General features: G+C 34.8%; 4 protein-coding genes across 4 annotated transcripts; 3 read left to right on the top strand and 1 right to left on the bottom strand.

The window, feature by feature from the left end:
* Window positions 1–69,049: 69,049 nt before the first annotated feature.
* Window positions 69,050–95,149, bottom strand: LOC149530893 (gamma carbonic anhydrase 2, mitochondrial-like). The gene is made up of 5 exons (XM_089811841.1): window positions 94,872–95,149; window positions 75,603–75,746; window positions 72,725–72,850; window positions 71,954–72,105; window positions 69,050–69,708 (listed from the first exon to the last, which is right to left on the bottom strand). Exons 1-5 carry the CDS (start codon window positions 94,984–94,986, stop codon window positions 69,412–69,414), a joined length of 834 nt encoding a protein of 277 aa, XP_089667967.1. The 5' UTR covers window positions 94,987–95,149; the 3' UTR covers window positions 69,050–69,411.
* LOC149530894 (uncharacterized) lies at window positions 84,173–84,923 on the top strand. The gene is made up of 2 exons (XM_089811155.1): window positions 84,173–84,543; window positions 84,683–84,923. The coding sequence occupies exons 1-2, from the start codon at window positions 84,173–84,175 to the stop codon at window positions 84,921–84,923; spliced, it is 612 nt and encodes a 203-aa protein (XP_089667281.1).
* LOC149530895 (uncharacterized) lies at window positions 85,039–85,759 on the top strand. The gene is made up of 2 exons (XM_089811842.1): window positions 85,039–85,183; window positions 85,332–85,759. Exons 1-2 carry the CDS (start codon window positions 85,039–85,041, stop codon window positions 85,757–85,759), a joined length of 573 nt encoding a protein of 190 aa, XP_089667968.1.
* Window positions 85,924–87,181, top strand: LOC149530896 (uncharacterized). The gene is made up of 2 exons (XM_089811840.1): window positions 85,924–86,275; window positions 86,410–87,181. The coding sequence occupies exons 1-2, from the start codon at window positions 85,924–85,926 to the stop codon at window positions 86,988–86,990; spliced, it is 933 nt and encodes a 310-aa protein (XP_089667966.1). The 3' UTR covers window positions 86,991–87,181.
* Window positions 95,150–144,179: the final 49,030 nt, after the last annotated feature.

The following is a 144,179-nucleotide window of genomic DNA, read 5'->3' on the forward strand; positions in this document are numbered from 1 at the left end:
TCTTTGTACTAAAATTTAGAAAAATGTAGAAGATGGCTATTCCACAAGACACAGTTGACACGATGATCTAATCTAAAGAAGACACATGAAAAAAAAGCATGTTTTATTTTAAGCCCAAATGAAGGTTGTGGTTTTCATTTAACAACCCCTTATAGAAACTTGCAAACAAAGGGACAATCAAATATGTTTTTGAGGGCCTTTGACACAATGTCCTGCAAAACAAACCTAGAAAACTACCAAAATGAACAAAAACTTGTTAAAATGTTAGAGGTATAAAATGCAACTAGAAAATTTATTAAATTCTAACTACTAAAACAAATGTGCAATTTTGCTAAACAAATAAACAATAATAGGGAACAAAAGTATAGAAAGAAGATAGACACAACAAAAATAAACCAAAGTACAAAAACATGAAATGGAATCACAGAAATAATAAATTTGACACTAGTATGTTTGGGCTCGAAGTGCAATGGAAATTTGTTGCAATTGTGATGGCCACCTATCACCCAAGTGACAGTCCCACGAATGGGTTCCCGTTGGATGGGCATCGAACTTTTGCTATCACAAATTGCAACTGCAAGGGTTTCCATTACAATTGCAACAGTATATAGTCACACTTACGATGGCTTAAGATTTTAGTCTTGCATTGCAAGTGCGATGGGTATGTGACAGTTATGATGTGGGAGGGACAATTATCTATTAGAATAGACCATCACAAGTACAATGGGTATGTGATAGTTGTGTTGTGAGAGAGACAAGTCAGAACAATTGCAATAGGTAGTCAAATTATTATTTTTTTAAATTGTTGCTTGTCCAATGAAGTCCTTTTACTACTGAGAAGATTATCAGTTCTCTTTTGCAACAATGAAGATCAATTATACATGACCAATCTATAAATTCAATGGATAGATGTTCTATGTACAAAATACCATGGGACATTTGAGTCTAATTTGTTTTATATAACCATATTATAGATGCTATTTTTGAAGGTATAATAATGAGCGGCTTACACCTTTTTTCTAGTTGGTTATCTGAACAAGATTCAAGTGCTTATCTTCTTTTGAAGACCATAGGCAAAAGGAGCCAATATGTGTTTAGCTTTAGATCATCTTAAGAGAAATGTCATTTGAAGCAATCCTACAGGCTACATGACCAAATTAGACATGCAAAGCTCAATAATATAAGAAATTTTATACAAGGGACAAAGATTTGACATGTCTTACAAATGTCTATAAATGGCTATTTGTAATCATTTGTCATACAAGTGCCAATTGATATCAGTGTATCCTTTATAGTTGTGGCATCCGTGTGGATGCATGTTTTTGTTATCAAATCAATCTATTTTGGTTATCATTCACATATAATTGTTTATAGGGTTCTATTCTCAAAACTTTAAAGTTATTTGAATTACAATAGCATTTACATGACAATGATCAATTGGATAGTTTAAAATGAAAAGAAAAAATAACACATTAAGAATAATTGAAATATAAATATAGAAAGAAAATTGTAATTGTTATTTTGATGTCAAATAAAGTGAAAAGAGAAGCACGGCTCAAATTTCAATTATAAGACATAAAGATTTCATTCTTTCAATTAATCTTGTAGTGTTCTTTCATAGTTTAGTTGTAGGAGTACATAGTCATGGACAAAACATAATTGGAGCATATAGATAGCTGATAAGACAAGGTTAAGTCTATGCCCTGGCATCTATTTTCTTTACACAAGCATGACTGTGGCCATTCAAAACTTCATTGAGAATATCCAAATATCTCATCAATGAAAGACCTCTAACAAAAATTACAAACCTGTTGGGTTTTTTTTAGCTCCACCTAATGTCATATGCATATGAATTGAGATTTCATATTGAACAATGGTGTCCTACATTTCCTAAAACCAAGAGATTCACATAGTTAGTTGTCATGCAATCATAGGTTAATGTTGAGCTTCACTTGGTTTCGAGAATAGTTTAATATTCTCTACTAATCAAGGCCAACCACATGAAGGTGGAAGCTCATTCCCTCCCCCAAAATCTAAATTCCCCATTAACATCTAAAATTTTTAAGAAAGGATCAATCTTTAAAGTACAAAAAAATGTTCCAAACCTACAAAAGTGACATCATTTTCCTATCTTCTGGTGCATGTCATTTTTTGTTGCATCCAAAATAAGATTCAGCCACTCTAAATCAAGAATGCACATGCAGTTGCATTCTATATGCATGGATAATAGGTAGAGCTAAAAAAAATCACCATGTTTACATTTATTTAATAGGTATATTAAGTTTCTAAAATTATAGACCATCATGAATGTTATAACTCTAGCTACTATGGAGTAGAGAATGTCCTCAACAAGCCATCAGATAGAAAGTCTTGATTTTCTTGCATGTTGAGGACATTACCCTTGCCTATAAGAGTCAAAGTTACAATGTTTGTGATGGTTTATAACTTAAAATACCTAATTAAATACCTCTAACAAAAATACAAACTTGTTGTTTTTTTTCAGCTCTACCTAATGTCATATGCATATGAATTGAGATTGCATATTGAACTATGGCATCCTTCTGCATTGCCTGAAACCAAGAGATTAACAGGGTTAGTTGTCATGAAATCATAGGTTAATGTTAAGCTTCACTTGGTTTTGAGAATAGTTTAATATTCTCTACTAATTAGGGCCAACCACATGAAGGTGAAATCTCATTTGCTCCCCCCCCCCCCAAACATCAAAATTCCTCATTAACATCTAAAATCTTAAAGAAATGATCAATCTCTAAAGTACAAAAAAAGGTTCCAGACCTACAAAAGTGGCATCATTTTTCCATCTTTTTGTGCATGTCATTTTTCTATCACATCCAAAATAAGATATTGCCACTCTGAATGAAGAATGCACATGCAGTTGCATTCTATATGCATGGACAATAGGCTGAGCTAAAAAACCCACCATGTTTATATTTATTTAATAGGTCTATTAAGTTTTTAAAATTATAGACCATCATGAATGTTATAAATCTAGTTGTTATGGAATAGAGAATGTCCTTAGCAAGACAGCACATAGAAAGTCTTGATTTGCTTGCATGCTAGGGACATTACCCTTGCCTATAAGAGTCAAAGTTACAATGTTTGTGATGTTCTATAACTTAAAATACCTAATTAAAGACCTCTAACAAAAATGCAAACCTGTTGGGTTTTTTCAGCTCCACCTGATGTCGTATGCATATGAATTGAGATTGCATCTTGAACTATGGCCTCCTTCTGCATTGCCTGAAACCCAGAGATTCACATAGTTAGTTGTCATGCAATCATAGGTTAATGTTGAGCTTTATTTGGTTTCAAAAATAGTTTAACATTCTCTACTAATCAGGGCCAACCACGTGAAGGTGGAATCTCATTTGGCCCCACTCCCCCAACATCTAAATTCCCCATTAGCATCTAAATCTTTAAGAAAGGATCAATCTTTAAAGTACAAAAAAAGGTTCAAGACTTGGAAAAGTGACATCATTTTCCCATCTTTTAGTGCATATTATTTTTCCATCGCATCCAAAATAAGATTCTACCACTCTGAATCAAGAATGCACATTGCATTCTCTATGTATGGACATAGGAAAACTTGAAAAACCCCACCACGTTTACATTTATTTAATAGGTCTATTAATTTTTTTTAATTATAGACCATCATGAATGTTAGAACTCTAGCTACTATGGAATAAAGAATGTCCTTAGCAAGCCATGAGCACATAGAAAGTCTTGATTTTCTTGCATGCTAAGGACATTACCCTTGCCTATAAGAGTCAAAGTTACAATGTTCATGATGGTCTATAACTTAAAATACCTAATTAAAGACCTCTAATGAAAATGCAAACCTGTTGGATTTTTTCAGCTCCACCTGATGTCATATGCATATGAATTGAGATTGTATATTGAACTATAGCATCCTTCTGCATTTCCTGAAACCAAGAAATTCACATAGTTAGCTATCATGAAATCATAGGTTAATGTTGAGCTTCACTTGATTTCGAGAATAGTTTAATATTCTCTACTAATCAGGGCCAACCACATGAAGGTGGAAGCTCATTCCCACCCCCCCCCCCCCCCCAACATCTAAATTCCCTATTAACATCTAAAATATTTAAGAAAGGATCAATCTTTAAAGCACCTAGAATGTCCTCATCACCTCCTTCTACTCTCAGGGGAAGTCCACCTTCATTGGTCATGATAAATTCATCACAATTCTTTAGTGATTCACATACATCTAACATGGGTACATCTAGGAATTTCCTCATTGCCTCCCACATAAAATGAATCCAATATTACAAAATGCCCCCTAAGAAATAATATTTCAAGTGAAATAAACACATGAAAAATGAGAGAGAGAGAGAGAGAGAGAGAGAGAGAGAGAGAGAGATAGAGAGAAGAGGAATCTACTTACCAATAGGCATTTCTATCACATTTGTGGCCATGCCATGTGTTGAGTGAGTTTTATTATTTTTCTATTGTGCCAAGATCTCTTTGTTTATATGCATACATACATACCTAGACACACACATATGTGTGTATATGTATATATATATGTACATATATATACATATACATATACATAAGTATATATGTGTATATACTTACATACATATACAGCTATCACAAGGGCACAAAAATAAAATGTAGTGATCACAAGGCCACGGCAATGAAATCCTAAATCTCCACTTATCTCCACAATCCACAAGATCTCTATTTATATATAACTACATACATACATACATACACACATATGTGTGTATGTATGTATAGATACACACACACATATATATACATATGTATATATATGTATATACATACATACATATATATACATACATACATATACACATACATATATGCATACATACATATATCTGCATATGCAATTTTATCACCTTAGAAAATTGTACTTGATCTTGTTAGCTAAGAACAGATGATTGTTCATTTTATTGCACCTAATCTGATTATAGTTCTACAAGAATTTGTAATCAACCCAACTGATCAGCAACTAGACCAATTTAACTAGGTTATGGCTTGTTTCTTTCTAAAAATATCTTCTATGATATGTTTTTGTAAAATTTCTATCGAACACTGCCCATTTTTCCTTGTCCGCGTTATTGTTGTGCAGAACTACCCATATCACATGTAGGCACATCAAACTTGGATTAAGTGAAGCAATTTGTTGTTAAAAGGAAGAAACAATTTGAGTAGTAATAATGATAGTGGAATCAATAGCAAAAATAGGTGGCAATGACACATTCAACACAAGAGTGTAAAAAATAGTTGGAATAGTAGGTGCTATAGGTGGGACATTAGGAACCATAGTAAGAGGATTAGGATAAGTGTAAGTAACACTATTGTGTGAAGGTTGTGAGATAGGAAATGAAGCAGATGGAACACTCATAGGTAGAGAAGAAATAGTAAGACTACTAATAGGAGGATTAAATGGTTGAATATAAGTAGTTACAATAGGAGCAATATAAGAAGGAATGCTAGAGATAGGTTTGGAAAGAGACAAGGTAGGTTCAACATGAGTGATACGTGAAGCCATTCTATCTCAGATGGGGCTTGAGTTGAAGGCTTAATGTGAGTATGGACAAGGTGAGTAAGACCATGCAAAAGATCTATGTCCATCATTAAATCACTTTCTTAAGAGCACCAAAAGTAGCCGTAGTATGGGTGTTGTGATTTTCTTGAAGAAGTCAATCATGCATTTTATCAATCTCAATAGAAATCTTATGAACTTGTTTAAGAGAAACTCTTAAAGCCTCATCCTCATCATGAGATGAATGAGAAGATTCATGATCCGTAGAAGGATTAGGGTCATGAAAAACCATAAGATCACTAAGGTTCCTAAAGAGAGGAGAAGAGGAATCTTGGTCAAAGTGAGCCATGAGTCTATGACTTCTCTTAAGGGGATTCTATAAGTAGGGCTAAAGTTAATATAGCCCAAGGATGCAAGATTGTCAATAGCCCAAGGATGCACCTACATTAGACACCCAAGGTTTCAAAAACAAGATTTTCCTTAAGGACTTATTAACCTCTGAAGAAATTCAAATCATAAATCCCATGTGCATTCTTTATCCACAAATCCTCTTCATCAATCATCATAGAAGTTTGTCAAACTTACTGCTACAACCAACTGTATCATCAAAAATTTCATCTCTTCTCTTGCTATTACAACTACCATGATCAAATGAATCTTACTTGTTGTAAGCCTTCATCTGATTAGAAATTTTCTTTCTTCTTCCTCTACTCTTAATCACAAGATCAAATAACTGTCTTTCAATAGTAGGAACCTCAACCATAGGTTTTTATATCTTCAAACTAAAAGTCTTTAAAATACTCAACTTATCACTACAACATTTGGGATCTATTTGTGATGGTAGGTAATTTGTGGATTTTCATGTTTTTTTTGCAATTTTCCTTGATGTCCTCATAGTATCAACATTTGTATCATAGTTGTGACTCCTACATGAGTAAAAAAAATACAACATTAATCATTCCCCATTTCTTTTGATCAATTGTGGAGAATTGTGCATGAAAGAGGATGGAGAGCTTTGAACGAGTGTGGAGAACTCTAAACATTGGTGGAGATATATGAGCTCTAAACATTGGTGGAAATTTCATTGTCGTGCCCTTGTGATCATTGCATTTTTTTCCATGCCCTTATGATCTTTGCATTTCATTGTTGTTCCCTTGGTGGAGATCAGTGGAGATCTAGGATTTCTTTGTTGTGCCCTTGTAATCGCTACATTTCATTATTGTGGCCTTGTGATCTCTGTTGTCCTTTCTCTATGATTTCATTGTCATGTCGTGCCCTTGTGATCTTTGTGCCCTTACATTGCAATTTTTTTCAAAGGGAGAAGAGGTACCTATGTAAATGTTCTATTATTTTCCTTCTAAATATGTATCTCTTTATATTTCCCCCAACAAGTGATTAGGCAAGATTCTCTTTTATGTATATGTATGTGTATATATACATACATACACACATGTGTGTGTGTCAATGTATGTGTATATATACATACATACACACATGTGTGTGTGTCTATGTATGTATGTATGTATATAAACAAAGATCTCTCTATTTATATACATACATAGACACACACACATGTGTGTGTATACACATATATATGCATATACATATCATATATATACATACATACATACATACATATAAAGAGATCACAAGCATATGACAATGAGATGCGGAGATCACAAGGGCATGGAAACAAAATCTAAGATCTCCACTAATCTCTACAATCCAAAAGATCTCTTTGTATATATACATACATACATACATACATACATACATACATACATACACACATATGTGTGTATGTATATATATATGTATATATATACATATGTATATGTATATCTATGTATATGTATACATACATATATATACACATATATATGTGCATACATACATATACATATATATATATATATACATATATACATATATACATACATACATACATACATATACACATACATATATACATACATGCATATACACATCTGTATATGCGATTTTATCACCTTGAACAATTGTATTTGATTTTGCTAGTTGGGAATAGTTGATTGTTCATTTTATTGTACATAATCTGATGACAGTTCTACAAGAATGTGTAATCAACCCAACTAATCAACAACTAGACCAATTTAACTAGGTTATGGCTTGTTTCTTTCTAAAAATATCTGCTATGATATGTTTTTGTAAAATTCCTTACTAACTCTGCCTATTTTTCCTAGTCTGCATTATTTTTGTGCAAGATCTTGAGGTAAGTCACTTAGCATGGGTTGAGTGATTTTTATTATTTTATTATTTGGATTATGGAATATGTATGCAAATGAATCAATTTTTCTATTATGCCAAGATCTCTTTGTATATATACATACATAGATAAAAAAAACACACACAGTGTGTGTATGTATATATACACATATGTATATACATACATATGTATATGTATGTATATACATACATATATACATACATACATACATGCATATACATAAATAATATTAATATATGTATTGCATCTCTATTTGATTTTCCATTGCCTATAAGAGTGTTTCAAGGTTGGGAACCACTTAAACATCCTTTGCATGGTTTAGAGGTAATTTCATTGTGGTAGAGGCTTCTCCAAGTGAATGATCCTTGTGATTATGGCATTTACACAGAAGTAGAACTTTCTTCTTCAACTCCTTATACTTAACTCTTCACTAAAATTATTCTTCTAGTAGTGAGAATAGCCTCTACAAATTCCTAGGAGCCAAGGGACCCTTTATTTATGCTACATTTTTTTGAGAAATAGGAGGAGCTCCTACTAGCTTCAGTACTTCATAACATTTTTTATCATATAGTGATGCCCAAATTAACAACAATAGTAGATACTTGGGATCCTCGTAGGGAGAGTGATTCAATACATGCATGGTTACATCATTGGCTTTTATTGTTGGGCCAGCGTATATGACGAAGGAGCATCAGGACATGAAAGGATCCCTAAAGAAGACAAAAGATGGATTAGAGGAAATAAGGAGTTTAAACCAATCAATTGGCATGTGTTGAGGCCAATCATGGCCTTAAAAGGCTTTAAAGATGATAAAAAGGTAATGAATCTTGCATGGCTTGTTAAGGACCTTAGGATCTTTGATAGTAAAATATGGGCATAATGGCATATTGGAGTTAATTGGGTTCTTAGGACACCTAGAAAGGTTTAGGATTTGTTAAATTGGTCTTGAGGACCTGATAGGTAAGTTTAGTGGGTTAATTAGTTGTTTTATTCAATAAATTATAAGTTGGGAAATTCAAATATTTGAATCCCAACGATTAGTTCCATTTTGGGGAGAGAATTAGATTTAATGAGTTGTAGGCATAACTAGGTATTGAAACTAGTAAAAATCAGTTGGGACAATTGTAAGGGATTCTATTAAGTCAATTTTGAGGCATTATACGGAGAGAGCAGTATTGGGATTGGTCAATTGTACAAACTATGTAAAGAGAGCCAATAAAAACTTCATTTTTCAAGAATTTAGTGCATGGTGGATTGACTATCATTGATTTCTTGTAGTCTTATAATCTCATAATCCTTTTTGCATATATTTTGATCAATTCCTTATGCATTGAGATTTGTGAAGTTCATTCCTTTCAAGTTTGTTGTCACTACTTTAAGGATTTCATTATTTTTATTAACAAGTTTGAGTTTCTACTTGAAATGTTGATCATTCCATGAATGTAGGAGTATGATTCTCATGGCATGAGATTGTAATAGTATGTACAAATCATATCTAACAATCTTTTGATAGGAAGTTCTAAGGATTGGTGATCACCATTAGAGTTTGTCAAGTAAAGGGCACTAAATTCATGGCTATGGAGAAACATCAAGAGTTCTAGCCATTAGAGGTCAGTTTTTAATGATTGGAAGTGCTTTGGTATTTTTGATACAAGGTGAAACAACCTTCAATTGATTCTGAAGGTGCTTGGAAGGAAAAGCTTTAGAAAACCATATCTTTAAGGGTTTGTAGGAGACTAATTTGGGGCTTTTGGGGTTACAAAATTTTTGGGACTAATTCCTTTTGGATTTGGAACATTTAAAACATAAGGAGAGACTATCCATAGTTTTGGGTCTTGGGAATACAAGAAACTTGTAGTTTCTTTGTTAAATTGACCTCTTTTCATGCACTTTTGAGCCAAAGTATGGTAATAGTAGGATATGGTCCAAAGGAACATATGGAACCCTTCTGAGATGTTGTAGTATGGATTAATGGGTATTTTAATCCACCATTTTTTGGGGGAGCATTTTGGAAATTTTGAGTGGAAAGTTCACTTTTGTGTCGCTGCAGGGCTACTGGGAGATCAATTAGGCTTCTAGGATAGTTTGAGGGATTTGGGTGTTGGATGTTACTTGAGGACAAAAAATTAGTTGAAACCTTTTGAATCCACCTTGATTTGGCCTAAAATTTCCATCCTAATAATTGGGGAGGTGTTGGAGTTACTCATGTACTTTCTTCTTTGTAGAGGGTTTCAGGAATCTTGTAATTCCCTTATAAGTTTAAGTGGGATTAACTTGGTTTTGACTCCCACCACCCTTACCTCTACATTATTATGGAGCCTTTATATCCAACCATCCATTATAATTTGGGGAATGCACTTCATGCTTGGCATGCAAGTGATGCATCTGCATATGCAATTTTATCACCTTTGAAAACTGTATTTGATCCTGCTAGCTAGGAATAGCTTATTGTTCATTTTATTGTACCTAATCTGATGATAGTTCTATAGGAATTTGTATTCAACCCAACTAATCAGAAATTAGACCTATTTAACTGGTTTATGGCTTGTTTCTTTCTAAAAATATCTGCTATGATATGTTTTTGTAAAATTTCTTGCAAACTCTGCCCATTTTTCATAGTCTATATTATTTGTGTGTCAGATTTTGAGGTAAGTCACTTAGCATGGATTGAGTGAGTTTTATTATTTTATTATTTTTATTTTGGTATATGTGTATATTTGGATCAATTTTTCTATTGTGCCAAGATGAAATAAGAACCTTAAAAAAGATCTCTCTATATGTATACGTACATGCATACATAGACACACACATATGTGCATGTATGTATGTATATATACACATACATATACATTAAGAGAATCTTCTCTATATTTGCATACATAAATACATATATGCATACATAGACATACACATATGTGTGTGTATGTATGTATATATAAACATACATATACATAAAGAGAAGCTTCTCTATTCATCTATTGAGGGAAATATAAAGAGATACGTGTGTTTAGAAGGGGAAAAAAAGAACATTTACATAGGTAGCTCTTCTCCCCTTGAAGAAAATCATAGAGTAAGGGCACAAAGATCACAAGGGCATGGCATGGAAACAAAATGCAATGATCACAAGGGAACAGCAACAAAATCCTAAATCTCCACTAATCTCCACCAACGTTTAGAGCTATCCACCCTCATTTGAAGCTCTCCACCCTCTTTCACATGTAGCTCTCCATAATTTATCAAAACAAATGAGGAATGATTAATTTTGTGTTTTCTTTTTTTGTTTATAATCCATAATCCACAATTCACAAGATCTCTCTATATATATGCATACATACATACATAGACACACAGATATGTGTATGTATATACACACACATATATGCATATTCATATGTACATATATGTATGCACATGTTCATATGTATATATAAATATATGTATATACATACATACATATATATACATACATACATGAAAACAACAATGCACTTTCTAAGAGTTTACAATTATTCAACAAAAATTATGTTTTACAAGAAAATGCACCTAAAGAACTATTATCTCATAAGCAAGAACATGGTGTTGAAATAGTACAGAAAGTGCTTGATATGATAGGTCCCCAAGTGAGGGTGTTGACCAATCTTGAAAACTTGAATGCTTAAATAAAAGTTATCGATGATCAAACACCTATACTAGATTTCCAACACAATGTGAAGTTGATTTTAGATATGGTAGAGGTAGATATTCATAAGTTTGATAATAAAATAAAATTCATATGTAAAATGCATGCATGTAAACATATAAAGTAAATCACATGCAATAACATATAATATGAGAATTGATAACCCACAAACCCTCTAGGAATAAGAAGGTAAAACTGGGATGGGGATGATACCCACAAAAATCATTGCAACAATAATAGTTCAACCACTTATGATGGTCTACCCTATGAAAGGCCTGCATGTTAAAGGCTTTACATTGTGTCAATAGTGACCTAGTTAGAGAATTTAGAAACACTTTACATGAAGTGTCACCTTATTAAAGGATTTACAATAGGTTGTTAGACCCAGCTAATACATAGGATTTTCAATCACCTTCCTAAGCTAACCTATCAATATAGGATTTCAGCATCCAATACAATTGTAAGAAAGTATTAGAACATTTGACCTGATAGTATGAAATATCTAATTGTTGTATTTAGGCACTTGATCTACTCTTCCTAATCTTGATCCTCTGAGATCTGATGTTTGATCATGTTCCTTGTCCCTTATGTTGTTCTGATCAACTAGATATAAACTTGTTGCTCTAATTCTCTGCTCTTCCTAATCTTGATCCTCTGAGATCTGATGTTTGATCATGTTCCTTGTCCCTTATGTTGTTCTGATCAACTAGATATAAACTTGTTGCTCTAATTCTCTAAGTCTTTTCTTCTTCACGCTAAAAAAAAATTCTATATTCTTCCCACACACTATTCTTATCCTCTTGTGCAATGGGTTTTTGATCTCCTTTTAAAGAATATGAAGACTTAGGGTTAGGTATGGATCTACGATCCATATTGAATCTCAAATTCCTACTCATACCTTGCATTTTTCTCATTGGTTGCATGCCTCCTCCATTTTTCTGATTGGTTGCATGTAGATCGCATAGGGAATGCAAATGATTCATCCTTATCTTTTTTCTTCTTCGAAATCTCTCTTTGTCGACTCCAAAAATGGTTTACATTTGAGTTTGTGAGGGCATAAACTCATATGTTGATTCTGTGTTACTCGGCACATATTGGACTACTGGTGCTCGGCACATACTATCCTAGATTGCTTAGCACCAACTACACTCTGTCTTTCTTGGCACATATATGATTCTAGCTCACTCGGCATATACTACATTCTGGCTTGCTTGGCACATACTATGACTCTGGGCCTGCATATCACTCTGCACTTATATACTACTCGACACCTGAAGTCACTTGGCACACATTGTGGCTCAGCATACATGGTTTACTCAGCTTCAATACAAAAAGTGATTAAATGCGTTGATGCTCAAATGTCAAAAATTTCTAAGGGCTAACACATCCAAGCTTAAACTTTTCTACTTAGCAAGTTACTAAAAATCAACATGCAAGAATAACACATGAAAGATCAACACATAACACAGTGATTTACATGGAAACCCAATTTGGGAAAAACCAACAGTAATAGGCTACTCAATTCTCACTCTTCTGAAGTGATGCCCTATGAAAGACTTGCCCTATTAAAGGCTACAACACACTATTAAATGTGACCTGGTTAAAGGATTTAACCACGCTGTTAGAAGTGGGCCTGGTTAGAGGACTTTAGAACATTCATTTTAAGTGTCACCATGTTAAAGGATTTACAAATGGTTGTTTAACCAACCTAATTCCATAGGATTTTACCCTAGCTGACACAATTGTTAGAGAGTAACAATAAGGGTTTTGACCTGATACAACTCACAACTTAAATTGTAGATTTCATATCTCTTTTCAGGTCTTTACAATTTTCCTAGCTTTTAGTCTCTACAGCTCTGACAGCTTGTCCTCCTTTCAAGATTCTTCTCCTTGAGATTTCATGCTCGATGTACCAGTAAAATCTCTTATATGGCCACTTATCAAAGTAGAGTCTTTGTGCTCAATTCTTCCTTCTTCTCTTGATGTCTTCTCCTTGACACCCTTCAACCACTTTGCAATTTGGCACCCCAGTAACTCTAACTTCTTGGCCTATGACTCCTTAAATAGAAGTTTGGAAAATGCTTTTCCTACTTGATTATTCCCTCCTTTAATTTCAATTCAAAAGGATTAGGTAGGATTCACTGAATCTAACCCATATCTTGTTCCTTCTAGAATCATCATGAAGAATCCTTTTGAATTTGCCTAAAAATAGTTTATCTAAAATTATGTGCCTCCATCTCATCATCCTTATCCTCCATCAGGTTCACAAAATTCAAGGTAACAACCTTGTCAGCTCAGATTTGTCAAATCTTTGACTTTTCATATAATGCAATAGCTTGACACTATTGAAATTCTGGTGCTCATCACATACTGTGTTACTCGGCACCAACTACATTTTACTAATGTTTGGCACCTTCTTTGGATTCACCTGGCATCCACTAAATTTTTTGATGCTCAGTGCCTATTACTTGCTCAAAACCTAAACTTGCTCGACTCCTTCTATATCACTCGGCACACACTAGATTTTGTATTTGCTTGGCACTAACTGAAAATTTTCTCAGCATGAACCAGCTTGCTCGGCACTCACTAATGAACTTAGTTAAGCTTTGCATGCAACCTTGTTACAACTTATTCCTTCAGTGTTTCTTAGTGTGGCCAACCTCTATATCTTCAAGTATATTTTCAATACATCATTTTACCATTGTCATAACTGATCCCTGTACTTCATTACAAAACCATAACTCAACCTTTCCCTTAGGTACTTTTGTTACATCTTGTTGATTAAATCCTTTTCATCAATCAACTAAGTGATAGTATTTGGATCTTATAAGCAATTGTCATTCCAACAAATAGCATGTTTGACATCAGTGACAAAATAATGATTAATAACATTTTTCATCAACAATCTCCCTCTTTGAAATCAATCTTCTTCATTCTTCAACAATGATCTTTTCAATCAAATTTCCACCAATCTCCCTCTTTGGCATTGATGGCAAACCAAATTGATCAACCAAGTTATCAAAATGCTAACTAGGTTAAAATAGTAAATCAAATGCCAAAAAGAAAACTTTATTCAAAACTATTTATTCTATCAGCAACATAAACTAGCTTGTGACTCCCTTTGTTGATAAACTATCTTCTCCTTTTTCTTTTTTTGTTTTGTTATTTCTCTAATTGATTCTTGTCTGCACTATTTTCTCCCTCTAAGCTGCTATTTCCTTTTTGCTTGTTTTCTACTATTCTCCCTAAACACTTTTTTTCTCCCATTTTTCACTTTGATCTTTTCAACTACTATTTCTCCTCGTTACATTTTGTTCCTTGAAATGTGTTTGTACCATTTCTCACTCTACACAGTATTTCTTCCTTTGCATTTTTGCTATTTCTCAGTTTCTACTATTTCTCTCTTTGTCCGTTTGATCATTTCTCCCTCTATATGCATTGATCAGTTTCTACTATTTCTCCCTCTTTGAAAACAATGCCAAAGACATATTATTTTAGCATCTTAACATGCAAGTGTAACATTTGCAAGTACTCCAATTTCTCCCTCTATCACCTTGCTTGTGACTGATTTGGAACTTCAGCACTTTGATTACTTTAGGAAAAATCTTAAAGTATCCTCTGCATCAATTTATGTCATTTTAATAGTCAACTCATTTGATGCAGGGCAATTTTTTTGTTACTTAAGTAGTCTTGGCTAGGGGTATTGCAACTAACTTACCTCTAAGATACTCAAATGCATCTTTAGGTAGGGCTTTTATGAAGATGTCAGCAATCTATTCCTTTGAGCTGACATATACCATCCTTACTTGCTTATCTTCCACCAATTCTCTTACATAGTGATACTTAATTGCAATATGCTTTATTTTGGCATGCATCATAGGATTCTTTGATATGTTGATGGCACCTGTGTTATAAAAATAAAGTATCGCAGGTTCAGTTACCTCTTCCTTCATACCTTGCAGTAGATGTTTGATCCATAAATATTGGTGTAGTTGATACTAGCAGCAACATACTCAGCTTCTATTGTGGACTATAAGGTACAACTTTGCTTTTTGCTAGTCCAAGTGACTAGTCTTTTACCTAAGAAAAATGCTCCTCCACTGGTGCTCTTTCTATCATCAATATTACCTCCCCAGTCTGCATCATTGTAGGCTTTTAACTCAAATTTTTCACTCCTCTTGTAGTATAAGCCAAAGTTATTAGTTCTTTTTAAGTACCTCAATATTATTTTTACTACCATCAGATGATTTTCTCTTGGGTTAGTAGAAAATCTTGCCACTATTCCAACAGCTCATGCAATGTCTGGTCTACTATGCACAACATACTATAATTTTTCAATCACTGATCTGTTCATTGTCTAATTTACTTCAACTAACTCATCATTCTTGGATAACTTATGTCCTATTAACATTGGTGTACTAACTTGTTTTAAGTCTTCTAAACCAAATGTCTTGAGTGTCTCCTTGATGTATTTTGATTGAGTCACAAATATGCCATGCTTTAGTTGATGTACTTGCAATCCAACAAAGAATTTGATTTCTCCAAACATTGACATCTCAAACTCATGCTTCATTTTGTCAAAAAAATCTTTACATAGGGCATCTTTTCCTCCAAATATTATGTCATCAACAAAGATTTTAGATATCAAAATGTCTTTAACTTTTTTTGCCTTGATATATAGATTGTTGTTATCATTTGTTCTCTCGAATCCAATCTTCACAAGATATTTGTGCAGTCTCTCATACCATGCTTTAGGTGCTTTCTTCAAACCATAGAGTGCTTTATGCAGTTTGCAAACCATATCCTCGTTGTTGTCATAAAAAAATCCCTCTAGTTTTTCTATATAGACTTCCTCTTCCAGTATACCATTCAGAAAGGAAAATTTTACATCCATTTGGTAGGCTTTGAAACCTTTGTAAGTAGCATATGCAAGTAATGTTCTTGATCCTTCCATCCTTGCAACAAGGGAAAATGTTTCCCCATAATCCAGTTCTTCTTCTTGTGCATAACCTTTGCAAACTAGTCTAGCCTTATTTCTTGTGATCTCACCATTCTCATCAAGCTTGTTCCTAAATACACATTTGGTACCAATCACATTTTTATCAACTGGTCTAGGAACTAGAGTCTACGTTTTGTTCTTCTTAATTTGATCCATCTCATCTTCCATAGCTTTATGCCAATTATCATCTTGTAGTGCATCTTTCACTATTTTGGGCTCAATCTTGCTCAGTAGAAATGATTCATTCCTTAGTTTGTTCCTTGTCATTAGTCTCACTTATTTGTCACCAATGATTTTCTCTACAGGGTGATTTCCTCTCACATGCTTGGATAGTCTTAGTTTTCTCCTTCTTTCCATGTTTGACCCCTCAGCTTCAGAGTCACTATGCACATATCTTTCTGGTATTTCATCATCTCTTTCATGTGTATTGATTTTAGAATCAAAATGTGCATTATCTTCATTCTATAACTTGGCTTCTAAATGCAGCTCGACATTCACTGGCTGTGACTTAGCTGATACTAAAACTTGTTGCTAATTTCCAACCTGATTGACAGCTTCTTCTTCAGTAGGCATTCCTTCATAGAAGTATACAAAATATCTATAATTTTATAGTTTCTTGGATTCATCAGCTTGGACTTCTGCATACTCATCAAAATTTACATTTACACTCTCCACAATCTTGTTAATGTTAGTATTCAAACACTTATATGCCTTACTTCTAGTGGAGTATCTAAGGAATATACCTTCATCACTTTTTAAATCAAACTTGCCATTTCTAGGATCTTTAAGCATATAGCATTTACAACCAAATACTTTGAAATGTTTTACATTGGGTGAGTGACCATACCATAATTCAAAAGGTGTTGCATTTGTACCTTTCTTGACTTGAATTTGATTTAGGGTGTAGACTGCTATACTTATAACTTCTCTCCAGTACTTCAGAGCAACATTTTTCTCCATCATTAATTTTCTAGCATAGTCTATCACTGATATATTCCTTCTTTCTTCAATCCCATTCTATGGGGGAGTTCTTGGTTCTGATGTTTGTCTCTTGATTTCTTGGTCACTACAAAATGTCTCAAATTGTTTTGATGTAAACTCTCCTCCTCTGTCTAATCTCAAGCACTTCAGACTCTTTCCTGTTTCCTTCTCAACCTTGGCCAAATACCACTTAAACATTTGAAATGCATCAAATTTTTTCTTTAAGAACATGGCAGTCATCATCCTGGAGTAGTCATCCACAAACAAAATTATGTATTTGTCTCCTTGGTAGCTCTACACTTATATTGGGCCACATAAATCTGTATGAACTAATTCTAATATTTCTTTGGAAGTGTAGGTTTTGTTTTTGAAACTTGACCTAGTCATCTTTCCTAGTTGACATTGTTTGCACATTGTATTTTTAGGCTTCTTTAGCTTAGGCAAACCTTTGACTTTCTTCTTTCTACTTATGCTAATCAGATTATCAAAGTTGACATGACAAATCCTTTTATGCCATAGCCACACATCATCAAGTTTAAAATAAGACCAGTTGCATCTTTCATATCTAGGTAAAACAAATTACTCCTAGTTTGTTCTCCTTTTCCTATCAGATTTCCATCAGTGTCATAGATTTTAGCATATTTGTTTCCAAATTCTACTTTGCAACCTATATTTCATAATTGTGATACACTTAGCAGATTATAGTTCAATGCTTCAACATAGTATGCATTGTCACATTAAATTTTCTCTATAAGTTTAATAGAACCTTTTCCTTTCATTTGACATGGAGCATCATTTCCAAATCTAACACTATTTCCATCATACTAAGTAAAGGTAACAAACTTACTTTTGTCTCCTATCATGTGATGTGAGCATCCACTGTCTATAATCCACCTGTCATTTTTATTCACACAAGTTACTAGTGTTTTTGCTTCATCTTCATTTGACTCATCCTTCATGGCTATATAGACTACCTCATCATCATTTTTATCAAAATCCTCTTCTTCAACAATGTAGCACTTTTTGCTTTTGTCTTTGTAGTCTCTTCTATAATCTTCTCTTCTATTCTTGTTCTTGTTGTATTCTCTATAATTCTTTTTATATGTGCATCTTGCTGCAATATGTCCTACTTCATTGCAATTTAAACAAATGATAAGAAGCTTACCTTTGAATTTACCTTTGCCTCTGTGAAATCTTCTGGCCAGTAATGCTCCCAATTGTTCCACATCTTTTTCATTTGTGCTGCTGTCATTGGATGCATACTTTACCTTTTTCTTCTTCTTCTTTGGTTTCACCTCCTCAGTATCATTCAGTGATAACTTGACTTTGAAAGTAGATTCAAGATTCTCAAGTATGTAGTTATCAAATTTGGACAACTCAAATGCAGTGAGTCTTCCTATGATTCCTTCAAAAGTTATTGTGGTTTTCGGTACACATCTTAATTCTTGTATGGCTGAAACTCTAATAGCATAGATGGGGAGTTGAGTTGTTAAGAATTTTCTATTAATAGTGTCATCTTCTAAATGACCACCAAGACTTCTTATTGCACTTACTACTTCTTTCATTCTCAAGGCATATTGAGCAGCATTCTCACCTTCCTCCATTTTCACATCATCGAACTTTCTTCTAAGACTTTCTCTTTTTACTTTTTGAACATTCTAATCTCCTCCATAAATATCAATCAGGGCTTTCCACATCTTGAATGCAGAGTCACATCCCTTGATGTCATCAAATTCAGCATAGTTGAGGGCAGAGGCAATCTCCAGGATTTCCTGATTGTGCTCCTTCTTTTTCTTCATATCTTCTATAATGGGTACAGTTGGATCGACATGTTCTACTTCAATCGAGGTTTGTGCATGGTCACTTATTGATCCAAGATGTCACTTCATCAACTTTTTCCATGTAGTGAAGTTATCTCTGTTGAGCTTGGGAACTTCTCTCTTGGACATCTTGATCTTCCTGCTTCTAGTACCTTTAAACTAAATCAGCAAATGGCTCTGATAACAATTGTTAGAAATGCTTTAGAATGACTGGGAGGGGGGGTAAATCAGTTATTCAAGGTATAAATGTCCTAATAAAAAAATTTCACCAAGTATAGTGAAACTATTCATTCATCCAAGCTTAAACTTTTCTACTTTGCAAGTTACTGAAAATCAACATGCAAGAATAACACATGAAAGATCAACACATAACATAGTGATTTACATGGAAACCCAATCTAGCAAAAACCACCAATAACATGCTACTCAATTCTCACTCTTCTGAAGTGATGCTTTGTGAAAGGTCTGCCCTGTTAAAGGCTACAACACACTATTAAATGTGACCTAGTTAAAGGATTTAACCACCTTGTTAGAAGTGGGCTTGGTTAGAGGACTTTAGAACATTCACTTGGAGTGCCACCCTATTAAAAGATTGACAAATGGTTGTTAAAACAACTTAAGTCCATAGGATTTTATTGTAGCTGACACAATTGTTAGAGAGTAACAACAAGGGTTTTGACCTGATACAACTCACAACTTAACTTGCAGATTTCAAATCTATTTTCAGCTCTTCACAATTTGCCTAGCTTTTAGTCTATCTAGCTCTGATAGCTTGTCCTCCTTTCAAGCTTTGTCTCCTTGAGTCTTCATACTTGATGTACCAATGTAATCTCCTATATGGCCACTTATCGAAGCAAAGTCTTTGTGTTATATTCTCCCTTCTCTTGATGTCTTCTCCTTGACACACTTCAACCACTTTGCAATTTGGCACCCCAAAAACTCTAACTTCTTGGCCTGTGACTCCTTAAATAGAAGTCTAGAAAATGTTTTTCCACTCAATTCTTCCCTCCTTTAATTTCAATTTGAATGGATTAGGTAGGATTCATTGAATCTAACCCATATCTTGTTCTTTCTAGAATCATCATGAAGAATTCTTCTAAATTTTCCTTAAAATGGTTTATCTAAAATTCTATGCCTCCAACTCATCATCCTTATCCTCCATCAGGTTCACAAAATTCAAGGTAACAATCTTGTCATCTCAAATTTGGTGAATCTTTGACTTTTTACATAATGTTGTAGCTCAGCACTATTGAAATTCTAGTGCTCAGCACATACTATGTTACTCAGCACCAACTACATTTTATTGATGCTTGGCACCTTCTATGGATTCACTTAGCATCCACTAAATTTTTTGATGCTCGACACCTATTACTTGCTCGACACTTGAACTTGATCAACTCCTTCTATATCACTCAGTACACAATAGATTTTTCATTTTCTTGGCACTAATTGAAAATTTTCTTGACATGAACTAGCTTGCTTAGTACTCACTAATAAACTTAGTTAAGCTTTACAGACAACCTTGTTACAACTTATTCCTCCAGTGTTTCTTAGTGTGGCCAACCTCTATATCTTCAAGTATATTTTCAATACATCATTTTACCATTGTCTTAATCGATCCTTATACTTCATTACAAAACCATAACTCAACCTTTCCCTTAAGTACTTTTGTTACATTTGTTGATTAAATCCTTTTCATCAATCAACTAAGTGATAGTACTTGGATCTTATAAGAAATTGTCATTCTAGCAAATAGAAGGTTTGACATCAGTGACAAATAATGATTGAAAATATTTTTCATCAACAGTCTCCCTCTTTGCAATCAATCTTCTTCGTTCTTCAACAATGATCTTTTCAATTAGATTTCCAATAGCAACAACAGCTAGACAACATAGAGGATATAACAGGAGCCACTAGATAGAATCTAGGAATGTGTTGTGGTAGGTACTATGAAATTGGAATCACTTACAAGCATCTTTGAGAATTTATAGTCCAAATATCAGGAGGACTACAAGTTGTACAATTTGTCATGTATTGCATCTACATTTTCTTATAAGAGTGTTTCAAGTATTGGCATTGTCTCCCTATGATGATCCCAATTATATGATTCTTATAAGAGTGTTTCAAGGTTGTTAACCACTTCAACATCCTTTTCATGGTTTTTTAGGTAATTGCATCATGGCAGAGGCTTCTATAAGGGAATGAGCCTCATGATTATGGCATTTACACATAAGTAGAACTTTCTTCTTCAACTCCTTATACTCAACTCTTCACTAAATTTATTCTTCTAGTAGTTAGAATAGCTGCTACAAATTCCTGGGAGGCAAGGGACCATGAACCTATGCTACATTTTTTGGATACATGGGATAAGTTATTGTCAGCTTTAGTACTTCATAACATTCTGGATCATATAGTGATGCCTAAATTAATAGTAGTAGTAGATACTTGAGATCCTTATAGGAAGAGTGTGTCAGTATATGCATCATTATATCCTTGACTACCATTGTTGGGCCAGTGTATAGAGCCTTTATATCCTTGGTTACTATTGTTGGGTCAGTGTATAGAGTTTTATTTTTTAATTATTTGTATTATGGAATATGTATGTAGCTGGATCAATTTTTATGTTGTGCTAAGATGTAAAAAGCACCTTAAAAAAGATCTTTGTGTATATATAAAGATATATATGTTTAGAAGGAAATATAAAGAGATACATTTTTAGAAGGAAAAGAAAAGCACATTTACATAGCCCCTTGAAGAAAATTGTAGAGCAAGGGCACAGAGATCACAAGGGCATGGCACAGAAACAAAATTGTATAGCAAGGGCATGGTAATGAAATGCAAAGATCACAAGAGCATGGCAATGAAATGCACCAATCATAAGGGCACAACAACATTCAGAGATCTCCACCTTCATTCATATGTCACTCTCACAATCAACAAATGGGGAAGGGTTTATTTCATGTTTTCTTTTTTTATATACTCGTGTAGGATTCGTAATTACAATGCCAATGTCGGTATTGCGATGGCCTCAGGGACAATTGCAAGAAAAAAACATAAAAATTTGTTAAAATACTTTAGAATAACTATGAGGGGGGTTGAATCAGTTATCCAAGGTCTAGATGTATAAATAAAATCTTTTCTCAGCTTAGTAAACCCATAAAACATTTATACTCATACATGCATCCATAAGATTATGCAATCACATAAAACTTGTAGGTTACTATCAAATCAACTTGAAAAAATTTAAAGCAAGAAACATAATAGATTCATCAACACACTTGACACAATGATTTACATGGAAACCCAATTTGGGAAAAACCACCAATAATATGCTACTATTTTAACTCTTCTGAAGTGATGCCCTATGAAAGGCCAACCCTGTTAAAGGTTACAATACACATTGTTAAATGTGACATTGTTAAAGGATTCCAATCACCCTATTAGAAGTGAGCCTTGTTAGAGGACTTTAGACCATTCACTCAAAATGTCACTTGGTTGAAGGATTTACAAATGAGTGTTAGGTCAACCTTAATCCAAAGGATTTACCCTAGATTGATACAATTGTTAGAGAGTAATAATAAGGCTTAATCTGATACAAGTTACAACTTCATTTGTAGATTACAGATCATTGTTCAGTCCTCCATTCTGCTTAGCCTTCATACTTTGCATTTTTGTCAGCTTGTTCACACTTCAAGCATTCATCTCCATAAGCCTTCTTGCTTAACATGCCAATACAGTCTCCTCTTAGGTCATTTGATGAAGCAGAGCTCTTGACTCCTTGTCTTCCTTAGATTCTCACACATGACTCTCTTGCTTCAAGGCCAACCATTCCTATAAATAGGAAATTAAGATATTTTTCCCCTCATTTTCCATCATCCAATTTAGGGTTAGAATGGATTAGGTGGGATACAATGTATCTACACCACATTCCATCTCTCTTCGAGAAAATTCTCCTAGAATCCTCTTTGAATTTTCCTAAAAATGGTTTACCTTGAATTTTGTGCCACCAACTCATCATCCATATCTTCCACTTGGTTCACACAATCCAAGAAAACAAACTTGTTAGCTCAGATTCATCAAATCCATGATCTTTTAAATAATGCAGTAATTCGGCATTAGCAACCTTCTGATGCTCAACACATACTGTGTTGCTCGGCATCCACTACAAAATTACTAAACATTAACTAAAGTTTTCTGGTGCTTGGTGTCAACTAAACTTTACTCGACATCCACTATTTTTCTCGGCATACATTAGAATGAACTTTTACTTAACTTCAACTAATTTTTTGCTAGGTTTTCACTAACTTTTCTTGGCACCTACTATCCACTCGATCAAGCTTGGCAGATAAACTTTATGTAACTTGTTCTTCTAAACTTTCTTAGTGTAACCAGCCTTTCTAACTTTAAGTAGATTATTAATGCATCATGTCATCGTTGTCTTAATTGATCGTTGTACTTTATTACATAATCATATCTCAACCTTTCATCTAGGTGTTATTGTTACATCTTTTGATCAAATCCTCTTCATCAATCAAATAAGTGATAGTACTTAAATCTTATAAGAAGTTGTCTCACCAGAAAATAGAAGGTTTGACATCAATGGAAAAACAATGATTGAAGCATACTTTTATGCTCTCAACACTCTTCCTTTACAATCTCTCTCTTTGATTGGCTTCTTCAATCTATTTTCAACAATCTCCCTCTTTGGCATTGATGGCAAACCAAACTGATCAACCAAATCAACCAAATGGTAAACACATTGTTCAACCAAACTAACTAGGTTGAAACAATAAGACAATAGCAATACCAAAAAGAAAATAATTCCTTGTATTGAAATCTCTCCCTTTATCAGCAGCTTCCATCTTCTGAATAGGTTACAAAAATTATTTCTTATAACTTCCTCTTTTGTATCTCCTTCTTACTAGGTAGATGCTAGGATTTCTCCCTCTTTCATGCATTTTTCTCTATCTCCTTCATCATATGAGTATACAAGTTCTCCTTTGATTAGAAATATCATCAATTAGCTTCTTCTAAGATTACTAAGACTCTCCATCTCTTTGAAAACAATCTCTTGATATCTCCCTCTGATGATGATCAGTTTAATACCTTTTCTCCCTCTTTGACAACAATGTGAAAGACATATCCGAAAAACTTGTCATCTTAAACATTCACATATAGGCTTTTCCAATTTCTTTAGTTTCTCCCTCTATCACCTTTCTTGTGACTATTTTGAAATTTTGGCTCTTTGATTACTTTAGGCAATTCCTCAAGTAAGATCCTTTATATCAATTTGTAACATATGGCAATCAACTTATTTGATGTAGGGCACTCCTTATGTTACTTAGTTAGCCTTTGATAGGGGTATCACCCCTAGTTTACCTCTTAGATACTAGTGAGCATCCTTAGGTAATGCTTTTGTGAAGATATCAGCAATTTTCTCTTTTGTGTTAACATATTCCATCTTCACCTCTTTATCTTGAACTAATTCTCTCAAGTAATAATACTTGATTGCAATGTGCTTAGTCTTTGTGTGCTTCATTGGATTCTTTGATATATTGATAGCACTTGTATTATCATGATAAAATATCACTGGTCTGTGATTTCCTCCATTCCTTTAAGTAGTTGTTTGATCCATACAATGTTTGTGCAATTTACAGTAGCAGCAACATATTCAGCTTTAGCAATAGATTGTGGGGTAAGTGCAACAAGTTGTGGTGCCAAAAGGGGGTATAAGTGGACACCTTTTCTCTGAAATCAGCAATTTCTAAACTTCAACAAGAATTTGAAGATAGTTACGCTCAAATTTTTAAGATATGACAAAAACAAAAGTAGCAGTCCTTTGAATCTAGTTTCTAAAATACTATTTTTTTCTCAAAATGGTTTAGTTTTAGGTCCCCAAAAAAGGGGGCCACATAAAGTGGTACCGTTTATTCCAAAAAAATATAACACAATACAAAGTATGGCCCCCCTAAAATTTTAACTTTTTTTTTTGGAATTCTTTAATCGCTTTAGTCAAAAGTTACTTAATACTATGTAGTTTATCCCAAATTTTTCAGGTAATTTTACATTTTATATTTTTTTTAATGAATTTTTTAACTAGACACATCCTTAAAACATGAAATATCTATGTGCTCCCCCTAGAAATGATTGAAAACTAATCTAAAATCAAAACTTCTTTTTTTCAAAGTGTGTAGAATGGACTAGATTGTAAAAAATTAAGTTGTTGCAAAATTTGATGAATGAGCTAAAATCTACAGCCCTTTTAGTACATGTTGGTTTTTGACAACATATATTCAAAAGAAATTATAGATGAAAGGCTTGAAAAAGTTCAAATAAAAAATAAATTATATGATTTTATAGCTAACACAAAGACTTACAATGTCATGTAACCTTATCTTATCGATGCTCAACCACGAGTAATCTTGAACGAGAGCACACAAGAAAAATCAATCATTTTTTGTATGTTTGTAGCAAAACATGTCTCAGACTAGTTTATAGACTCCAAATATTTGGGTTGGATCCCCAAGGGAAAACCAAGCCTTAGGCTTGGTAGAATGCAAAGGTTTGAATAGCGTGTACGCCCTATAGCGTGCATATGCTATTTAAAACTTTTTAAATTTGGTCTCAATAGTGCATGCGCGCTAGAGTGCATACACACTATTGAGACCTAAATAGTGCATAGAGAGGGAAGAAGAGAGGCAAAGCAAGAACGAGAGAGAGAGGGGGGATATGGGTGTGTGTGTGTGTGTGTGTGTGTGTGAGAGAGAGAGAGAGAGAGTAGGGGATGGGAGAGAGGAAGTAAGAGAGAGTAGGGGTGGTAGAGAGAGTACAAGATGGGAGAGAGAGTAGGGATGAAAAAGAGAGAGTACGGGATGGGACAGAGAGAGAGAGATTGAGAGTAGGGTATGGGAGAGAGAGGAAGTGTGAGAGTGAGAAGGGGTGGTAGAGAGAGTATGGGATGGGAGAGAGAGATTGAGAGTAGGGGATGGTAGAGAGAGATTAGTCAATAGGAGAGAGAGTGAGAGAGAGAGAGGAGGATGGGAGTGTGTGCAAGAGAGAGAGTAGGGCATGGGAGAGAGTGTGAGAGTGTGAGAGAGAATAGGGGTGGCAAAGAGAGGAAGTAAGGGATGGGAGAGGGGAGAGAGAGTAGGGGATGGGGGAGAGAGAGTAGAGAGGGAGAGAGGGAGAGAGAGAGATAGTAGGCGGTGGGAGAGGGAGTGGGAGAGGGAGAGCGAGGGGATGGGAGTGTGTGTGAGAGATCTAGAGAGTAGGGGATGGGAGAGGAGAGGGGGGGATGGGAGTGTGTAGGTGTGTTAAAGAGAGAGAGTAAGGGATGGGAGAGGGGAGAGAGAGAGAGAGTGGGGGATGGAAGAGAGAGTAGGTAGTGGGAGAGGGAGTGGGAGAGGGAGAGATAGGGGGGAATGGAAATTTGTGTGTGTGTGTGTGTGTGTGAGAGAGAGAGAGAGAGAGAGAGAGTAGGGGATGGGGGAGAGAGGAAGTGTGAGAGAGAGTAGGGGTGGCAGAGAGAGTACAAGATGGGAGAGAGATTGAGAGTAGGAAATGGGGAAGAGATAGAGTAAAAGATGGGGGAGAGAGATTGAGTAGGGGATAGGGGAGAGAGAGAGAGTAGGTGGTGGGAGATAGAGTGGGAGAGGGAGAGAGAGAGAGGAGGATGGGAGTGAAAAGAGAGAGAGTAGGGAATGGAAGAGGGGGGAGAGAGAGTAGCTTGAGAGAGAGAGTAGGGGATGGGAGAGAGAGAGGGGGTATAGAAATGTGTGTAAGAGAGAGAGAGTATGGGATGGGAGAGAGTGTGAAAATGTGAAAGAGAGAGTAGGGGGTGGCAAAGAGAGAGTAGAGAAGGAGAGAGGGAGTGTGAGAGAGAGAGTAGGAAGTGGGAGAGGGAGAGTGGGTGAGAGATAGAGTAGGTTATAGGAGAGGAGAGAGAGAGAGGTAGGGATGGGTGTGTGTGTGAAAGAGAGAGAGTAGGGGATGGGAGAGAGGGAGAGAGAGAGAGTATAGGGGATGGGAGAGAGAGAGAGAGAGAGAGAGAGAGTAGGCAATGGGAGAGGGAGAGGGAGAGGGAGAGAGAGAGGGGGGGGGATGGGAGTGTGTGTGTGTGTGTGTGTGTGTGTGTGTGTGTGTGTGTGTGTGTGTGTGTGTGTGAGAGAGAGAGAGAGAGAGTAGGGGATAGGAGAGAGTGTGAGAGTGTGAGAGAGAGAGTAGGGGTGGTAGAGATAGTAGGGGATGGGAGAGAGAGAGAGTTGAGAGGGAGAGAGTGAGAGAGAGATACTAGGTGGTGGGAGAGGGAGAGGGAGAGGGAGAGAGAGGGGGGATGGGAGTTTGTGAGAGAGATTTAGAGAGTAGGGGATGGGATAGGAGAGAGAGAGAGGAGGGATGGGAGTGTGTGGATGTGTGAAAGAGAGAGAGTAGGGGATGGGAGAGGGGAGAGAGAGAGAGTAGGGGATGGGGGAGAGAGAATAGGTGGTGGGAGAGGGAGTGGGAGAGGGAGAGAGAGGGGGAATGGGAATGTGTGTAAGAGAGAGAGAGAGAGTAAGGGATGGGAGAGAGTGTGGGAGTGTGAGAGAGAGTAGGGGGTGGTAGAGAGAGAGTATGGGATGGGAGAGAGAGAGAGAGAGAGAAAGAGAGAGAGTAGGGCATGGGAGAGAATGTGAGAGAGAGTAGGGGATGGGAGAGAGACTAGAGTAGAGAGGGAGGGAGAGAGTGAGAGATAGTAGGTGGTGGGAGAGGGAGTGGGAGAGGAAGAGAGGGGGGATGGGGTGTGTGAGAGATCTAGAGATTAGGGGATGTGAGAGGAGAGAGAGAAAGGGGATGGGAGTGTGTGTCTATGAAAGAGAGATAGTAGGGGATGGAGGAGAGAGAGTAGATGGTGGGAGAGGGAGTGGGAGAGGGAGAGAGAGAGGGGGAATGGGAATGTGTGTGTGTGTGAGAGAGAGAGAGAGAGAGAGAGTAGGGGATGGGAGAGAGTGTGAGAGTGTGAGAGAGAGTAGGGGGTGGTAAAGAGAGAGTACAGGATGGGAGAGAGAGTGAGATTAGGGGATGGGAGAGAGTGTGAGAGAGAGTAGCAGATGGGAGAGAGAGTGAAAGTAGGGGATGGGAGAGAGAGAGAGAGTAGAGAGGGAGAGAGAGAGTGAGAGAGAGATTTTAGGTGGTGGGAGAGGGAGAGGGTGGATGGGAGTGTGTGTGAGAGATCTAGAGAGTAAGGGATGGGAGAGGAGAGAGAGGGGGGATGGGAGTGTGTGTCTATGAAAGAGAGAGATTAGGGGATAGGAGAGGGGAGAGAGAGTAGCCCAAGAGAGAGTGAGAGTAGTAAATGGGAGAGAGAGAGAGAGAGAGAGAGAGAGTAGGTGGTGGGAGAGGGAGAGAGAGTAGGTGGTGGGCGAGGGGGTGGGAAAGGGAGAGAGGGGGGGATGGGAGTGTGTGTAAGAGAGAGTAGGGGATGGGAGAGAGTGTGAGAGAGTGAGAGAGAGTAGGGGGTGGAAGAGAGAGAGAGAATGGGATGGGAGAGAGTGAGAGTAGGTGATGGGAGAGAGTGTGAGAGAGAGTAGGGGGATCGGAGAGAGAGAGAGAGTGAGTGAGTGAGAGTAGGGGATGCGAGAGAGAGTATAGAGAGGGAGAGAGAGAGTGAGAGAGAGAGAGATGGTAGGTGGTGGGAGAGGGAGTGGGAGAGAGAGAGAGAGAGAGGGAGGGAGGATGGGAGTGTGTGTGTGAGATCTAGAGAGTAGGGGATGGGAGTGGAGAGAGAGAGTGAGAGAGAGATAAGGGGATGGGAGACCTAAGAGAGAGTGAGAGAGAGTAGGGGATGCAAGAGAGAGTGAGAGAGAGAGTAGGCGATGGGAGAGGGAGTAGGAGAGGGAAAGCGAGAGAGAGTAGGGGATGGGAGAGGATACAGAGTGAGAGAGTAGGGGATGGGAGAGAGAGAGAGAGAGAGTAGGTGATGGGAGAGGGAGTGTGAGAGAGAGAGTAGGGGATGGGAGAGGAGAGAGAGAGTAGGGGATAGGGGATGGTGGGATAGGGAGAGATGTGTTTTGACATAGTACGTATGCACTATAGTGCGTACGCACTATGTGAAGTCACCAAAAAATAGTCACAAAGCAAGTTTGGGTCCCTTTTGATCCATATTCTACTTTTTTTCTATTGTGCATTCTATTGTTTTGACAAAAAACATGGGTTTCAAGCTGTTGGAAGCTAGCAAACACTATTTGAAGACTTTTTGAAGCTAGAAAACACCAAATTCAATCATTGGATCAGCTTTTTGAATATTCTTTCTATAGAAAAGGTTAGTGCAGTACCTTTTAAATATTGTTTGTTAATATATGGAGACAAATTTTATTATAATTTGACATGTTTAATATATAGTGAATTCATTGAAATTTGTATGTTTGAATGAATTATTATTTAGAAATGGTTAGAAATTTGGCAAGTTGTTTGATATATATTGTGTATTTAATGAAATAATTGTAATTTTTATATGTATTTGAATTATTTGTAATTTATAAATTGTAAGTAATTTAGATGTTTGAATTATTTGACATGTAGAAATCATCATCATGCCAAGGAAGAAATCAAAAACTCAAACAAATGAAGATAGGGAGAGAGATTTGGAAATTAAAAGAGATAAAATGAAACTCCTACGTAAAAAAAGAAAATTGCAAAGCAATAATGAAGAATTGACTTTTGAAGAGGATCAAGAACCACCAATACAAAGAAACAAAGAGGAAGAATTAGAAAGACAAAGAGAACGAATGAGATTGTTACGCTCAAGAAGACAATTGAATTGTGAAGCTACACCATCTTCCAATGTTGGAGTCATATCATCCTCTCATGTTGAAGAGACACTAATTTTTAAATCCGATGATGTACACACTCCATCATGTCATGTTGAAGGCACAACATCAACATATCAAATAGGTGATATTCCATCTTTTGCATCTTATTGCCAAGGCACATCATCTTCGGTTCAAGGTACGCAAAAAACTCAACCTTATGTTGATGTTCAAAATGTTGAGGGAATGGAAGAGATTATAACACCTTCTAAAATTTGTTTTAGAAGACCAAAATATTTGATTGACATTGATACTAACATTTTGAAATCAATGCCTGACAAGATTAACAAGCATACTTGTCAAAGAAAAGTTAATTGTATGTGGAGATTATTCTTTGAAGAATTAAATAGTATAGGCCAATGCTAATTATTTGTTGAAATGATGAGAAATTTGAAATTTAGGCCTATCATGAAAATTCTTGGGCTAAGAACAATGGATGATTCAAATGAAAAAAGCATTGTAAAGAATCTAATGAGTACTTATGAAAAAGTGGATTCTAAATCATGCACCAAAGATAGTAATATCACAAGATGAGTACTTACATCGACAATAGTAAGTACCCAAATGAAGAAAGCCTGACTCATGAGAAAGACAAGAAAAACATTGAAAATTGGTAGAGGCACTCTAAGGAGAGCCATGCTAAGGCATGAGAGATTGGAAGATCCAACAAAAAATGAGTTATGGACATTTAGCGGTAGACTACCATGAAAGGATAAAGAAATTAGTGAAGCTTTGAAATCATTGATCGAAGATTTTTGAAAAAATAACACACGTGTTTCCCCTAATCAAAGAGATGTAAGAAAGAGGATTGGTAGCCAAAATCGTGATCCACATGCGAAACATTTTTTGGACTCAACTCAGACACAATTTTTTGCAAATTTTATTGGTATGTATCCTCAAATTTGAATAAGTCAAATATTTTTTGAGATGGGTAAACCTTTTTATGTGAAGATAAATCACACATGCACAACTTGTTATTGTACGATACATATTGAATTTTCTAACCATTTTGATGTTTTTAGGCATATATGTGTATTTTTGCATTTTGAGTTTATTTTGCAGGATTGTGACATGAATGAGCCACCAAGATCTTCAAGGGAATTCATATCCAACATTTCATGTGAAATAGGAGATGGCCAAAAATTTTACAATACATCATGCTTGGATGGTACATGCTTATTTTGTGGTTCTTTGCAACTTTTATCAACTTTTGAACATATGGATAGTACACATGCAATTGGAAATGAAATAGTAGTTTACAAAAAATTTAAGACAGTGACATATGCTCTAAAAGATGGGAAACAAGGTAAAAGATGTGATTTAGTCATTGAAAAGATTCCAGTGTATGAGTTCATGAAGATTTTTTGTGAAAAGATTATTTACGAGTATGCAAGGCATACACATGGAGCTCAATGGTTCGATTTGCAATTCAAGTTGTGCAAGGATACATTTCCACTGGATACCATTATTTTGGTTGTAGACTTCATAGAGAACTACAAACTACAACCACAAAATAAGGTGCAAGAAAAGTATTATACTTCTCAACAAGTTTCCATATTTGTTCACATAACATTTATGCATTCACTTACAAGTATAGAGGATGACAGGAAGATTTTGAGGGAGTACCATTTTTACATCAGTGATTATCAATCACATTCTACAGAGTTTGTACGGGGTTGTTTTCAACTATTTTATGGATATTTGGCTAACAAGGACATAACATATCGTTAGCATATTATTCTGTCAAACAATTGTGCATCTCAATTCAAGAATGCACGAATGTTCTATTGATTGAGCAAGATGCATAGGTTGTGTAGAATTCGATAGAATTTTGCAAACGATGGTCATGGAAAGGGAGAGCACGATGGTGCAAGTGCATGCATCAAAAGAGTCTTAGCTCATGAAGAACTAAAGTACAAAGATGGAGCAATATTGATAGTTGCAAAATCCATCATCCAGTAGTGTAATGCTACAATGGCTCCAAGTAAGGAAGGTGAGTCTACGGTTCATAAATTTTTTTAGTTGATAGATAATACTAATATTGCACCATATGAGGATTGTTGCACACTAACAAGATCTAGTGAATTGCACTCTTTTAGAAGCTCTGATGTAGGTTCATGGAGTATCCACACATAAAAAAATGGCATGCTATTTTCCATCATGTATAGAGAAAAATTGGGATGATTGTGAGTCAACTGAATGGGTGGACAAATGGGATATATGCATTTTGGACCCAATTGACACCTATCGTCCCCCACAAGCACTAGAAATGGTAGAGATGGATTCATCTATTGACTTTGACCACTTGTCTTATCTAGTGCAACTTGGTAATATATTTATTTATTTATTTATTTATTTATTTATTTATTTATTTATTTATTTATATATCTTTGTAATTTCAATATGTAACTTTATAACTTTTACCTAAGTATTTTTTGAATTAATGACCACATTTTGTACATTTGTCACTACAGGGCATGTTTTTGTTGTTATTGCAGCTGAAGACAATGAAGAAGGGATAGATTATTATTTGTGCCATTGTGTCCAAGCCAAACAAAAACTAGATCACTCGATTATAGATGGTGAAGTTTTAGAGTACCATATCGGTGTGGTGGTTGTAAATGGCACATGGCTTAGACGATATTTTATGAAGAACCCTAACTTGTGGTTATTCAAGGATTGGCAAATAGAGAGGAAGATTCTTCATTATTCAAACCTTATTGTCGCATCAAATTTCCACTTGATAAAATATGGTGGAAAACCACATAATAAGATTCTTTGAAAAGTTCGTGAGTCAGACCATGAGGCAATACTTGAGACATTAAAATGTAGAGCAGGTCTAGTTGGTTCATTAGATTGAATAGGGAGAGAGGGAGAGAGAGAGAGAAAGAGTGATCAATTGGATCCAAATACAATGTTACAACCTCTCCCTCAAGACTATCCACGTGACAAGGTGGGTATTATTATTATGTGTAAGTGATGAGAAAAGTTTAAATCATAGATTTTATGTTTTGATTTGTTTAAAATCTAGAAACATTATTTGAGTTTATATTAGATTTTTTAATAGGACCCATTTTCATATTAGTCATTTGAATAAGTGAAAGTTTAGAATTTGTTGTTTAGATCAAAATGTAATGAAAGAACATGAAAATTGTTAGAATGTGAATGCTTTTTGATGTAAAGTCATGATTATGTGCATGTAACTAGAAACTTGAAACTGGTGAAAGCAAGGATATAATGGGAGAAGTTTTCAAGACTCATCAAGCCATTCAGTAAGCCACTTGATCATTGCTAGAAGCTCAAACAAATAATTCTTTGCATTTGGAACATTGTTACCAATAATGATATTATGACTAACATGCTTTTATCTTTTATTTGTTTTGTCATCTGTAATTATTTTAGATAAACTCCAAAACAAATTTATTTTTGAATCATAAACTTATAAAACCCATCTTATAAATTTTTCAGATGTTGTCTATTTGGAAGCATTAAGACCAACGTGTATGATCTTTGGTTCACTCCTAGTCACAAGATTCAATTTTTTAGCATATGTATGGGTTTGGGAGTGAAATCCTTTAAGGATGACCATAGGTTGTTATGTTTGTTCACTCTTAGTCTCAAGATTGTAAGGTTGTGATTGTGTCGAAGAATCTACACCCTTAAGGATAATCATAGGTGGTTCATCAATATTTGATTTGTAGCCTTCATTTTTCCCTTTAGACCTAATCATGTTTATGTTATTACAAGTTGGCTCAATCATATTTAGTTGATCTTTGCATCCTATTTTTCTTCCTAGAACTTTCTTCTTGTTCATGCTTGGGTACCTAAGTTCATTGAAAACTTCATGATTAGTATTAATCATGAGTCCATCCACCCCAACTTTCTTATCATCAATGAGAGCTTGAATGAGGTATTTAAGTTTCATATAATTTGATGCAGAGTGCAACAATGGAAGCACAACCTTAAGACCCAACGACAAAACCAACACTCAAGATGTTCAAAGGAATGAACAATTGGTTTTTTTCACTTCAAAAAGTATATACCTCTATAAGGAGCTACTATTATGGTTTTAAGAGTCACCATACACAAGTATGATACAAAGCAATTTGACCCAAATCATGCCTTTAAGGACAAGTTCCCTTAATTTGGGTAAAATAGGGATTTTATGGTTCTAGGCCTCACAACTTCCAACAAAGGCTAGAAACTACTTAGTCACAACCTAACTAAGAAAAATCCACCACTAGTTGCACTCCCAACAACCCACAACACAAATTTCAAGGAAGGACCTAGAATCCTATTAAGTCTCCAATCCCTGATTTTTGCCACTAACTTCAAAACTTCCCAAAAGACTTAAGGAAAAAATCACACTTTCAAATACCCTTTTTTAAGTTCTCTCAAACTCCAAAGTTTTAGAGATTGACTCCACTCCAGCTTATCATAAACTTGACTAAGTCCACAAGCCTAATTAGCTAGGTTAGGCATGGGTTTCAAAGCAAGATGTTAGGAATGGGTGCATAGAACCAAAACTCCACTTCCAAGGTGTTCTACTAACTCAAAAAAGGACAATTTATTTGATCACCAAGTCATCAAAGTCTCTCCATCTCTTTATCTAATCTGGTCTCCTTAAAGATGGTCAAATACATGGTGATATTTGACATGGGCTTGCTCCCAAAATTCAATGCCTTCAATTCCTATTTGAAAACTGAAAAAAACTTATAGTACACATCCTTAACTTTCTTCATACAAGTGGAGAAGAAATTCCACCAGTGGATCAACAAGTTAGGGCCATTTGAATGCCAAAACCCTGAAATTGAGGGTTTCTTAGACCAACGAGCTTATAAATTTGATTACTTTTGAAAGAAAAAGGATAAAAACTTCAAACCACTACCAAAAGCCTTTAGACACTTAGCATCAACTTTCAGTCAGAAAGGTCATCATCCACCCCCTATTCTTTCATACTATACTTGCAAAATGTCAAGAAATTGCACTGAAACAAATATATTTTATTGATTTGAAAGTAAGTTTACAATTGGATCTTCCCCCTTTATCCATTTTTGAATGTCTCAAGCCTAAATAGGTTGTTTCCAACCATTCCACTCAACCATCAAATGGTTTGAGCTGTTGGTACTCCTAAACCAAAAAGTTGCTTAGCAAATTGTAAAAGTTGCTGACAACTTTTAAGCAACTTTTATCGCTATAGCAAGAAATCTTGCATTTAAACTTGATTAACACTTAAAAACCTTGTTAGGCTTCCAAACCCCTAAGACACACCTAGTAAAGTATGAAATGACTAACATATCATCCATTAGGACCAAATGATGCCCAAGGTTTATAAACACACCAAGGGTTCTTGTGTCCTTAACAAAATGGATGCGTTATAGGGAGATCATGAGATATATCCCATGGCCTTATTACAAACATATTGATCAATGAAAGTTAGGTGCTCTGCACCATAATTTTTAGTCTTATGACCCTTATTCCTATCATAGATGCAATAGTGATTATAATTCCAAAATTTAGGATTAACCTTGGGTTCATAAGGTTTATAGTTATATGGTAGTGTAATGATCTTATTCGATATCAAAGTATTCAACACCAGTTCCAAGTGAGCCTCCTAGAGGTGTACAAGTATGCTTAGATTTGGAAACCCATGATGGTTTACCTCTACTAGAGTCATTAGATTTGTTTGAGTCAATATTCTTGGAGAAGCATATTATTTTGTAGTTTGAATGTCATTGGTCAAGTTGATCACATTAGGCTCCTTAGGAATTGGAACATGGTTGTAAGGAATTGGAAAATAGTTGTTTCCCAAGTTCATGCTACATTAATTAAGGCACAAGGTTGTTGATAAATATATCAATATTTTCAGCTTCAGGGATTTTCCTTGGATATCATGAATAAAGTTTCCTCCATCACTGAAGAAAGGAAATAGAATATTTTTATTGATGTTGTTTGATGTTTCATAAGTCTAGCATAGTGATTGCATGTTGAATACTGTAGGAATAATGTTGGAAATACATTTTTCCATTTTATCAAATAACATAAGTGGAGGACAGAATTTTTTAAACCGTTCCATACCTTGCCCACTAAGACTTCTACAAAAAAAGGCTTATGAGATAAGTGAGTTCATGTAAGAATTTCATATTTAGTGCACAAAAATCCCTAATGTGATCAATGGGGATCTCCACTAGCATCATATTTTTCATACTTAAAAAATTCAACTTTACAAGTAAAAGGATACATTTATAAGTATTTGTCAAAAGGAAATAGACATATAGACTCAAGTGAAAAAGATGGCTTAGGTTTCTCTTGCTCATTTTTCATGTGTAACATATCCTTCCTCATTTCTTCCATTTTTTTCATAACAACTTCTAAAGGTGAAGGTTCCTCCTTTTGAATCAAGTTGTCAACATTGAGGTTGTGTAGAAATTTTACTCCTCAAGAGAATAAGTGTGTGAAGAATTTAGCTTTTTCTTGATGTAAGTTCAATTTCATGAGCTTTTGTTAATATTTATCTTGTTGAAATTTTAAGATCTCTTCCTTAGTGATTTTTGGATCTGGATCATTAGCTTGTGAACCATGTCTAGTATGTTTTGACCTTTGGGGTGAAAGTGAACAATGTCTAGAAATTTAATTGGTAAATCCTTGAGAAATTTGTCATGCTTCTTCCATATAGGCTTGTTTTTCTCATTATGTACGGTGTAACCATTTGTCTATCATCCTAGATAGGAGTTTCTCGATTGTCTTTTTATTCTCCTCCCTAGATAATGTCAATCAGACACTATTTTCAAACCTAGGTAAAGACACTTACTAGTATGGACCAAAAATTAGAAACACCAAGTATAGGTTGCCCTAATCAAACAAGAACAAGTTTGAAGTTTTAGAGGCTTGGAACAACTATCATTCGATGGCAGTTACACTATGGGCCACTTTTTAGGAATAAAATGGTGTCCTCTTGTATTTTTCTCCACATTTTTCCATAACATCAAGAAAATAAATTGAATATTAGGATACCCATTTGGCTTCTCTATAACATATCAAAAGATGAGGTATGGTTGTTTTGAACCAAGTCTCTGTTGTTACACTATGGGCCACTTTTTAGGCATAAAAACCCCTCCATTTACAAAGGAACTATATGCAATAATTATCTCTCAACCATAAAACTTGGTAAAGTATCTTAATATGATCCTAAATTTAGAATTCTTTAATTGGATTGAACCAATCAACTCTTTATATGTGATTTTTATGAAACCCTCAGCAAACAAGGCCAAAAACTAGTGCCTCTTCAAATCTGACCAAGAAATCACTTTCAAGACCTATTAGTTGATCCTACACCATGTTTATGATAATTAATTTGACTATTTTACATAAAACCATGGCCTCCTTTAGGCAGATCTCCTACTGTTGTACCTATGGCATCAAATTTAATGCATTTTCATGCACCCAAACACTCCAAACTTGTCTAGTTGGATGATCATTGGTGTAGGGCACCAAGGCAAATAGATAGGTGTCATAATAGTTTTTAATTTGGAACAAGATTGCAAAATTACGTAATAAGACCCAAGATGTAAGGTCAATTGGACTCTAGGTGCCATTATAAGCCAGAGTTGCAAATTGAACCAATGGGTCAAAAATGAGCAATATAGGTGATTTTTCATGGTAAAAAATATTTTTATGTTTCTTATAAGGTTATAAAGGTCCTTAGGGTCATTGGGTTAATTTTTAAGCATCTAGGAGTTAAGATGCCAAAAATTGCAAAAGTTGTCAAAGCAAAATTGCAAAAATGCTGACAACTTTGCGATTTTATTGAAAAACTAAGTGTACGTTACAATCACCATTTGAAATATGGTTATAACCTGTTAGGATAAACCACGGACAGAAATAAAAACTACATGCAAATATAACCAATAACAGAAAATAATAGAACACACAAAAATGAACACAAGGCACCAAGATTTAACGTGGTTCACCCAATCCCTGGGCTACGTCCACCAAACAGCAAGTCTGATCTTATTACAATCCAGTGATTACAACCTGATTACAATGTGTAATCCCTTACAGCTCAATACCGCCGCAAGAACCAATTTTGTATCACCACACATGAAAAAATACCCAACCCTATGCCCTTTTTATACAAGTATTAAACTGCTTTAGGGTTATAACATGTCGGCCATATGTCGGCCATAATATGTCAGCTACCATGTCGGCTACTTCCCAAAAAGAAAATTATGAAGTATGTACAGTACTTTCCTAATCAGTCACCACAATCTAACAATCTCCCACTTGGGGACTGATCAGGCTCCATACTAAACAACAATCTCCCACTTGGAGACTGATCCTGTAGCAATACAACTACCGCATGGGGCTCCCACTGGATCAAACCACCCTGGACTCTGTTGTTCTTTTATTCACATTTAGTCTAAAAGATGAACTGAAGCTGAAGAGGAGTTTAGCTTCTCCCTTGTTACAACCTTTGTCAACATATCTGTTGGATTTTCATTGGTATGTATCTTCTCCAGCTTTAACTATCCATCCTCCAAAACTGACTGAATGAAATGGTACCGCAACTGTATGTGTTTGGTCTTAGAATGCAGAGCTGAATTCTTAGCAAGATGAATGGCACTTTGACTATCTGTGAACAAATAATTATCCTTCTGAGGATGTCCCAATTCTTCCAAGAAGAATTGAAGCCATATCATCTCTTTGGCTGCCTCTGTAGCAGCAACATACTCTGCCTCTGTAGTGGAGAGAGCATTAATCTTCTGTAGCCTAGAAACCCAGCTCATGGCTGCCCCACCAACAGTAAAGACATAACTTGTAGTACTCCGCCTGGTATCAATATCCCCAGCCAAATCTGAGTCAACATAGCCCTGTAAATCAGTAGTAGAGCCCCCAAAGTGTAAACACTTATTGGATGTTCCTCTCAAATATCTGAGAATCCACTTGACAGCATTCCAATGCTCAAATCCTGGATGACTCATATACCTACTAACGACTCCCACTGCATGTGCAATATCTGGCCTAGTGCATATCATAGCATACATCAAACTTCCTACAGCTGAAGCATAGGGTACCTTGGACATCTTATCCTCCTCTTCCTGTGTCTTGGGACACATCTCCTTAGTCAATTTCAAATGACCAGGTAAAGGTGTGCTGACAGCTTTAGCATTCTCCATAGAGAAACATTGCAACATCTTCTCAACATAATCAGCTTGAGATAGCGTCAATGTTCTGTTCTTCCTATCTCTGCAAATCTTCATACCAAGGATTTGTTTTGCTACCCCCAAATCCTTCATAGCAAATGCATGTGCTAATTGGTGTTTCAGCCCCTTAATATGATCCATGTTAGACCCAGCTATAAGCATATCATCAACAAATAAACATAAAATAATGTAGCTATCATCATCCAACCTCTTAAAATAAACACAGTAATCTGAATGACACCTATTATATCCATGCTCATGCATAAAACTGTCAAATTTCAGATACCATTGCCGAGGTGCTTGCTTCAAGCCATATAAACTTTTCTTCAATTTGCACACTAAGTTCTCCTTACCTTTGACCTCAAAACCCTGTGGCTGAGCCATATATATTTCTTCATCCAAATCACCATGAAGAAAGGTTGTTTTAAAATCCATCTGCTCTAAATGCAAATCTTCAGTAGCCACAAGACTTAAAACAGTACGAATAGAAGTCATTTTAACAACAGGAGAAAATATCTCATCAAAATCAATTCCCTTTTTCTGTGCAAATCCTTTTAAAACTAACCTGGCCTTAAATCTTTTCTTACCTCCTTCCTCTTCTTTCAACCTATAAACCCATTTATTCTGTAAAGCCTTTTTACCTGCAGGCAACTTGCACAAATCCCATGTCTTATTTTTCAGCAAAGAGTCCATTTCATCTTTCATTGCAAACTCCCACTGAATCTTAGTATCCACCTGCATAGCTTCATCATAACTTTTAGGTTCACCAGCATCAGTAAGTAAAATAGAATACAAAGAGGGAGAAAACCTTTGTGGAGGTCTAATTGGCCTTGTTGACCGTCTAACATTCACTGGTGTGTGTGGTATTTGTTGTTGCAGTTGTTGCACATCATGAGGAATGGCTGGAACATCAGCTTTTGGAGTATCATCCAGCACTACATAATCATCTTCTTTCTTCTCATGTTGCTGCAACAGATCTTTGTACAACACTTTTTCATTGAATATGACATCCCGGCTTCTTATAATTTTATGATTTTCAAAATCCCAAAGCCTATAGCCAAATTCATTAATGCCATATCCAACAAAGACACATTTCTTTGATTTAGCTTCTAGCTTGGTTCTATTTTCAGAGTCTATATGAGCAAAAGCTTCACAACTGAAGGTCTTGAGAAAAGAATAACTCACCTTCTTACCAGTCCATGCTTCCTCTGGAATACCACAGCCCAAAGGAGTAGAGGGTCCTCTATTAATCAAATATACTGCAGTATTGACAGCCTCCGCCCACATGTGTAAGGGCAACCCAGCATGCAACCTCATGCTCCTTGCGCGCTCCATTATAGTCCTGTTCATGCGTTCAGCCACTCCATTTTCCTGTGGAGTCCTTGGAACAGTTTTTTGTCTATGAATACCATTAGTGGAGCAATAATCTTCAAATTCATGACTACAATAATCACCACCATTATCAGATCTGAGACATTTTAATTTCTTACCAGTCTCATTTTCAACCAAGCATTTCCATTTCTTAAAAGTTTGAAATACATCAGATTTCTATCTAAGGAAATAAACCCATACTTTTCTAGTTGCATCATCAATAAATGTAACGTAATAATGAGAGCCACCAAGGGAAGATACCTGAGCCGGTCCCCATACATCTATATGCACAAGCTCTAATTTCTCCTTTTTGTTTTCCTTCCCAGTCTTTACAAAACTCACTCTCTTTTGTTTTCCATACACACAACTTTCACAGAAATCCATATTCACACATTTTAGACCTGGTAAAACTTTCCTTGAATGAAGTACTTTCATACCTTTCTCACTCATGTGCCCAAGTCTATTGTGCCACAACGCTGTATCAGAATCTACAGCAGCTATTTGTTCTCCCTGCTTAACTGCAGTAATTGTTCCTGAATATTCATTTTTCTATGAAACAATCAAAGTAGAAGGAACAATATGACCTATACAAAGATATAAGGTGCCTACTTTCACACCTTTTGCTACTACAAGGGAACCTTTTGAAACCTTCCAATTTTTATCATTAAAAGTAACTACACAACCCTCATCACCAAGTTGCCCTGCTGAAATTAAATTCCTACTCAGCTTTGGAACATGTCTTACCGCATGTAGTAGCCAATGATTCCCATTCTGAAACTTAATCTTAATTTTTCCCTTTCCAACAATCTGATAGGGTTCATTATCCCCCAAATAAACAAGCCCAAAATCCCCTTGGACATAATCAATGAAATAACCTCTATGAGGTGTAGCATGAAAAGAAGCACCAGAATCTAAAACCCATGAATCATCAACACTCTCTAAAGACAGAAGCAAAGCATCCTCTTCGGATTTGTTACTTACCACATTTGCCTCTTTGTCTCCATCTAATTTATCTCCTTCATTTTTCTTTTGAGTCCAGCAATCTTTCTTTTTGTGCCCTGGTTTCCCACAGTACCAGCAATCATTTGGTCCTCTCGATTGAGACCTCCTCCCCTTTGAATTTCCTCTTGATTTCCCACGATTTCCAGAGTTACTTCCTCTTTCAGTCATTCTGCCCCTGCTTTGTGCATTTAAAGCACTTCCTGATGTAGATCCACCTGAGGATTTTCTACGAGTTTCCTCACTTAAAATAACACCGATCACATCATCATATTTTAGGGTACTAGATCCAGGAACAGAATTACTCACCGCCATTACCAAGCCATTCCAGCTTTCAGGCAAAGAACACAAAATCAAGAGAGCCCTAATTTCTTCATCAAAATTGATACCCATAGAAGATAATTGACTAGTAATAGTATTAAACTCATTTAAATGATCTGCAACAGATCCACCTTCTGCCATTTTCATATTAAATAAACACTTCATGAGAAATACCTTATTTGAAGCGGAGGGCTTTTCATACAGTGTCGCTAGGGTTTTCATCAAATCTTCTGTCGTCTTTGCTTTTGTAATATTAAATGCCACTGATGGTGCCAAGCATAACTGAATGCTTCCGAGTGCCTTTCTGTCCAAAAGATCCCATTCAGCCTCTGACATAGTTCCCTGATTCTTGGCTTTTCGTTCCAACGGCTTCCATAAATCCTTCTGATATAAATAGTCTTCCATTTGCATCTTCCATAACTGGAAGTTCTGCCCATTAAACCTGTCAACCCTCAACTTACCCTCATCTGCCATTGCTCCCACTCAACTGTGAGACTCCCACTTAACCGTGAGACTTTCCTGCAGAGGATAACTGAAAGACAACCTTGCTCTGATACCACTTGTTAGGATAAACCACGGACGAAAATAAAAACTATATGCAAATATAACCAATAACAGAAAATAATAGAACACACAGAAATGAACACAAGTCACCAAGATTTAACGTGGTTCACCCAATCCCTGGGCTACGTCCACCAAACAGCAAGTCCGATCTTATTACAATCCAGTGATTACAACCTGATTACAATCTGTAATCCCTTACAGCTCAATACCGCCGCAAGAACCAATTTCGTATCACCACACATGAAAAAATACCCAACCCTATGCCCTTTTTATACAAGTATTAAACCGCTTTAGGGTTATAACATGTCGGCCATATGTCGGCTACTTCCCAAAAAAAATTTATGAAGTATGTACAGTACTTTCCTGATCAGTCACCACAATCTAACATAACCATTGTAATAGAATCATATATGTTTGATATGAATTTACAAGCCTCGGTGAGTGATGGTTGTACAAATTTGATGTCTTTTGAAGCAATAAAATTTTGATTTTTTGTCATTTTTCCTGTGTTTTGATGTTGTACAGACGTGTACAGATTGGCTCATATGAAAATTTGATATGGTTGGATAGTTATTTGAATTATCTTTCATTTTCATTTGGTTTGAGGTTTTGATCTATTCATTTTACTAAGATATTGACGGGGCATATCTCAAAGTTCATTCAAGATATTGATGTGATTCTAGATCTTATAGGACCATGTTGTGAAGACCTACAATAACCTCTCTCTCTTTTTGGAGATCTTGCTCCATTTTGATTTTGTGATGCCATCTCGAGTGATGCTAAAACTTGTAGTGTTGCTTGGTACAAAGTTCAACTGCCAAATCTCTCTCACCTTTCGTCGTGGGATAAAATTGTCTATTTTGTTAGCTCTAAGGGGCTAGGTAAACCCTATCCCCAAGCTTGTCTCATCCCATTGAACTCTCGAATGTTCTTGAGCACATCGAATCGAAACGTCCCTAAGGGTCACTAAATGCCATAGGGCAGCGATCTTTGACAAGGCATATCTCAAAGCTCATGCGAGGTATGGATGCAATTTTGGGTCCTATAGGACCGTGTTTCAAAGATTGATAATAAGCTCTCTCACTTTTTAGAGATCTTACTCCATTTTGATTTTGTGATGCCATCTCGGGTGATACTAAAACTTGTAGTGTTGGGCAATACAAAGTTCTCAACTGTCAAATCTCCCTCACCATTCGTTGTGGGATTGAACTGTCTATTCTGTTAGCTACGGGTGACTAGGTAAACCCTAGCTCTAAGCTCATCCCATCCTGTTGAGTACTCAAACATTCTCAGTCATGCCGAACCAAAACGTCCCTAAGGGTTACCAAATGCCATAGGGTAGCAATCTTTGACAGGGCATATCTTGAAGCTCATTTGAGGTATGGATGTGATTCAAGGTCCTATAAGACCATGTTGCAGAGATCTACAATAACCTCTCTCACTTTTTGGATCTCTTACTCCATTTTGATTTTACGACACCATCTTGAGTGATGCTGAAACTTGTAGTGTTGGCCAGTACAAATTTGCCAACTGCCAAATCTCTCTCAACTTTCATCATGGGATCAAACTATCTATTTTTTTAGCTCTAGGTGGCTGGGTAAACCCTATCTCCAAGCTCATCCCATCCCATTCAGTGCTCAAACGTTCTTAGGTATGCTAAATCGAAACGTCCCTAAGGGTCACTAAATGCCATAGGATAGCGATCTTTGATGAGGCATATCTTAGATCTCATGTGAGGTATGGATGTGATTCCAAGTTCTATAGGACCGTGTTGTAGAGACCTACAATAATCTCTCTCACTTTTTGGAGATCTTACTCCATTTTGATTTTGCGACACCATATCAAGTGATGCTAAAACTTATAGTGTTGGCCAATACAAAGTTGCCAACTATCAAATCTCCCTCACCATTTGTCATGGGATCAAACTATCTATTTTATTAGCTCCAGGTGGCTAGGTAAACCCGAGCCCCATGTTCATCCCATCCTGTTGAGTGCTCGAACATTCTCGAGCATGTCGAACTAAAACATCCCTAAGGGTCACTAAATGCCATATGGCAGCGATCTTTGACGGGGCATATCTCAAAGCTCATGCAAGGTATGGGTGCAATTCTAGGTCTTATAGGAACATGTTGTAGAGACCTACAATAACCTCTCTTTCTTTTTGGAGATCTTACTTTGTTTTGATTTTGCGATGCCATCTTGGGTGATGCTGAACTTGTAGTGTTGGCTAGTACAAAGTTGCCAACTGCCAAATCTCTCTCACCTTTCGTCGTGGGATAAAATTGTCTATTTTCTTAGCTCTGGGTGGTTGGGTAAGCCTTATACCCAAGCTTTCCCAATCCTGTTGAGCGCTTGAACATTTTTGAGCATGTCAAACTGAAACGTCCCTAAGGGTCACTAAATGCCATAAGGTAACGATCTTTGACAAGGCATATCTCAGAGCTCATATGAGGTATGGATGTAATTCTAGGTCCTATAGGACCATTTTGTGGAGACCTACAATAACCTCTCTCACTTTTTGGATATCTTACTCCATTTTGATTTTGCAATGCCATCTTGAGTGATGCTGAAAGTTGTAGTGTTGGCTAGTATAAAGTTGCCAACTACCAAATCTCTCTCACCTTTCGTCATGGGATTGAATTGTCTATTTTTTTAGCTTTGAGTAGCCAGGTAAACTATATCCCCAAGCTTGTCCCATCTCATTGAGCACTCGAACGTTCTCGAGCATGCTGAACCAAAATGTCCCTAAGGGTCACTAAATGCCATAGGGCAACAATCTTTGACGAGGTATATCTCAGAGCTCGTACAAGGTATGGATGTGATTCCAGGTCCTATAGGACCATGTTGCAGAGACCTACAATAAACTCTCTCTCTTTTTGGAGATCTTACTCTATTTTGATTTTGTGACACCATCTCAGGTGATGTTGAAACTTGTAGTCTTGGCCAGTACAAAGTTGCCAACTACCAAATCTCTCTCACCTTTCATCATGGAATCAAACTATTTGTTATGTTAGCTCTGGGTGGATAGGTAAACACTAGCCCCAAGATCGTCCTATCGTATTGAGTGCTCAAACATTATCAGGCATGCCAAACCAAAATGTCCTAAGGGTCACTAAATGTCATAGGGCAGTGATCTTTGATTGTGTCAACTGGATATGTCATCTCATCCAATGATGGAGACTCATGATATCCTATAGGTAATCTTTATTATTAAGTTCAATAACCTCTTCCCCTCCTAAAATAATGTAGTTAGAAATTTAACACCTAGTGCATAGAATTTGGGCTCGGGGATCTTCTGATGAAAGGAATGTACATAGACTTTCCATTTGGTTGGAGTGTCACAATTTCCTTGCCAACTAGTATAGTATCTTGGGATCAATCCAATTTAACTTTTCCTCCTAAGTCCGTACAAAGACTCTTTCTCGACATGTCATTACTAACTAGGATATTAGCAACAATAGTGAGTGTGATGAACAAATTTTTAAATCTCTGTAGTAGTGTAACTATCAACATCTCTAGAAAAACTCTTAAATCTTTATCAAAATGCTAATTTCCATGAAAACAATGACATGGTATTAAACTTAATATTCATGTTCATTTCTAGGGCTTTGTGGTAGGGTTAAAGAAAGTGGAATCATTTCCTATGTAAATGGAATAAGTGAAAGAATGCCAAGTGGCAAAGTATGATCATGACAATCTTTAAAAACATTTTAACTTTTCTTTCAACTAAGCATAACAATAGTGCTTGGTCCAAACAAGTGAAAAAGTACATGTGAGAAGCCTATGTAGTAGTTATGTGCAAATGGAATAGAGGTGTCCAATTGAGATCAATGATTGATTAAAGTATAATGAAAAACCTCTTAAAAGCTAGTTTACTACTATATCACATAGATTATAGTCATATGGTAAAAAGCATGGAGAACCTTTATGGTAGAGGTATATAAGAACTAATTTAATAGATCATATGATAGCAAATTTAACAAAAAATAAGACATAGTGAGACAACAATCTTAATAAATCTAGTAATCATGTGTAATAGAATAGAAGACATTTAGTACTATTTATAGTAGGAGTAATAAATTAAAATGTTTCAAGGATCTTTTAACAAAACACCTAGTTATGTACGTGCAAGATGACTCACAATCAAATACTACAATGAGTTGTAAAGTTGTGAGTTAGTTCATAAAGGGATAACCACAAAGGAACAATCACAGCTCTAAAGCTATGAAGAGGAGCTCCAAATGCCATTTAGGTGATGGTAGGTTGGTAGTTTGAGGAAATTTATTATCTACTCCTATTTTTTCAATGTTGAACTCTATTAGAATAAATTTACAAGTTTCACCTAGCATGAACTGAGAATTCAACAAAGGCTTTCAAATATTTTTGCATACATGTCAGTGCACTAGTGATATATGGTCATTTTGAGGCTACACTATATCAATATATTATTATATTGTTATGACGAATGGTGATCTAATGAATAAGAACCTAACAAATCTAGAGGTCCAAAGATGTGCAATTGTCATAGCATTAAGGATAAGACATTGAAATAGTGAGGTTTTCCCTTTGGAGAATGTGACATTTATAGCATTATGGCAATAGTAGTGTTAAAGAAGATGACAATAGGCACTCCAAAATTCATGGCCTAAATGAGCAAAGGGATTCCAAAAGATGTCAAAACAATGAAGTTCATGGTTGTCTTGTTGGTGATGTGAAAGATGATTTGTATAGTAGACAAAGTGTCAAATTCAAGAAGTTAAAGAACAAAAAGGTTTAGGAAAGTAGTTTTTCATAGATGAACATGGGACATGCATCCCATTATATTAAAGCACTGGCACAATACACTTTTAAGGATATTAATGCCATGAAAGTAGAGCCTTAAGCTAGGAGACATGGATTGAATGAGGTCAAGCAATAGATGTATGAAAATTCTCTATAATAGCTAAAAAACATTAGATACTTGTAGCCTCTACATTCACCATTCATTAGTTATAGTTTGTGACCAAGTTTTGAAAGGTTTTGTAAATTTCTTCAAAGATACCTATCTGCTGCCAGTTTTGGAGTTGTTTATCATGAAAGGGCTGTAAGTCTTGTCTCCACCGTGGAAATTCCATGGTCCTCTAAATTTCAAGGCTATAGACCCTAATTTATTATATTATGCAACCAAGGGCCCTAAAATTGAGTGCAAATAATTCTTTGACCAAGCCTTAGTCGAGCTAGGCAATGCTCGGCTAGGGACTGTCAGCAAAGAAAGAGCTCTCGAGACCAAAGCTTGAAGAATGAAGACTTGCCCTTCTGAGGGATTGAAGAGGGGTATGAGGAGGTTCTAACTTTTGGATGAGGATTCTTGATGAATTTTGGAAGGTTTCTTAAAGGTAGGGACAGCACACAACCAAGAAAACCCTACCAAACCCTCAATTTTGCTTCTTTTTTTTGTACAGCCTGTATGCACCCTGAGACCCTAAAATTCCTTGAGAATGGGTCCTATGTATCAATTTTTCTTAATGCTATAGGTATTTAAACTCTAAAACAAATGAGCTATTGGCCCTAGAAAATCGAGTGGAGGCTTAATTAGGGGTTCTCCTTGTAGCCCTTTTGTGAAGAAATCTTGAAATTGGGTACAAACCCATTGTTGTTATCCATTCAAGCATAGTAAAAGTGTTCCAATAACACCTTAGGACATCATGGAAACCTTGGTTGGATTGGGGAGTGCTATGGTACCCTAGTAGACCTATAAAACCTTTGGAAGGATATTGTTCCTAGAAGAGTAAGGGAGTGATGCTGCAAATTTGGATCAGTTAACCTGGTGAGGAGGTTGGGCAAGGTTAGGGGATGTTCTAAGCAGAAAGAGATCCTATAGACCACATAGGTGTACAAAAAACACCAAGATCCACATATAATATACAAGGGTGCACAGGGACGGGGGTACTTGGGGTACTTAGGGTACGGGTATGGGTACGGGTACGGGTACAGCTATTTTTTATAATAGGGGATGAGGGTAATTGGGTATGTCAAACTTTATTTTTAATTATACTTTTATATTTATAGAAAACTTGAATTTATGAGTCATGACAATGATTTTTCAAATCAAGAACAGTGATAAAGTTTGCAAATGTAATGTATTATTTTCAGTTCAGATTTGTTATATGTTTGTAATAATAATTTATGATAAATTTTTAGATGCATAACATAGAAGGCAGGTTTAAATATGAACAAGAAGATCATAAATCATATAAAAATGACATATTGCAAATGATAAATTTCTAGCTTTAACATTGATAAAGTTTATTGTTGATCAATATTGTATCAAAGTTCCAAACTGATTAGGTATTGAATTAAGCTTGATAAACAAATAACAGAGAAGGAAAACTTTAAACATGAACAAGATCATAAATCATATGACAATGACATAATGGAAATGATAAACTTATGCTTAAACAGTGATAAAGTTTATTGTTAATCAATATTCTATCAAAATTTTGAATTGATTAGGTATTGAATTAAGCTTGATAAACAATGAGATGATACACAAACAAAAAACCAAAAAAATAATCTTAAATCTCAATCAAGGTCCTTAGCTATGATGCTCTCCACCGAGTACCTGGTACTTGGGATATGTGTACCTGGTACTTGGGTACATGGGTACGAGTACCAGAGGTGTGGGTACAAGTACCCATGCAACCTCATAATATATTATGATAACCAATAATGTCATACATGAATGAACATATAATATATTATGATAACTAATAATGTCATACATGAACGAACATATAATATATTATGTTAACCAATAATATCATACATAAAGGAACATATAATATATTATGATAACCAATAATGTCATACATGAACAAACATATAATACAAAATGATAACCAATAATGTCATACATTAACAAACACATAATATATTATGATAACCAATAATGTTGTACATGAACAAACATATCATATATTAACCAATAATGTCATAAGTCTGATAATGTCATGTATCAAATAAATGTCATACATCAAATATAAAATGTCATATATAGATCAAATGTATATCGAATATGTCCACTAACATAAAATCCAACATATATGTCCGCTAATGCCTATACATGTATGTCTATCAACTATATCTTCTCCTTCCCACGAGGGGAAGGAAACAAATCTCTAGAGTTCTTCAATCGTCATGTGGAGAGAGATGATGGTGATGATGGGGTCTTCCTCACATGCTCACTCGTCCTCTTGTTGAGGCTCTTCTCTAACTCGAGCTGATACAAACAAAGTAGATATGAATCAATAATTAATATACATTGAAATCAAATATATGTACACACAAAATTAATTATTTTTTTACCGCCATCATATAGTCGCTCTACAAGTCCACCTCGAAGGCTCATGGACGATTGGGTGTAACAAGACCCTACAACAATTCAATCAATATAATCACTTATAAATAACATTAGAAATTTTGATACTAACTATTATAAACAGCAACTAAAACCAAGAAAATTCTTTCATACCTCAATCAATGGTTGTGAACTAGCCATAGCTATAGCCACTTAATGATCGACGGATTGTCGAAGATGAGGAGGAGTCTCATATGTCAAGAGCTACATGTCATACAATACATGTTACATGTAACATGAAACATGAAATAAATATAATCAAATGAATTAAATTAACATGAAACCAATGTACCTCTACGAAGCTCGTATCACGTCTAGGCTCAAAGTTTGTAGTGAATGTTGACGGTCCTGTAGAGAACTGATGCACATGCATAAAAAAATTTGTCAATCCTTCATATAATTACTTAATAAATATATGTATTAATTTGAATGATTAAATTGATACATACCTCTGGACTCATTGACGGGACAAAAAATGGGATCGGGGGATCGCTACTAGGGCTGCCAACACTCTGACCCTGAATTTTGAACAATGTCAATACATGCTAATTAATTAGTCATTCACTATACATATGAAATGTGATCAAAATAGTTTATTATAATTGTAATTTATCTGTGTCAATGCCAAATGTCTCATTCAGGAACTGATCAGTGACTAACCCATCATCTGCACCATCTCCAGGATGACTGCCAAATGTGCATAAGGATCAACATGATGTGCACATGTGACTGCGATGTGTAGAAGAAGACTCCTCAACTAATAGACTCGTGCAATGAATGAGGGTCTGCATCAAAGCATTAATAGTCCCTAGAGTGCTGGCCTCTACATGTTCCTTCACAACTAAAGGAATAGTCACATGCTCACCCTGTGGCTTGACCACAGGTGCCCTAAGTACATCAGGGTCACAATGTGCCCCCGAAATCTCAAATGATGACCCCTCACCTCTACCCTAAGATTCTAATATATCAAAATAATTGGGGGTCTCCCCAAGGACAAACTCACAATACAATTTTCTTAAGAAATACATTGGGACCTCATGATTATTGTAGGGAGAGGCATCAAAAACCATCCACCATCTATCCCAAAAATTATTTCTAATACCATCATGTATGCATCAATGGATGGGGAACTGTTTAGTTGACTCTCTAACAATATTTTGTTCACCGGGCTTTCTAAACAATGCACAAATTCTACCTTTTGGTATTTATTTATTTTTTTTACATCTTCATATGATAATTTTTTTTGCATAATATATTTTTTGTTCATCCCTCTTAACCCGCCAAATATCTAACTAACCACCAAAAGAAGCTACGTGGGTCTTAATGGACTCGAGGGAGGGTGCCAATTGAGCTCTCATTGGATTGGTTTATCCACAAGCTTTCAACCTACCAATGAGTGCTTCTAATTCATTTTTGCCTCTTTCTATTTCATTTATTATGTTTTCTTGTGTGCCAAGAGGTCTTTCAATCAGTGCAATTTGCAAAATTTCTTGTTCTTGTTGTGGAGGGTTTTGATTCTCATTTTGTTGAGGGTTTTGGTTTTGATCTTGTTGGAGATTTGTTGGTTCATTATTCACATTTCCTAATAAGAAATCAATTGCAGTCTAAATAAATAAACAAATTTAAAGAAAAAAAAGTTTTAAAACCTACAAAAAAATATATAAAACAATGCAAAAAGAAGGTTAGACAACATACGGCGTGATCATGATCTTGAACTTCGACGATGAGGAGGCATATTAACAAGGCGGGTGATGAAAATCTTCAATTTTCTCAATTCGCTTATGTGATGTGAGGAGAGGAAGTTGGGAAATGAGGAAAAAATGAATGGGTTGTGAGTTTGCAGCCCATTTATAATAATTTGGGGTTTTTAAAAGTGTGTGCGCGTTATTGAAAGTTAGAAAAAAATGGGTGTCATCTTTTTGGCACCACAACTTGGTGCACTTACCCTATGAGGTACAATTTTGTTTCTTTTTAATCTATGTAACTAGCCTCTTGCCTTAAAAAAATGCTCCTCCACTGGTGCTTTTTCTCTCATTAATGTTCCTAACCCAATCAGCATCAGTGTAGGCTCTCAATTCAAATTTCTCATTCTTCTTGTAGTATAGACCAAACTCTTTTGTTCTTTTTAGATATCTCATTATTCTCTTCACAGTCATTAAATGATTCTCCTTAGGATTTGCAGAGAATCTTGCAACTATCCCTACAGATAATGCAATATTAGTTCTACTATGTACTACATATTGTAACTTGCCAATCATAGACTTGAACAATGTTTGATTCAAATCAGTTGAATCATCATTCTTTGACAACTTGTGTCCTGTCACCATAGGTGTACTTACTGGTTTGAAATCCTCCAATCCAAAAGTTTTCAATATTTCCTTGACATACTTTGACTGAGTGATGTATATATCATATTTTATTTGATATACTTGCAAACCCACAATGAATTTGATCTCTCCAAACATAGACATTTCAAATTCTAACTTCATTTGATTTGCAAAATCTTTACATAAAGCATCTTGACCTCCAAATATGATATCATCAACAAAAATTTCAAATAAAAAAATTCCTTTGCCTTTCTCTATCTTTATGTACAGATTTCTATTATCATCAGTCCTTTCAAATCCAATCTTCACAAGATAGTTATGAAATCTCTCATACCATGTTCTTGGTGCTTGTTTCAAACCATATAGAGCCTTATGTAGTCTACATACCATGTTCTTATTGCTAATATCAATAAATCCTTATGGTTGTTCTATGTAAACTCCTTCCTCTAATATATCATTTAGAAATGCAGATTTAGCATCCATTTGATAGACTTTGAATCTTTTGTATGCAGAATAAGCAAGTAGATTTCTTACTCCTTCCAATCTAGCAATAGGGGATTTCCCTCTGATTAAGGATTTCCCTAGTTAACATATCTAGTGTAATTTTCTATGTGGATTTTATTATGGTTGTTGTTTACTTTGGTTGATTGGCTAAGTTTGTTTAAGGAAGATAAATCTTTTAATAGCTGGATAACTGATTAAACCCAACCCCCCCGCCTTCTCACTTATCTTGGTAGACCATTATTATTAACAATTGGTACCAAAGCATCAGGTCCTTGAAGATCAAGTTTAACAACTCTGGGATAATGCTTTCAAATTTCTGGATTTGATTGTGTATTTTTTTTTACATCAATGTTTTGGATCAAACTACATGACCTATCATTAGGATGCTAGAAAGAAAAGAAAAGAACTTTGGGATATCCATGGTGAGCATGTTCAGGAAAGATAGTCTGGAGTTCGATGGAACAAATTATGATAGCTGGAAGAAAAAGATGAATACACATCTGATGTGCATGGGTCCAAGATATTAAAAATTGACAAAATTAGCGAAGACAATCATTGTTGAAAAGGATTTGGAAAATTGTACCGAGGATGAAAGAGATCTTTTTATGTGCAACATGAGAGCTAGAGAAGCACTATTGACTACACTTCCTAAAATTGAATACAATCAGGTAAAATCACTTGTTACTTCACATTTGATTTGGAAAGCTTTGGAAACTAGTGTTGAAGGTGATGCATGTTCTAAGAAGTTGAGGCTACAAAGTTGGATTTGTGCAATTCAAGATGCTAAAATGATGGAAGATGAATCTGTAAGAATGTATGTAGGTAGTATATCAGAAATTGCTACAAGTATTAAATCTCAAGGAGGAACCAAAGAAGATGATGAGGTTATATGGAAGATATTGAAGACTTTAACATCACCATTTAAGTCAGCAGTTCAAATGATATAGTTGTTGATATCTTGTACCAAATATTTCACAATGGAGACATTGCTTGGAAGACTTGAAGTAGTTGAGAATGAGCTTAGACAATCCAGAGAATTAACTAGAATAGAGACAACTTTTAGTGCCTTGAGTATTCAACCTAGTTTATCAAGGAGCACAACTGCTAGAGGAGATTTCGCTAGTAGTAGTAGATCTAAGGAGGACAGAAAGATTGAAGGAGTAGCCCTTCTGGTAAGAAGAGAAAAAGGTGGTAAGAAAATCTTTAAATGTTGGACTTTTGATGAATATGGTCATTATGCATCTAAGTGTGCTAAAAGAGAGAAAAAACATAAAAAAAATTACAAACTTAGAAGAGATGGAGAGTGTTTGTATGCAAATGAAGAAAATGATTCTGATGAACAAGCAGTAAGTGCTAGTGATTATGAAATAGGATTTATGGCAATTAAAGAAGAAAGTCCAGATAAAGTAGCTTTGGTGTCACAAGTTGAAAAGAAATCTAATTGGATAATTGATAGTGGTTGTTCACATCAATGATTAGTGATATGAACAAGTTTTTTGAATTCAAAAGTCAGGATGGAGACATTTTCAGAGTTGGAAACAATACAACATGTCGAGTTAAAGGTATTGGATCTATAACTCTTAATGGTAAAACTAATACTAAGGATTTATATTTTTTTGATGGTTTGAAGCACAATCTTCTAAGTGTTGAAAAACTAGTGGACAAAGGTTATCAGTTGCAGTTCACAGAAAAGACATGCATGATCAGAGACAAAAATGGAAAGGTAATTGGAACAGGAACCAGATTTAGAGGTAATGTATTTCAATTGAATCCTACTGAAATGACATGTTTGGTTCTAGAGGTAGATGGAAGTTGGTTATGGCATAAGAGAATTTTTCATATAAACTTTAGAAATTTTCCTAAGATTGTAAAACCTAATAACACAATTTGCAAGAAGTGTGTTTTGGCAAAGTATAACAGGACTTATTCTCTCAGGAAGAAGTTCACTACTATAGAAAAATTGGAGATTGTACACACATATCTCAGTGGTTCTACAAAAACTAAAGGATTCTATGGTGAAAGGTATTTTATGATTCTAGTTGATGACTTTTCTAGAATGATGTGGGTTGCATTTTTTAAAGAGAAATCTAAGGCATTTGATAAGTTCAAGATATTCAAGAATAGATTTGAGAATGAATCTAGTATGAAGATTAAATGTTTAAGATTAGATAGAGGAGGAAAATTTACTTCAAATGAGTTTAACATGTTTTGTGAAGAAAATGGAATCAAAAGACAGTTATCAGCTCTAAGAACCCCTGAACAGAATGGCATTGCAGAAAGAAAGAACAGGTCAGCTATAGAAGCAACAAGAGCTATGTTAGCTAAGAATGATATATCCAAGATTTTTTAGAGAGAATCTATAAATACAATATTCTACACAATGAATAAAGTGTAAGTGAGGAAAGACACAAACAAACCCCCTTATGTACTATGGTTTGGTCACTCACCTATAGTTAAGTATTTTAGAATTTTTGGTAGTAAGTGTTATATCAAAAGAGATGATGATATTAGTAAGTTTGATGCTAGAAGTGATGAAGGCATGTTTCTCGGTTCTCCATTGAAAATCAAGGCTTATAGATGCTATAATCTGATAACTAAGACTATTATGGAAAGTGAAAATGTGAGAATTGATGAGAAATTCAGGATACAAGAAAGAATGATTGGTTACAATTCAGATGATGATGTTGTTACTAAGCCAAGGAATGATGAAGTATTTCTCAAGACTAACAATAATTTGTAGAATGAAAGAGAGCCAAGGTAGGAAAAAAACTTCAAACCTTCAGTAGAGCAAAGAGTTGAGATAGAAACTCCTACTTTGGGAAAGAATATGATAAAGAATCACCCATTTGAGTAGATCATCGAAAGCAAAGATAAAGGTGATATAACAAGAAGCAGAGTCAATGAAGAACTATGTTTGATATCTCAAGTTGAACCTAAGAATGCAGATGAAGCATGTAAAGATGATTATTGGAAACAAGTTATAAAAGAGGAATTAGATCAGATGGTAAAGAATGAGATATGGGAATTGGTCCCCAGACCAGCAAACAAGAATGTGATAGGAACTAAATGGGCATTCAGGAACAAGATGAATAAGAAAGGTGAAGTTGTAAGGAACAAGGCAAGATTTCCATGTAAAGGTTACTCACAACAAGAAGGAATAGACTATGATGAGACCTATGCTCCTGTGGCTAGAATAGAAGCAAATAGAATTATTCTTAGCCTATGTAGCACAAAAGAAATTTAAAGAGTATCAAATGGATGTCAAGTCAGCATTTCTAAATGGAGAACTTGAAGAAGTGTACATAGAGCAACCTAAAGGTTTTCCTTTGGCAGATGATAAGGACACAGTATGCAAACTGAATAAAGCATTGTATGGCTTGAAGCAAACACCCAGAACCTGGTATGCAAGATTGGACAAGCATTTGACAAAGCTTGGATATAGCAAAGGTATGGTAGATAGTAATCTCTATTGGAAAGAAATTGATGATGGTTTGATGATTTGGTAATATTTGTTGATGATATCATATTTGAAGGAAATGATGATGAAAGTGACAAATTTGTTGAAGAGATGAAGAAAGAATTTGAGATGAGTATGATAGGAGAAATGAAATATTTTATAGGATTTCAGATTGTACAAAATAAAGAAGGAATCTTTATTTCTCAGACTAAGTATTTGAAGGTTTTACTGAAAACTGTTGGTTTGTAAACATGTAAACCCATTGGAACACCTATGGTAATTGGACACAAGTTATCTACAAAGGATGAGACACTTACTATTGAGAAGAAGAAGTATAGATCTATGATTGGAGGTTTGCAATATCTAACTCACACAAGGCCAAATATAGCAAATTCAATTGGAATTGTTGCAAGATTTCAAGCTCATCCCAAAGAAGCACATTATGCAGCAGTCAAAAGGGTATTTAGATATCTGAATGGAACACCAAAGTTCTAATTTTTGTATGCCATATCTAATGATTTTACTTTAAGTGCTTATATTAATGCTGATTGGGCAGGTAGTATGGATGAAGAAAGAGCACTAGTGGTGGAATCTTCTTTCTTGGAGAAATATTGGTTTCTTGGCTAAGCAAGAAGCAAGATTGTACATCACAAAGTACAACTGGAGCAGAACATGTTGTAGTAGCAAATAATTTCAATCAAGTTGTTTGGATGAAGCGGATGTTGAAGGATATAAGGATAGAAATCAGTTAACCTGTTGTCATACATTGTGACAACACAAGCACAGTAAATATGTCTAAGAATCTAGTGTTACATTCAAAGACCAAGCACATTTCTATTAAGCATCACATGTTGAGAGAGAAAGTTGTAGAAAAGAAAATTATATTGGAGTTTGTGAGCACTAAAGAACATATTGCAGATATATTCACTAAGCCTCTTCCCAAAGAGACTTTTGAGTATTTGTGAGGTATGTTAGGGGTTATGCCCATTCCTACATCAAAATAGAAGATGCAAGGATGCATCAGTCTAATGTAACAAAGCAACATTATTTTTCTGGAGTGAATGTTGATGCTTCATGTATGGGGGAGTATCTCTAATGGACAGAATCGTCTAGGACTCTTGTTGGATGTTGTTTTGAACAATGTCTTTGGACACTTGAGCTAGTAAGAATTAGTGGTTGCAGAGTTTGATGGTTGCTGAAATCTTTGACATTGATGTCAATGGGGGAGAAGTAAAACATGAAAAACATCATATGGGAGAAGCAAGAAAAACATCATATGGGAGAAGCAAAAACGTCATGAGGAAAAACATCATGGGGGAGAAGATCATGAGGAAGAACATCGCGGGGTGAAAGCAAAGAACTAAAGCTTGGAATGATAGTTTGATGGAAAGCACATTGAGGTATATCAATGGGGGAGAATGATTGATGAAGAGGATTTGAAAAGAAAGATGAACAATCTTTTGTTGGTAATCTTGGATCTAGATGTTTTTCATCTATGTTGCCATCAATTCCAAATGGGGAGATTGTTGGAAACATGAATGTTGATGATATTCCTATGAGGGAGTATTGTAGATATGTTACTATGATGATATGTTACATTTGTGGTTGAGTTTTTCATTGATGTCAACATAAGTCTTTTGTGGTATTTGACAGAAGAACAGTGGAAAGATCAAGTTGGTACAGATAGCTAGTTGAGTATTCTCACTATCTGAGGTTATGAGAGATACTTCTGAGTATCTAATATTTGTAGTTAACATCGGATGAAGAAATGATAAGTCTGGAAGAAGTTATGTAAGTTATGGTGATGTGTGTTATGAGATAAAATTTACAGAAGCATGTTCTGGTAAACTCGTTATATCTCTTAGCAGAGTTGTTATTCTAAGAATCGAGGTTGAGGATATGAAGAATACATGTTGGTGATGACATGGCTAAGTTCACTCATCATAATATTACTTGTACAGAAAGATATTCAAGTTGCAAGGTGGAAGATTAATGTTATAGCTAAGTGTAACATGCTCTTAATGTGTTCCTATAATGATTAATTGAGAAGATCTAATAGCTAACTCAGGGAATTGTTTTATGGATTCAGTATAAAGGAAGGACATTTTCCTTTATCATATGAGACATAATAGTATCGATCAGAAGTGATTGTAACTAGCAGAGAGTGGAATGTGAAGTTGAGTAGAGAAAAGCAAAAGTGAAGGAAACTTCGTTGTCAAGGTTCTATTGTGTGATTAGAGGTTTGATATTTGGATCCGAGGTTTGTGACCTAGTCTACAAGGTTTGACAGTATTTGGTTTGGTTGACAAAACAAATGAAAGAATAACATAACAGTAAATTGCATGTTTAAGCAATGAGCTCTAAGGAAAGAAGAAGATATCAATAAATTGCATGTTTGAGTAGTGAGCTCTTCTTGTAATGGAAATTGTATGTTTGGGCAATGGGCTTTTCTTACATACATTGTACCACAACTCCTAACTAGGTTGGAATCTCCTAATAGGGATTCAAAGTCTCCTAATAGGGACTCATATGTACTGAATTTTGTAATAGACTCCTAACAAGGTCCATCCTCTAACAAGGAATATTTATATTAGTAAATCATCATGTAGGCACCATTCTCATTGGGGTTTTCCCTTTAATCAAGGGTTTCCCTAGTTAACATATCTGGTGTAATTGTCTATGTGAATTTTATTATGGTTGTTTACTTTGGTTGACTGGTTAAGTTTGTTTACGGAAGATAAATGTTTTAATAGTTGGATAACGGATTCACAACCCCCCCCCCCCCCCCCCCAACCCCTCTCAGTTATCTTGGTGGACTATTGTTTCTAACACATCTGACAGTGGAGAGACAATTTACCTGACACATGGACGGATGAGATTGAATTGGTTGGGGAGATGGAGGAAATCGAGGGTTTAGTTGAGATGTAAGAGAAAAGTTAGGGGGAGGAAAGACATTTGGTAGACATCTCATCAAGACTTCTTGAGCGGACTCTAGCTTTGAGGACTTCGTGGACAAGTGTCTCATGAGCCCCTGTTGATGGCATGAGGTGGATTGACTAACTCCAAGTTAGTAGAGGAAGTGGAAGAGGACTTAATCACCCAGAGACACGTGTGTCAGAGTTTGAGTTAATCCATGACACCTATCCTCTTTTAACCCTATGAAATAGGACACATGGGTAAGAATAAATAAGCTTTTTAATAATTAATTAAAATTAATTATTGGTGCAACTATGAGGTAGCACATAAAATGGACTGGCTAGGTGGAATAGAAGACATTCATTTAAGTAAGTGGATAATTAAGCAATTTTAATAAATCACTTAATAGGATTATTTAGAAGACTTAGTATAGTGTAACTGATCTAAGTGAATTAGTTGAATAATTATTGAAAGAATTAAAAGAAAAAAAGATTAATATTTGTCTTTAATATAATGATTTCATTTTTCTTTTACAATTGAATATATTCAATCTTTTTGTTTTTTATAAAACATTCAACCTTCATCGGCATGTTAATGGGCTTTTAAGGGCTAATCCTAAACAGAGAAGGGAAAAGGTGTCTTGGCTACCACCAAAGGAAGGATGGGTAAAAATCAACTTTGACAGGGTAGCTCGGGAATATCAGGGGGTCTCCGGATGTGGTTGTATAGCAAGAGATCGTCAAAGCAATACCCTTTCTTTTGTGGCCAAATGACTGAGGGATGGAATGAATAATGTGGCAGAATGTGAAGCAGCTAAAGAGTCTTAGGTGCTAAATTGGAAATCCGTAGAGTGCATCTTGAAGGGGATTCAGAGATAATCACTAATAGAATTAAGAAAGGGAAGTTGGAAGTGTGGCATCTTGACAAACACATAAAGCATATTAGAGGCATGTTAATGGAGTTCGAGGACTTCAAGGTTTCCCGTGTATACAGAGAAGCAAATAAGGTGGCAGACAAGCTGGCCAACATGGGCAGGAATGCAACTTTGAGGATTCAGAACAAAAATTTTGAAGACCTTATGCTTCTTGACTTGGAATAAAGATTGGAAAGCACAATGAAGAGTCCAAAAAATGTGTTTTTACTAATTAATGAAGGGAGTACAGTTTAAATCATGAATCAATACTCCCGGTGGAATTCATGAAATATCAATCCCTCGCACGTGTCAAAGATTGTAATTATTTATTGGCACCCCGCATAGAGAAAGCTTCCATATTGTTCAAAGTGTGTGATTTAAAGGAGGAAAGGAAAGGCACTTCATAGGGTTTTAAGCAGAAAGACAGAAATGGAGGCTAATTTTGCACTTGAATCATACATTCAGACGCAATCGTATGAAGAGAAGATCACGGTTAGGCATTTCAAGAACATTTTCATGTTTGATGATCAAGAGTTCTTGGATGGCATCTAGCAGATGTATGGAATGGAGTATCTAGAATCCTACTGGAGGAGATGCTTTGACTTGGATGTGGCTTCTCTATGTGGCATTGTGCTGCTAGTTGGTGAGACCAAGAAGGAAGTTTGTAGGGTCGTGGTAGCATGTGTTGACCCAAAATGGTTGTAGGGGCTGGAGGAGATTGTGGATAGAGTTGTTCTAGGTGTCGGGCTGGAGATGGGACAAGAACCATGGACGTTGATAGGGAAGGGGATTCATCAGTTCAACCCCTAATCTTCTGGTCATTGGCAAATCCACAAGGGGCACACGTACCGCAGGCAAAGAAATGGTGGAAGAGGATTGTGGAATTCCAATAGGAGAATATATGGGTATCAAGTGAGGAGAGGCGAGGGTTTATGAAGGTTGCGCCACGAAAGAGTGTAACAACTCCAGGACAACCCCTACAACATCAGCTTGAGAGGAGAGCTTAGAAGGATGTTGGAGATTCCACGGTGAAAGGAATGTGGCTAGACATTTCATTGACTGAAGAAGCGAGCACAAGTGAGGGCAATAAGCGTTGCCAAGGGACTAGTTCTCTTGGCATGCCAAGGTCAATTCAGGATGACCAAACTATTCCAAATTTCAAGAGGGAGGAGGTGGCATAATGGGTTAAGGATTAAGCACAAGTGGTTGGCAGAGGTGGACGATGTCATTTCTTAGGGCATCTAAAATGTCTCTTTTTTGAGGTTTATGTGGGTTGTGATGTTGTTTTTTGGATGGGGTGTTAATGTCTTTATTTTGTTGTTTAAATATCTATATATGTTTTTGTGATAGGGAAGATAGATGTTTGTAATGCTTTTGGCCAACTCATGCAAATGGAAATTCAATGTAATTCCTCTTTTACTATCAATGAAAAATCAAAAATGTTACCTATCAAAAAAAAAACATTCAACCTTCAGATCAATATTGTTCACCATTGAGAGTTCTTGGGTTTGACTCTACTTGATGATTAAACACTTATATTTAATACATTATAATAATAGATGCGCATTCATATATATACAGGATGAATAATTATAACTCTAGTTGTTTGTATTATTGGATTCAAATGCCATACCACTACTCATTTTTCACATTATAGTGTAGCACACTTTTCAGAAAATATATAATATACTCATTATACTTTTCAGAAAATAAATAATCAATAAGATTTGAAATATGTTCACGCATTTTTTTAATTTTTAAGTGTGGATTAAAGCAAGATATCAGTCCACTATCAGTATCCTTGGAGGGAAATCGAAATTGTGATCCACTGCCTAGGAAATTATGGTTTAAGACATAAATTCGAGAAAAAATGGTTAACTTTGTCGAGATGCACACGGGAATATCAAAAAAATCAAGGAAGACCTTTAGTGAGCCTTACGGTGCTCTATGAGTGAGTGGAAAGTTTCAAAGTAGTTTTCAATGATATCATGATGCTTTAGGATAAACTGGAAAATTTCAAAATCGTTTCCAGTCATATCATTGCATAATTAGATGTATTAATAGCCAGTGATTATGATCACATATTCTTTACTCCTGATGGATGAGAGAACACTGCATAATGAATTAGGAAACGGCTACTATGGTTAAGATTTTGATTGTTGTACGGGTATTTCATTAAGTTATTTCATACATTTAGAAGGAAAAATATCATTGGCTTATTTCCAGGAGGCTTAATAATATTGAAAGAAGTGATAGAAAAATAACGAAACCAGTGAGATGAAGGAATGATTGAGCTATAGATAGTGCATGTGGCAAATAAATACAAGTCAAGACTTGATGTCCTGTCTCCAAAGATGATCCATTTGAGGAAAGCTTGTATCTTTTGGGCTACTTAAATGATCTAGCTAATTTATAAAAATAATTCAAGAGACATAGATTAGAATAGATAATTCAAAAAATATAATCAAGCTAATTTATTTATTCACAATATTTTTATAACTTCTTTCACAACTATATACATATTAGATTCATTTTCATTGGTCAAAATGGTTTTTTTTAATCTTTTGCTATGTAGGATTGCAAGATGTAGGATTGCAAGAATTATGCTCTAATGGCAATTGTAATGTTATGTACTACCTAGTTATCATGCCCTTGTATACATTACCATACAAAATTTTGTCATAGTTAAATTAAGAGATCGTTAATGTGTGCATGGTATAGTCCATAATTGTTGCATATAAAGCTAATCATTACTTATTTGCTAACCCTAATGGATGATGGGAAATCATTGTCATGGCATTGAAATCATGATTAGACCCAAGAGTTTCATTTATATATATATATATATATATATATATATATATATATATATATATATATATAGAGAGAGAGAGAGAGAGAGAGAGAGATGTATGTGTGTATGTATGTATGTATATAACACCAATTGTAATTATTGCTACAAGAGTGAACCATCCATATGCAGTGGAGATCTAGGATAATAACATACTGAGGTGGATGGATGAAAATACAAGTTGGATCGTGTGGATTGAAAGACAAGGCAACCACAGAAATAGAAATGTCATATTCTAAAGATGATATAGTTGATTTTGATGTTTTGGTCTATAGTTCATATCTTCATGAAACTTTTTGTATTAGATAAAAGATAATATGAGTTTGATAAATATTTCGTATAATTAGCACTATTTTCAATTAATCTAAAAACAAGTTTTGAAGGGACCTAAAAACCTTTACAATTTTAGAGCATAAAGATATTCAACGAAAGCCTAAAGATAAAATGCTACCAGCAAACACCAACAAGCAACCACCAAAACAAACTAGAGCAATAGCACATAAGGCAACACTATATAAGACCAATAGAAGCCAATAGAATAGAAAAGTAGCCCAGAGTTCCCAAAGGGTTTTAAACTAGGAACCCAAAACCAACTCGAATCAAGGAAAAACTAGGATTTTCCTTTGTGTCCCTCCTAGGAATGCAATGCCATATCAAAATGAGGGGACTTCTTATCTATTGCCATTGTTACACTCCACAGAGTATTGTTCTGGCCAAATTTGTGACCCACCCTTTCTGACTTAGCACCATTTTCGACTTGATTTGGTTCATTCACTGCCTCAGAGGCTTCATGTGTGTGTGTATATATATATGTATATGTATATATATGTATATGTATATATATATGTATATATATACATATACATATGTATATATATACATATACATATATATATGTATATGTATATATATATATATATATGTATATATATATATATATATGTATATATATATATATATATATGTATATATATATATATATATATGTATGTATATATATATATATATGTATGTATATATATATATATATATATATATATATATATATATATATATATATATATATATATATATATATATATGTATATATATATGTATATGTGTGTGTGCGTATGCGCATGTGTGTAACACCAATTGTTCTTATTGCTACAAGAGTCAACCATCCATATGTAGTGGAGATCTAGGATAATAACATACTGAGGTGGATGGATGAAAGTACAAGTTGGATCGTGTGGATTGAAAGACAAGGCAACCACAGAAACATAAATGTCATATTCTAAAGATGATACAGTTGATTTTGATGTTTTGGTCTATAGTTCATATCTTCATGAAACTTTTTGTATTAGATAAAAGATAATATGAGTTTGATAAATATTTCGTATAATTAGCACTATTTTCAATTAATCTAAAAACAAATTTTGAAGGGACCTAAAATCCTTTACAATTTTAGAGCATAAAGATATTCAACGAAAGCCTAAAGATAAAATGCTACCAGCAAACACCAACAAGCAACCCAAAACAAACTAGAGCAATAGCACATAAGGCAACACTATATAAGACCAATAGAAGCCAATAGAATAGAAAAGCAGCTCAAACTTCCCAAAGGGTTTTAAACTAGGAACCCAAAACTAGCTCAAACCAAGGAAAAACTAAGATTTTCCTTTATGTCCCTCCTAGGAATGCAATGCCATATCAAAATGAGGGGACTTCTTATTTGTTACCACTGTTACACTCCATAGACTATTGTTCTGGCCGAGTTTGTGGCCCACCCTTTCTGACTTAGCACCATTTTTGACTTGATTTGGTTCATTCACTGCCTCAGAGGCTTCATGAACTCGGTCGATGGGTGACATAGATACTCATACCTTGCTTACTATTCGTTGTGGATATTGCCAACTCGGCGGGGGCGACTAAGGCTCATTCCTGGTATACTCGGGCCACTATCTTATTGAGCTCGATCGGGATTGACATCGATCATCTTCCACCATACCAGGTCTCCTTGGATGCTCTCGCCCACCTCCTCCCTTCTCGACAGGAATTGAATGGACATGTCAGACTCAACATTTACAAGCAGACATGTCCACGACTTGGATCAGCATTCTTGGTGGTTTACGCCCTCAGATGGCATTCTACTCTCAGCACTTTCTAGTGATCCACGATGGTATTATTGTTCGTCCCTCTTACTTGAGTCGATGTTGGAGCCACGCCTTTCACATCGTCGTAGGGTCTTTCAGAGTTGGATCTCACCAACTTTGTTGCCAAACAAACCACCACCTGACCAAAGAGGAACGTGTGTGTCACCTTTGCACCATATCGGAGACAGAGACTGAGACTCACTTCATCTTCAAGTACCCCATCTATTATGAGATCAAAGGCAAGTTCCACTACCTTTTCAGAGATTGCAGATCTCTCTTGGCCTTTTTTAGTTACTCTGACTAGCGGTGCGTAGCACTCTACCTCAAGGAGGCCTCCCAGCTCAGAGACCATACTTTGCAGATCTTGTTTCCTCAAAGCCAGACCTTGGATCAGCTCATCACTGACTTTTTTTTCCTTCCATGTCCACCACTTCCATGGGCATGAAACGACTAGATGCACCCATCTCCAGAAACACCAAATCGGTCAGACCTCGCCTTGGGTTCCTCAAAAGATAGCACCCTACTCCCACTACTACACAAAGACTGTGATAGATTTAGGCCCTGACCCTTGCTCATCCTAGGCCTTATCCTTCTGTGCGGAATTTCTTTGTACCCAGAAAGGATTATTGATCCTTCTCTCTTCTTGTTGTTTTCCCATTTTTCTTGTTTTTTCCCTGGACACCTTTTTGACACTCCCATTGTTTTATTCTTTTCTACACTGTTGTATCTTTCAGTCTCATAGACCCTAGTTGGTCTCTTGTTAGACATTAATATCATTATCTTATCTTATCTTATTATGGTGTTTTCCAATAACAAGGATGCACCCCTCCTCCACCATAGATGCCTTATCATGTCAATCTTGTGAAACTCTTATATTGTATAACTAGTATTGTTGTGAAACTCTCATATTGTATATTTTGAATCAACTAATATCTAATACGAAAAACATTTACCATTAACCACCTCCATAATATACATATAGTAAATATGTGTGCGGTGGGGCTTCTCGTCTATACTAGCTACAACTAAGGTTCAAACCTTGCTTACTCTTTAATGTGTCAACAATCGAGAGGCCACATATCTTTTAACCACCTCCATAATATACATATAGTAAATATGTGTGCGGTGGGCCTTCTCGTCTATACTAGCTACAACTAAGGTTCAAACCTTGCTTACTCTTTAATGTGTCAACAATCGAGAGGCCACATATCTTTTATCTTGACTTCCCAAAGGATGTGAAGTGGGGCATTTGTATTTCACCTAAAGTACATCTCTTAATTTTTTTTAAATGACCCTTTGGTGAAATAGTAGATTTTACTATGTGTAAATACCTACCATCATTGTTTAAACTTTGCAAGCTTACTCCCTACTAACTACATCAACAATTCAGAGACCCCAAAGATCTTACTTTACCCAAATGATGTACAATGATGTACATGAGACATTTGCACCCTCCCTTGCGAGTACATCTATAGCTTTTTCTTGGAAGGCTACCCTAAAATTCAAAAGCACGAAAACTAGTAAATAATATTGCCTGCATTCTATGGTGCTTTGAAGATGTTTGAAACCCTTTGGTTTTTAGGGCTAGGGTTTGGCTATTGTTGCCAATGTGAAAACAAGATCTTCGTTCAAGCCATGGACGCAAAGGGGTGAACGCTAGTGGACGAGCTTTAAAACAAAACCTCAAACGGGAGGCTCGTGTGCAGAAGCAAGCTTTTGTTGGTTTTGGATGGGGAGACTTCTATCAGTGCAAGCAGTTAGTAGGGGATTTCATGCAACGTTGGCAGGTGAAGAATACAACTAGGCCAGTAAGGTAGGCAAGACGAATTGTTTATGCACAAAACAGCCAAGAAACTGCTAGAATACCAATGGTAGCACAAGATTGGGCTAGGGGATCCTACAACCCCTTCATCAAAGATAATTGTTGAATGTAGAAATGGAATAGGAAAATCGATCACAATATTTATGTTTTCTTGAGCTAGATCTGTTCAGTAGTTTCAGAGGATTGTATCCATGTTTACATGAACTGCATACCTAGATTTCTAAAAATTGGGAGCCCATTCTTGTCAATTGTGTTCAAGTTTCTCATGTGGCAAAAGATTTTCCACTATTGTTTATGAAAACATAAAGGCAGAAATAAGATTTTGTGTGAGCACGTTTTGAGATGAGAGGAGATATTTATTTTAATGTGGAAACCCCTAGCTTTCTAATTATTATCCATCTACGAAAGTTTTTAACAAGATCCCAATCTTGGTAAGGTACTCAAATCTTCCTTCACATATTTTGTTCGACTCTCTTCAAAGGTGATTGGAAATTCACCAACGGATTTTTTGATGGTGGATGAAGGGTCTTCAAATCCCCTTCATTCTCTCTTCGCTTGTATTTCGGTTGAATTGAACGTTTCAGAAGGGCATCTTATTGGGTGTTGGGTTCAGTTTTTAGACTATTAAGGAGTGTCATTTACATGCAAACGATGCTTCCAAATACGCCATATGGCAACACAACGTGGTAAAGACAAATTGTTTCCATAGGCTTCCTGATGGAAAGATGATTCTCAAGAACATTGTATCGTAGAGAAGCAAAATAATTTCTCAGTTTGTTGAAAATTCAATACAATTGCCTCAAGAGCCTCCCTCTCAGAAAGAACGAGTTATGGAGCATAGTGTTAATACTGGCATGGTTGGAGAGGCTACAAAGCCATCACAAGATAATCGTGTTGGTACCCTAGAAGGAAGAGAGAAATATCCCACTGTACGGTGATGGATGCGGAGCCAATTGGTGGCTTTTATGATGCAAGTGCATGCATGGTGGAGGTTGTGAGAGTATCAAAGGAATCTCTGTTGTACTGGTAGAAGGCGAGGCCGCCAAATATGAAGGTTGTTGACACGCGGTGAGAAGAAAAAAAATAAAATTTCATAGAAATGTTTGTTTTGATATGGTCCTTTAATCGCATTCTTAAGGTGGGGCCAAACTAAATATTGTTTATTGAGCCAACGGGTTTTATGTCATTTGTGATCTGTTTATGGTTCTGTTGTAATTTCTTTGGGATGGTGGTACTCTTGTTGCTATGACACTTGAAGTGGGTCAAGTTTTTCCAATTCTTAATAAAAAGCTACTGTTACCGACCGAAAAAAAGAGAACATCTCATAGAGAAACCGCTTGGGTAAAATATGGCTCAAAACTGAAGTCATTTCTTAGGAACCAAATATTAGCTATGCTATGTTAGGAGATGCATTGAATTTCAACCATAAGATTCAAATTTCAGTGAGTTTTTACCCTTTCCAAACTTCATCCAAATTTTATGGTATTTAATATAACACTATTATGTAATATAATATTATTTTATTTTAATATGATATTGAGTTATTTAGTTACATTACTACCAATGTTAAGCTAATTTGATAATTTTGTACATATATTACTAACATTTAAGATATATTACTAATTTATTAGTTATATTTACTCAACTAACATATTCGAATTTTATGATCAACAAACTTAAATTTGAATTCGAACCTTGTGACTTAGGAGGTATGCATTGACCAGTGCCTACATGGTTCAATATCACATGTGAATGTATCTGTTTGTGTAACAAGTAAGTTAAAAACATTTGGTAAACCAAAACGTTTCAGTGTGAGTTGTAACATTTGGTAAACCAAAATGTTTACTCTCAGCGTAAATACTAAATATGGTAGACACAACTTGTTTCCAGAACTCTCATCAATATTGGCTAAAAAGTATGTCACATATATATAGTATAACTATATATACTCAAAGTTATTGTGCAAATTTTAATCTAGTGAATGCTGAGCTACCTGGATAGCCCTGTAATTGTTTAAGTTTGTATCCCATTTCAGGAGTTCATTTTCTATATATGCAAATGATATATTAAGTAATTTGCTAAGCTAAGATAAAATTGATTAGTCCTACTTTTTTACAAGAAACATGCAGGAAGTATTCCCTTTCATTTACAGTTGACGTCAGGAGGGTCTGATATACTTAATGAACATACATTGAAAAGTGCTTTGATTTGCACCAAAAAAGACAGGCTCTAGATGTCTGTCTACAATTGGGAAAAACCATAAATATTACGTCTCCACATATCCACATTTTTTTGTGAAATAAAATATCACCTGCTGAATGTGATACTTTCACTTGAAACGGACTTGTAAATTAGGATATAAAATGGAAACAGAAGTACATTGCAAATGTAATGGTAAAAAGAGCCAGTCAATGGCAACAATCTTCCAAAAGAAACCATGTTTGTTACTTATTGTGAAGCTTAACAAAATGACAGCTACTAATAGATCAGAGATAGTTGGGTCCTCTTGCTGGAGGTTTTGCTTCTATGACTCGCTCTGCCTCAGGTACAACAAATTCTGGAGGAATTTCCCTGGTAATACCCATATGAGAGTCATAGTCATCACTCTGTTGTGCTAACTTCTTCCGCAGTAGCTTATCTGCCTCAATTTCCTCATAGCTCTTTACATTTTCTCTTGCATGCATTTCTGCTAGCATTTCATAATTCACGGCTGATTGAGAGATGAATGCTATCTCTTCCTCAGTCAGCTTCCGTAAAAACTTTGCAGGGTTACCTGCCCACACCTGTGGAAAAGAACACACATTTGAGGCAACAATAAGAAAATACATTAAAAAACAGATATAGCGTTCTCCCAAAAAAGCCTTCTTTGTAGAATAAAGATACCCTTCAGAAAGAGAGGAGAAACAATTCACAAAAGGCATCTGTATTGCATGATCTGCAATTCAGAATCAGATTTTTATAAATCAGTGGGATAGATGAAGACAGTGCTACAGATTATATTCTTGATCTGAGAGATAGCTGTCACTATTATGTTAGATTCCACTATGTTTGCAATGTCTAGAACTTACCCAAGACCTCACCTCGAAGTGATATTTTCATAATTGACACGTTAATTAAAGTAGGCAAGACCACAGTCAGTACCATGCTCGCTAATATCTTCTTGGAAATAAATTTGCAAAACAAAATATAAGACATTTTTCAATTAATAAGAATTCAATCTGGAAAAGTTCAGATGATAGTGTTAGGGTTTGGGGAAATATTTTCAACCACTATAGAAATCAGAGAAACTAGTTATTAGCCTGTTATGAAGCATTCATACAGACTAGTTATTAGCCCAAAGTATTGACTAGTTATCATGCAATTAGCCTGTTATCATTTCAGTCCTACAATACAAGCAAGTACTACCACAATCATGTCTTACTTCGCATTGGAGAAGCAAAAATGCTACCAATCTAAATTATAAGGGCACATTGAGTAGTATAAATGGTTAGGCATTAAAAACAATGAAGTCAACTTAGCATTTATAAGATCATAGGATGCACATCAACCCAATTAAGCTAACTTGGCAATCATTATAACAAGGAAATAGGATATACTACAGGTGGGATCAGGAGATAAAGTTATCCACTACCACAATCAAGATATAAAACAACTCATGAATTTTCTAGCATATTGGGCACTGTATAGGCACTGAAGGTGAAATCTGAGAGAGACACATCCAAAAACCTTGGCAATTGAATGAATATATATATATATATATATATATATATATATATATATATACACAAATGCTTTTAACACTAACTTGTTAAGTGCGTGTTAGAATTCTGCTTCTTTTGGCAGAAACAGCTCAAACTGAAAGCCGGGCCTTAATAGTCTCAGCTGTCAGTCAGCAAATCTTACCTACAAACTCGAAAGATTGAATCGAACTCGGAACAAAAGTCCTTACTGAGAATAAAAACACTCATTTATAAAAACTTCTGAATTCAATCATAGAATAATGCATGACAAGAAAAGAATGCACGTTAGCATTTGTATCAAAATGAGATCAACAATACTCCACTTTTAAAAGTGATTTAAAATCAACAAATCAAGCACTTTTGACTTTGATCAGGGAAAAGCAATAAAGCTACTCCAAAGACAACCCTTACGTTATTTAACTGAAGCTGAATTAATACAACAAACATAACAAAATATTAGGCCACTACCATACCATGGCAAAGGATCAGCTTGAAGTCTAAAGACAAAGGCTATCTTATAAAGGCAGCTCTGGAAATGAATGAGAAAAATTGTACTCCTGCAATTACATCCTTATAGAGATATATGCTGCACTTATTTAGGTTAACACATCACAACGATACATAACTACTATCCATAATTGAATTGATGTGGTAAACTATGAATGCTAATAATAGAAACCTCAGATTGTAAGAACACAGTGCAAGAGACTATTAGTTATTAGCCGCACACCAATAGACCATATTCACCTAAAATATAATGAAGTGGAATAAACTTTAACCACATGCAAAATATAAGATGTTGATATGATCAAAAAACTATACTCTGTGTTAATCTTTATTTTGTTGAAAAAAATCATCCATATGAATGCTTATTCAAAGCACGCATATGGAATGCAATTACGAAGGAAATTGAGATGGACATGAAAATCCTTTACCCCTGATCTTATCACTGAAATTACCATCTATTTGAGAACAGCTGCGAAGAAGGATCATAAAGAAAAACATTACATAGAAGCTGATATGAAATCCATTAAAGGCTCTGAGATCTAGTCAGGTAGAAATACCAACCAAATATAGTAACCTTCAAAAACCTGAAATTTTAATTATATTTCTATATGTGTGTGTGTGTGTGTGTAGTCAGGTAAAAATACCAACCAAATATAGTAGCCCTCAGAAACCTGAAGTTTTAATACTATATATATATATATATATATATATATATATATATATATATACAATGCCAAATTTCAATTTATTCTTATCCTACGTGGGAAGTTACGCAAATTACCTCTCCAGTAGGTATTCTAGCGTTTTGTCTCACCAGTGACCCAGCTGCAACCATTGCATTTTTCTCCAAGACAACCCCATCAAGTAGAGTAGCACCCATGCCAACAAATGCCTCATCCTCAATGGTGCACCCATGCAGCACAGCACCGTGACCTGCCTAAAGCAGGCAAGCATGTCAAACAAACATATCAATTCTTATTATAGCTCACTAAATCAGCTGCAAATGTAAATTACACAATCATTAAATAGTCTAGACAACTGCATACATCCGTCCAAATGTATTGACAATTAAAACAAAAAGTTAATCAAATCCTCCACCCCCAGACAGATTTTTTCACAGATCAGAAATTATCATCAACAAAATCTTCCTCATTAAAATATTTATATTTAATGCGAGACTTGTAAAAAGATAAGAAAACAGGTTCTACAACTGTCATAAGCTACTTGAACTAGAATATCAATCTACAATTCGAAAAAAGTACCCAGCTGAACATGTCAATCTCTCAAATGCTAGTTAGACATATATCATACACAGTCCATGCCACATATTGTTATTATACAAGCCAGACCTTTCATACAATTCATCATGAATTTATGCTCGGAGAAATTTAGCAACAATATATGGTAGTTATGTTTATCATGACATAAGCAGTGTAATGCATTCAGAGGCTCTGAATCAATAAAATGGTTCGAGAAAGAGCCCCAGGAGAAATCACAAGTCATTGGATGCATTTATAAATTCATGAAAAGCAAATGTAATATAATTACATACCAATTGTTACTTTACTCCCAATAATTGTGGGAAGAACCTTTCCGCCAAGATTTGATTTTGCAACATGCACAAGAGTGTTGTCTTGTATATTTGTGCCAGAACCAACTGTTATGCTATTCACATCTCCTGCAAAACCCTAACCATAAAAGTGTAAATACCTGCTTAAATCAGTCACTTCAAACCTGCATGACTAATTTAAAGTGTTGTTTTCATCCTTCTCTATTGAATGGGCTCAAATCCCAGAGCCTTAAAAGCATTATATTTTCTTGCATATATATAAAGATAATTGAGGCCTGAAATGCCAGTTCCTTTGCACCAATTTATCTTGAAATATCTTTAAGAAAAAGCTATATGGTGCACATGAAAACCCTCAGCTTCAAATACATATATAATAGGGAATTCTACTGGGCTATCAAATAATGTAAATATGAAAGATTTCAAATTCATACATCCATCGACAATAGCAACTTTAGAGGCTTGAACCGTGATGATTTAAATTAATCTGACATGTATAATATCTGACAATAAATAAGAATACCCTATGTTCATAGGCATTTCCTTACAGATGCAACTTTTTAATAAAAGTCCATAACCAATAGTTGCTAGATATATTAAAGGAAAAAAATTCATTTTGGGATAAGAAAAAAGCAAACAACCATTGACTTCTACAGGAAATCTATGTGATTTGTCAATTTGAACATAGCCATAAAAGTTAATCCCTCAACCAAATGACATGAGGATCAATGAACCCTCTGTTGTTGTCACAGTAGAATCATTTTTATTATTGGAATATAAATTATCAAATTTTTTCACTATCCTCTATCAACTTACTGCCCAATGCGAGCTATATCAGAAACAGTAAGTATTAATATTAATATTCTGGCACATGTTCACAGTGTTGCAAGCAAAACTAAGGGGAAGATGCAGTCAAATATTATTGCCATTACATTTGTAATCAAATAAGAAAATTGCAGTGCTTCAGAATGGTATGCAACCACATTCATGTCAAAGTATTTTGTTCCATGTCACATTAAATAGCACAACTAATAAAATAAATTTAGGGTTTTGAGCCTGCTAGCAACATAACTCATTTGATTTCTAAAGAATAATCTCATTTGTCATCACTATCTAGTTGACATGAATTTGCATGAACTGACTAAAAGAATAAAAATAGCACAAGAATTTACAAATAGAACTTTGTCAAAGGGAAATCACTGTATGCTAGGGAAGCACGAATGATCTGCTTAGTAATCTTTTTCAAAGTAAATTGCCATGCATATCTACCCTGGTGAACCATCAGCAAATAAATAGTATTTATGTTGCCTACATGCCTATCATTTTGTAGGGTCTTTCAATAAAACATAAAATCCTCTTCTGCAACACACTTTCAATCATTCCCCAAACTACGTTTGTTGCCTAAACAGTTAGGCTTCAGAAAAAGTTTGGTTCATTTTCCATCTCCACAAGCTTAGTTCCATTGCCAACCTAACATTAGACCAAAAGATGTGTGTGCATTTAATATCTATCCCTTAATTCTTCACGCTGGGCTGTTTCTCTATCAACATATCTGTAGATGGCCCTGACTCTCTTCAAATACTCTTCCTATGCCCTTGACCTTTTGTGCAGGAAAATTTGGTAATAATTATGCAGATAAGGAAGCCATTGATTGGAAACAAATTTGAATTTCCTGTAAGTCTGCAAGCCCCTCAACACTAGGATGACTTTCTACATCAATTATTTCCTTTAGAGTGTTGATGAAACTCTGTGATCCATCATCTGTCCAAACAATCTTCAAAAATCTTTTGAATCATGCGTCACCAATTTTGGATAAAGTTTGACCAATATATTCCCTCAGAATCTGGGATGACAGGATATGTCAATGTTTGTTTTCCTATTAACTTTCAGTATTTCTTGAGAATGCTACGTACAAATACCAGGGTGAATCTTTCCACTAGCTATTTCTAGACTCTCCATTTTCTGCTAGAATAAACTTTAAGAAATTGTAATTTGAGCATAAAAAGTGGTGTTCCAAATTCACAACCCTTTTAAAACATGATTACTTTCTTATTGTAATTTCAAAATAAAAAGCAGTGTGTTGTCAACTTCACACATTGAATTTTGAAGTTTAAAGTTTGATTGTAATCATCATTTTGAAAATATTCAAACATTCATATGTTATTCCTTATACATTTTTATTAATACCACATATATTTCCATTGTTATCCCCAAGTGTAGGCCTTTGCCCCTCTTATCCTCAATACCCATCCCCATAATACCTTGCTCCCCAAGCCCATGGAAATATACAGTATCCTATTATCAAAGATTGCTGAATTTCACTACTAGATAGACAACGACAATAAGGTACCATGAGTCAAAAATGAATAATCAGACAAACTGATTGTAAAGGGCCTTTTTTATGGGCAAAAAGAAATGAGACACTTATATGTATCTCTTATCATATTATTGTAGAACTAAAAAGTGCATAATTAGTCCAATGCACTTGAACTAAACAAAGTTAATCCAACTCTTTTATCATGAAGCACAGCAATTTTGTCACATATGTTCCTAACAAGCAGCCACGAAAAAGAAAAGAAAAACTTTCCTTTTCATCACTGTCAGCCAATCAATAGTTTGTAGACTACAAAGAGACTAAAAGTTAGTACAAATCAAAGGCCTATCCTATCTACTGATTTGTATGACTCTTTCTCCTTATTGCTTTCAGTTTCAATGCCTTGTCTCCCATCTCTCATACTTCACTTCATTCAGTACAGTCCTGGTGTACAGTCAAATGCAGGTTCTAAGGGATCCGAATCTAACTAGTTCAATGTGGCATTCATCAATGGATGAAGTAACAGGATATAGTCAGAAGAAAACCCACCTCTAAGAATGCTTCCATACCACACTGATGATCCTGGACCCACTTTGACGTCTCCGATAACAGCAGCAGATGGAGCAACAAAAACATCTTTGTGCAGAACTGGAGCCTTTTCAAAGATGTTCATCAACGTCCTGTGCCTCGATACTGCAAAGAAAACAAAATCATTAAAATTAACAAAGCATATAATGCAAAAACTAATGACATGTTACAATTAAAGCCAGATAAAACTCTATATTCAAAATTTAGCAGCTACTTTACTGGGAGGAAATTAGTATATAAATGCATTAGATTAATAGTCAACAAGTATAAAAAATACAACAATAAAATATTAATATTTAGCATTGGTAGGCTAACAAATAGATAAAGCAAGAGGAGAACTGATTGACGTCAATTTATGTAGCAGACTTAAAATCATTGTATTTTAGACTTTCAAACAAGGAACATGTTTCAAGTTGAACAAATTCCATCTCTCATTGCTTAATGACTGGCATTTACTTCCATTTTAGGCCAAGTAGATAAGTAAAGGTCTGTATATAATGAAAGAAACAATGAAGGAAAGGTTTTAGGTTACTTACAGTATTCTGAGGGGTATGTCCCTGAGACCTAGTTACCAGTCTAACATGTCCAGAGAATTTTTAGATGCGGGCACAATGACACTGTTTCTAGGATCTCCCCTTTATTGCACAAAATGGGGATACCACAACATTTATGATATTTCTAGGCGATATCGTGATATTACTCAATAGTCCAAAGCACATCAAGAAATTCCCTACATTACAAACAAAAGCAGGAAAAAGAACATTATGAATCAAATAAAACAGAAGACCTGAACATTACAAATCAAGTAAAACAGAAGACCTACAAGGACAGAAAAATAGAATACAAGAGAGGAAATGAGAACAAATGAGGGGAAAGGTCTTCTTGCAATCACTGACAATGACATAACAAAGCATGTCACATTTACTGATTTCTTTTTCACTTTGACAAATGCCAACTCAACATTTCTATTCATTTTTTTATTCTAACACTTGCTTTTTATCAATCTAGTATGTCAAGACCATGAACCATTGGAAAATTGATAGTTTGCATTGTCCATTGATTTTCTGTTGTCAACATTTTTGATGAAAGAATGAAAGGGAAAGAAGAATTTTTAAGCAATTTTACTTTAAAGAATTCAATGAAAATGTAACATCCCAAATTTTGCTACATTAAATAATATTCTAGCCGTTGGAAAATTTCATGTGAAATCAGTTGTTTGTTATTTTCATTGAAGACAACAGTTCTTGTGAAATTGCTATAATGATAAAATTGTTGATTCATGTGAAATGGAATAGCAATTAGTAGTTGATATATCATGTGGATGTTAGCTAGCCGTTAAGATGAAATTGGAAGAATGAATATCATAGAAATTTAAAATGATTATGCGATGTATTTTATTTTAAAATATTTTTAAATCTTTGAATAAGTTATTACTGGGAATCATTTCTATTTTGCAAGAGCAAGACAACTAAGGGGAAGCATTGCCAAAATGAGAGTTAAGAAGGGGACACCCACATCCACCATCAGAATAACAGGTATGAACTTAATCACCTAGACCAAGGATGTGAACTATTACATCAAACAATTTGGCCCAATTTTAAGTGTCCTTTATAGTGTTCATTAAAATTTCAAAGTTCATCGAGGACGATGAAACACAAGGGGAACGGTATGTTACATCCCAATTTTTTATTCATTTTTAAAATGCTCATACAGTCGTTGAGGTTCATGTGAAGTAAATTGACAAGTAAAATTAGTTATGATCATGTGAAATGGTAAGATGGTTAGTCGATATAATTTCATATGAAGATGACATATTAGTTAACTGTTATGATATTGTTATCTTGAAATAATGGGAAGTTGGTTATTCATCATGGGAAGTGAAATAGTGGTTAGCCGTTATAATGGTTTATGAATCATAACTTGTAATGGTAATTGTGTTTATATTGAGGAATACGATAAAATCATGGAGAATTTCCTTCCTTTGCAAGAGCACGTCACGTCGAAGAGAGGGGGAGGAGGGGGAAGCATTGCCAAAAAGGAATTGAGGACGGGGGCACTATCATCACTAGACAAATAGGTACGAGTCGTGAACCCCTATGGCTAAGGAAATGACTAGACAAGCAAGAGCGTACATTGGACAACCATGAGCTAATCAATTAAATTATATATATATATCACTTTATAATAAAAGAAATCATTAAAGCATAAATTAAACTATGAACAAGTTGGTAGCTTCGTAACTGTGTTATTTGGTTGGAGCCTCCTAGTATTAAAGCATGTCGTAACATATCAACACCGTGATACTTAAATATCTATACATGAACATACATGTATATATGTATATGCATAAACCAATTACGATATATAAGAACATCTGCATACGAAATATAAGATTGGGGTTTACACATGTACATGTATATGTGTACATACATACATAGGACTATATTATTTCTTTCATCCTTGACCAAAGTCTTATTTATTTTTCTTGAGCGACCACATATTCTATACTGCTCTCATCAGCCTTTAAATTACTTTATTTTGGATTGGCCATATAATCAATTTTTTATTATTTCTTCATGAGATGATGACCAAAGACTTTTGTAACTTATGCCACCTTGTAATCTTGTCTATAACTGAGCTATGTTTCCTAATGGCTTTTCGAGGCATTATGATTGCATTATTTTTGAACTCTACTCTATGCTCCACATTTTACTTCTGCAACTAAATCATTATTCCTAGCACGACGTCATAGCCATTCATGGAGGCTCTAAGCCATTTGAAAAAGGCCATCCGCTCACACAGTCAAAGTCACACATTGATTGCCAAATGACTTATACTAGGTCATGTTATTTAGTTTTGCATATGGATCTGTATATATATTCTTCTCATAGATCGAATTGCTAGACTGGAGCAACGAAGTTTTTCCTATCTTTTATTATTGATTGAGAAAGAATCAATGATCTCCTTATTTCATATATGGCAAGACTAAGTCGAATGCATGATATCTTTTGTGAAAACAATACTGAAGTATGAGCTAGCACAAAGCAGAATCATACAGGAGCATTAAGCCATATGCTCCTACAATGAGCATTCTCTGTCTTGAAGGAATCGATATTGTAAGATCATACTTCTATACCATTGTAACTTAGCAAGCCAAAATGGTCAATCAATGAATATAATTAAGGAACTGTCCTTTGTATTATCAACACCAGGTTGGCGGATATATTGGCCTTGTATATGCATGCATAAACATTTTTAGATGTCTTTTAATTGTGCCAATCCAATGAGGCAGAGAAATTAGCCTCGCATACTAAATATGAATTCACATTTTCTTTAATAAGCCAAGGTCGAATTGGCAATTATATTTTGGCTATGATTACCATTATCCATATAATCATTGGATGAATCAATCAAGAAGACCACAAGGGTCGAGATGAAGGGTGTGGAACAAAGAATACTCTTGCATGATAAAAGAAGGAATTATTAGTAACTCAAACAGGAAATTAATTTTAATAAAAATAAACAAAGTCATCTTATGATAGTCCAATGTTTAGATCTTGTTGCCTAGTCAAGCAGTGGGTCGATACTCCATTAACGAGATGCTCAGTGGCTGGACAGGGTGACCCATGTCTTTTCTTGGGTAGGGAGGGCCTTTCTCGGTTGAGATTGTGTGGGGGACATTTAAGGGTCTGCAGTTGGGTGGTTAAGCCCCTGACAATGCTTCTCCTCTCCATCAAATGCCAAGGCTTGTTAAAGATAGAGATGATTTGCAGTCAATATCCTCTAGTAACGAGAATTTACTTTTATGATTTTTGAATTCTCAATTTGAGGAAATATTTGGTGGTTACTATCGTTAATCAATTTTTCCGTTCAATGCTTAGGAATCAATTTCCTTTTAAATGTTTTAGGAAATCAATGAAATCAATTGATTTTCCAATTGAACATGAAATGTATCTATATGCGAGAGATAGGCTTACTTGATGGTTGTTATAACTGTCATTCATTTATGTGAATAATGAATATGAACGTATCTTTTGACTATATGTTATTGCCATAGTTAGCAATATGAAAGAAAAGGGATGATATAGTGGTATTTGATGTCTCAAATGGTATTGGTCATTATGATACAATGGTATTTGATGCCATAAATGGTATTGGTCATTACGATACAGTGGCACAACTATTTGGGCTCTAAGTGGTACATGTGGACTAACTTGGGTTTTGCAGATGTTGCCCTAGGCAGATTCCGATTTCGGAATTTAGGATATGGACTTAAATCCTCTAGTTAGATTTATTGATGATGATTTCAATTGTTAGTTTTTATATTTCAGCTAAACTGATTGTAACTGTTAATCTCTTTCGCGTGAACATAACTATTATAACTACCTTCTCATGAATGTGAAGTATTATATGTATTTCGATGCTATGCTAGTTGTTAACTAAGACCCAGAAAAAGGGGTTGTTACATGAACGGCTTGACAATCAAGGAAGTACAGGGATTACCATGAGCTAATCAGTTAAACAATTATAAAAAATAAGCATTAAAAGTAACTTAAGAATAATACCTTCATTATTTCCTCGTTTTGTGCAAGCCTACACACCTTGTTATAAAAATATCTTGTCTATGCACATACTTGTGGGGGTATGAAATATGTACATATGTATATTTACACACACGTGTGTGTGTGCGCAAAATAATCATTCGCATACACATATATGTATATATGCAAATATATATAACTACATATCATAGGACTCACGCAAGCATGAAATATATGGTAGGAGATACTTTTAAACTATAATATGTTACGATATATCTTTTTGCACCATGCTTTTAAAATCATTTCTTCGGCATGGGCATGGTCCTTAATTTTTTTTGCTCAATCAACCTTATTATCATCACCTCATGGCATTGCGCTAATAGTTTATATATTTATTCATTTTTGAATTTTCAAAAGAACAATGCAATCTTGCAACGCTTGCACCGTTTTCATCTTGATTTTAATTAAACCATGCAGGAGGCCTTACCATACAAGTTTATAATATGTTTTATGATCCCTACGGGTCAAACTCTTTTCAAGAGGATATTCATTGTTCTTTCTCTATTCTTTTGCAACATTCCGAGCATTGAGAATTATTTGCACTATAATATGATGTGTATCACATTGATGTGGTGCGATTGAAGCCATTGCTAGAGCCAAAGCTTGTAATTTCAGGCTGTGTATTGTTAATCGACACAATCAAAGTATTGGTGTCGGCTAGTTTTGCTTTCACCGAATACTTTGGGCCAATATCAAGAATCAGGTCATGCATTTGTTTCCTTGTATTCATTATGCCATGTCTTTCGTATGTGATACCTCATGATTATCAGTCTTGAATTATTACTTCAATACCTTGTCATTCATATATGTTACGTCATGATTATCAGTCGAGTTTAATACTTCAATGCTTGTTGCAAGATTAAGGGCTGCACATGATTCGTTGAACTAAAATAATCTTATGTTGACTTGTTTATGCATTCCGGATATTACCATACTGTGTTAATAAAAGATCTGAATAAGAATTCCATATAGAGGCATAGTCGATGTCTCTGAGATGGTATACTCTCTTTGCAATATCAGAACAGAATTAAGAGCCTACTATCTTACAATGCCATAGGCCAATAAAGGCATGATATATGACAAAGGAGTAAGAGATCATGAATCCACAAGAATTCCTCCAAGTATGAAGGACATCATGGTCGAACTTAAGGAGGAAAGTGTGGAAAACCCTGCAGTAAAAGGGGAGCAAACAAAGCAGTAATAATATCAGAACTTAAGAACGAAAGCCCATAGTAATCCTTCTATATTTTTTTGTTGTCAAGTCGAGCAGTGGGTTGTCAAGTCGAGCAGTGGGTGATCGGGCACATGAGTTGCCCATCCGAAATCCTTGGCCAAGGTAGTAAATGGCATTTGCCACAATGATCACAAGAGGTCAGAGCACTAATAATTGCAAGATAGGCTGGTTGGAATGTGTCCACAGTCTCAACAATTGACTAGTTGACACTCTAACACCAAGATGCTCAGTGGCCTTTCTTGTTGGAGATTGTGAGGGGATACTAAGGGTCTGCAATTGGGAGGTTAAGCCCATGGCAATGCTTCTCCTCTCTTCCAGATGCCAAGACTTGCACAACTTTGATTCAACTATTGCTTTTACTCTGGTAATCCTTTTAAGTTTCATTTATATTCCTTGTGAAGAAAGTTGTTTTCCATTAAGTAATTTTATGATGGAAATGGTATTAAATACCTGAATGTCATGTGAACTAGAAGCTAAACGTTTGTTATTTCCTATTTATATGCAAATAAATAATGTGGTTAGTCCATATTTCCCTTTTCATGTGAAGCAGTTGAGTAACTGTTTAACTGTAATCTTTTTCCATTCGGTTAAGAATTATATATGTTATCTTTGATTAAGAATTAATTAGTTTCTGAAATTTTAGCATGGTACAGAAAAGCACTGATGAATGTTTTCGGCACTGACCTTAAATGCTGTTATTTTTTGCAATTGGTCTTTAAAAAAGAAACACACTTTTAAAAGAATCAAATATGTTGTTTTTACTCTCTTTTTTCAGCAAATTGCTACCATGGGGATAGCACACTTTCCTTTAAATAAAAAGAAAAAAGTTACAGAAGATTCCAGAGAGAGTGAAAACCAGGGTACATGTTGCCTTGTTGTTTTTTCTTTATAGGTACATCTTGCTGGTTTTTATGTTTATATCCATGTTTTAATATTCCAGTGAGAGCGTGACTATTAATGATGAGAATAACAAGGTAATGGAAGAAATAAGTATGCAAATAAGAAGCTTGAAGGAGAAGACAAGGTAGTGCCAATTGTATGTTCAGTTGCAAGGGCCAGAAATGTTTTAGTACTTCTCAAGATGTTGGCTCAATGTGCCATGAGGCCATTTAACAAAAAAAAATATTTTCCACAGATCTTCACCATCATTAAAAATTCAAAAAAATACAAGATTCATGGGAGATTTGTTATTGGAAACGGATTTCTTTTGTCTTAATTGGAAGGTCAGCATTACAAGGGTGTCTGAATTTTTTGTTCGTATCATTGTAAGAGAGGGTTGGGATTTCTAAGTTCCTCGCTCTTGATCTGAGGGCCAAGTTATCAGATTTCTTTAGGAAGATCTTCACTTCATCTACAGCGACCCCTTCCCCAAGTGCTAACTTCTAAGGCGACTAGAGCAGAGGCTAAGTAGAAAGAAGAGCAATACATCCAGTTTCCAATCAAATTATATAAATGTTTAATGTGTGTACTCAAGACAAAGCAATGCCATTGGCAAATAACTCTGCTAATAGCATTCTATTCCATGCTATCCACTCTTCATATTTTGAAGAGGCTGTGGCAAAGGTAGCCTGATCAAGTACTTCTTATGTGCCTCCCAGGGAGACAAAATTGAGGACCATCATCTGTGTAAAAGATATTTCAAGGTGAATTTGTTGAGAGAAGAGATGAAAGCCACATAATTCTCTCAAGGCCCAAACATCATCATGGATGGGTAGATGGACATTACACACCATCCAGAAATCAATATTATAGTTTCATACATAGTTCCAAAAATCGCCATGAAATCGCCGAAATCGCCGAAATCGCGATAAGATTCATGGCTCCCGATTTTTTTGGAATCGGAAATCGCTGGTGGCGATTTTTTCGCATGAATCGCCTGAATCGCCAAAATCGGCGATTCATGGCAAAAATCGCCAAAGTCGCCATCGGGTATCGCCAGAAATCGGCCGCGGCAGCAAGGATAGAAAGTTCAGTTTTTTAAAAAAAACACATGTTTTATTTGCTTTCTAAGTTGACTTTCCTCTTTGTTATAACCCTAAAGAGCCTTCTATTTGCTTAGTATGAGTAGAAGAGAGGAAGAGTGAGAGAGAAGAAGAGAAAAGAGAATCCATAGGTTTCCAACCGGCAAGAAGGAAGAGCACCAAAGAGATCAGAAGTCCATTTGGGGAGGCCATAAATTGCATTGGGAGCATTAAGGAGTCAATATCAACACTCCTCAACTCATTTGCAAGAGGTAAGTGTTGGTTTTTTTTTTGCATGTTAGTGTAGTATGCATTTTTTGTTAAATTTTTTTAGTGTTCATTTGCAAATCTTGAATGTTTTTTATTTTTAGTTTTACTAAATTGCAAACCAGGGTTTGTTGTTTTGTAGTTTTTGTTTATTAGTTGCAAACTTTGATTTTTTACATGAATTTTTTTATTGCAGCAGCCCTTTGCTTTCATTTTCCAATTTCCACAATGGGTAAAAAAGATGAATGCTGGAAATATAATGAAGAGTTTCCTGGGAGAACCAAATATCAAACAAAATGTATATTTTGCAAAGAAAAAATAAATTCGGGAGGTATCTATAGATTGAAATACCACATTGCTAGCATACCTGGCCATGATGTCACAGTTTGCACTCAACAAACCGCTGAGGCAAAACGCTCTTGTTTAGTGGCATTAGAAAAAATTGAACAAGACAAATTGACTAAGAAAATGCAACTTGAAGGGTTAAGAGGTATTGGCTCCCGTGCTCCCACATCCGCAACCGCATCTACATCTGCATCAGCTTCCGCATCCGTAGGTTGTGTTGGGGAGGGTTCTTCTAGGCCTCCTTTTCATCCTAGTGCTAGTGCTCATGTGAGTGTTAGTGGTAGTCGGTCTCATACTGAGACAGAGTCCAACACCAACCTATTGCGGCCTAGAGTGCGGAAAAGCAGAATGGATAGTTACTTTGTGCCCCGCACTACTCCTGGCTCCCAACCCACGCTTGAGGGCATGGGTTTGAACAAGGAGATTCATGATGCTGCCAGAAAAGAGATTTGCAAATTCTGGTACTTTTGCAACATTCCATTTATTGCAGCCAGGTAATTGATTCTTTTTTCTTTGTTATCTTCAAAGTTAAAGTTAAAAGTAAAAGTAAAACTTTAATTATATCTACTTGTTTTATGATTTTAGTTTTTGACATCTAAATTTCTAATCAATATCATTATCTATTTGTGACAGGACTCCTTATTGGCAGAACATGATAGATGCAGTTGCCATTTGTGGTCCGGGGTTTAAAGCCCCAACTGAGGCTGAGTTGAGTGGATACCTCCTGGAGGAAATGGTTGAGGATATGAGGCATGAGCTTGAGGACAACCGAAAGGAGTGGATCGAAAAGGGTTGCACCATCATGACTGATGGTTGGACAGATAGGAGGGGAAGAACACTCCTCAATTTTCTTGTATCCTGTGGAGGTGATTGATCATTCTACTTTCCTACATACATAATTTTGAATCGTGATTGACTATTTCAAATTTTGATTTGTTGATTGCTAATAGTAATTATAATTCGTTGTTTTGTTACTTGTAGGATATACCATGTTCCTCAAATCCATTGATGCTTCTGCTCGTGTAAAAAACGCCACATACTTATGTGAGGTTATTGAGGAAGTTATAGCAGAGGTGGGGGAACAACATGTGGTGCAAGTGGTGACGGATAATGCAGCAAGTTATGTTGCTGCAGGTAAACTTTTAACTTTTTAAGTTTTGAAAATAAATTTATTTGAATTTTGAACTTTTTCTAATTCTAACTTAGAATTTCTAAGTTTCCTAAGTTCTAAGTTCTAACATGTTTGAAATTTGAATTTCTAATTATCTTAAAATTGTTGTAGGCAAACTTTTGATGGAGAGGCACCCCACCATATTTTGGTCCCCTTGTGCAGCACACTGCCTTGACCTCATGTTGGAGGAAATTGGCAAACTTGAGTGGGTCAAGTCATGTGTGGAAAGGGCAAAAAACATATGTAAGTTTATTTATAATCATTCATTTGTCCTTAGCACAATGAGGAAGTACACAGGAGACAAAGAGTTAGCTCGTCCAGGGATCACGAGGTTTGCCTCGAATTTCATCACCTTGCAGTCCTTGTTGACATCAAGGGATGATTTGAGGAGCATGTTTGTTGGGCGGGAGTGGATTTCATCTTCCTATGCTACAACCACTGCAGGGATAGATGTGGTGGATTGCATATTTGATGATGATGGTTTTTGGAAACCTGTTAGAGAAATACTTAAGGTAATTTTATTGCAATTTAACATTTAATATTTTACAGTTTACTATGCTAATTGTTTAATGATTTAGTTTTACCTTATATTATTGAATTATTCTATGTTTAAGTTTTGACTCAAATTTTTGTTTTACTTTATATGTAGGCCACTGAGCCTCTTGTATCTCTCCTACGAACTGCTGATGGGGAGAAGCCCTCTATGGGCTACATATATGAGGGCATGGATAGGGCCAAGGAGGCCATTAGAGCTCAGTATGCAGGAGTGCAGGTGAAGTATGCCCCTATTTGGGACATCATTGATAGGAGATGGCAGAATCAGCTCCACAGACCCATCCATGCAGCAGCTTACTTTTTGAATTCGGCATTTCGTTTCCGTCCTGACTTCAAGGCGGATGAGGAGGTTCTCACCGGATTATATACAGTGATCCAGAGGTTGAGTACTGATGAGGATAGCAGTGCTGCAATTATTGAGCTTGATAAGTTCAATAATAAAGAAGGGCCACTTTTCTCTAGCAGGGTAGCCATAGATGCTCGGGAAACAATACAGCCAGGTAAAAATTAAATAATATATTCAATGTTCATGAATCTAGATTCTAAACTTAAAGTTGATTATGTAATTTTAGAGTTAACTTGTAATTTGTAATTTGTAAATGAGACTAATTATTTTTATTTTCCCTTATTTCAGATAGATGGTGGCAAATGTTTGGGGCCACAACCCCAAAACTTCAAAAAATTGCCATTCGTATTCTGAGTCAGCCAAGCAGCGCTTCTGGATGTGAGCGCAGTTGGTCCATGTTCGAGCACATCCACTCGAAGAGGAGAAACAGGTTGACAGTGCAGAGGTTGAATGATCTTGTCTTCGTTCATTACAACCTCCGTCTTAGGATCAGACAGATTTTGGGCACTGACTCCTCTCCGATCATTCTGGAGGAGATTGATCCAGAATCAGAGTGGCTCACAGAGGTTGTAGATCCAGTCTTCACTGAGGAAGACCGTGCGTGGATTGACCAGGTGGATATAGAGGCTGAGGCAGCTAGAGGACGTTCTTCAGGCATTGGTAGACGCACACGTGCATGCACAGACACAGGCCCTAGCGACATTCGTGAGCCCATCTTATATGCGGGAGATATGGCTCGACAGTCCTCTAGGACCTACATTAGACGCCTTGCTACTAGGCAGACTGGATACTCAGAGGCTGAGGCTGAGGCTGTAGCCGAGCTTGAGGATGATGTTGAGGATGATGATGACTATGAGCCTGAGGCTTGAGCTGGAGCCTTGTTTTTATATTTTGTTTACAGATATTGATACTGAATCATTGATAGACATATGTTTCAAAGTTTCAAACTTTCATGGATCTTCATCTTAGATTCTTACATAAATTTATGATTTGATGTCTTATGGATCATCTTACATACATTCTATGATTTAAATCATTATGATCATTTGATTTCTATTTACTTCAGCTAGCCTACAATTTACATTTTAGAATCTTAGATAACATAGTTACGTATGTGATGGATTTTATGTTTCATGTTTATGTATGTTAAGTTTTAACTTCTATTTGATGATGTTATAGTGTGCTTAAGTTATATTCAATAAAGGGTGCATGAAATAAGTTTTAAATTGTTAAAATCTTTAAATTTAACGGGTTTTTTCAAATTTGCCGATTCATCGCCGATTCATTGCTGATTCATTGCCGATTCACGATTCGATTCGACCTTGCCGATTCCGATTCACGTTTCTTTGGTTTCATATAAGGATGGGCCTTACTTCCTTAATCTGATTGACTACCCAGAAAAACACAAGAATATAGAGTTTAATTCAGATCCTGAGATGCCATTAAGGAGGTTGGTCTTTGAATGCGCAAACTGAAAAGAATTACTGTTGCAGCATATGTATCAGCTGACTCCACTTCCAGGCACATATAAAAGGATCCCTTGATCTGTGCATAGCATCAACAATGCACTCAAGGAATTCAGAAATATTAAGTGCATTAATAAGGTTGTGGTGGATGCAAGCAGGGTCCAAATAAACCTCCTTGTCATTGTTTTGATCGTTTCCGAGAAAAAAGTTCCTCAGATGATTTGACAACATAGTTTCTTCCTACTTCATTCTATTGCATTAATTGTTTAAATTGCTAAAGACCTTGCAACTCATGATCGTGTGTCACACTCCCACCTCAAATACAGATTGCAGCATTCAGAATACGAGCAACAGATGTTGATCACTAATCATACACTTCCAAGATTATTAAGCAAACAGTGAGTATCTTGTTAAGGTACTTAGCATATAAATATCTAAAAGGTGGCACATGTCAACTTAATCAAGGGTTCTGTTCTAACAGCTGAAACTCTTCTTAAAGAAACAATAAAAGATAAAATTACGTTTAATTAAGAAGTCAAAGAGCAGCAAATGAAGGGCTGTGTCTATTGAAGAGAGAAGGGCAATAGTTATATAGTGAAAAGTTGTGGCTCCCTCAAAAATGAGTCATAAAGGGGAGATCACTTCATTGTGGATAGGACATCAATTAAGAACAGAAATTATGTGACTTTGCATGTAAATATTACAGCCAAATGGGATGAAAGCCCTCCACTTAAGATTTTTAAGGACAGAACCTTTAAATTCTCTTAGCAAATTAAAGTTCAAAACCATAATTGCTAGTGCTGAGTAAGGATGACTACCTCTGATTCAGGCAGATCTGAAACCACTTTCAAAGTAGACATACAATAAAAAAGCATTACAGATTAAAAGGAGAATAAATGGCAGAAAATCAACATATGATTTATTTTCAGAATGATGTCATAAATCATTAATCTGAATATTATAATAACTTCATTATTTTAGACAAGGCCTATAAATTTAATGCAATTATCATTTCAAGTAAGGATTACTGTTTTAGGGCAAAAATAAGTAATGTTCTAGAAAGGAACATTACATCATGACATAAGCGTGGACTCCGTGGGGTAAGTCAAAGATGAGTTAGGGATATTACATGCATCTTCCCAAAAGGTGCAAAAAGCTGTTGTTTGTTTGTGGAAAAAGATGACGATGCCTATGTTACAGTAAAGAGATGTATTAAACAGAGGAGATGAAAGCTCCTTATATAGATTTACAAAGGCTGTGTTTCTATTATTAAATAATCGTGAACTAAAGATGAAAATAGAAACTACCCATGAACTAAAGACCAACTAAGATGGCCACTAAAGAAAGATTACAATATTATGATATCCTCCCTTAATGATCATCGTCTAACTACCCAACAAAAGACTGTACATGTCTTGTGGCCATTAATTATTTAGAACATTTTGCTGCTGCTGAGACCCACCCTGGATCTGCAGAATGTCAATGGCCAAGATTAGCCAAAATCCGTCCATTAAAAAAAGAGACCCCTTCTACAAAATGCTCTGCAACCGAAGACAAAAGCCTACCACTGACTCTTCCACTGAGATGAGTCTACCACTAACCCTCAAAGACACTGAAAAAAATTCTACGAAGAAATTACCACAACGTGTCCAACCTAATGTTCAATAACAGAAACGTCCTTCCCTAGAGCACAGACACACTGAGAACGCCTACCACAATTTTGAGGAAAAATCGACAAACCTGTGAACTATAGTAGATGAGCAAGATTCTCCAAAATGAACTACAAGTTACCATGAGTTGTAGTTAACAAAAAATCATTTTTCTCAAAGAAATGGTAAATACATATAAACAAGAATCCTTGGCACAAACTTTGTGAATTACAAGAACCAATAAAGATTATTGAGGTGAAAAATCAATAAAAACTAGAAAACACAGATCAAAGAAAACAAAACTTTTCTTTTGAGGAACAATGGTAAACCCAACAAATAATTTTTGAGGGAAAAAATATTAAAACCAACAAATTACTTTTCAGACAAAAATTATTAAAAACCAACAAATAATTTTTTTAGGGGGAATTATAATGAAAACACAATAGATAATTTTTTATGAAAGAATTATTAAAACCCACCAGAAATTTTCTCAAGGAGAAAAAAATAATGAAAACCCATCAAAAATTATTTATGAGGAAAATTATGAAAACCCATTTTTTTAGGGCAAAAAATATAAAAACCTATCAGAGAAACCTTCATGTGGCAAAACACGAGACTTCGCATGGTAAAACAGCACAAGCAAGAACATGCAACAAATATGAAGTACATGCAACCCTTGAAAATTGGAGACTTTTGCTCAAACCAAGAAATTGTCCAATCAAAACCCTCAACCAGGAGCCACAATTTTCAGCAAAAATCTTTGAAGACAAACCACAAAAATTTTCATAAAATACCTCCAACAAGTCTTATTTTAAAAAATTGAATACAAATTTCTGGAAAAAAATTCCAAATCAGAAGAGGCTTGAATTTTTCTTAAAAAATTCTACAAAGGTTATGAAATCCCATCAACCCGCTTTAATACCATGTTACGATAAAACGATGTTGTATTAATCTTCTAAAATTTGTTTTATCTTTGAAACATTACGTCTTCGATAAATTTTTGCTAAGAAGGATGGCACCATATGGAGACAAAGAGCTAGTTGTAAGCTAGAAGACAATTCAGAAAACTCAAACATTGGCATATACAAAGTGTTGTCTTGAGTGAATTTGGCCATATCATCAAATAATTATAATGTTTGTGCTCTTTGAGAAAAGAATGAAATAGTCATTCATCTAAGTTGCTAGTTCGGGTTCGGTTCCAAGTTCGAATTTCGAGAACCAGTTCGCAAGTTTGTCAAAATTTTGGAAAGGGGCTTGGGTTTGTTAGTACAAAAACATGTATATATATATATATATATACATTTTTATGAAGCATGAGTTCGAATTAGAATGTAGCATAGTAGCATAAACATATTTAAACAACAAAAACTTTTAAACACCATAAACAGTTAAACTTGTAATCATAGTGATCATACCATCATATAGTAACATAGTGCAATCAACTTCAACATCAAAGATTCAAAACATTTAAAATATCAAGTTCAAGTATCATTGTTTCACGTTCATTGTTTAACTAATGGAATGCAAATCTATTAATTTTCTAAGTTCTTCAATCTTCAACTTCATCTTCATATTCATCTTCTTCTTCTCCGGTACTACTTTTAGAGTTGTGGACACTAAAATATTTTTAATTTTTGCCTAAAAAAACACTTCCCAGCTGTCCACAGAGCCCGATTCGCTGCAGGTTCGAACTGGGTTCGAACTTTTCGGTGTTGGTTCGCCCGGGTTCAATCCGAGTTCAAACCTGATCGAACCCACAGGGCAAAAACAATACCCTAGTTGAACCACCAAGTCCGAACCGGACCAGAACTGTGAACCGATTTTGGGGGCCATAAGTGGCAAAGGTTCTATTTACTTGCAAACTTTTGCAATTAAAAAAAAAAATCGCAAGAAAAGTTTATCTTTTTTATTCTCTTGCTTTCTCATTTTTTATTCAATATTATAGTTATTATTATTTATTATTTATATTTCTTAATGTAAATGGTGTATGCAAATTCAACAAGTTATTCTTATTTGAGTGGAAATGAAATGTATAATCCTTTATTCACTCAATAAAGTACTTTATTTAATCAATAAAGTACAATCAATTGAGGCAAGAGCCTACAACACAATGGTAAATTATGAGCCTCTCATCTGGGAGGTCTTGGGTTCAAGTCTAATTGAGCTTAACAAATAGCAATAATTAATCTCAACAAACAATAATAATAAATAAGCTAAGCTTCAGCCGATTACCTATCAAAAGAAAAAGTACAACCAATTGGGTGCATAAAAAGTTAAAAGGTCTGGATTTTGTGTACTCCAAATTGTGTCATATAAGACACTTGAACAAAATAAGGGGGTGATGAAGAATCGGGATGAAACTCTTGAGTGTGCTGACTTAAATGCTAGCACAGCATAGCTTGCCAAAGTCTCAATAGATGAGGCAGGTTTTGCAAATAACATGATAAATTGGACTGGTACTACAATTGATTGTAGTTCAAATAAAATTGAATAAAATGCTGATTTTGAAGCTCTTGATGAAGACCAAGAAAAAATTATTGAATATCGACTGTAATTTTCATTTTGTGTTGGCATTTGACAAATCTTTGAAATTGTCATCTTGTGAACATATGAGTATTTTCATTTTGAAAGTTATGAGATATTTAAATATTTCTGTTATTGGCAACTTTAAGTATTATAGTTTTTACAATTTTCGGACTTTTAACATATATACATATGAAGTATTGGCAAATTTAAGTATTAATGTTTTTACAATTTTTGTAACTTTTAACATATATACGTATGAACCCATACCCGTAACCCAAAAACAAAATGGTGTACTAGTAATACCCGAACTCCATTCCGTACTGACCAGCAATTTAGTACAATACAATAATAGGACCTACACAACTATAAATGATCTATACAACAGTTAGCATGGTGATATATGTAGGGAACATCCCCATCTATGCCAAATTATGGAATATGCCAAGTATTTACTATCAAAATGAATAGTCAAATGGGATAAAATCAAGTGATTAGTCATAAAGGCTTTCATAGTGAACATCCATGATCAAATTCCCATGAAACATATTACATGCTTAAATACACAAACATTTGAATGTTAGATGAAGTAACTACCACATCCAACGTTAGGTGCAAGCTCTGGGTGAACTTCACAAAAGTGATATTCCTCAGTCATTGCATAAAAATTAGATTATATCCAAAAGGACGATTTGCCAACATTTATGGTATATATAAATATGTGTGAATGGGTGAATGGGTGTGTGCACACATGCATTAGTGTGAATGCATGTGTTCATTCACACACACAAACATATACAGCATGAACTGAAAAATATCTCTACAACTGACTCTTGAGAATTTTTAATTCATTTCAGGTTCACCATGAAAGCTTACTGAGCATATTAAATTCTACAACAACCAGCTAATTTGAATCTTAGGCTCTTGATAAAAAAAAATCACAATGCACAGGGATGAGCCATTCTTTGATCATGCCAAGCGACCATAAAATTTGATTGGATTGCCAATTGATTTAGTGTCCTAAAGAATCATTAGGAAAGTGGTATCTCAATCTTGCAATAATAAAAAGTTACTGACATGTGAACAACAGGGGTTCAAGAGTATTACCCCCAACTTGGGGGCTGCAAGGGGTTCCCTCCTTCTCAACATCGATCCCATGATTAGCAAGAAGTCTAGTGAGAGTTTATCATTGTGAATCCATCATTGGGTCATAGGTTCCATGGTGCATAGTTTGTGTGCCTTTAAGTAGTGGGTCTAGCCCATGATTTTGTAATACTGTTTGACTGTTTAATATTTTGTATCTCCTATATATTAAGCTTGTGAGATGCATTGTAATGTATTCTAAGAGTCTAATAGCTAATGAGTTGCCTCTTCATCTCCATTGGTGAAACTCCTCTGAGAAGCTTGCTCTACAAGTATATTGTAATTTGTTATTGATTTCTGATTAATATTGAGCAACTTTTGGAGTGAAGCCTTTCTCTCTAAAGGGTTTCCCCCCATAAATCACTGTGTTGTTGTATGCATGTTATTTATGTTATTTTATAAAGTTTTTGTAACTGTTGTAAAGATCTGAGAAAAATTTTATTTGACCCTACTCTCAAGGTTAGTGGAGGAATTTGTTCTGCTAATTTCCTTAACAAGAATTTGATGCTTTGTTCGCTAAATTTAAAGTAAACACGCATGGTGCTCTCCCCCTCCTAGAGATTGTACATCAATCATTTAAATAGTCACACACCATCTCAACCAATACCACAGCTCAACCAAAATAATAAACAGAAGAGCGGATAATGTTACAGAAATCCAACCCAGACATTTCTCATAGGTTTCTCTGGAGGACTTCTTTCACTGTTCACGTAGAGGACAATTATTAATAAATCGACGTTTGGCAATAAAAAACAAGAAGAGCGAGTTTCGCAGCTCCTTTTCAGAATATATTAATTTTCACAGGATGACAATCTTGGGTTGAGCCCGAGGAAATCTCACAGGAAAGCTCTGAAACATTAAAAACAATTCCAGATCCAGCAGGCATATACTAGTCAGAGCATTGTCAAGGTGACAATTTGAGATAGAAAACTAATAGTTGCTCCCTTAGTAAATATGTGGCCCAGTAACCAATACAGAAAAAAAATACAACACGATGGATTCCAATTCCAGGGCCCTGTCAAACTCAAATATACTGCTTGATGCTACAGAACACGCTTCCAGTGCTTTCATATTTATCATTACCAAAATCCTTATATTAAACTACAGCAATGGGTTCTTCCTAATCCTCCACCAGAAATAACTACGTGTACCGTTCTTCTTTGTTTCACCCTAATGTAATCACCACAAATTGAAATCAGCCAATAACCAACGATATACATCCCTTGGTTCATGGGGCGCCGATTTCATTTATAACATGGCAAATCCCCTTGTGGACCAACCTTCCACTTAGATGTCACCATGAAGAAGTATCTCTTAGTCGAATTCACTTTAAACATATGCACGCCTTGTCTTTTGGAGTACGCCAAATTGTGTGACTGGTAGAGCGTATTTCACCCATACACAACAAAGGGATATCTCTTCCGGCAAATTCTATGGTTCCCTACACTTGATCTCTTGTCAGTTGGGATGTGTTGCACTCAATAAGGTGGCCGTTGCATTTCGCCCAATTCCAACACAAACAAGGATTTCGGATATCCACTCGACCTCGACTGTTCAATACTGAATTACACCGCAACCAACGATTTTTGCAAATTTCAGCACTCTTTCGTCTCTCCGAGGTATTTAACCGTGGCGAACCATAGAAAACATCCAATTTAGCCGATCCATTGTAAGCATCAATAAGGAAGCGAGATTTGATTTTAAACATGAGTATAATAAATCCATACTGTGATCGAATATAAGATTTTGGGAAAGAGAGATGATAGGCAACAAGTGATACTATAAATTAAAAATAAAGAAACCCATGTCGCATCCGACTTGACAATCGAAATCATTGAAATGGGTACCCATAAAAAGAATTTCAAGTCCAACTACCAGGAGAATACCAGCAGAATATATTTCTCTTTCGCTGATAGGTACACACAAAAGGGGGAGACACAAATGAAAGAACACAGAAATTAATGCATACATTGTTCTTGGATGAAATGATTGCCCTGAAGAAGTAATCCAAGGCGATCAATGGCATGTCCTGTCTCTCGAATCAAAGAGCCTGCTGTGTAGATCACCTTCCCTAGCGTTCCCATTTCCTTTGCAAATGTGACCGGTGTGCTATATAATTTTTAAATGACAGGAACGGCTGCGAGAACAGAGCAAACCGCAAAACTCACCTATTGATGCTCCAGAAATAAGATGGATAAGCTCTCAGCGACGACGAAAGAAAATGCCGAGAGAAACAATGCTGAGAGCAGCGCAAAGAGGGTGTGAGAGTCTGACTTAATTCGTTATGCATAAGGGTTTGGGGTCCGCCCTAAATTGCACATTTTTGGAAAATGTATGAAGCAAAATTTCTCCTCATCATTATTTATAGAGTACAAATCTATTCTCGGGCTTTTTGAATTTTGCATCATTTTAGACAAGATAGAGGTTCAAATTTTTTTAGGATTAAAAAATGTAAAATTTGTAATTCATATTGAAGAAAATGGAAAGTTTAGATTTTGGCTGACCATTTGTTTTGTTATCTAGTTTATGTTGTTCGATGTATAAATCTGGTTCATATGGAACAAACTCTTATCTAAATAACAATTTATTTTCTTTATGTACTTCAGTTTTCTATTTTGCATTGATCTACTCTAATCTTAGAGGTAAGTTTTTTCAAAATGTGGCAAAAACACCACTCTACGAAAAAATTTCAAAGATTCTAGTTTATTTGAAAAAAAATCTTTTTTTTAAATATTTATTTTGTTAGCCTTACCAAAGATTTCAAGCATCTTGAAATAGGTCCAACTATCATGTTTAAACGTGTTTGTCTCAACCCATCTAAAGAACTAAATGATGAGTTTTGATGTGTTTTCTTTATCTAAAACACCCATGACAGTTTTAGATAAACATCATTGAGGTCATGCATACAATCGTTGTGCCCGCAAAAGAGATCCAACACACACGATGCCCAGTCAACTTTCATAGTTAGACATGGCGAACATTGATCGGTCTAAGCTTCCTAGTCATTCTCTTACTAGCCCTTTTTTGTCATATGTTCCAACTTATTGCGCTAAAATTGGTGATCATTTGACTGCCAAATAATGGTAATTTATTTTTGCTACAATGGTCATTTGACCATCAAATTTAATACAATGGCTTATTAACGTCAACAAAATTTGATTTTCTACCCACTCACCATATGTAGTTTTGATTTTGCAATACAATTCTAAGGCCATAACTTGATCATATGAGCCTTTTTTCAATGCAATATTTTTTTATTTTGGCTACAAACTCCTAAATTTTTTGATGGTGGTATTATTTTCTTGCTTTTGTGCCCAGATTTTATAGAAATCACATATTTTGATGATTGTGTCTATCTAATCCTTGATTTTGCAATTTTAGAGGCTTCATTCGAGCTCATATAAATGTTAGAAATCTAAGTCCACACCTCGCAACTAAGAGGAGGGTGAATCTGTTGTGTGTGACTATATACTTCAAACTTCTTAAACTAATCACCAAACACAAATATAACAATGCATAAAAATATGAAAGCCAACACCATAACACAAGTATTTTTGTTATCTATGAAAACCATATCAAGGGGGAAAACCCAGTAGGGATGATACCCTTTAGAGGACCTAGCCCTATTAGGATTTGATATGTAATACATTTAGCACATATGTCCATGTTAAAGGATTCAACCCATGTTAAAAGTTTCCCAACCCTGTTAGGAGTTGATGAGAACAAAAGACTCACTATTAGAGCACAATGTTGGAAGGGTGAAGGTTAAAGTTGCCTTTGAGAGACTCATTGTCTAATAGAGTAAAGGTTAAAGCCACCTTTGTTGAATTGACTGATCAACAACTTAATTATTTGTACAGTTCCATTGAAGTACACGAGGAATGATGACAGGTTCTGCTCATACCTCTTCTCAAAGCACCTAATAATCCTTCAACTCTACTCTGGCATTCAACATAAAGGCTCATACTTGTAATAATCATTCTAAACATTACAACAATCCCAATAAATCTATCATAAACCAAATGACCAAGAATTCCAAGTCTTCTACCATGCTTTATGTTCATAAGCCTTATGTCTAGCTCACCAACATGTTACACCCAAAATGCAACAATTTCCACACACTAGCAAGCAATCCAACGTAAACCAAATGACCAAGAAATCCCAAGTCTCCGACCATGTTTTATGCTCGCAAACCTTATGTTTAGCTCGCAAACATGTTATACCCAAAATACTACAATTGCCTCTGACATACTCCTTTGTCAGCAGCCTACAATGAGTCATCACTAAACCAATTGTAACTCACTCATATCAACGTATTAGAGTTGCAACCATAGACGTAAGGTCTAAACAAACCCTGCAACACAAATCCATGCTTGCATTCTTAAGAATATTGTACATCATCTATATTGCACTGATTAGTAGCATGTAATCACAAAATCTAAGTTTGTCTAACTCCATCATGAAACTAAAAAATATATGTTGACATCAATGATAAACACGTATGATCAAATCATCATGGCATCAATAATTTCAACTGAATAATCTCTCCAACATCTAATAATCTCCCCATTTGGCAATGATGACAACATATGGTGAAAAAACATCAATCCAAAAGTAAAACCTGGATATAACTTTATGAATATCCTCAATAGAAATCCTCCTAAAATAATAGGAGGTTTTTTCATATGATCTCTGACCCTTTGACATCAATGGAAAAGGGTACCACAATAATTCAATCTTCTAGTTCAACAACCTCTCCCTTTGTGATAATCAATTTCTCACTATTATGATCTCTTCCCTTAAGATATATATCTCTAGAATTCATCTGATCATGTTTGAGTTTACCTACACGATCATGTTGGCTACCAAAATCCATGTTAAGGCATACACACCTTAAGCAATTATACAACAATTACAATTCATAAGATATCTACCAAGATCCATAATTAATGCTCACCAGGTTAATCAACACACTAAACCATCATGTTGGCTACCAAAACATTATTCCACATGCTACACACTAGCAATCAATTGAGCATTAACCAAGTGGAAAATAAATTTGGTGGCGACGATCCGTTTTAGAGGACCTAACCCTATTAGAAGTCAATATAATACATTTAGTGCATATATCCATGTTAAAGGATTCAACCCATGCTAAAAGGTTCCCAACCTTATGAGGAATTGATGAGAACAAAAGATTCACTATCAGAACACACTATTGGACGGGTGAAGGTTAAAGTCACCTTCAAGAGACTCGTTGTCTAATAGAGAAAAGGTTAAAGCCACCTTTGTTTAATTGACTGATTGACAACTCAATTATCTTTACAATTCCATTGAAGTATACTAGGAATGATAAAAAAATCCACTCATACCTCTTCTTAAAGCATCTAACAATCCTTCAACTCTACTCTAATATCCAATGTCAAGGCTCCTACTTGTAACAATCATTCCAAACAATAAACCAAGGAAAATACTTTCCTTTATATAAGATACATCCAAGAAATTAGGTAGTACTTCTCTAATGCACAAATAAATAAATAAACCCATGCCAAGGATACACACCTTCTTAAGCAACTCTAAAATAATTATAATTTATAAGATATGAGCCAAGATCTATAATTAATGCTTGATACATTAATCAACATGTTACACCATCTTGTTGGCTAACAAGACAATATTCCACATGCCACACACTAGCAAGCAATCCAGCACAAACCAAATGACCAAGAAATCCCAAGTCTTCTACCATGATTTATGCTCGCAAACCTTACGCCTAGATCGCCAACATTTTATGCCCAAAATACAACAATTACCTCTGACATAATCCTTTGTCATTGGCTTGCAACCAATCTTCATTAAATAAAATGTAAATCACTCTTATCGACATATAAAAAGTTACAATCATAGACATAAGGTTTAAACTCATCCTGGAACACAAATCCATTCTCGCATACTTAGGAATATTCTACATTGCTTGTATTGTATTGATTAATAGCATGTAACTCACAAAATCTACATTTTTCTAACTTCATTCTGAAACTATAGAATATATACTGACACGAATGATAAAAGTTGTGATTGAATCATCATGTCATCAATAATTTCAACTCAACAATCTCTCACATTCCTAGCAATCTCCCCAATATCCAATAGTCTCCCACTTTGGTAGTGATGGCAACATATGGTGAAATACCATCGATCCAAAAGTTTAAAATGAATAAAACTTTCTAAATGTCCTCGATGGAAACTTCTGCTAAAATAGTAGGGGGGTTTCGTATGATCTCTCACCCTTTGACATCAATGGCAAAGGGTGAAAATTAATTCAATATTCTAGAAACAACCTCTCCCTCTATAATAATCATTTTCTCACTATTATGATCTCTCCCCCCTGAAATATAGATCTCTATAATTCATCTGATCAATTGTGTTGATTAGATCAAGCTCATCCTACAACCAAAAATTCAAATCAAATGCCACTAAAAATTATAAACAAAAATATCATACAAAGAGCTCTCAATCTTAGCTCTACACAATGTGACTACTATTCTTAAGGAGCAACACCAAGCATCAAGTCTAGTTGTATGAATATGATTTGAAAACTATCAGATTGATGCATGCTTGCATCAATCAGTCCTCACAAAGTGGGTTCATCATCCAAAACTTACCTCTGAGATACTCAAAGGTTTCCTTAGGCAAAGGCTTGGTAAAGATATATGTAATATTTTCCCTTTGGTAGTGATGGCAACATATGGTGAAATACCATCGATCCAAAAGTTTAAAATGAATAAAACTTTCTGAATGTCCTCGATAGAAACTTCTGCTAAAATAGTAGGGGGTTTTGTATGATCTCTCACCCTTTGACATCAATGGCAAAGGGTGAAAATTAATTCAATATTCTAGAAACAACCTCTCCCTTTGTAATAATAATTTTCTCGCTAATATGATCTCTCCCCCTGAAATATAGATCTCTGTAATTTATCTGATCAATTCTATTGATTATATCAAGCTCATCCTACAACCAAAAAGTCAAATCAAATGCCACTAAAAATTATAAACAAAAATATCATCCAAAGAGCTCTCAATCTTAGCTCTACACAATGTGACTACTCCCCTTAAGGAGCAACACCAAGCATCAAGTCTAGTTGTATGAATATGATTTGAAAACTACTAGATTGATGCATACTTGCATCAATTGGTCCTCACAAAGTGGGTTCATCACCCAAAACTTACCTCTGAGATACTCAAAGGTTTCTTTAGGCAAAGGCTTGGTAAAGATATATGTAATATTTTCCTTGGACCTTACAAATTATAATCTTACTTATTTCTTTGCTACTTTCTCTCTCAAGAAATAATATTTGATTGATATATACTTAGTCTTACAATGTAACACTAGATTCTTAGACATACTTATAGTTCTTGTATTATCACAATGTATAACAATAGGTTTATCAAAAGTTATATCAATATCTTTCAATAATTGCTTCATCCAAACCAACTTACTTTGCTTCAATAGTAGATTGAGATATACATTCTTGTTTTTTTCTTAACCAAGAAACTAATCTCTCACCTAGGAAAGGGGCTCCTCTACTACTACTCTTCTTATCATCAAGATTACCTTCCTAATCTACATCGATGTAAGCATACAGCATAAAATATTTAGATCTATCATACCATAATCCATAATCGAAAGTTCCCTTCAAATATGAAAAAAATATCTTTACAACTACATAGTGTGTTTCCTTAGGTTCTACTTGAAATCTTGCAACAATTCCAACTCCATTAGATATGTTTAGCCAAGTGTGAGTTAGATATTACAATCCTCCTACCATATACCTATATGAAGTTTAAAATGTATCAAATGAATCATCAATATAAGTCAACTTATAACCTATCACCACAGGAGTCCTTATTGGTTTAATATTCTCCATTCCAAATTTTACCAACAAGTCCTTAAGATACTTAGTTTTTGATATGAATGTCCAATCCTTTGAGTTATTTGCAATCCAAGAAATAATTTTATCTCTCATATCATAGACATCTCAAATTCACTCCTCATCTTTACACTACTCATTTGATCATTTCCACTAAAGATAATATCATCAACAAAGACTTCAATAATTAAAATGCCTTTAGGATCAGTTCTCAAATATAAATCTATTATTGCACTACTCTTCTTGAAACCTAAACATTAAAGATATTTGTCTAACCTTGTATACCAAGCTCTTAGTGTTGGAAATATTTAAGACTAAACTAAGTTACTGAGAGGGGATGGGTTAATCAGTAACTTCTAAAACTTCAACAATTTCAACCATTCATTTAGCATTTAATCCATCATATAAATTCTAATCTAATTGCATGCATAAGAAACTAAAAGTATTCATAACACTAAGACACAAAGATTTGGTGACCCAGAAACCTTCCAAATAGAAAATAAAACTGGGGTGGGGATGATACCCACAACTTTAGAACTACAGTATAAAGTTAGCCTGTTAAACCTTACATTGACCACTTCTAATGATCTACCTTGTTAGGAGCAATAAGGACTACTAGGTCCACCTTGTGAAAGGATTTACAAACATACAATTGAGTATGCACTCAATAAAGAGATTTACGAAAGACTGTTAGGTCTACCTCGTGAAAGGATTTTGACTGATCTACCTGTTAGGATGAAGCAATAGTAGATCTCTGATTTGCAACTTAGTTTGTTGAATGAGATTCCTATTGGAAATATAAAAGGAGTAACTGAGATGGAAGGGGGGGGGGGGAGGTGAATTAGTTACCACTAAAATAAATCCCAGATCCCTTAGATGTCAACAATAAATTTAGACTGAGAAAATTGATTGTTGTTGTTACTTGGTAAACATACAGAAAATGTTGTAACTCAGTAAATGCAGAGTGTGAATTACTTTTAGTAGATCTTAAAACATTAATAGCAATTAATTTGCAAGCATAAGAGAAATAACATGAACACATGAGACATCAGGATTTAACGTGGAAACCCAATTTGGGAAAAACCACCATTGTAACTAGTTATTGTTTTTCACTTTACTGAAGTGAGCCCTGTTAGGATCCAACCCTGTTAAAGGTTACAAAACACATTTTTAGGTGTGACCTTGTTAGAGGATTTAATCACCCTGCTAGGAGTGGCCTTGCAAGAGGTCTTAAAACAATTCAATGGAATTGCTACCTTGTTAGAGGATTTACAATTAACTGTTAAACCAACTCTGTTAAGAGATTTTAGATCACTACTAGAATGGTTAGAGAGTAACAATTAAATGACCTGATTGTGATACAATTGAATTGTTGAATCTAAATCTCTATTATTCTTAAACTTTATCCTTCATGATCGAATATTACTTTTATGCTACACAAGGATACTTGCTTATCCTTCAAGTTCGCTCCCTCTCTTTTCTTCTTAATTCAATCAACACACTTGCACACACTAGAAATTTCAACTTGACCTTTCATTTATACCTTCTAGATTGTCACGTTGGCCCAAATTCAAATTACAATCACCAACATTCACCACCTTAATTGGCTAGAATCAATAGGTAAAATAATTTAAGCTATACATGCCAAAACAAGAAAAATCCTTCGAGAGTTGACCCTGCTTGGTAGAAACTAACTTTAGAATGATTCTCTGTGTTAACCAACAAAGGCTTAGTTAACACTATGAGCTTGTAAAATCCCTTTGATAACCGAGTGAACTCAATTAATACTAATTTTGTTCAACTTTCCCTCTGTTAACCAAGTGAGCTCGGTTAACACTCTTTTTTAGCATAACTTCCTTCGTCGCCCAAGTGAGCTCGATAGATACTGCCTTCTATACAAAGTAAACTTATGAATGCTTAGTAGACAAGGGAAACTGTCTTCACTGACCAAGTGAGCTCAACATGCACTGACTGTCAACTGATATGATATTTGTGTAACATCAAAGACAACACATGACTAATCAATTATATCCAACAATTCCTTTGTGTATTGATCACCTTTTTGTGATAGATATCTCTTCTGCTCCTTTTTTTTTTATAGCCTTTACAATTCGCTCATGCTTTTCTCTAATGTAATTCACATTCACATCTTCATAGTTTTCACACATTTTCATTCTTGGATATAAAACAATGCATTACATATATATCAATCCAATTATACAAATTACAAAGTCGGTCATCATACAAGTTACCACAAATTTTATAAAGTCAGCCCACATGAAGACATTTGGGTTCTGAAGACTGACTCAGTGAGATTTTGATACTCGACATCCACTGTCAATACTCAGAATCATCATGCATTTGGTAGATGTAGAAATTTGATCCATACTAATCACTTCTAAGTAGTCTTGAACTCGGTCTACACTAGTGACTCGATAGATATTACAAAACTCATCATATAAATTGAGTCTCTTGATTTACACTATATGACTTGATAAACATTCTCACCTTGAGCTTGGTATAAACTGAGTCTCTCATCACATACATTGCAAACTCAGTGAACACTGCACTGCTCGGTAACAACTGATAAACTCGACATCAACTGAAATGCACGATTTACATTACTGGTCTTTACATTAACTGAATTTGCTTGGTAACCACTGGGATGTGTCCAAAGGACTTAGTAGCAATTGTAGAACTCCGTGAACAACTGAATTACATGGTAAACGCTGAGAACTATACAATGAGCTCGGTAGCTATATACAATCTAAATAAGTGTGTCACTAATAACAAACTTGACTGATATGTCAACATTTAGAGCTTGCTTCCATCCATACAATGCTTTTATAATGTGTAAACTATGTCTTCTTAACATGTCAAAGAAAACCCATCAAGTTTCTCAATGTATCCTTCTTCAAGTTCTCCATTTAGAAATGTATACTTCACATTCATCTAATAAACTTTAAAATTCTTGTTAACTACATAAACCAAAAATAATCTTACTACTTCAATTCTAGCCACAAGAGAAAAAGTTGCTTCATGAGTACTTTTAGACTCAATTATGAAATCAAACATAATTCATTCCTCATTCTTTCTCGAGTCATCACACTACTAGTAGCATTGCCAATAATCTAATCATCTAAGTGATCTAATGAAACACACCTTAGAGTTTTAGTTGCTTCTATTGTTTCTTCATTCTATACATGTATCACATTCTCAATCTCAAAGAGTTTTTCTTTCTCTTGGTCCTGATTCTGATTCTGACTTGTAGATGCTTGATCTACTTTATTATCTAAAGTATAATCAAATGTCCTTTCATGTATCTGAAATATTTCATCAATCTTTACATTATCACTTTCAATTATCTTCCTCAATCTTAGATTATAACATCTAAATGATTTTCTCTTAGTTGAATCCAAGAATTATGCCTTCACTTCTCGGATCAAAATTTCCTATTTCATCATCTCTTTTGATATTACACTTGCTACCAAAAATTCTAAAATACTTGACTAAGGGTACATGACCAAATCAAATTTAATATGAAGCTTTAATTGTACCATGTCTGATCTTAACTTTTTTCAATGTGTAAATTATTAAGGTAATTGCTTCTCTCCAATGAACATGAGATACCCTATCCTCTCAAGCATCATAGTCCTCACAGTATCAAGTATTATTCCAATACATCTTTCTACTACTCCATCCTAATGCAAAGTCCTAGGCATTGATGTTTTCCTGAATATACCATGCTCTTTGCAATATGCATTAGATTTTTTTGATGTGGATTCTCCACCTTTGTCTAATCTAAAGCATTCGATCTTTAAACTTGATTCAATCTCTATCTTTACTTTATTAATCTTGAACTTATCAAAGTCATAAGATTTCTCCTTGATAAATGCAACCCACATCATCCTAGAGTAATCATCAACAAACGAAATAAAGTGCCTCTCACTACAATATGATCTATTCTTAGTACAAACATATTTGTATGCACCAGATCTAATTTTTCTTTAGCAAAGCATGACTTGCTCTAAAATCTATTCCTTGTCTATTCCCCATCACATATTCCTTGCAAAACATGTTAGTAGGTTTCAATATCTTAGGTAAATCTCTAAATGCATTTGAATTATTTATCCTCACCATAATGTCAAAAATTACATGAAAAAATCAATTATGCCACAACCAACTATCATTAATATTTGCTTAAAAAAGCTTACTTCTAAATGATTCAACTAAAATATAATACCTTTGGTATTTGTATGAGATGCGATCATATTCCATGATTGATATTTAATTATTAATTTTTCATCTTTAACTTAAATAATAAACTTTTTCCACAAGTTGACCAATAGTCAACAAGTTATGCTTCAATCTATAAACAAATAAGACATCATCAGTGTTAGTTCTTATATCAAGAGTAATAGAATATTTTCCTTTAATCAAACAAGGGGTTTTATCACCAAATATAATAACTCCACCATCATACTTCTTTAATTCCACAAACTTATCTTTATCATTTGAGACATGATGTGAACATCCACTATCTACGGTCCATTCAGATTTCTTTTCAATATGTGAAACTAATATTTTTTTCTCATTCATATGACTTTCATATTTTATAGAGACAAAACCAATCTCATCACCATCACTATCTTTTGGTTCATTACCTGATACTCCTCACTAGATAATATTTTTTTTTGGGATATTTAGACTTGTAAGGCTTAGGCTTGTACATAGACACTCTAGTTGGACATATAGATGCAAAATGACCAATCTTATTACATGAAAAATATTTCAAAGGAACTTTTCCTTCATATTTACCTATACCTCTAAATTCCCTCTTAAAAACCAATGCTTAAAATTCTTCTAGATTCCTTTCATTTTACTTTGTTTCTACCCAATCCTAGGCATACTCATTAAGATTTACACAAGCTCTACTGGTACTTGCATTCTTTGTTAACATCCTTTGATATTTATGAATAGTAGCCTTGAAAGAAAATTCTACTTCAGGTAAATCATATTTTAAACTAGAAGTTTCAAAATCTTGCAACTTACCAATCAAATTTTTCCTATTGAATTATGTGATGAGAGGTATCACTTCCTCAAAAGAAAAAATATCGGTGTCATAATATAGTGTTAAATATCTCAAAATATTTTTCATAATCTCATCTTCTATCATAGTTCCACGAGTATTCATTATCCACATAAAAATCTTTGTTATCCACTGAACATAACATCTAATAGGTTCATCCTCATGCATTATTGCAAGCTTTAAAATTTATTTCCAATTCTACAACTTTTCCTACTTTGTTTACTTGTCCTCTTTATACAATGTTTCCAACTTAGTCCAAAACACATATTATGAATCTGATTCTTTGACTTTTGTAAACTCAACTTCAAATAGGACACTATTCAAGGCTTCTCTAACAATAATTTTTACATGTAAATACTTTCTTTTCCTCATCAATCCATGAAGAAAATTCATTCTCTATCTTTATAACCTCTTGACTCTTTGTGTCCATCCAATAACCAATACCTAAGAAAATCATGTGTTCTCATCTTACTGTTCTAGCTTTCATAGTTATCACCATCAAATTTTAGACTCTACTTCTTGTAAGACATCATGGATCTCCTCAAGTTGTTGAGATTCTTTCTCAAAGGGGAACACAAGAATTGTTATCAATTGTTAGTAATCAAATTCCACACCTCATAATTTAGGGGGGTGAGAATCAATTGCGTTTGATATATATCTATAAACTTCCACTATTAAACTAAACACCAAACATGAATATATCATTGCATAATAGTATGAAAGCCAACATCATAACACAACAATTTTTTTTCTCGAGAAAAAACCTATTAAGGTGAAAAAGTAATGGGGATGATACCCACTAGATCATGCACTAATACAAATATATCCCCTTTAAAGGACTTGACCCTATTAGGAGTTGATACAATTCATTCAACACACTATCTCTATTAAAGGAAAAAGACCCTATTGCAAGATTCTCAACCCTACTAGGAGTTTATGGGAATAAAAGACTCATTGCCGAAGCACATTTCTCAAAGGGTGAAGCTTAAAGCCACCTTCAAGAGGCTCACTTTCTAATAGATAAAGGGTTAAATCCATGATTGTTGAACTAACTGATTGATAACTCAATTGTTTATAAAGTTCCATTAAAGTGCAGTAGAATGATAAAAAAAAATTACTCACACCTCTTCTCAAAGCAATTAGAAATCCTCGTCTCTACTCTAATATCCATCATTAAGGATTTCACTTATAATAATCATTCTACACATTACAACAAAGGAAAATATTTTCATTTATACAATTTACAACCAAGTAATTAGATTGACCTATTAAGACTTCCCTAAAGCACAAATAAATAAATAAACTCATGTTAAGGCACACAGACCTTCTTCATAAATTATACAACAATTACAATTCATAATATATGTGCCAAGATCTATAATTAATGTTCAACACATTAATCAACAGACTACACCATCATGTCGACTACCAAAACACTATTCCACATGTTATACACCAGTAATCAATCGAGCATTAACCCAATGATGAATAAATCTCAAAGTGCACACACAAATCCAAGTCATCTACCATGCTCTATGCTCACAAACCTTGAGTCTATCTCACCAACATGTTATACCCAAAATACAACAACTAACTTTAGCATAATCCTTTGTCATTAGCTTGCAACCAATCTTCACTAAATCAATTGTAACTCACTCAAATCAACACATACAGAGTTGTGACTATAGACATAAGGTCTATATTGACCCTACAACACAAATTTGATTCTTGCACACTTAGGAAAAATGTACATTATCTATACTATCTTAATTAAAATCCTGTAACATACAAAATCTAGGTTTGTCCAACTCCATTTTGAAACTACAAAACATATGTTGACATCAATGACAAAACTTGTGATTAAATCATCATATCAACAAAAATCTCACTCAACAATCTCACAAATTTATAATAATATCCCCAATATCCAATAATAAACATATTTTTAGGTGCCATTTTTTTAAGTACATGACATTTTGAGAACTTTCTAGATTTTCTATTAGATTATAGGCTTATTTGGGCAAAAATATCACTTTCATTATTTGGTCTATTTTGGCCTATTTTTTGCATTTGTAACAAATTGGATCCTTCGATGATCTCGTGTCTTAATTATTTTATTTCATTATGTAGAAATTGAGAAATACAACTTCACAGAACCTAAAGAACAACAACATGCAAGAACCCGTCACAGAGAAGTAGAGAGAAGAAAAAGGCAACAGTTTGCACCCTAAAATTTTTGAAGATATATTATCAAACTCAAAGAATAAAAAATACACAATGGATCATTCCTTATTAAAGGAGATTAAAAACTAAAAGGGAAACCCTAAGAGGTAAACATTTAATAATTAATATAATTATTAAATGCCACTAATGCATGAAAGGGAAATCTCAAGAAGGAAGTAAAGTTAATTTAATCAATACAATTAAATTAATACTTTACTCTAACTATTAGAGTAATTAGATATTTCCTAATTAACTGTAGTTCGCTTAAGCTAAACTTTTGGCATATAATAATATTTTTTTTTATTAATTATTATGCAACCTAGGTTAGACCTTTTTAGGGTTTTGATCTCCTTTATAAGGATGATCTCTCATTGTAAACATCCATTGAGAATTAAGATTAATTCATTATTGATATTAGCAATCTCTTTTTTCCTCGTCAAGAATGTCTCATCTATGGATCTAGCAATTCTTGCCTCCATAGCTTTTGCTTCTCTTTTTGTGACAGATGTTTGCATGCAAGTGATTCTTGGGAGTTGTGGGGTTGATCTTTCATCAACTTCAACATAGTATCAGAGCTCCAGATCTTTATGCCCCTGTTTTATTCTTGGGAGATTCGGCATTAGTTTTTCAAATCTAAGCTTTTAACATTTTTTTATTTGGTTATGGGGGTTACTGATTTTAGGGCACTTTGAGCAAAAAAGGACATCACCATTGAGCTCAGAGCACTCAAAAAATCCCAGTTCCATATAAAACACGTCTAGTTTGGACGCTATTGAAATACAAGGCAAAAAAAATTGCACCCAGGTCGTTTTGACTTGGGCATGCAAAATGAGGCAATTTCTTTTTTCAATTTGTCAAAAAAGACCATTTTTAAAACAAAATTTTGAGTGCATGAGCAAGTTCTGTGATTCTCTCTACCTCCTTAGGTGGTACACCCTTTCTTGTGTTTCATGTTTTATGAGAGTCATTTATTTGGAGGGCACTTTTTATGTTCATGCATGACCCTAGTGCAATTTTTCACTTGGAAGATACCTATTGTTGACTGCACTTTAATGAATGTTGATGAAGTTGCTAACTTTGGAAGGTGCTCCAAGTATTGTGTATGCTTTCCATGTCTTCCTACGACTTCCAATACATGGGTTGCATGGGAAGTGTACTCTTCTTTCATAAGGATTTGCGGCCCCAACAGTGTTGTCAGTCCCAGTTAGTACTGCAATCAGTGCTCTAAGTTTGGGCATTAATATTTTATTGGTGCTCATCTCGCTAAAGTAGTTGGTCTATCTTAGGCACAACTCCAAGTCTTGCTGTGCATTGAGCTCACCATCTTGGACATAGTTTTCCATGAATGGTCATGGTGATTTGAGCCCATTAAAGGTTCAGTTACCACAAATTTGATTCCACTACGTGTACCCTATATTTTTTGGTGATCAACCGACAGTTTCCAACGATGTGACTTGGGCATTTTTTGGAGATGGCGTTGATTTTGCCATAAAGAAAGGAATGGCCATAGGAAGGATTTAGGTGCCTAGACCACTACTATGTCTACCATATGAGCCATCATTTTTGGCAAGATTTGGTGCCTGAACTATGATCAGTGCAAAGATTTTATGGTTACATCAGTGAAGTCTAGCCTTCCTTTCATCATGCCTTGCTAGACCCTTTCATTAGTTTTTTAGAGAGATATTTTCAATGGATATTGGGCATTCTTCCCTCCAATACACCCATGTCAACTGAGAAGAAGCTTCTGATCAATGAGTCTATTTTCTCGTCGAATCACTTTGGTCTTGCATCTTTGTCTCATGCAAGTTTTAGATCATCGAGCGATGAGATATGTGCTCTACACAAGTATTTTCCATAAAATAATGAAGAGGAGGTATCGTTGGTCATGCTTGAATGGAGGACAAGTGGATTATTTTTGCCAATCATCAAATCCTTGTCACTGTCATCTGGTAGCTTGACAAATGATGTTTCATCAAAAAAAAGGGAGCATGAGGATCGTTTAATGTCAACATCATTGGCATCGTGTAGTACGTATCTGGAATCCACTGTTAAAATCAATGTCATGCAATTGCTCAGTATAAAGAGAGTCAATTCTTTTGCCTACATGCGAGAGGAAGAGGCGGCTATGAATGTGCATTTTATCTGGGATAAGAGTATGCATGAAGCTGTTTGGGCCCCATGCGACCGTCAAATTTCAATGCATCCATGCATGTTGGGAGGTGCTTTAGATGGAATGCCTTGTTATATGAGGAAGAGATTTGTTTTCTGCTCTCATGCATTTTTTCCTGCATGGTTGAAGACATGTATTTTTTGATTGCCCAAATTACAAGTTGTTCTGGTGGTGTATGCCAAATTTTTGCCTTGTCCAGTTCTTTGGCTTGGTTAGCAAATTTAGACTTCATCAAAAAAATTTGGTGATAAGATCACTTTATTTGATGTGATTTTTTTCATCAATGAAGGATTTTTTTTTTTTCAAAATCACGTGGCGACATGTGGCAATTCTTTTGGCCACTAGTTTTTAATTTTGCACCAACCCTTTTCCTGACTCTATGTTTTAGGCAGCTTGATTTTTTTCGAAAGGGGTCTATTTTCAAGAACTTTTTTGCCTCAATGGTCGTTTGACTATCAAATTTGGGCTTATCACTTGCTAACATCAATGCCACATGAGCATTGCATCAACGTTCCTATTACCTCCTCGAGCTCTATTGTGACCTACCTTCACATTTTTTCTCGTATCTCAGGCATACAAACTCTGTTTTCCAAAAATAAGATATTGTCGAAAAGTTGGTTCTGATCCTATCATAGTGGTACAGTTGATTTTTAGTTTTGATTCTTTTTTAATGGCTTTTTCTACTATCAAAGTTAGGAGTTCCTTTTTACACTCCTGGAAACATATCTTGCGCATTCGATCTTTGATTTGGGAATTCTTTATATCATTGGGTCTTTCTGACCTTTTTTCAATGATATTGGTTTTTTTTCTAGATTTTGCTCTAGGCACATTATATTCAGTATTTTTCATTTTTGCATTATGGTGGATATCTTGGTTGTTTCAAGTCCAAGGATCAATTTTGTTGCTTTAGATGATTTATCATGACTTATATGATCTATTGTATGAGTCTTATGTCTCTTTTGGTCTATTTAGAGATCATTTGTATGAATTCTTACAAATGCACTAAGAGAAAGTGTCATACTGCATCTATATTTTCATTTAAGTTGTTTTGCCTTGTTTTGCATTTTGATTAGATCACCTTTGTACACACACATGTACTCTTTTGTGCATCCTGGTCATGGTTCCTTGACATGTAGTTCTTTTGGCCCACTTTTCTAGTTGCCTATCACCTCACCCTTGTCTGCATTAGGGGAGGTTCTTCTGTTGTTTCTCATGCTTCCTTGGTTTGATTGATCAACTCTTCAGAATTTGGCATTTCATGTCATCTATATCTTCGAGTTTAGTTGTTCACCTTTATGTGCCTCCTAGTTTGATGCAGATTATAGTTTTCTCTACCTGGTCAAGTTCTATTTCAGTGGAGGTTCTTTAGATCAGCAGTTACTTTTTGACACATCTTTGCAGATTCTACATGCTTCAATGGTGTTCTTCATGATCATCTTTTGTTCCTATCTTCTAGGACATTCCCTAGTTTGGAGGCTTCTTTAATCCTTCACTAGTTTTTTTTCAACATTATTTACATCTCTTTTTGGAGTAGGGTTTTTCCCATGTGGTTTTCTCTATTTCTCCTCTTTCCAAAGATTTGGTTGTACTTGGGTACCTCATTAGGCCTTATTTTTCGGGACCCATTTCTACTTTAAGTAGTAGTTTCTAGTTTTTTAGCTACTCCCTAAGTTTATCTTAAGTGGGGGTGTTAGAGTAATTAGATATTTTATAATTAACTATAGTTCTCTTAAGCTAAACTTTTGGCATATAATAATTAATTCTTTTATTAATTATTATTATGCGACCCATGTTAGACCTTTTTAGGGTTTCAATCTCCATTATAAGGATGATCTCTCATCATAAACATTCATTGAGAATTGAGATTAATTCATTATTGATATTAGCAATTTCTTTTTTTCTCATCAAGAATGTCTCATCTATGGATCTAGCAATTCTTGGCTCCATAGATTTTTGCTTCTCTTTCTATGATAGGTGTTTGCATGCAAGTGATTCTTGGGAGCTGTGGGGTTGATCTTTCATCAACTTCAACACTAACACCCCCTTAAGATGAGGAAAAATGCAGGTACACATAGTACAAGAAAGATAGAAAATGAGCTACAACGCTAAAAGCAAACTTGGGTCCTGAAAACATGGCATTATGAGGTACCTAGTCATAACCAAATCTCTATAAAGCAAAGAAAAAGAGAAAAACACATGGGAAAAACTCTACTCCAAAAAGAGATGAAAAGAAAGTACAAATGAAATGTCTCAAGAGACTCTCTCAAAACCATATGTACAATGAAAACCCCCCATAATAGAGGCTCAAGACTCTATAGCCCCCCTCAGAATGATAGAAATCATGTGTCAGTGATGAGACCAATTTGGCTCCAATCTGGAAGAAATAAAGGTAGTGGATGAAGAATATGAAACCCCTGAATGTGAGGTAAAGGCAGATGTCATGGTTGATGCTCAAAAGAGAATGCATGAGAATCCTGCAATGGAATCTCCAATGGAAGTGGGATAATAGGTGTGTTGAATTTGTCATCTAAGAGGAGATGAATGTTCTCTAATATATCCCCAACAACTACACTAAGTGGCTCAATGAATGGAGTTGCAATGTCAAGAAATGTTGAAGAGTAATCATATGCAACATATGGAATCAAAACCTATTTTTACCTTAATCTAAAACATGTGGAATCAAAACAAGAGGTGGAGGAGTAGAAGTGACAACACTGGTCTCAAGAACTACACATAATTTCAAATGAACTGACTTCACCTCAATAGACTCTCGTAAAGAAAGAGAGTAATTCTTTGATAGTGGAAATGGTGAATCAAAATGAGAGAAAAAATACAAGTATGAAGAATGATCAATAGTCCCCTATAGAAACAATATTGCTTGTCTCACTATCTCTGATGTGCATTGAATCTCACGTGAACTCAATTATCTTCCATGTCCCACTATGAGTAATATGATAAATAGAGAGAAGGTTAGAGGAAAAAGATGGAACACATAGTATATCATGGAATATACCATCATCAATGTCAATAGAACCTTCCCATATACAGTCATATTAGTCTTGTTCCCCATCAAAATGTGTGGAGTAGGAGAAGCCTCAAAAGAAGAGAACAAATCCTAAGAAGATGCCATATGGTGTGAAGCACTTGAATCTAGTAGCCATCTAGAAGAATATGGAGTAGTAGTTGCACATGATGCATGGACCTTTTTTGTGGCTTGCCCATTTGTCTGGAATGATGATGAAGAAGACCTATGAGAAGTAGAAGAAGAAATATCAATGTTTCTCTTCTAAAGAAGAGTGGTCAAATTTGAAACCTATTTTGCACATCCATCTATCTTCTTCTCATAGCAACGTGACTTTTCATGATTGGGATTTTGACAATAATCACATGGTCTTTCTATATTTGATTTTTCTCCCTTAAGAGAAGGTGGGTTTGAGGAGAGATGGGTACTAGAATCCTTTTGAGGCTCTATAGACTATTACTTTCATTTCTTCTCCTTCTCTTCTGAAGATCTGTGAGCTACCAATGCTTCATTCTTTGGTCTTGTGAAAGAATCCAATTGAGAGATATTATCTTACTCTTGACTCAAACAATCACACAAAACCTCAAAGGATTGCATGGAAAATTGAGGATCCAAACATCCACGGTGGAATGAAAGGTAGAAGAAAAAATATGAAAGTTCCCATGAAGCTTAGAAAGAATTAGTTGTATACACCCTGTGTCATTCTTGTTCTTCCCACAACCCTGTAGAAAAGATCTTTGTTGTTTGAAATTTATTAGGAAGTCCTCAATAGAGGGAAAAGAATAAGGTACTAGTGAAGTAAGACCAACCTCAATTTGAAGTGCTCTAAATTCATTGATGGTACTAAATAACCCCTGGAACTTGGCCCACATTTCCTGAGAAGTGTTACATTCATCAAGATGAAATAGTGGGCTATTTGAAACATGCATGAAAATAAAATCCATAGCCTCATTTATCTTGTTCTTGTGTTGCATAACCTCAAATGATCTCTATAAAACTAGTTGCACTGCATCTAAACAATACCAAAACACTTTGGAACAGAGAAGTTGTGTCATGGTGGCTTTCCATGTATTAAAGTTATGCGAGGTCAGAATTTTTAGATAAGAAGAGCTCCCATCTATTATTTTAGAAGGTTTTTTTTAAAGAATTTTTCGTTTACTCATGTAAATCATAGAAACAAGAAATAAAAACTCCTCCCCAAAATGCATTAAACCAAACCCTAGAAGCAACGTAGATAACTAGAACTGAAAAAGAGAAATAAATTCTTCAAACAAAATCAAGTATACCTAAGAAATTCTCTGACGAAAAATAGAAGATAATCTAAAGAGAGCTTGAAAAGTTTTTTCCAATGCCTATTTGAGATTGAAAAATAGAGCTAATTTGAGCAAGCCATGCCCCCTAGAGTGCAAAAAACATCATTTATCTTCAACTAAATATATATGTACCCAAACTAAATTATTTTTTCCAAATAATCTCCATGGATATGACAGGATTGAAACCAAATTTTTGATGGTATCTTGTTTACCCAATTTTGACACCGTATGCCCAAGACATGGCCAAAAAACCATCAACTACTTCTTATGACAAGACAAATCAAATGTTTGATGATATAAGGGCCGTCAAATTTTGGTTCAAAAAAGATGATGTCATGACCTGCATGTAGGATGCCTATGCCTGCATGTTAATATATGTGTCCTTGCTGATGTCAGTGCACTTTTTGGAAACTTTTTTATTTTTTTAAAACATGCACTTTACATTTTTTATTATTTTTAAAATATTGTTTTAATTTTATTTTTTTTGGTGATATCACCTTGATAAACATGTCAAAGGGTCATACCACTTGGTATGCAAACAACATTGTGTCTCAAAGCAACAACAACCAAATGAGATGTGTCCTATATCAACATAGGTTTTTTGGCCGCAACGAACTCAATGACGAGGTCTGTTTGAGCTTAAAATGCACCAAAAAATTGTGAACCTCTATTTGAAATTAAAAAAACTTAAAAAATAATTGTATGATCTAGATAAACCATTGTTTCTCTTATAGATTCAAAAACTGAATAAGTTTAAGTAGAAATAGCTCTAATGCCATGTAGAAGTTGAGAAATACAACTTCATAGAACCCAAAAAAACACTTGCATGCCAGAACTTGTCACAAAGAAGTAGAGAGAAGAAAAGACAAGAGTTTGTGCTATAAAAATATTGAATATATTTTATCATACTAAAAGAATGAGAAAATATACAATGGATCAATCCTTATAAAAAGAGATAAAAACCTAAAAGGGAAACCCTACGAGGTAAATTTTTTAACAATTAGTATAATTATAAATGTCATTAATGCAAGAAAGACAAATCTTGAGAATGAAGTAAAGTTAATTTAATCAATATAATTAAATGGAAGTCCACTTTGACCAATTTTAGCAAGTGACAATTGTACACACTACATCTATATATTTTATTTTAGGAGGGTTCTTTGTTTCATTGCATTTTGGGGGGTGCAATGATTAGTACATCTTATTGTTTTCATGTAAGGAGTGTATCATTCATGTAATAATGAAGGTAATTGTAGACATCATTTGACATTTAATGTTAATTAAATGGTATTTAATGTTTCTTAGTAGCATTATACTTTTCTTTTTTAAAAATCTCATTATCTTCTATTTATTTAATTAAATACATTCATTTACTATGTTGGAAACTACAATTGGAACAATTATTGTGTTGTCATTACTGTCAAATCTATTGGTGAGACAATATGCTATCTGATCTAAATGTCATATCTATTTGATTAATGAAGAGGATTTGAGAAGTTATTCATAATAAAAGCATCTAGAGGAAAGGTTGAGTTATGAAGGGGAAAATAGAAATGGACATTTGATTAGTTAGACTTTGACAAGACAAAGTGATTGTTAAAATCTTGTTGATAGATTTAAAGATAGTATTGTTCAAGTCTTGGAAGTATGAGCAAAGATAGATCACTTATGTAGCCTTGACCAAGTAACAAAGTAAAAGACTAGAAAATATTTTTGAACATATTGAGTGATGGTAGTGTCAATTGAGCCACAGTAAGTGCTGAGAAAATTTTGTATTGAGCAAGCATTAATATTGATTGAGTGATAGTGTTGATGTCAAGCAATAAGCTTTATAGTGTCCGAGTAATTCAGTGATGACCGAGTGTCAGAACTTAGTGATGACCAAGTGTCAAAACTTAGTGATGACCAAGTGTCAAAACTTAGTGTTGGCTGAGAAACAACATTTTAATTGTTTATGAGGAATTATAAATTCCAATTGACTAAGTTAATATCTTGGGATATGGAAAATGTGTTGAAGATAAGGATTGATGAGTTGGATCATTTAATTTTAGGAGACGATTAGGTAAATGACCTTAGAGATGAATTCAAGGAGAAGTTTTAGAAAAGAAGAGACAAACATAATGGCAATTATATACATTATATTTGATGGATCAAATCATGAACCATAACATCTATGGTGTTGATTAAGTGACAAAATATCAAAACTACCTATTTAAAGAGGTACAAAGGCGAACTTTAAGCATGAGTATGGAGAGTGAGAAGTGCGGAGTAGTTGTGCGCATGTGAAGGAATTCTAGAAAGTCAAAGTTGATATTGATGCTGTTGTCTAGAAAATCTAAGAAGAAGGCTTAATTGAGTTGAGAAGAAGTGAAGAGTGATTGCTTGAAGGGTTGCCAAGCAAATATAATATTGAGATTACAATATAGGCCAGACAATGAGTCAATATTAGGAGTTGAACAAAGATCTGAACATGCAAAGTGAGTTGTACTTAACAAATCAGACCTTTTGTTACTTTCTAACCATCGTGAATAGTATTTGAAATCCTTTAATCAAGGTTGACCTAACACTCATAAGGACCTAACATTCTGTATAAATCCTTTAACTGGGTGACATTCTAATGAAATGTTCTAAAATCCTCTAACAAGGCCACTCCTAATAGGGTGATTAAATCTTTTAACAAGGTCGTATTTAACAATGTGTATTATAACCTTTAATAGGGTTGACTCCTAACAAGACTCACTTCAGAAGAGTAAAAATTAGTGACATGTTGCTAGTGGTTTTTCCCAAATTGGGTTTCCATATAAAATCATAGTGTCAAACTTGTGTGAATGTTATTATGATTTTTTATTGATTTAAGTTTATATTCTACAAGTTTATTAATTTTAGAACATTGGACAACCAATTAATGTTGCAAATACTTTATAATAGAGATCGAGCAATGGAATGATAAGGTCTCAAACTGTTTAAGTGTTTGTTTATTCAATTGGTACATCTGGACCTTGGATAATTTATTCACCCCCATCTAAGTTATTCTAAATATTCTAACAATTGATATCAGAGTAATTGTTCTTGAAGAGATAAGTTTGAAGCTACTCAAAGCTAAAGTGATGTAGGGAGCTCCCCTTAATATCATAAACTCATAACATAAACATAGAAACAACAGAAAATGTGAGAAAAAAAATGGACTTCTTATTTGCACCGCAAATGTAGAATTATAGAATTTATAAGTACAATATGCTAACCCACATGGGAACCTTCAAATACAATAATTTGCAAGACAAGCTGCGAACTATCACCTAGAGCTATCCTGGACAATGTTTGGGCCTTTCTTAAATAGGCAGTTTTATGTTGTTTGGGAAGGTTCTAGATGCTCAAACTTAATATCTAGGGCCGACAGACCCTAACAATACACATAGAGTCAGTTAAATACATCTTTGATGAATTATTTTAGAAATTTTGGTAGCCCAAATTTCAAAGGCCATAACTCACAAACCGTTGCTCTGATTTGCTATTATAACCACTTTTCTGAAACACCAGCTCTTGATCTATAGGTTCAAACCCATGCTAGTGCCCTTCTATTGAGTTTTTGGACCTCATTCAGGCACTCTAAGGCCTCCAATAGTGAGCTTGAATATTTTTCTGCAATTTTTTCCACCGAAAATCCACAATAACTTCTCTGATACTAATGCTTGAGCAATGAGATTTTTATGATAGACTAACAACTCTAAAATGAACCTTCCTATAGAAAATGAAAATATTCCAAGCTCATATGACAAACTTACTAAAAATAACAAGTTCCCATAAATAGTAACCACCCTATCTACTAGTCCTTATTAAAATAGAAAAGACTGAAATACAAATATTTTTGGGTGATGCAAGATTGCCCTTGCACCTAGGATGCTCTTGCATCATAAAGATCATGGCGTACAAAAGAGATGTACCAAAGTTGAACAAAGAAAATTTTCCTGCATGGCAGAAGTTGATGAGACTACATATAGCTAGTATTGGTGATGCTACATTGGATTTTCTGGACAATGCATATGTGGACATAGCTATAGTCCCTCTGACTACTCAACAACTGAAAGAAAAGTAAGAACATAACCAATCAATGTTGGAGATTGCTTCAACCCTAAGCTGTGTTGATTTTGATGACTACTCTAAAATGATGATTGTGATGTTTCTTAAAGAAAAAATTGATGCTTCTTAGTTGTTTAAATGGTTTTTGGCCAGAGTTGAAAAGGAGATAGGGAAGAGTATGAAGTGTTTGAGATCTGACAGAGGTGGTGAGTTCATTCCCAATGACTTCAACATGTTTTGCAATGACAGAGGAGTCAAAAGAAAGATGTGTACACTTAGGACTCCTCCTCATAATGGAATAGCTAAAAGGAGAAATAGATCAATTATGGATTGTGCTAGAACAATGATGATGGAGAATAATGTCCCATAGAAATACTAGAGAGAAGTTGTAAGTACAACTATTTATACTCTAAATAGAGTGCAAGTCAAGAAAGGTACAAATGCTACACCTTTTGAATTGTGGTAGGGTTATACACCTAATGTGAAATATTTCAAATTTTTTGGAAGCAAATGTTACATACTTAAAGACAATAGGAATGGAAAACTTGATGCTAAAAGTGATGAAGGTATATTCCTAGGATATTCCACTAAGAGTAAAGTTTATACGTGTTTGAAATCTAACACTAACAAAGTTGTGGAAAGTGAAAGTGTAAAAGTTGATGAATGTACAAAGAAAAATGAAGTTGAATGTAAAACAAAACCTAAAGATTACAACTCATTCATATATGTGAATGATAGTGCTCTAGGCACTCCACCTAAACAAGAAATCAAAGTTGTAGGTTTTCAACAGACTGGGAATGCCAAGTTGCAGTAGCTAGTTGCCGAGCATCAAACTGTGGGTGCCAAGCAATAGATAGATGATGTTGAATCACAAACAGAGGAAACTAAACAACAGGAAGGCAATGCCGAGTGTTAGAACTTGTAGCAGAACCTTAACAAGAAAGATATGATAAGCTTGAAATTATTTTTCAAGATGAAATCCATTGAAGAACAAAGAAGGAAAGAGCCTGTGTTAGTAAAATTTGTGAGAAGACATCATGCACCTAAAAAAGTTATTGGAGATAAAGAGTTTGGTCTGATAACAAGAAAAAGACTCATAATGATACATGCTTACTTTGTGAGTTTGAGCCCAAATCTATGAAAGATGCTTTGGAGAATGAAGATTGGATACAAGCTATGAATGAAGAAATTAAATAGATTGAAAAGAATAAAACATGCTCTCTAGTACCTAGACCTAAAGACAAAAATGTTATTGGAATACAGTGGGTATTCATAAACAAGCTGAATGAAAAAGGTGAAGTCACAAGGAATAAAGCTAGATTAGAATGAAAAGGATATGCACAAGAGGAAGGTGTTTACTATGGGGAAACATTTGTCCCTATGGAAATATTAGGAGTAAGAACATTGCTTGCATATTCTACTTATGGATTCAAGGTATATCAAATGGATGTCAAATCTGTATATCTAAATTGGATACTAGAAGAACAAGTATACATAGAACAACTTGAAGGATTCATGGATCCTAACAAAAAGAACATGGTATTCAAACTATACAAAGCTTTACATGGTTTGAAACAAGCCCCTAGAGCATGGTATGAAAGACTACATAGTTATTTGGTGAAGATCATTTTTTCAAGGAAAAATGATAACAATAATATATATTTAAAGACTGGAAAGCATAATGAGGTATTGTTATCTAAATTTTTTGTTCATGATATCATACTTGGAAGAAAGGAAGCATTATGCAAAACAATTGTTGAAAGGTATGAACGAAGAAATTACAGATCCATTGGTTATCTATTGTGATAACACAAGTGCTATTAATATATCAAAGAACCCTATTATGCACACAAAGAAAAAACATATGGCTATCAAGTATCATTACTTGAGAGAGCTAGTGTTGGTATCTCTAAATCTTGTTGTCTATTAGTGTCAAACACTTAGTCATATACTAGGTAGAGTTAGATGGTCATCACTGCGATTGAGCTACTCTCTATAGGTCGAGTCGTGTGAGAGACTTGTGAAAAAAACATATATATGTCAAGCTCTATAGAAGCCAAGAAAGTCTTTGGTTGCTGAGTATTTTCAGTATAAGTCAAGCCTAATGATTGCCAAGAAATCTAAGCACATTGATGTCAAGTTACATAGAAGGTGTCGAGTATAGTAGAGATTGAGCAACAAGAAGAAGAATAGTGAATGTCGAGTATTAGAGACAGTTAGTGTTGAGTAATGCAAAATTGACATTTAAGTTAGAAATGATGCAAATTTTAAGGTAAACCATTTCAGGCCAACATCGACATGACATTTAATATTTATAGAGGTTTTTATAGAGGCTATTACATGTTTTATGACATGGATCATAGATCCCTATGAGCGGTGACCACCAATCAGATGAAGAGGCAAATAAGGGAAGCATCTAAAAAACTCTTTAATAAATCTTTTTATTATTATTATCGGTAAATGGCCAAGGCCTTGATTATATTAATTAATAAAAATTGGTAATTTATAACAGAGTTCCTCTGTTCAAATGGGCATTGGTAGGAAAGAATGGAGAAGAAAACCTCCAATCTTGCTCGGGACCATAGTCCTTTATTATTACATCATAAAAGGGGGATACCCTAGTCAAATCACCTCAAATATTATTATTACAAAAGAGAAGATTGGAATTCAAATAAACACAATAGTCAACAATTCTTAAATGCAGCTGAGACCAATTATAGTTGAACCATTCCAGCCTCTGCACTTTTACATCCTTCCATTACTGAGCGAAACTCTCATCCCTACCTTCTTGACTTGACAATCAGATTGGTTAGTGGTAGAGCTTCATATATCTTTTTAAATATAAAGGATACCTTGGAGAAAATAAGTTTTTCCTTTGTTTTCATTTATTAGTACTATCTCCTACCATACTTGAATTAAGGCTTACATTAAAATAATTATTTTCCATTCCTTTATTAAAAAAATCCTTAAAGTATCAATAATTGTTAATATTGGATGCTTGCCAAACAATTAACTTTAACACTGTATTTGAAAATGATCCTTAATTCTTCTCTGCTATACTAGGCTATATTAATATAGTAAACTCATAAAAATTCCTAAAATATTCAAAGGCCAAAATGAAACCTTCATTTCCTCTAAAGAGCCAAATGAGTTAGACTAATCTCGAAGAGCTCAATAGAGCTTAAACATAATTGACTGGATAGATTTCTACTTAATACCAATCGACACCTTTGGAGTCATCTCCTCAAACCTGTATACAAGTCTCAAACCTTTGGCATTTGAGCTAACAAGGAATTTGAATCCTAACCCATCATACCCTACTAAAAAAGGGATTTGAGACAAAGTACCCTTCTAGATGTGATTGCTTATAACCTTGAGGAGAATTTGTTTAATGTGAAATTCATAAAACTAATTATTAGAAGCCAAACTACCAATACTAAATTTTTAGATCAATTCTTAATGAATATGTTAAGAAAAATTGTTCAGATAATGAAATTCAAATCTTGATAAGCATATCACAAAAAGATTACCCCCTCCAATATATAAAATAAAACATATTATTCATATAATCTATGCTCCTACTAAGTACAAAGAAATACAAGTATGGCCAAACATGCACAAATCTACCAAAGATGTGAGAACCATCTAGATAAACACTTTTAACAAAACAATGGGGAAGAAATTGCCCCAAAAAAACCACCAGTTGCCGAAGAGACCTAGAGAAATATGAATAAAATAGTATTAATTATCATTATCATTAAAAGGAGAGATACGTATGTACAAAACAAAAGAGGGGATAGAACCAACAAGTGACCATAGTTCATGTGATAAACATGCTAAGGAGAAGCTTGAACCAAAAAATACTTCCAAAAACAACCAAAAATTAGTAGATATGATAGTTACATAGGCCCAAAGCTGATTACATTATAATACTATACACCAGCAAATTGAGAGAAACATAGCCCTAATTTTGGGGGCACCCAACCTATCTAACCAGGATAAAAAAGAGAACAAACTAGACAAAGCACCTGAAAACCACCTACTTCCAATAGATCATAATGACTTTAGATATATCATTTGGGTTCTCCAACTGGGAATTGGGCAAAAATTCAAAGTCAAACTCACCCTGCTTGTTTTCTCCAAGTTTGGAGTGCAGAAGTTCAAGGCTTCTAGGTTGTCGAAGACCACCCCTAGCTAAATGTATGCTTTGAAAAAAATGAGATAGTTGACAAGCCATGCTTTGTTCTCATCCTCGACTATTCCCCTCCACTAGAGGAGGAAATGAATACTAGCCTCCATCTTGGGCCACTCCTGATAAAAGGTCATTTTTTTACAGATTACTAGGGAGGGTCGATAAAAGGCTACCTCCAAATCTGGGGAGCTTGGGGGAAATTCCATATACTTCTCCAAGAGAGAGATATGCAACTTGTCATCAATGCTTTTGACAGCTTGTTCTAGGCCCTTCCTCCAAGTTGGGTCAAAATTTTTGCAACAAAGTCTAATAATGGCCCATAGCTCCACCCTAGCTCTTGCCATACAACTGATAAAGGTGCCTCTACAATCACTATTCATCCTCCATGTATACTCATAGTCAAAAATTCCCTCACCAATGGTTCTGTTTACAGCTATCCTTGTCATGTCATCTACTAGTTTGAGGATTTTGCTCCATCTTTCTGATTTTACATTACCCTGAAATGTCATCGTTCGAGTTTTTGAAATATGGAACATGCTAATGTTGGATTCCATCCCCAAAGCCAGATTGAATCCTGTAATAATGAAAGACAATGACATCCTGAGTATAAAAGGCAGGATTAAGAAGAAGGACCTAGAAGCCCTTCCTTCTGTGATATCAAAAAATGATGACACCATCATAAGCCGAGGCACGAGGGAGACTTGAAGGTGAAATAATGAAAGATCCAGAGAAATAGATGGGCATAATCATGAAAAGGATAAACTGAAACAAAAGCAGAAAGGCCGCCAACACACAAAAGATAACATAAAAGTTAGAAAAAGTATTAAAAAAGAAAATTAAATATAGGTAGATTGATATGGAAAGAGAAAGGAGGCTACCTCTACTAAAAATTAAGAGATAGGATTAATAATCATGCCATCTCTAAAAACTAGAAAAGACTTACCATTAGCCCCTTCATTTGCTAATAGGTCTACTTTTTATTACCTTCTCGATATATGTGTTAAATTTGAGTATCTTCAAATTTATCCATAATGTAGAGGACCTCTGAAAGTTTTGAATTTAGACTCTAGTTAGGCGTGGCTTGCTTCCTTATGGCATTTAAAACAATCTAGGAGTCTCCTTTGATGATAATTTTGGAGAGACCTGGTTTTAAAAAAATCAGCAACCCCTCTTGTAGGGCTTCAAGTTCCACTAGGTTGTTAGTAGTAGAATCGATAGATTTGGCCCTCTTAGCTATCTAGATGCCCAACTTGTTGTTAATGATGCAACCAATGCCTGCCTTACCTATGTTACCTTGAGATGCCTCATCAAAGTTTAGTTTTGACCAACCATGAGGAGGAGGTTTCCATCTACATGATTCCCTTGCTTCTTGATTTTTCTTTTTATAGGTGAGTGGAGGGTTGATAATATTATGCCATTTTTTCTTAATGAAACTATCCCAGCTAGAGAAGGATCCTTCTTCTTTCTGGGACTTTCTCAGATGGTAGTTCATAGTTTCAACAATACTTGATTCAATTTTCTTGATGATCACCTCTGACTACATTTCCTGCTCCCTGAACAGTCCCCTATTCCTTTCTTTCCAAACTTCCCATACAAGGATGTATGGGATGATATTCCAAATACTACTGAAAATGCCTCTACAATAGTTGGATGGCCAGCTTTTGGGTAGATCCACAAAAGAAAAGGGGAAGGGGGTATACCATCCCAACATATGTCTGAGCCACTCCCAATAGTGAAGGGTGTAAGGGAAATTATATAGGATGTGATCAACATATTCACTACTTTGTTTAGATAGGACACATCTTGAGGGTCCTTCAAAACCTAGTTTGCAGAATCTCTTAGCTGTAAGAATCTTATTGTGATATGCCAACCATAGGAAGATCCCTAACTTGGACAGACATGAAGGGTCCCAAAACAAAGAAGATGACAAGATCTCATCCCTACTATAATAAGGATTCATGAGAGCTTTGTAACCACTTTTGACATTATATCTTCTATCTTTAGATGTAGCCCACACCAGTCTATCTTCATGCTCCGGTTGCTTGATCTTTCTAGATTTTATGATCTTTTGGTATATCTCTTTTGGAGAAGGATCCAAGTCTAAATTGTCCACTTTTTTCCATATCCAACCAGAAGAATCATCGTTAGGGTTCTTGGTCTTATAGTAGCTTACCTTACTACCCCATTGAGCAATCAATGTCTCTTTGAGCTCCCCAAGAATTTTTGGACAATCTATGGGAGGAAGCCTCTCCCAGGAGTCCTCCTAGAGTAGTGCTTTATCTCCTTTTCTAGTATCCTAGGTGAGGAATTTTTTGATGAGATCTCTACATCTAACGATGAAATTCCAACTTTCTAATCCTTTAGGAAGGGTCTTCATCCTAAAAATAGAGTAGGGGTCCTTAGGATCAAGGTACTTATTAAATAATATTTTAGCCCATTTGTTATTGCTATTTTCAAAAAGGTGCCAAATCCTCATTTTTCCTACTTAAGTTCTTATTTCCTAAACCTCCCAAAATCTTGGGTTTGCAAATGTTTTCCCACTTTGTAAGAGGTAGACTTTTTCTTTCTTTCCCAGTTTCCCAAAAGAAGTTTTTAAGTTTAGATTCAAATTTCTTATTAATGTGCTTAGAAAGTGGAAGACAAGATAAAGGATAAGAAGGGATTGCAAACAAAATAGATTTAATCTTGATTACTTTACTAGCTTTGGATAGCCATCTATCCTTCGAATCACCTAGTCTAGAATCCCCTTTGTCCAAGACATTTTGCCAGACCTTGCAGGAGTTGCTTACTTTTTCTAGGTCTATCCCTAGATACTTACAATGGAAAACACCCTTCTTATATCCCATGATATGAAAAATCTTATTTTCTACCTCTGGTGCGGTGTTGATGAAGAATATTTCCGATTTAGCTGCATTAAGTTTTTGACCTGAGGCAATCAAGTATGTTTGAATGATAGACTTAATGTTGTAAGCTTCCTTGGTTGTACTTTCACTAGGAAAAATTGTATCATTTGCAAATTATTGATGCGTGATATTAGAAATTTTATTCGTGATTGTTATACCCACGATATTTCCTTTTTTATGTGCTTTAGTGAAAGCTCTACCAAGGCTTCTACCATAATGATAAATAAAAATGATGAGAGGGGATTGCCCTATCCGATTCCCCTTAAAGAATTGAAGAAACCTTCTGGTGTACCATTGACTAGAACTGAAAACTTTGTGGTTGATATACATTGAAAGATGAGGTTGATCCATTGGCAGGAAAAACCAAAAGCTTCAAGGGTTTTACAGAGGAATATCCAATCCACCATGTCATATGCTTTTTGGATATCTAATTTCATGAACATAATTGCCCTTTTATTCTTGATTGTTGAGTGAATCACCTCTTGGATGATTAGTTTACCATCTAAAATTGATCTGCTAGGAACAACACTAGTTTGTTCTTCAGAAATGATGTTGGGCAGAATATGTTTAAGTCTGTTTGCTAATATTTTTACAAATATTTTATATATGGTGTTGTATAAGGCAATAGGTCTAAAATCCCTAGGGCATAATGGATCCTCTTTTTTGGGAATCAGAGTAAGAAATGTGTGATTAATTTTTGATAGAATTGAGCCCCCATTTTTGGTTGCTTCGATGGCTTTCCAAAGATCTACTCCCAATATATCCTAACATCTTTGATAAAAGAAAGATTGGAATCCATCCGGACTTGGGGAATTATCAGGGTGCGATTCAAAGACTACCAATCTGACTTCTTCCAATGAGATAGGTTTATTTAGTTGTCTATTATCTTCCTGAGTGACTATTTTGGGGAAGACTTCCAACATACGTGATTGGGAAATCCTATCAAAGAATTCATACTTATTTAAAGTGTTTTGGAAGTGATTAACTATAATTTCAAAAAAAAAAAATTGGATCTTCAGTGATAGTACCTGAAGTATCTTTTATTTTGACTATTTTTCTTTTAGCTCTATTATGAAGAGTGGAGTGATGAAAGAACTTTGTGTTTCAATCCCCTTCATCTAACCATTTTTCTCTAGACTTTTGTCTCTAGAAAATTTCTTCCTTAGCCAAAATGCTTTCTTGTTTGGCGAGCAATTCTTTTTCCAAAAGATAGCTATTATTATTCATACCCCTTTTAATGACTTCTAAGTTTAACTCCTTTAGCTCCTCTTTGACTTCTTGTTTTTCTATGAAAATATTGTTAAAGTGTTCTTTATTCCATTTTAGAATTTTTTATTTTAGCATTTTCATTTTTGATACAAAGATATACATTTTGGAGCCTTTAAAAGACCCTTGTTTCCACCAATCTTTTATACACTCTAAGAATTTGGGATCACAAAACCACATCTTTTTGTAGTTGAATGGGTTTCTAGTTGGTTTAGATGGTTCTGAAAATACCATTCTGACCAGAAGATGATTAGAGCTAGAAATAGGTAGGATTAATGAGTGAAAATTGATGTTAGTTCCGCTTAAGTCTCCTTTAAGAAAAAACCTATCTAGTTTTTCTGCAATATTGCAGAAATCCTTCCTTTTGTTGTTCCATGTAAAATTTTTGTTATTAATCAAAATGTCTAACAATTTATTAGAATCATACCATAGTTTGAAATCTTTGGAAGCTTGGGAGATACGTTGTATACATCCAGATTTCTCTCCCATATGTAAAATTGTGTTAAAATACCCTCCTAAGGGATAATTTCATCCTTATAATTATTAAGGAAATAAGATATCTCATTCCATAAAATTTTCTTATCTGAATTGTATGTAGGGCCATATATATTAATTAGAATGAACTGAAGTTTAAATTTAATGCTTTTAACTCTTCAACTTAACCAATTATAATTGGATGCTAGAAATTCTAAACTAGCTTTCCTAGGATTCCATAAGATGCCCAAACCTCTGGATGCCTCCCTAGATTCATGTAGTATGTTGTTCCAACTGCCTAACCTATGTTTTAACCTAGTTCCTTCTTCCTTGTTCAGCTTAGTTTCCTGTATTAAACTAATATCATATTCAAATAGTTTTAAATTTTTTTTTAGTAACCTTTTTTTGTGAGGAGCATTTAAGCCCCTAGCGTTCCATGTGGTGTTCTTCATGGCTCCTTGGGAAGGAACTTCCCCTTCCCTATGTTAAAGAGTTGATTGACTTTTTTCAGTTCTTAGGCTTGACCATCTACTTCTCTAAGTTCCTTGAGAGGTCTTCTTCCTCTTTTAGATTTAACCTTACCACAATTAGGAGATTTCAAACCTTCCCGATTCATTTTTATACCCAGCTATTCTAGATTTACCTATGTACTTTTACCATTTTTTGATGGCTTACTTGCCTTGTCATCCTTTTCTTCACTTCCCAGCTCTAGTAGTATTTGCTCTACTAAGCTTTGTTGCTCCTTTGTGGATTTGACCTCCTTCTCTAATGTCCTTCTGGCTAACATGTCCTTGGTATCCTAATTTAGCTTATGTTCTTCCTCAAATGATAGTAAATCTCTTTTAAGGTCTTCATAAGTATAATTATCTCCTCCCAATTGTAGTATTTGCTGCATGAGTTCTTCCTTTTGTGACATGCTACTGTTATCTATGTTTTCAGAGTCAAACACTCGGATCAAGTCCTCTAAAAGCCTTTCTAATTTTTCCTTTTCTTCCTCTTTTAAGATCTCCTCACCCATGACTTTGTTCTCTTCCAAGTCTTTATTCAAAAAATCATGAAAGTCTTGTACTGGAATATCTCTTGGTCTATTTCCTTCAAGATTACTTATTTTGGGTGTATTTTCAAGAGGATCTCTCCTTGTGAGGGGGGTTTGCCAAAACTTTGTTAGCTTCTTTGGAGTCTTCTTACCAGATGTTTTGGTGATCAAAGACGGGTCTTTAGGCTTCTCTATTGGTGCCTTCATTTTATTCTTTATCTTTATAGTGCTTCCATTCACTAAATTTATTCTACTTGTCCAACTCTTCTACATTGCTTAGAGAGTTGTCCTGACTCTTGATTTCCTTGTTGTTCAAATTTGAGTTCACTAAAGTATGCTCTTTTTGAATCTCTGAGGAATTTTTCCGTTCCTTGGTTTTTTTCTTTTTCCTATGGGATTTTTTGCTGCAAACAATTATACTCTTCACTCTAGTTGAACTTCCATTCTGGATGTTTTCAGTCATTTCTTTACTTAAGATTTTACTGCTCTATTTTTCTAAAATAGTGGGGATCTCCAAGTTGAGATTGAGATCTTCTTGTTTTGTCATGACTGGTGAGTCTGTGTTGCCCTTGCTTTTGTTTGAGATTGTAACTTTATTTCTGTACTTGAGAGGGGGGCTCCCTTTGCTATTTTCCTTGTTATTTGTGCTCTTTTCCTTCTGGTGATTCTTATCTTGCAACAATAGGCTTCTTTCCTTTTTTGATGTAGTCTCTTTTGGTTCTTTCTCTAATTTTCCTCTTTTTTTTGTAAAAATCTTTTCCTCTGATATGTTCTCCTTTAGCTCCATTCTTTTATGCCTAATTCTAATCGTAGGGTAGGCAGCATTAAGATCTGATGTCTTTTGCTATTTTACTCTCATCATCCAATTTGATTATCTCAGAGATTTTTCCTTCACTTCTTTCAAAATTTAGTTTATAAATTGATCTATTGGTAATAATTTTGATAGGATTAGGATTTTTATTATTCACCTTGCATTTGATTAGAAGTTTTATATTGTTGCAACACTCAAATGAGGCATCTACACCTAGTAGGTCTCCCATTGAACGCCCTATTCTTTTAATGATTTCAATTTGTTTAAGTTCTAGAGGGATTGATTTTAAAGATAACCAAGTTGGTATTAAAAAATCTAAGTTTTCGTCCTCGTAATTTGGAACCCATTCAAAGAATTTAATAGCATGACCTTTATAAAAATAGTCAGGAGCATATAAGAAGTCTTTTTTTACTAACTCATCACTACAATGTAAGTAAAATAATCTTACAGTATGGTGAGAAATACTTACCTGGAAGCTACAATAATCCTCCAACCAATCAATAAGGCTATACATCTCTGCTCTTGGACCATTCCAAAAGGCATATAAACCAAGCTTTTGGCATTCCTACCAACAATCTTCACTGTTAGAGCCACTAATAATGGTGACCTTATCTTCATAACTGGAGGTAGAGTGGGTAAAGGGCTTAGGGGATGAAGAGATAGGGCATATAGGAAGACGAGAAGGTGACAACCTATGGTGAGTAGGAATATAAGACTACGGTGAAGATGGGGCAAGTAACGAGCCTAAAGAAGCACCGATCCTCATCAGATCCTAGTCTGGGTAAGAGGAAACAATCGAGGGTTTGGAGGCAAAACTAGATTGCTGGGTATAAATAAGGTTTAAATTGGATCTTTCATACTTGGTTGAATTATAAAACAAGATCTTCTTATCTAGGGTAAAAGTAGAATGAATAATGGGTTTATCTTTGCTTGAATATTACTGTGGGAGAGCATCCAACTAGTTGTCGCTAGAGTACTTTGATGAGATCTTCCAGCTCCCCAAGCTATTGAATTGGTTCTTTCCTGCCATGTCTTTGGGAACATTCTTCTGAATATTGCATGCCTCTATTTCAAACAAGCCATCGAGAGTGGAAAAAGAGTTCGAAGTTTTAACTATAAAGTCTTGTTGCTTTTGATGATTTCCAGTTGAAAGACCTAAAGCTCTGTTGCCTTTGAATATGACACTTTTTCCTGGCATGTTCATTGGTAAAGGTTCTCCATAGGCCTTAGAAAGCCCTAGTTTTTCGAAGGAATCTACTTTAGTTCACCTTTTGGAATTAATTTTGAATTGGGTTCTGTAGCTTTTTTCACTTTTTTACAATTTTTTCTGCTTGCCATTTTTTTTCTTTATTTTTAGATTGCATACTCTTTAATAAATCTTTAAATAGAGAAGATCAAAACCTATTTTGATATGGTGAAAAAGAGCAAGCAAGTTATTTGTGCGATCACAAGGTAGATCAAGTTTGAAAGTGCGAACACTACAAAGAAGGAAAAAGAGTTGAGTTTTTTTATCGTAGAACAAAGGATGTGGACTTATCAAGCAGTGAAGGACAATAAAGATATATCATATCAGATTGAAGAGAGGATATCCAAAACTAGCTTTTTAGAACAAACTAAGTATCAAGTACTAAATCAGTTTTAACGGATTGAATTAGTGATAATCTCTTAATAGAGTGGTTTTAATAGAACTTTTGTAAATCTCTTAACTGAGTCCTTTATTTTTTGTAACTGTAAAATCCTCTCATAAGGTAAGACCTAACAATATTAACAACCTTTACAAATGTAGACCCCTTACATGGTAGATCATCAGAAATGATCAACATTGTAACCCTAATAGGTTAACTTTATTACTGCAGTAGTGGAGATTTGTGGGTGTCATCCCCACCCTAGTTTTACCTTCACCTTGGAGGGTTTATGGGTAGCCAAATATTTGTTTATGTGCTTACATTTCATTCATGTGATTGATAGATTAGATTTACATGTTACAACAATTTGATTTTACAAGTTATGTTATGCATGCATTATATATGAGGTGGTAAATATGGTGAATGCAGAAGGAAAAAATATTTCAGATCCTGATTCACCCCCCCCCCCTCTCAGTATCTTAATTTACCAATTAAGATTTCCAATAATTGGTATCAGAGCATTGGTTCTCTTGAGAAAGTCTAACAACTTGGGAGTCAAATCTTAGAGATGGAGGCTTACAAATTGGGAAAGGTTATTAACAATTAGGTGATTGACGTCCAACCAATACTGCAACAACTTGAGGTAGCAAGACAAAAATTGAGGAAATCTCTAAAAGAAGAGAAAGGATATGATCATTTAGCTAAATTACATGAATTAAGAAGAAGTCAATACTCAAGGAATATTTGATACTCAAAGTTCTAATGAGAGCAATGTAGCAATTGTAGACCTACTAGAGAAGAATAATATCTTACATTAAGAAGTTAGAGGATTAAAAAGGGAACATGAAGTTTAGTTAGTAATGTTATGTGAAGTGACTAAACAAAAGAATAAAGTTGAAGAAGACAAGGTTGTGGCTGAGGAAGACAAAAGACAAATGACTATTGGACTTGAAGAAAGGTCATTTGAGGTGCAAAAACTTACAAACACTCAAGTAGACATGATGAATCAACTGATTATTGCGAATCAATAGTTAAATAGGAAGGACATGGAAATAGAAAATCTAAGATCATAGACTGACTTATTGAACAATGAATTAAAAATTAAGAAAGAACTTATGGAGCAGTTGAACAAGCCTAATGAAGCAATAAAGTACCTTGAAGAATTGATGAAATAACCTAGGTCATCTAGCAACAATTTTGGACAAGAACATATAAAGAAACGTTCATCCACTAAAGAAGGAGAATCATCCAAGAATGGAGAGCTGAGGAATGCAAAGTCAAAAGGCAAACCAACATATTATCATTGTGGATAAATTGGTTATACTACAAGCATTTGTAGAAGCAAAAATGGTGTGCAAAATCCTAAACCTAAGTTTACTGGTTATTATTTTTTACTACAAGAAGTAAGGACATCAAATACACAAGTGTAGATCAAGAATGAATAATACATCTACTACATCTAGATTTGAAGGTTACTATTAAAATCGTCAAAAGTATGGACATGGAGCATATGAATACAAATCACAGATAAGGCCCTATTCGACTAATAAAAGGTAGAATGATACACCTAAGAATATATGTTCCAAATGTCACAAATTTGAAAATTTAAGCAAAAACTATAGGACCCAAGTACCAACATCAAATCATGATCACATTAAGGGAAAAGGTAAAGTGGACATTGAACAAACAAGGAAAGAGATGAACCAAACCTGAAAGAAAAAGGTAGAAGATGGAAGCAACATAATAAATGGAGTTGAGATCACTCAATCCAATAGAGGAGGTGATCATATCATCTCAAAATAGTCAAGGAAGGTATGTAAGGAACTACATATTTAATGATATATCTTACATCAGTTCCTAACATGAAAAGTGCTCAAGTTCATATTTGCATAAGTAAAGATGCATAAGAACAGATCTATGAAAGGACTAGTGCAAAAGTTACACAGTTAGTGTTGAACGTCAATTTTTTTGTCTATATAGACCAAGCATTGCAATATGGATTGAGTACTTCAGATGCCAAACTAGTGTGCAGACCAAGTTAGATGGAATAGACTAAGTTGTATAGTGAAGCTTGAGTTCAAAAGACACAATATCAACTGAGATAGCTAGATTCCACCTACCAATGACCACATCATTAATGGAGAACCCAACTTGAGAAAATTGAAGTATATATTGAAAACATGAGGTATTTTTCATACCATGCATTCAAATTTTGAGAGCAGAGAGCAATTTGAGCGACAAAGTGATTTGAGTGATTTGCAAAAGTGACTTAAGGTGAAAGTTTGATCAAGTAAATATCTAAGTTGTGTCAAGTTGTTCAGAGAGAAAAGAAAAGTTTCAAACCCTAACGAGGAAATATGGTAGATTCATCATTCGCAAGAAAGAGTCAAGGAATAGAGGTAAGTAATGTTCAATTGGTGAGAAGTGATGCTTGTCCTCCACATAAATTTTGTGCTATTCCTGAGATTGCAATGAAAGGAAACTCAATGTATGTGTTATCCTCGATACCACCTAAGGTAATTAGGATTCATGATTTACGAAGTGGATACATGTTCAAAATTGGAAAAGTTAGTGACTGTGAGATTTGAGAGGCATATGAAAAATTGTGTGACGAAGGAGTTTTGAAGGATGAATTCAAAATTGTAGAGAGGAAAGGGTTAGCTCGTGCCCTAGATTTTCCAAGGAACTTTGAGATTGAATGGATCAAAGTTGTATCAAGCAATATCCATGATATGAAGTTATGGCTACATAATTGATTTGCTGATATAACAAAGAAGATAATTCACAAGGTTATAGGGTATCCCACTTTACAAAAGAAAAAGACCATGCGATGTCTAAGATGAGAAGAAATTGAGGTAAACACAAAGGCCAAGTGGAATGGATGAGGTTTGTCCATCTCTACCATCACTGATCCAATAATTGAGTTTACAATGAGAGTGATTTCTCACAAATTCTATCAATTGAGTAGATTGAACCATGTGTCATTTATGACAGTTGACCAGGCATGAAAAAGTGTTATGAAGGATAATGAATATGATCTTTCTGATTTATAAAGATCATAGTTGGTAGAAAACCTAATATCCATTAGGAAGGAAAAGAATTCTATGTGTAATTTTGGATCGCTTATTATGTACATTTTCTTTTATGTTCAAAATTATTTTCCTGGTATTGCTAACATTGCTTGGGAGCAAGGAAAGCCTACAATAAGAAAAATTAGTGAATATATAACTTAGTTGGGAGAAAATTTTGATAATGCCATGGACATGTATTTTGAAGAGTTCAAACATAGAATGAAAATGAGGATGAGAATACTAGAAGAGTTGGAAATGAAATAATACAATGATGTATGCTTTCTAGTGGATACAAATAACATGTTTGTATAGGTAGTAAAGCCAAGGAAAGTATGGCTCAAGTCATTTGACTATGAGATTGATAGTGACATTGTGAGTGAAAATATCGTTGCACTACTCAAAGAAGAAATTGATGTAAAAGTAAAACCCTTTGGGAAATATGAAGAAGCTAAAGCACAAATTATTGTTGATATCAAAATAGCTTCTAAGGAGAAGAAAAGAAAGAAAATTATTGAATACCTAAAGGAGAAACTAGGCACACAAGGCAAAGCCAAAGAACCTTTGCAACTCACACAAGGACTTGGAGAAGATGAAGAAGGAGATAGTAGTGACAAGGAGGAGGAAGAAGAAGAAGATAGGGGTAAAGCCCTAGTAGTGGTCACTCCACCAGCAAAGAAGGCTAAGACTATGAAGATCACAAATCCTAAGGCAAAGGATGTTGCAAAGAAGCCATATGCAACACCCCTCTCTCAACCTACACCAACCAAGCCAAGGATTAGGGTAGTAGTAGTAGCGAGTGTCAAGCCATCTATAAAGAAAGAAGTAGTAAAGACTACTAAACCGAGTGGCTCAAGTGCAAAAAAGAAGAAAAATAAGCCCCTGTGAGATAACCTAAGAAGAGAAGTTTGGTAAATAAGAAATAAGGTGAAGAAGATGATGTAGAGAGAGCTAAACCAGAAGAACCATGATAACACCAAGTCATAGTACCCAAAAGACCAACAAATATTGATGGGGTATGTGTTGATGTTAGAAGCTCTGTAGGCTTATCCTGTTTTAGATTTGTAAAGTATGATACATTGAATAATTTTGATAGAACTAAAGTAGAGGAGGCCATGATAGATATGATGAACAATAATAAATTAGTTCCTACTAAATTGGAGAAGAAGATTCCAATTGATTTGTACAATATACTAGATAAAATATGGCAACAAACATCCATAGTAGAGAAAGATACAAGAGAAGGCACATTAGCCAAAATTATGCCTAATTTGTCAAAAGAATAGAAGGCAACATTTTTGGAAAAGTACAGGAGCTAATTTGTTCCTAAATTTAGAATTTTTATGATTCTTCAAAATAAAATCAAAGCTGTAGTTTAGCAGAATGAGTTACTATGGAAGAGTATTTTTGGTCTCATCACTAAAGAAGTGGCACAGGAGAAAGAAGTTGAGACAATGACCATCCATGATGATCAAAGTGATGAAGTGAGTTTAGGTGTGTTGAGTCTACAAGGCAAAATTTCACCTATTCACGTTGCCAAACCTAACACTCCAGTTATCGAGCAACAAAAGCCCTCAAATGTAGAAAAAGAAAAGCAAGAGGTAGAGGAATCAAATAAAGACACAAGTGTAGAAATTTCTACCAAAGATCAAGAAGGACCAAATCTATCAGAACCTCAAATTGAGAAAAATAAGGAAACAAATCAAGCAGTGACAAATGCTACTATTATTGTCTTAAGCACTGATATTCAAGCAACACCAAGTGGTGACACCCCTTCACCTACTCCTACAAAGACAATGTTGAGAAGAAGCACTCCATCCCCAAGAAAAGGCAAAAAAATACAAGATAATTCACTAGATATTTCTATTAGTATGGATGAAGTAATTGAGATACCAAAATGAGATCTGGAAAATCTTATTCCTGAACACACAATCATGTTGTAAGAGATTTTGGTGAAGAAAAAGAAACAAGAAGAGATGAGAAGGGAACAAAAATAGAAGCAAGAATTGCATAATATTAAGGATATATTTGTTGATACATTTGATGTACAAAATATTGATGGACAAGCCCCAATTATTTCTCATCTTGTACAAATTGTTGAACAAACTAATGCTGGGGATATTGAAGCCAATGAAAAATTAATGGTGTGGTCAGCTAAGAAGTTTGAGAATAAGGTTATAGAGAAAATCTCAACAACCATTTTTGAGCAAAAGGTTGAATTGCAGGCACATGTACAAAAGACTGAGGAGCTTGTACACAAGGTACAACATTTACACAACATTTTGTGTGATGTGCCAAGATTCACAAGTGATCTTTAGGAAAACATACAGTGGATTCAAGCTGAAATACAATAAACAAACATATCCATTTCACAGTCAGCTGAATCCAGCTCAAGACATTATAATAATTTATTATTTGCTCAACACAAAATTGGCTAAGCTACAGATAGCTGATAGCAACATGTAGGCCAAACTAATCTCTATCCAATCTATGTTGATACCTCATTTGGAGGTTATGCAACGTGAACTAAAATCAGCTAAAGATCTAATTTAGATAGATCACAATCTTTCAATTGATGACAATTTAATTGATTTGGAAGCTAGATTGGAGTTACAAAATTATATTTTGGAATCCACCAGAACCACTTGGGATCATGCACATGCCATGATTAACCAGGTTCATAAACTATTCATTAAGAAATATAGTTTGATTCCACCCACTCAACCCTAGTATGAAACATAAGTGAAAAAAACAAGGGGGAATGTATTGATGATTACATATTGAATGGGATAATGTTGAGATCAAGTACACAACACAGAAGAGTCAAAGTTTAGGAGACAAACATGGTATTAGAGTGAATCAATTAGACTATTTAGAATCATGCACACACACACACACACACACACACACACACACACACACACACACACACACACACACACACACACACACACACACACACACACACACACACACGCACACACACACACACATTGCTACATTATTCATTACATTGAGAGGCATTCTATACAATCACAACACAAATACCCAACACGAGAACATGCCAAAAAAGATTTTCCGTCAATAAAAAAGAATTGGGAGTGGTTACAAACTTCCAAATTAAATATTAAAAAAGAATTCCCAAAATAATAGCTGGCCGAAATAATAGGAAGCCAAATGGAGGCTGAAATAATAGGCCCGAAATAATAGGGCCTGGAAAAGTAGGGCTCGAAAAAGTAGGGACAAAAAAATAGGGCCAAAAAAATAGGGCTCGAAAAAATAGGGGTGAAATAATTTCAATATGATTTTTTTTTTTTGTTAAATATAATTTTGCATGCGCATTCATGCTTTTTTTTTGGGGAGTGGGGGAATTTGAAACAAATTCGTGGAATGTGAAGAGACGTCTATTGGGGGATATGAGGAGCCTCTCAGAAGTTATAAAACCAAGGCTCCTCATTTCATTTTCATTTTATGTTTTTGCAGGAAGGAAGAGGTGGAGGTTATTGGAGGATTAGATTGGAGTTTTTGAATAGGAGTAGATTGAAGTTTTGGAGTAACATTTTTGCAAGTGAGATTTCTAATTTTTATTTACATTTTCATTTAGATTTAGAATTCTATTCATAACTATTTAGGCTTGCATTTAATAGTTTAGTCTTGCATGTTTGATTTAGATTTAGATTTGTATTCAAAATCTATTTGATTTATATATTTTATAATACTTTTCATTTACATATTTTAAAAGTGCATGTTTCAAATTAGTTTTATATTTGCATGTTTCATATTAGTTTTAGATTTGCATATTTCAAAATAGTTTTGGTTTGCATGTTTTAGATTTGAATGTTTCACAATAGTTTTACATTTGCATGTTTCTAAGTATTTATATTTTCATGTTTCAAAGCATAATTTTACCATTAATCTGGATGAGAATGCCACCATATCAATACAATTTATATTTTATTAAAGTTAATGATTTATTTAAAGTAGATAAATCATATATTTAGTATATATTTTATCATTATTGAATTATAAAATAAAATAAAATTCTTGAAATAATAGCTGGCCAAAATAATATTAAGCCAAATGGATGCCAAAATAATAGGACTTGAAAAAATAAGGCCAAAAAAGTAGAATCCAAGAAAATAGGGCTGAAATAACTTAATTAAAAGTTTAACTATAAAACATTTTCTTTTTGTTAAATATATTTTTGCATGCACATTCATGCTTATTTTTTGTGAAGAGTGGGGGAATTTGAAACAAATTCGTGGAATGTCAAAAGACATCTATTGGGGGATATGAGGGTTCTCTCATAAATTATAAAACAAATCCTCCTCATTTCGTTTTCATTTTGTGTTTTTGCAGGGAGGAAGAGATGGAGATTATTGGAGCAATTAGAGTTTTTGAATAGGAGTAGATTAAAGTTCCATATAGTTTAGCCTTGTATGTTTGATTTAGATTTAGGATTCAAAAACTATTTGATTTAGATATTTGATAATACATTTCTTTTACAGATTTTCAATGTGCATGTTTCAATTTAGTTTTACATTTCCATGTTTTACATTAGTTTTAGATTTGCATATTTCAAAATACTTTTAGTTTCCATGTTTTAGATTTGTATGTTTCATAATAGTTTTATATTTGCATGTTTCAAAATATTTATATTTTTAATGTTTCATAATTAAATTTAATCGTTGATGTGGACAAAAAGGTCACCTTATCAATAAAATTTGTATTTTATTAAAGTTAGTGATTAATTTAAAATAAATGAATCATATATTTAGTTTATATTTTGTCATTATTTAATTAGATTATATATGTATTTTATTTAAATATTTTTCATACTATATATAGATTTTTATTAATATTTATGTTTGTAATGTTTGAAAAGTGGAAGACAATGCCACCATATTTCAGACATTACAATCTAACTATTTCATTTGAAATAGTTTTGATTTTTATTTATGTTATTTTGAACATTATTCATTTGAAAGAATTTATGTTAACTATTAATACTTTTTCATTATGATTATTTCCATATGTTGATTTTTGTTTATAAGTTTGTAGGTTACTATTTGAGTTATGGATACCTCGAATAGAGAATCAAACATTATTGGATACTAGAGCCTAACTACTTCAATGATCTCAAATGATTTCTTCGAGATTGAGTTTGAAAAATGCCTACAAATAATTAAAGAGGTGCACACAACTATAATTAAAGTTGTAGAGAAGCAATATTTCCATTTGACTATGTTGAGGAAATGGAAGAAATGCATATGGAAGATGCATAAAAATTTCTGTGTGACACATCTATAAAAGTGGATGGGTTTCCCTCAATGATGAAAGAAGTATTTCACAATCATTATTCAAATAAAGGTCACAAAAGAATCTTAATCATTGAAGAATGTGACATGTATTTACACCATCACAAATATATTTTTTGTATATAGTTCATTCTTGTCTCCGGTTTCAAAATTTTACTTCTAATTAGTTGTATTGGCAATTTTATTTCCCCATTGTTCAATGTAACTTTCATGGAGAAGAGAACAAGACAAAATAAATTTATTGTTGTACGAAAAAATTCTTCAATGGATGTGGCTACTAAATATATTAATTAAGAAAGAAAATCATAAGTCTAAATAGATTCCTTAATGATAGGGAGATTTATTGATTACAATTCTTAATCATTGCAATAAAAATTGCATTAGCATTATTAAATTTTCAACAATATATAATGTTCTCACATCATCATGGAGAAATAATTTTCATAAAATTGACTCTTATATATTCTTTCACACTTTTAACATCATTTGAATTGTTGTTTTGGGACTTATAACTTCCCTTTCATGAATTAATTTTTCCACTATTCGAGTCATTTGTATAACATATATCCCAAATTTGAAAATAGTTGTACTCCAAATACTCCAACACTACATCTAAATCTCATACTTCCCTTAACCCTATCCCTTATTTTAGTGTAACATTTAACCACTTATTAACCCTAACGATAACACCGAGTGTCATATAAATGAAATTGTAAACCTTGGATCCTAACTTTAACTCTTACTCTATATATGATTGTACTAATCTTTTAGTAAATTATATACCTTAGCCTAACCCTATATGTACAAGTAACTATAAATAATATTATATTTTTTATAAGTGATAATATGTATACACACACACACCCAGAGAGAGAGAGAGAGAGAGAGAGAGAGAGAGAGAGAGAGAGAGAGAGAGAGAGAGAGAGAGAGAATACCTATAGACAAGAAGGAGCTCATATTATGTTTCTTATAGAGGCATGTTTTATGTAGAGAGAAAAAAAGAGATTATGAGGTGTATCTAGAGAGCAGGCACATAGAGAGAGAGAGAGAGAGAGAGAGAGAGAGAGAGAGAGATTAGGGGTGTATCTAGAGAGCATAAAGGGAGAGAGAGATTAGGAGGAGTATCTAGAAAGTAGGGTGTGAGAGATAAGTGAGTGTATCTAGAGATTAGAGAGACAGATTAGGGGGCATTACTAGAGACTACAGAGAGAGAGCGTATATTTAGATAGTGGGGGGATATATTAATGGGTGTAGTTAGAGAGAGAGAGGGAGAGAAAGGGGGGAGGGATTACATTATTAAAAAGGTTAATAACTTGTATCACAATAGCACTAATCATGGGCACTATAATAGAACTAACCCATATTAAAATTTAACCCGTCAGTTATCCTAACACCAAGGTAAAGTGTAATAATAGCACTAACATCAGCTATAATATGATTAGTAACCCAAAAATTATCTTAACCATAATAATAACACAAACCCTAACTCTAACTCTAACTCTAACTAGATAATTCTAATTTTAACCCTAACCCTAACTCTAACTCTAACTCTATCTCTAACTGTAATTCTCCCCCTAACCTTAACCTTAATCCTTTATAATCCTAAATCTAATGCTAATTATAACCCTAACCCTAATTCTAGCCCTAACCCTAAGCCTTACTATAACTCTAATCCTAACTCTAATGCTTATTCTAACCCTAAATCTAATCTTACTTTTAACCCATATTCTAACTCTAACCCTAATTCTAACTCCAACTCTATCTCTAACCCTAACCCTATCCCTACCCCTAATTCTAACCCTAACTCTAACTCTAACTCTAACCTTAACTATAATTATAACTCTAACTCTAATTGTAACCCTAACACTAACCCTAACTCTAATCCTAACTCTAACCCTAATCATACCCATAATCCTAATCCTAAAACTATATATAATGCTAATCCTAACCCTAACACTATATGTAACTCTAACTCTAACCCTAACCCTAATTCTAATCATAAACCCAATCTTAATTCTAACCTTAACTCTAACTCTAAACCTAAATCTAACCCTAACTCTAGCCCTAACCCTAAACCTAACCCTAACCCCAACTCTATCTCCAACTTTAACTCTAACTTGATCCCTAACTCTAACTCTAATTCTAACCCTAACCCTAACCCTAGCCTCAATTCTAGCCCCAATTCTAACCCTAACACTAACACTAAAACTAACAATAATTTTAACCCTAACCCTAATGCTAACCCTAACTCTAACCATAACCCTTATGCTAACCATAATCCTAGCCCTAATTCTAACCCTACCTCTAACTCCAACTCTTGTTCTAATTCTAATTCTAACTCTAACTCTAGCTCAAATCCCACCTCTAAATCTAACCCTAACCCTAACCCTAATTCTAACCCTAACTTTATTTGTAACCCAATTCTAGTCCTAACCCTAATTGTTACCCTTACCCTAACTCTAGCTCTAACTCAATGTGTAACCCTAATTATATTTGTAACCCTAATTCTAACTCTAACACTAATTATAACTCTAATTCTACCCCTAATCCTAACCCGAACCTATATAACCCTAACTCTAACCCTGATTCTAACCCTAAGCCCAATTCTAGCTCTAACCCTAACTATAACTCTATTCCTAACTCTAACCCTAACTATAACTCTAACTCTAATTCTTACCCTAACCCTAACCCTAACCCTAATTCTAACCCTAACTCTAATTCCAATGCTAATTCTAATCCCAACCCTAATTCTAACCCTGATTCTTACCCTAAATCTAACTCTAACTCTAACTCTAACCCTAACTCCAACTCTAACTTTATCTCTAATTCTAACCCTAACTCTAACTCTGACTCTTTTTGTAACTCTAACCCCAATATTAACCCTAACCCTAACTTTGACTATAAATCTACCCCTAATCTTAACCCTAACACTATATATAACTCTAACTCTAACATTAACCATAATTCTAATCCTAATCCTAGCCCTAACTCTTACCCTAACCCTAAATCTAATCAGGTAACTTTAACCCTAACCCTAATCTAACCCTGACCACAACTCTATCTCTAACTTTAACTCTAACTCTAACTTGAAGCCTAACTCTAACTGTAATTCTAACTCTAACTCTTATACTAACACTAACACTAACACTAACACTACCTCTAATTTTAACTCTAACTCTAATTGTAACCCTAACCCTAATGCTAATCCTAACCATAACCCTAACACTAACCCTAATCCTAACCCTAATGCTAACCCTAACCATAACCCTAACACTAACCCTTACCCTAACTCTAACACTAATTCTAATCCTAACCTTAATTCTAACCCTAAATATAACCCTAACTCTAACTCTAACTCTAACTCCAACCCTTATTCTAACTCTAATTCTAACTCTATCTCTAACCCTAAGCCTAACTCTTATTCTAACCTTAACACTAATCCTAACTATATTTGTAACCCTAATTCTAACCCTCACCCTAATTCTTACCCTTACCCTAACCCTAACTCTATCTCTAATCCTAACTATATTTCTAACCCTAACCCTAATCCCAACTCTAACTCTAATTTTAAACCTAACCCTAACCTTAACTCTAACTCTAACCTTGACTGTAACTCTAACCTTGAACCTAACTCTAGCTCTAATTGTAAACCTAACCCTAACAAGAACCCTAACTCTAATTCAAACCCTATCCCTTACCCTAATTTTTATCGTAATGCTAACCCTAACTCTAACTCTAACCCTAACCCTAACCTTAACACTAACCCTAACCTTAATCCTAACCTTAACCCTAACCTTAACTCTAACTCTAACCCTAACCCTCACCTTAACACTAACCTTAACCATAAACATTATTTTTTCCCTAACTCTAACCCTAAATCTAACTCTACCACAATTAGACTCTAACCATAACCCTAACCCTAACTTTAATCTTGGCTCAAAACTTTTCCCTAACCATAACTCTAGAACCTTAACCCTTACTCAAACCCTAACCCTAACCCTAACCCTAACCTTGGCCCTACTATAACCCTAACCCTAACCATAACCATAACCATAAGTCTAACCCTAACCTTAACCATGAGCATAACTCTAACCCTAAACTTAACCATAAACATAACTCTATCCCTAACTCTAACCCTAAATCTAACTCTACCATAATTAGACTCTAACCCTAACCCTAATCCTAGCTTTAATCCTAACTAAAACCCTAACCCTTATCCTAAATCTAACCTTAACCTTGACTCAAACCCTAACCCTATCCCTACAATAACCCTAACTCGAGCCCTATAATAACCCTAACCCTAACCCTAACCCTAACCATAACCATAACTCTAACCCTAACCTTAACCATGAGCATAACTCTAACCCTAAATATAACTCTACCATAATTGGACTCTAACCCTAACTCTAACCCTTACTTTAATCCTGACTCAAACCCTAACCTTGACTCTAATACTAACCCTAACCATAACCATAACTCTAACCCTAACCTTAACTATGACCATAACTCTAACCCTAACCTTAATCATAAACATAACTCTAATCCAAACCTTAACCATAACCATAACTCTAACCCTAACCTTAACCATAAACATAACTCTAACCCAAGCCTTAACCATAACTCTAACAATAACCATAACCATAACTCTAACCCTAACCTTAACCATAACTCAAACCCTAACCCTAACTCTAGCCCTAACCCTAATGCTAACCCTAACCCTTATTCTATCCCTAAGGTTAACATTAATTGTAATGGTAAC

This window comes from Cupressus sempervirens, chromosome 11 (assembly GCF_028749045.1).
Source record: "Cupressus sempervirens isolate cs-2001-9-10 chromosome 11, ASM2874904v1, whole genome shotgun sequence".
Classification (NCBI taxonomy): domain Eukaryota; kingdom Viridiplantae; phylum Streptophyta; class Pinopsida; order Cupressales; family Cupressaceae; genus Cupressus; species Cupressus sempervirens.

Bases quoted from the DNA above. Each gene is read 5' to 3' on its own strand.
- LOC149530894 (XM_089811155.1), top strand. From the start codon at position 84,173: ATGCAACTTGAAGGGTTAAGAGGTATTGGCTCCCGTGCTCCCACATCC. The intron at 84,544-84,682 runs GTAATTGATTCT...TATTTGTGACAG, and splicing joins ATTCCATTTATTGCAGCCAG to GACTCCTTATTGGCAGAACA.
- LOC149530895 (XM_089811842.1), top strand. From the start codon at position 85,039: ATGTTCCTCAAATCCATTGATGCTTCTGCTCGTGTAAAAAACGCCACA. The intron at 85,184-85,331 runs GTAAACTTTTAA...AAATTGTTGTAG, and splicing joins AGCAAGTTATGTTGCTGCAG to GCAAACTTTTGATGGAGAGG.
- LOC149530893 (XM_089811841.1), bottom strand. From the start codon at position 94,986: ATGGGAACGCTAGGGAAGGTGATCTACACAGCAGGCTCTTTGATTCGA. The intron at 72,851-75,602 runs GTGGGTTTTCTT...AGGGTTTTGCAG, and splicing joins GTATGGAAGCATTCTTAGAG to GAGATGTGAATAGCATAACA. The intron at 72,106-72,724 runs GTATGTAATTAT...TGCTTTAGGCAG, and splicing joins TGGGAGTAAAGTAACAATTG to GTCACGGTGCTGTGCTGCAT.
- LOC149530896 (XM_089811840.1), top strand. From the start codon at position 85,924: ATGGGCTACATATATGAGGGCATGGATAGGGCCAAGGAGGCCATTAGA. The intron at 86,276-86,409 runs GTAAAAATTAAA...CCCTTATTTCAG, and splicing joins TCGGGAAACAATACAGCCAG to ATAGATGGTGGCAAATGTTT.